Source organism: Microcaecilia unicolor, chromosome 1, assembly GCF_901765095.1.
Source record: "Microcaecilia unicolor chromosome 1, aMicUni1.1, whole genome shotgun sequence".
Taxonomy (NCBI): Eukaryota; Metazoa; Chordata; class Amphibia; order Gymnophiona; family Siphonopidae; genus Microcaecilia; species Microcaecilia unicolor.
The window spans coordinates 90,958,757-91,102,935 of record NC_044031.1 but is presented as its reverse complement, the minus strand read 5'-3'; positions in this window follow the sequence as shown (position 1 = coordinate 91,102,935).

The window sequence follows — 144,179 nt, the reverse complement described above, 5'->3', positions numbered from 1 at the left end:
GTTCTGATCTTATGCACTGAAAATACATTTTCTTCATCCTTCCCCACACATTTGCAGCAGTCTGGGCCCATTTCCTGCAGAAGCCACCAGGGTGTGATTATAGTAACTCATGCCCCTTGTATCATTTTCTCATTCTAATTCCATTAACAGGACCTGGGAACGTCATTCTTTATACTCTTAAACTGGTTTTCCTTTTTTCTTCAGATTAAATAGCAGCATTTAGTATGTGTCAACTAAGGTAGAATATTTAGAGGGGAAGCATTGCTTCAGAATGTGGTAACCCCCCCCCCCCCCCCCACTAAGGAGTCCTTTAATTAAGATGTGTGAATGATTAGTGTGTGCTAAATGATACGACGCCCATAGGAATATACCACCAGATTTTATATATCGTGCCTAATGTTCTATGCTGAAATCTAAGTATATTCTATAACAATATGTGTAACTTAATTGACTTAATAACACAATCAACGTTTTTAACAGCACTTAAGAAGCAATAATGAGCACGAACTGGCAATAATTAGAATTTATGCATATAACTTGCTAAGCATATTCTGTAATGCACAGTGTCTAAATTCTACTGCATGGAGACAAAAAGGGGAGTGGTTATGGGCGGGGAAATGGGCGTTTTGTGGGTGTTCCAAAATTTACGCACACTGTTACAGAATGTGCTCCCCTGCCTAAATCTATGCGCCAGTATTTATGCCACATTTCCCTGGATGTAAGTAGATGCACATAGTTCTAGGCACTAGGGTATTAACTAAGTGTATTCTGTATACCATGCCTAAATCTAGGCACCGCTTATAGAATACGCTTAGGTGGAAATGTATTCCATGTAGATTTTTCAGGTGCCATATATAGAATCTAGAGCATCTTATCATTTAGTGCATGCTACATCCATTAGTGTACCTTAGTAAAAGGAACCCTAAATCAACCCAATTCCTCAAGAAATCAAAAAAGAAAAGATATTTTAATAGTTTTTGCATTTTGGAATGTGCAGCATTTTTAGAAAAACATTGATGGAAATTGACAGTAGTTTTCAGATTTCCTGCTTCTGTTATTATAGCTGTCTGAGTACACTATGGTATAATTTATGTTCACTTTTCACTGCATTTATATTATGGTGCTGTCAAAAACCATTTGTACGTCACTTTTAACTTTGTTTTAGTGTCTTGCAACCAGGGCTGAAGACACTAAAGCAGAGCTTCAATCTGTTCATCTGTCTGAGTAGAGCATACAGTTACTTCTACTAAAATTTGCCATTTGGGTCTAACATTGTAGTGGCTAGGGGCGAGGGAGAAAGTGGAGTACTGTCCTAACATTACTCCTAACATTAAACCTATTGATGAAATAAGGGTAACTTTAAATAGTACCAAGGCTGAAAGCACTAGAAAATCCGTGCATATGCATAGTTTTCATATATATATTTTTTTTGTTACATTTGTACCCCGCGCTTTCCCACTCATGGCAGGCTCAATGTTGCTTACATGGGGCAATGGAGGGTTAAGTGACTTGCCCAGAGTCACAAGGAGCTACCTGTGCCTGAAGTGGGAATTGAACTCAGTTCCTCAGGACTAAAGTCCACCACCCTAACCACTTGGCCACTCCTCCACTTTTACTCTTTAATTGGTTTACATCTTTTTATTTTTACTGCTTTTTTTTCTCATTTATTTTGCATGTTTTTACAAGAGACAATCTAGGCAGGAAATGTTTTCAAAGCTTTCAGGTCCTCAATGCTTACACCTTGAACCTAGAATGACACATCAGTTCTGTGAAGCACCTGCTCCTTGTTGGCCTCATGAAAGAAGAACCTCCAGCTCCTTTACTATAGCATAGAGCATTGCCAACATGCGGGCTGGTTCAACCTGATAACCTGGAACCATTAGATAACTCTGTATAATCACTAATATAAAATCATCAAGAATTCCTTTAAGAAATGCTTACAATATTTATATACAGAGAGGGAGAAACATTCTTGTATAGAACTCTGTACTAGATAAATCATATCAAGTCACTATATTAAGACCAAAAAAGGAGGCTGAAGCTTAGATTACTACTACTACTATTTAGCATTTCTATAGCGCTACAAGGCCTACGCAGCGCTGCACAAACATAGAAGAAAGACAGTCCCTGCTCAAAGAGCTTACAATCTAATAGACAAAAAATAAAGTAAGCAAATCAAATCAATTAATGTGTACAGGAAGGAGGAGAGGAGGGTAGGTGGAGGCGAGTGGTTACAAGTGGTTACGAGTCAAAAGCAATGTTAAAGAGGTGGGCTTTCAGTCTAGATTTAAAGGTGGCCAAGGGTGGGGCAAGAAGTAGGGGCTCAGGAAGTTTATTCCAGGCATAGGGTGCAGCAAGACAGATACCTTATTGTAACCAGGGGTTTAAATAAAAAAGAAAAAAAATAAGTTTTTTTTACTTACCTGAGGCTGGGGGCGTCTGGGGGCAGAGTGTTGGGAACCGGGAGCGCTGGGGAAGGGAAACAGTGCTCCCGGTGCAGCGTCGTGTTCTCCCGGGGATTGAGCACGTCCCCGGGGCGAGAAGGAGGGGGCCGGGCGCTCCGTGGATTTTTGGGCTCCCGGAGACGATTGAAAACGTCTCCGGGAGTGAAGAGTAAATTTCGGGCCCGAGTTGGGGCAGGAAGAGCGCTGCGGGAGGCAGCGCGTCTGTTGTGTGGGTCCGGGGACGATTGGGCACATCCCCGGACATGTGGGTTCACGAACCGGGCATTCCCGGCATCTTCGGGCCCTGCTGGGCCGCTCGTGTGTGGAGGAGGTGCTGCGGGAGCGGCAGGGAGGCGGCACCATGACGATTCGGGCGGGAGGAAGAAAGAAGAAGATGGCCGGCCGGAAGAGGACGTCGGCGCGCGTGTGCATGAGGCGGCGCGCCTCATGCACATATCGGTAGGGTTACCATATGGCTCCAGAAAAAGGAGGACGGATTGAGCCAGCCAGGTTTTACTTCCATTGCTTTCCATTGAAAGCAATGGAAGTAAAACCCGGCTGGCGCAATTGCTTTCCATTGAAAGCAATGGAAGTAAAACCCGGCTGGCTCAATCCGTCCTCCTTTTTCTGGAGCCATATGGTAACCCTACATATCGGGGATGCGTTTTTTTTTCGTTTAGGCCGAAGCCGGGGCCTAAATTTTGGGCCAGCTTCGGAGGATTTTTCTTTTTACCTCCGTTTTGGCCCCAGGACCAGCGGGATCGAAACGGATGGCAGTCTACACGTGTGGAGAAAATCATCTTCAAGGTAAGGAGGTTTTTATTTAAAAATTTTAATTAGTTTAATTTTAAATTGTGTAAATGCGTTCTTTTATTTTTAAAAAATAAAGGGTTAAAGTTATTTAAATTCTGATTTCGGTTTTGTGCTCGGGGAATTTTTTAGAATTTTTGTGGTGAGTCAGTTTTTGAATTTTTAATTTTTAAATAGGGATTTTTGATGGGCGTGGGTTTAATAGGGTTAGGAAAGAGTTAATTTTTTAAATTCGACGCAGTGGGTCCGGGGAATGGTTTTGGAATTTTTGAAAGTGGTTTTGTATTTTTTGGAAATATTTTTGGGAAGTTGGGAAGGTTATTTTGGGGCAGGGGTTGAAATTTGGTATTTTTAAATTTTAAAACCATAGTTTAATAGGGAATTAGAAGTTTTATTAATTGGGAAAATTGGACATTTTTTGAAGAAATTTTAATGGTTATTTTATTTAATTGGAGAAATTCCCATTGACTTCAATGGGATTTTTCCAATAAAGATGGAGATTTAGCAGTGCTGCCCAACATTCCGCTGGTCAGCAGGAGGATTTGGAATGTTGGGCAGGCTCTGCGATTGGCTGGCTGAGATTAGAATTCCAAGCCAAAGGACGGTTGCCTAGGAGATGTTCAGTAAGGCAGTTGGGAGAGCGTTGGAGACGGTGGTTGAGAAAGGAGGTGTTTTATGTGAGCTGGTGATATTGGTGCTTTAAGAGTGATATTGGAGAATTGGAAGTGAGTGAGTTAAGTATAAGAGAGTATAATTGAGTGATTGATTACTGTGGGAGAGTGTTTGGGAAAATTTGATGTAGTTTTATGAATGAGTTTAATTTATAGTGAAAGTACATTTATGATTGATGGCAGAGGTGGTGTATATATGTGAAAGCTCTATAGAATAGGGAATACAGTTTGAGTTTAGGAAAATTAGGTAAGGGTTGTTTGGTTATTTTCTTTTTATATAGTTAGAATGTCCAAATGTTATATTGTTAAAGTCATCTAGTGTGGGGATAAGGAATTTGTTAAGGAGTTAGGGTTTTTATTCCATTTTAGTTGTTAAGTGTTAGGTTTAGGTGAAGAAAAGACGTGCACAGAAAATCTGGAACTTCGGGCCCCAGCGCAAGACAGATATCCAGCACAGCAGCGGCGGCTGTGGTGAATATAACCAACAGACAAACAAACATACAACATCAAACTTACCTTGGGGTGCAGCTGTCACGTGACCTGAAAAATACAAAAATTGCACACAAAGTATCATTTTTTTTAATAGAGACATTTTGAAACTTATTTGAACTTAAGGGTATAATTTTTGGTGTTAGAGGGGGAAATACTTATCTGATGTCTAAGCAGGGAGGTGCTCCGGAGTAGAATAGACCTAAAAGAAACAGAAACATTAAATGTACAATTGAAAATAGAATTGACTATTAGTTATTGGATTGTTAAGGAAAGAAAATAAATGTTATTTTATTGATAAGAAAGTTGTGATTTTGTTCTCTCAAATTCAGGAATAGTCCTTTAGTTTTTTTCCCCTGTACATCTCTTTGAGAGTGTACAGCGAGGTTAGTTTCTCTGGACCTCCCTGAATTCTGGAGTGCAAGACCCTTACCTGCCACGATTACTAACAACAGGGTTTGAGTTGTTGCACCTACACAACAGAATTCTGGGGGGCCTCACATTATAATCACAGCTGAAAGGTCAATATTCAAAAGATTTGGGTATCTAAATGAAAAATATCCTCTGCTGAATGCTTACATTTAGATGTCTAATTTTACAATATTCCTACATTTAGATACCAAACAAGAGGGTAGGACCAGGGCTAAGTGTTAAGTTCAGCATTAGCCTCCTAAGAAAAGACTAAATGAACCAAGCTGCAAAGCTCCATGTGTGAGCAGCAAAGAGTGGCTGCTGCATCGTGTTGTTCCTAGTTGGCCTGGCAATAAGTGTATGGGAGAGAGGAGAAAGAGGGGATTCAGTCTGCCTGCTGGTTGGAGGGCCTGTGGGAGAAACAGAAAGGGCACTTCTTTGTTTTCCTACTCTTCTCCTCCCTATAGGCAGATTGAATCCCTTTTCTTCTCAGAGGCTCCACATCAGCTCATTTCTCTTCCCTGAAGGCTGATACTTGGCCCCTCAGGAAAGAAAGAGGATCCAATCTACCTCCTTGGTGGAGGATGAAATGATGAGAAAGGAAAGAGAGGTGTGGAGGTTATAGAAGGGTGGACTTCCTGTTTTCGCTTGAAACTTAGTCAAGGTAAAACAAAATTTCTTTGGATGGGTCCACCATCTAAGAATATAAAAGATAAAGTGGCTTTTGTTATTAGGAGTAATACTTTTAAGTTTCAATTCACCACTCGTATATTAGGAGTTGAAGTGGATAGTCGGCTAACTACGTTAAATCAAGTTAATAAGATGGTAAAGAGCTCCTTTCTATTAAGGAAATTAAGAGCAATACATAAAAATTTTGAATTACATTGTTTTAGGCTCATAGTACAATCTTTGTTGCTTTCCAAGTTAACATAATTTATGTTGGTTGCAGAAATGAGGTCATAAAAAAGCTTCAGATGATTCAAAATCTTGCAGTTAGAGTTATCTTTTCTCTGAGTAGGGAAGAACATATATCTCTTTAACTTGCTAAACTTCATTGGTTACCATGTGCTATAGTTTTTAGGGTATTGTATGGGGATCTTCCGTTATGTTTGGCTGAGTTTTCTTTTTGTTGAACAGACAATGAGATAGGGGCCCGATAGTTTTGAAATTTCCTTCTATGGCTATGATTAAAGTTAGGAAACAGCTGGTTTCATGCCTATCATGTAAGGCTGCTTTTGTTTGGAATTCACTTTCTATGATACTCAGGTCATTTAAGGACTATTTAACTTTTAGAAAACAATTGAAAACATTTCTCTTTAAGAAATATGTTGGTTGAATTTTTTTTAACTTACTGTACTCTAAATTCCTGAATTGTCTTGGTCTTTAGTCTTTTGGGATCCACGCTGAACTATGCAAGCTTTTGCAGAATACATAATTAATATATAATTTAATGTTAGGGTAATCAAGCTCCTGCTGTCTTCCTTTTTGGTGTATGGAGAGAATGGGGCAACTGAGCCTTAGCCATTCTTTTGTGTGGAGGGGTCTTATGTGAGGGAGGAGAGACTAAGTACATGAAGAAAACCAAGCTACTTACTTCTAGAAGTGTTCTCTGTGGACAGCAGAATGAAAGTTCTCATAGCAGGAAGCTTCTCCAGCTTAGAGTATAATCAAAGCTTTTGAGTTGTCTTGTTTTGGATCAGCTGAAGCCACCTTTGCAGTGTGGAAACATTCACTAACATCTTCAGTAAAAGGAACAGAGATGGATTTATTGTTTGGACTCATTCATAAAGGTTTGACTCAAATGGTGGAATGGAGTGTATTTTTCTAAAGAAGAAAGGCATTTTAATCCTGTACTGTTTTCTCTTTGTTTCAGCGAATAACCATGGAATGGAAGGCTGCTGATTGGAATTGTTGGTGTCTTTAAAACTTTGGTGGCCATATTGGACTTCAACCCAGCTGACGAGATTCCAGGTCCCCTGGAGCAGCTTATGGCAATACAAGGGCCCTTGTCCTGCAGGACATGGAATATGAATTGTTTCAGATAAGTACTTTTTTGTGATCACAGTTCCTTACATATGTTCGTTCTCATCTATGAATGTTTATTTTGGTGGAATTAGTTTTCCTGTATAGCTTTTCTGTGTTGGATGGATATATGGAGTTTTTTTTCTCACTGATGGTTGAATTAGCCACACCGGTTGTGATATAAAGAAACACAGGTGTTGGTTTCTGAGGTCTTTTTCTCCATATGTTTTGATAGTTTTTGTGTTGTTTCAATTAAAAAGTTTTATATTTATGATATTTCACATTACCATTGAAGTAAATTGTTTATTGCAGATTGTTTTTCCTTCAGTGTTGATTTCTGCTATCTCCTGATATATTTTTGTGTGATTCTCATGTTTTTTGGAGACATTTAAGATGGCTCAGGCAGGTTTTGTTTTTTCAGATGTTCAACGGACTGAAATTTTGCAAGCCACTTGATTCTCATTAACAGAGACTGATTTGACTAGCAGTTCTGTATATACATTTCTTTGCAATGGGATATTGTACATCTAGAAATGCATAGAGCTTCTTTAGTTGACTATTGTAAACAAGTGATTTATTGAGGTCTTCAAACGAATAAAGGTCTGCATTTGTTTTGTGATGATGCCAAATTTGTGGAATGTTGGAATGGCATCGTCAGCAAATACTTATTGGATTTGATGTTATTGCTTATATTAAGGTCATATATTTGATATACCACCTTTGGACTGTGCAAGAGAAATTGATCAATATTAAACAATCACTAGAAAACCAAATAAAAGTAGTTCAAAATTATGTAGATTATTCTAAATGCTGGCAAGATTCTGTTTCCAGATTGGATACATTCAAGAGAGAATTGTGTTTTCAGAAGTTGAAAAACTTTAATTGGGATGAGCGAGATTACAATGAGGGGTGATATATATGAGTGGATGAAGCTGCAAAATACTGAATTTGGCTTTCTTGGGGGGGGGGGGGTCTGCATGTTTTTTATGTCCCCCTATTTTGTATCTGTCCATGTTCTGCATGTGAGACTGAGATGAAGGATTCCGCTGGCATGTAGTGTCTGTGTAGGAATCTGTAAAAGTTCAGCTTGTTCCAGTTTTCCAGTAGTGGGTTTATTGGTATATAGGATGAGAAATAGTCTGACAGTAAATCATATGTCAGATTTAATGTCAATACATTTATTGTGAAAAGAATTCTAGGATGAATAGCAAACATAGGTTGGCTACAGATATGAGTGCGGCAAAAATCAACCAAAGCATTTTGCGAAAATCAATTGGCCATTTGGGAATTTACAGTAAAGAATATTGTATGTTTTAATATTATTTGTAAATTGGTTGCTGCCTGTTCATATCTTTTGTACCAATAAAATGTATAATACAGTTATGTACATATCTATGGGTGTTTGTTTATGTTTTTATTTATTTTTAGAGAGAGCCTGTTGTTAAATATTTACCAGCACATCATTCCCCCCCCCCCCCCCCCCCATATATAGATGATGGTGCTTTCTGACCCTTATAGTATTTGCTCTGTCTTCCCTTTGTCTCTTCATTTTCTTTTTTTTTTCTTTTTCTTTTTGATTGTAGTTATTTTCATTTTTTCCCATTTTAGTCTGTACACCTCTTTGATTCCAGCTCTGAAAGGCAGTATAATAAGAACCTAATAAACATAAATATAATCTTCCTGCACTCTTAGCAAAAACCAGTTTCAGAGAGCTGCTATTTACATGTTGAGATCCACATTACCTAGAGATTTCAAGGGAGCTTCATCTGAGCAAGGTTTTGGTGTAGGTGTGGAGGTTTGGCGGGACTAAAATCTATATTTGTATTCCTCATTTCACAAAGGAAATACGTTTGTATAGGGAAAAAGGTCCAAGTCGGCATTTATACCTGCTCAGTCTTGCAAGGGCTCTAGATGGGGGATTAAAGGAGCCATTCTTCTTAATCCCATGCAGTGTAAGTTCTCCTCTGAAATGAAACCATGTTAAATTGTGGCCTCACTACTTAATTACCAGCACTTACATGCGTAGGTTTGTAAAATGAGGCAACCACAAATGGAAGTGTTTTTTTTTCTCAATTTCTATTATTCATAGCAGATTGCAACCAAACATATATAATAAAAACATGTAACACACAGTACAAAAATATAAAAACACAACAATACAACTGAATTCACCATTGGTCTTATAGTCTGGGGTCTGTGCTGTTCAGGTGTTCAATCTAAACATTTAGACTTGGGGAGACAGGGACACAGGAGTGATGGCTGGACACAGGGGGAGGGGATAGGTACATAGAGTGGTGATGATGAATGCGGGGAGATGGTCACAGGGGAGATGCTAGACATGGAAGCATAGGGGACACAGAGAAGAGACATGCTGAACAAGGGGAAAGATAGGTACACTGAATGTGATGGGTAGTGAGCATGGAGAAAGAACAAATGTCAAATGGGCAGGAGACCCTGGCAAGTGAGTTGAGAAGACAGAAGGAAACAGAAACCAGGGCCTGGGACCCACATGATTTGAAAAATAAAATGACCAGACAACAAAAGGTAGAAAAAAATTATTGCCTACTTTGTGATTAGAATAGGTTAAATTTTAAATGTGTATCCTGTCAGAGCTGGTGTTAGACATGGCTACGATGTCTTTTCTTTATATTCTCCAGTCTTAGGAAACCCCTATATGTCATTTCTGGTGAACGTCACATATGCAAATAGCAAAGTATCATTACTCTTCATCGGTACATAGAGACCAAAACAGTGACAAAATTCAAAAAGGTGTGAGATAAACACACAGTAACTCTATTTAGAAATAGATGGTATAAAACAAAAACAAAATGTTTAGGATAGGCTGGAAAGGACTTCAATGGTAACTTCAGTAACTGGAACCGAAGACAGTGCTGGGCAGACTTTTACAATCTGGGTCCTGCAAATGACAAGACGTATTCAGATAGGCTGGAGTGGACTTAGACGGCAACTCCAGTAGGTGGAACATAAGGATGGAGTCGGGCGGACTTCTATGGTCTATGTCTCAGAAACACCAAAGAAAGACTCATATAATATCACTTTAATTGTTGATTTAATCATGAATCGATAATGAGTGTGACTGTTGGGCAGACTGGATGGACTTTTCTGGTCTTTATCTCCCATCACTTACTATGTTACTATGGATGACCCTGTCCCATCCTGCATTCTTAAATGTTCCCTTGACTTCTTGCTTCCCTTTATATGTTTCATGGTTTGCCTTAGCATCTCTATGGGTTTAGTGCCAGGCTATTGGAAATCATCTATTTTACAACCAAAGATTAAAGATTCCACTGTCTCGCTCATGGACCTTAATAATCCTATTGCCAACTTCCCCTTTACTGCTAAGATTGTAGAGTCTGTAGAGCACACACAACTAGTTGATTTCATCACTAAGACACAATCCTACATACTAATCAATCAGCATTCTACCAACACCATAGCACTGAGACTATTCTGTTAGGTATTACCTCCTTCATATATCGTTCCCTTGATCAGGCTAAATCTGTCCTACTACTATCCCTTGATCTCTCCACAGCTTTTGACTTGGTTGATCACTAGATTCTTTTGCACCACCTTCAGTGTATTGGTTTTTCTGAAACAGTGTTGGATTGATTCTCCTCATATGTAGAAAATCGCCGCTACACAGTATTCTACGAAAACTCCCTTTCCGCTCTAGCTTAGGCATTCCACATTCCACAAAGGTCTATTCTGTCCCCAGTGCTGTTTAACATTTTCTTGTCTCCTTTGTTGACCCTAGAACAATTCCTTGGCGTGACTGCATACGTGTATACTGATGATATACGTGCTTATCTCTTTAGACACTTGCTCTTCCATTGCAATTTCTACAATTTCACAAACTCGTTCAGATATCAGACTGGAACACAAATTGGCTCTCAATCCAAACAAGTCCAAAACCATATTCTTTCAATATAAACTGGGTCCTACTCTATCTACACCAATTTTCCTTGCAAACATTCCTGTGCCCTAGGTTGACACTATCCATATCCTTGGAATACTTGTAGATTCCAACCTATCATTTCTCCCACAAGTCTCTCAGGTAGATAGATGCTCTTTTTACAAACTTCAACTTATTTGTTCTATCTACTCTCTGATTCTTCTGACAGCGCTGAATATACTGGTTCATTCGTTGGTCATTTTCCAGTTAGTTTACTGTAATTCCCTCTACGAAGGCCTTCGGGTCAAGGATATCCGCCGCCTACAGATTATTCAAATCACTGCTATCCATCTAATTTCCAACTCACACAAATATGATCATGTCACCCCATATCTTAAAGAAGCTCATTGGCTTCCTGTCACCCATCGTATCACTTATAAAATACTACTGTTCGTTTTCAAAACCTTGCATGTTGGACAGCCTCTTTATCTCTTCCATCACCTCATTCCTTACTGCCCAGCAAGAACACTAAGATCTGCACAGTAGCAAGAAATAACCCATGAGAACACTAGACACGTTATTTTTATCGTGCAAGGGCTCCAACTTTGAAACTGTCTTCCCATTTCTATCTACAGATATCACTTGCCAAATTCAAAACAGACCTAAAGACCCACCTTTTCAAATATGCATACCATTAATGTCTATATGCGTTTTTAGTGGTTTCTCGGGAAGAAATTTTGAATATACTTATGGCATTCCCTTTTGTTCCCCCCCCCCCCGTCCTATCTATTGTCATAGTTCTACCCTCTATCCTGAAAGTCATGTCTAAACCCCATCTCTCTACTTTCTTGTTTCTCCTTTGATTTTAGATTGTAAGCTGCCCAGAAGGCCTTCCATAGGGAGGGATAGTAAATGAATAATAAACTTGAAGAGTTATGTTGGATAGGGCAAGAATAAGGAGACAGAGATGGGAAATGCTTAATATGCCGGGAAGATAGGGGCAAGGACAGAGGGGTGATGCTGGGTAGGATAGATAGGGATATAGAGAGAAGATGGATGGTGGACATGGAGTGAAAAGAAGTGTCAAATGGACAAGGAGACTCTGGAAAGATAGGTAAGAAAAGACAGAGTCTGGGACCAACACTATTAGAAAAATAATGACCAGACAACAAAGGTAGAAAAAAGAATATTATTTTCTATTTATTGATTAGAATATGTCAGTTTTTAGAACGTGCTTCTGCCAGAACTGGTTTTAGACATGGCTGGGGCCTATAAGAAAAACCTCACTCATTGACCTTCAATCTCCAGCATAGCGGTGGTAGATCTTCAGCCTTGGGATGGGCCACCCTTGGCATTTCTGTGTGGGGCAAATGGAGTAGAGAGAGAGAGAGAGAGAGAGAGAGAGAGAGAGAGATGCCAGACTGGGGGAGGGGGAGGTTAAGAGAGAGAGAGAGAGAGATGCCAGATTGCAGGCATGGAGGAAAAGTGGACGAGAGGGAGAGATGATGAGGGGAAGAGAGGGTGGGGGAGAAGGTACACTCCTGAATGCTTATGAAGAGGGATGCTTGGTATGTGAATATGTGAGGGCAGCCAAATATGTATGTCACATGCCTAATGAGTGTGACTTGAATTCGAGGCTCATTTTCAAAGCACTTAGCCTCCCAAAGTTCCATAGAAACCTATGGAACTTAGCCTCCCAAAGTGCTTTGAAAATATGCCTCTTGGTATCTCTGCACACAGTGAAGAAAAAGTTCTTATGTGTTTTTTAAATGACTTGTTACTGGTGACAGGCAAAGGTTGAGCTGCAGCCCTTACACTGTCAGTCATAAGATACTGGTTAGCTGCCTGATAGCCCTGGGGATAAGAGGCCAAGCTCTGGCTTGGCTGAGATCTTTGTTTGGATGGATAATTTTAACAAGTAGCGCTGGGGGACTTTATCTCTAAGCTCTGCCCAATGACCTGTAGGTGACACAGGGATTCATGTTGTCACATTTTCTCTTTAATCTGTGTTTAAAACTATTATTGGATTTGATTTCATGTAGTCACTGATGTACAATTGTACATTCCAGTAGGAAAAAATGGTGGAGACATGTCTAAAGTAAATGAGAGTCTTAAGATCATAAAAGATTTGATGATGAGAATAAATGAATGTTAAGCCCATCCAGGACAGAATTACTTTGCACAGAAAAGCATGTTGCACACACTTTAAATGCACACTGTAGACCCATATAGCACAGCTCAGCCTGCAAATATGTGGGAAAATGTGGGATACAAATGCAATAAATAAAAATAAATATTGTGGGATTTCTCATAATGCAGTCAAGGGTTGGTCCCAGGGCCGCATTATGACTTTTGTGGGCCCTAGACACTTTTGCCTTCATGGGCTCCTCCCTCAGTGCCATTTAATATATAACTGAGCTTAAATTTGAATTGTAGATATATTTTATTTGTATTTGATTTTCATGTTATAGATTTGTATTCTGTTTATTGTGTAAATTTTCAAGGCATGAAAATAAATAGCTTCTGCTTCAGTTTTGTTCTTTCTGATTTAAAAAAACAAATTCATGGGCTCTAGGCACTGTGCCTATTTTGCCTAATGAAAGTCTGCTCTGGTTAGAGCCCTTTTTTATTATTGCATATTACTCTGAAGACTTGATGTTCATTTATATTGTAGTTAAATATCTTGGACTTGAACACCCATATTATATGGGGTCTGTAGAGGGGGATAATTGAACGGGGACACCTATCTCTAAGGGCACCTATCTCTAAGGACAGCCCTGTAAAGGGGCGGGGCAACCCGTATTATCGAAACAAGATGGACGTCCATCTTTCGTTTCGATAATACGGTTGGGGACGCCCAAATCATGAAATTTAGGTCGACCTTAGAGATGGTCGTCCCTGGTTTTTGGCGATAATGGAAAGTGAGGCCGCCCATCTCAGAAACGACCAAATCCAAGGCATTTGGTCGTGGGAGGAGCCAGCATTTGTAGTGCACTGGTCCCACTAACTGAATGGAAAAAGCATTGGGGGCAGTTGAGGACATCCAAAATGTTTGAAAGAAGGACGTCCATGCCTTTGTTATGCCTCCGCTGACACACACATACCTCCCCCCCCAGGGACCGGCATACTGCCCCCCCCCAACAGGGATGGCCAAATTTCAAGGTGGTGGAGTGGAGTGGAGGAGTGGCCTAGTGGTAAGAGCACTGGTCTTGTAATCCAGAGGTGGCCAGTTCAAATCCCACTGCTGCTACTTGTGATCCAAAATCTAAATAAATAAAAAGGGTGCCAGAGGCAGAGCAAAGGCACATATGTTCTTCTCACAGAAACATCCACATTTTGGACATCCTCAACTGCCATCGCAGGGACAGAGGCATAGCAAAGGACATACTCTAAAAAAAAAAAAGACAAAAGTTTAGTGACCACTGGGGAAGTCAGAGGAGGTCATCCCCAATTCCCTCCAGTGGTCATCTGGTCAGTTCGGGCACCTTTTTGATGCTTGGTCTTGAAAATAAATGGACCACATAAAGTCGGCCAAATGCTCGTCAGGGTCACCCTTCTTTTTTTTATTATCAGCCGAGGACGCCCATCTGTTAACTACGCCCCCATCCCACCTTCAGTACACTGCCAACACGCTTCCTTGAACTTTGGTCATCCCCGCGACGGAAAGCAGTTGAGGACGCCCAAAATTGTCTTTCGATTATGCCGATTTGAGCGACCTTAGGAGAAGGACGCCCATCTCCCGATTTGTGTCGGAAGATGGGCGCCCTTCTCCTTTGAAAATAAGCAGGATAGTGTACTATGACTATTAGACAACCTGGTATCGGGGGGGGGGGGGGGGGGGGGACCAAGACAAAAGCCTGGATGTAATCTTGGCCACTAAAGGGGTGGGGGGAGGGAAGGTGGATTCTATATATGATACCTAAAAAATCTGTGTGGAAAACTTTTCTGCCTAAGCGTATTCTATAAGCAGCGTCTAGATTTAGGTGCGGTATATAGAATATGCCTAGTTGAAATCCCAGTGCCTAAATTTACGCGTGTCCATTTATGCCAGTGAAAACATGGCGTCATTCCTGGCACTTAGATTTAGGTGCTCTGGGCTATATTCTATAACTACATACAGAAATTTTGGAATGCCCACGGAACGCCCATTTCCCCGCCCATAACCATGCCCCTTTTTGCCTGCACGCATTAGAACTTAGGCACACTGCGATACAGAATATGCTTAGCGAGTTGTGCATGTAAATTTATTTCCAATTAATGCTGATTATTGCTTGTTAAGTGCTGTTAACATTGCTGATTGACTTGTTAAACCAATTAATTTGCATGTGTTGTTACAGAATATGCTTGGATTTCAGTGTGGATCTCTAGATGCACTATATAGAATCTGGGGGTAAGGTGCCCTTTTATTAAAGCTTCAAGTGCACTAATGGAATTAGCACATGCTAAAGGCTGCACATTCTATTTTATACCTATGGGCCACATGACACTTAGCATACGCTAATCAAGCCCATTTTCGAAAGAGATGGACATCCAAAAAGTGACATAAATCGGCACTTGGATGTCCATCTCACAGAGATGTCCAAATCGGTATAATCAAAACCCGATTTTGGAAGTCTTTCTCAGAAGTCCATCGCAAGGACGTCCAAATCTCAATGGGGTGTATTGGAGGCGTGGTCGAGGCGGGACTTGGGCATTCCTAAGACTTGGACGTCTTTGAGCCATAACGTAAAAAAGCAAAGACGCCCAGGACTAAAACTTGGACGTTTTCACCCAGATCTGTTTTTATTACGAATAAGGCACAAAAAGGTGCCCAAAAATGACATGTTGACCACTGGAGGGAATTGGGGATGACCTTCGGTTACTCCCCCAGTGGTCACTAACCCCCTCCCACCCTCAAAAAACATGGTTACAAATATTACTTGCCAGCATCAGATGTCATACTCAGCGCATTGAGGTCCCTGGAGTAGTTTAGTAGTAGGTGCAGTGCACTTCAGACAGGTGGACCCAGGCCCACCCCCCCTACCTGTTACATTTGTGGAGGAAATAGCGAGCCCTCCAAAACCCACCACAAACCCTCTGTACCCACATATAGGTGCCCCCCTTCACCCTTAAGGGCTATGGTAGTGGTGTACAGTTGGGGGTAGTGGGTTTTGGGGGGCTCAACACACAAGGTAAGGGAGCTGTGTACCCGGGAGCATTTTATGAAGTCCACTGCAGTGCCCCCTAGGGTGCTCGATTGCTGTCCTGGACTGTCAGGGGAACCAGTGTACTAAAAATGCTGGCTCCTTTCACGTCCAGGGTATTTTCGAACAGAAAGATGGACGTCCATCTTTTTTGGAAGATGACCTTTTCCCCACCTCCGAATATGGACATTCTACAAAGACGTCCAAATTCCAACTTAGAAGTTTCTTTCGAAAATGCCCCTCAATGTCTATTAGCACATGCTAAACTTTAATAAAAGAGCTCCTAAGCTATGTATGCATGATTGCTTTATCAATTGTTGCCAGAAATATGTATTTTTCCATTTTTGGGTCATTATTAATTTTTGAGCAAAACTTCCCTGGCTTCTGTCATTCAGTGCATTGTGATAATCAGGTTAGCGAAGTAACAAAAGAGAGGGTAAAACAGTACACAAACATAAGCAACCAAAGGGAAAAACAACTGGGCCTTCAAGACTGAGACAACAGGAGTCCTTTATTTCTGAAAGACCTGACACGGGCCATGTTTCAACTTAAAGATGCCTGCTTCAGGGGTCGAAATATTCTTAAAAGCATAGAAAAGAAGAACACTGTAAAAACAGGTTCCTTGCTGTATTAATGTCTCCCAAATGAGATGTAAACGCAAGTTTTGTCCACACTTTTGTGGTGAGCACCGTCGGTGTCTCAGTCTTGAAGGCCCAGCTGTGCTTTTTCTTTGGTTGATAATCAGGTTCGAACAATGGTTCTCAACCCAGTCCTTGTGACACATCTAGCCAGTCAGGTTTTCAGGATGTCTACAATGATTATACATAAGATTTATCTGCATTCAATGGTGGTAGCGCATGTAGATTTATCACCAGCATATTCATTGTGGTTATCCTGAAAACCTGACTGGCTAGGTGTGTCCTCGGGATTGGGTTGAGAACCCCTAGGTTAGAATATTATAACATGCTCTCCATTCCTCCAAAGAGGGCAATTTTCAGATTGCAACTTGTACCTAACATGGTGATATGCTCTTTGCAGGGGCTGGTCATTGGGATCTCATCATGTCAGAGCTGAAACAACTACATTGACTTCCAGTGCAGTTTAAGGTGTTCATAAATATAAATCTAACTTTTCAAGTTCTACATAACCTGGTTCCCCATTCTACTTTGCAGAATGTTTAATAACACGTTTCTCAGTTAGTTACTTATTAATTGTTCCATCTGTAAAAGAAGCAAGATGGAATAGAACAAGACAGAGCATTTTCATATGCAATACTTGTGGCTTGGAACAAGTTGCCAAAGAAGCTGAGGTTGCTTCACAGTCATGCTGTCTTTTGAAAAAGCCTAAAGACCTAATTATTTACACAGTTTTTTGGAGATTAACGTTAGTCCTAATAGCCGTATTGGGTTACTAACCATTTGAATTTTTGTGTTGTGAGGGCTGCTGCTGGGAGTAATCTGGATTGTGTATTTCACCATGTGATGGGCGCTTGATGAGTCTGAGCATGCTCAGAATGATGAGAGGATTAGTTGGTTGTTGAAAGTTGTGTGTGGAGAGAGCAGATGTGCCAGTGATTGTGCTGCTAGTATAAGACTTCTGTCTATCTTGGAAACCTTCATTAGAGTATTTATTGAAATCTTTTACTCATGTGTCATCCCAGGATCTTGGCTGAGTTAATTCTGCTCCGAAAAAAAACTATATGCATAAAGTAGAATTTCACACTATTGGGAGGATCTAGAGAACCTTGGATTCTCATATTATGAGCAAGATAATAAATAAGGACCCTGAATTCAAATATGGATGAGCAGGATGAATTGATGGACATGTGGAATAGTATAGAGACCAGAGATAAACAGAGAAAAGATGCAGGCAGTATAGCTGCAAGGACTTTATTGTACAAAGATTATAAGTGTTTCAGTTATTCGTTTCTACCTGCTCTACAGCTAGCTATGCAGTCAAATCAGTGTGTTATGTTTTCAAATAAAAGGAGAAATTGAAATTCAATAATGGACGTGATTTTTGCATTTACTGCTTCTACATATACACTGGAGCATGATGGACTTGGGAACCAGTTTAGAAATCCCTCCCCCCCAAGCTTTCCAGCTAATAAATATTTTTTGGGGATATTTTATAAAGGTAACATAGTAAATGATGACAGATAAAGACTTGTACGGTCCATCCAGTCTGCCCAACAAGATAAACTCATTTTACATGGTATGTGATACTTTATATGTATACCCAAGTTTGATTTATCCTTGCCTTTCTCAGGGCACAGACCGTAGAAATCTGCCCTGCTCAGGTTTTATTCTCCAAATACCGGCGTCGCCACCCAATGTCCGCTAAGATTCCATAGATCCATTCCTTCTAAACAGGATTCCTTTGTGTTTATCCCAAGCATGTTTGAATTCCATTACTGTGTTCATCTCCACCACCTCTCGCGGGAGGGCATTCCGCATATCCACTACCCTCTCCATGAAAAAAATACTTCCTGACATTAGTCCAGGCTAGCACTAGCATTTTTAGCATGCAATAAACATAAGCATGTGCTGAACGCTAGAGATGCCCATATATTCCTATGGGCGTCTCTAGGGTTTAGCGCATGCTAAAAACATTAGCGCGCCTTTGTAAAAGACCCCCATTGTGATCAGAGCGCAAGAGTCCATAGTGAACCTGTGCTAAACTAGCATCAATAGTAGTTGCAGATCTTACCAAGGTTTTAGTTCTTCATTTCTTGGTCTGCTGTTTGCTGAGCGTGGTAACATGGAATATAGGGGTATTATAGCTTTTAACTTTGGAGGTCATTTTAGAAGAGTTAGGTGGCATTTACATGAATAAAAATCTACTTTCAATATGTAATTGGGCATACCTTTGGAAGTAGCCATTTTAGAAAAGCCACTGCTTGCATGTATATATCCCCAGCATGAACAGACGTAAAGGGGGTTCACTCTGGGCATGGTGTGGGCATTGTGCAGGTGGACTTTTAAAATATAACGTGTAATTCCTATTTTACAAGGGGAATACATATGTATTTAAAAAACTTTCTCTGTTGGCATTTGTACCTCCTCGGAATCACACATTACTCATTTGGAACTGGGGTTTTGAAGATTGAGGGGAGCAATTCTGCTTTTTCCATTTGGCCTGAGAAATCACCTACAAAAACTAAACATATGGAGGATAATTCTGTAATGGTGAGGCCATATATATACAGTGGGGGAAATAAGTATTTGATCCCTTGCTGATTTTGTAAGTTTGCCCACTGACAAAGACATGAGCAGCCCATAATTGAAGGGTAGGTTATTGGTAACAGTGAGAGATAGCACATCACAAATTAAATCCGGAAAATCACATTGTGGAAAGTATATGAATTTATTTGCATTCTGCAGAGGGAAATAAGTATTTGATCCCCCACCAACCAGTAAGAGATCTGGCCCCTACAGACCAGGTAGATGCTCCAAATCAACTCGTTACCTGCATGACAGACAGCTGTCGGCAATGGTCACCTGTATGAAAGACACCTGTCCACAGACTCAGTGAATCAGTCAGACTCTAACCTCTACAAAATGGCCAAGAGCAAGGAGCTGTCTAAGGATGTCAGGGACAAGATCATACACCTGCACAAGGCTGGAATGGGCTACAAAACCATCAGTAAGACGCTGGGCGAGAAGGAGACAACTGTTGGTGCCATAGTAAGAAAATGGAAGAAGTACAAAATGACTGTCAATCGACAAAGATCTGGGGCTCCACGCAAAATCTCACCTCGTGGGGTATCCTTGATCATGAAGAAGGTTAGAAATCAGCCTACAACTACAAGGGGGGAACTTGTCAATGATCTCAAGGCAGCTGGGACCACTGTCACCACGAAAACCATTGGTAACACATTACGACATAACGGATTGCAATCCTGCAGTGCCCGCAAGGTCCCCCTGCTCCGGAAGGCACATGTGACGGCCCGTCTGAAGTTTGCCAGTGAACACCTGGATGATGCCGAGAGTGATTGGGAGAAGGTGCTGTGGTCAGATGAGACAAAAATTGAGCTCTTTGGCATGAACTCAACTCGCCGTGTTTGGAGGAAGAGAAATGCTGCCTATGACCCAAAGAACACCGTCCCCACTGTCAAGCATGGAGGTGGAAATGTTATGTTTTGGGGGTGTTTCTCTGCTAAGGGCACAGGACTACTTCACCGCATCAATGGGAGAATGGATGGGGCCATGTACCGTACAATTCTGAGTGACAACCTCCTTCCCTCCGCCAGGGCCTTAAAAATGGGTCGTGGCTGGGTCTTCCAGCACGACAATGACCCAAAACATACAGCCAAGGCAACAAAGGAGTGGCTCAGGAAGAAGCACATTAGGGTCATGGAGTGGCCTAGCCAGTCACCAGACCTTAATCCCATTGAAAACTTATGGAGGGAGCTGAAGCTGCGAGTTGCCAAGCGACAGCCCAGAACTCTTAATGATTTAGAGATGATCTGCAAAGAGGAGTGGACCAAAATTCCTCCTGACATGTGTGCAAACCTCATCATCAACTACAGAAGACGTCTGACCGCTGTGCTTGCCAACAAGGGTTTTGCCACCAAGTATTAGGTCTTGTTTGCCAGAGGGATTAAATACTTATTTCCCTCTGCAGAATGCAAATAAATTCATATACTTTCCACAATGTGATTTTCCGGATTTAATTTGTGATGTGCTATCTCTCACTGTTACCAATAACCTACCCTTCAATTATGGGCTGCTCATGTCTTTGTCAGTGGGCAAACTTACAAAATCAGCAAGGGATCAAATACTTATTTCCCCCACTGTATATGTGCTCACAGGATGCCTGGGCACTGCTTATTGTATAAAGGAAAGTAGTTTATAGTTTATAGAATATTATAACTTACTAGACCACTTTAGCAGACCAAGGCAGAGCAGAGCGGCGTACATGCTAAAACTGGAAGAGAGGGAAGGAACTCCATTTCCAGATAGGAAAGCTTAACAGGCATACCCAAGACAGAGAGAGAGAGAGAGAGAGAGAGAGAGAGAGAGAGAGAGAGAGAGAGAGAGAGAGAGAGAAAAGGAGAAACAGGTAAAAAGAAGAGGGAGGGTGTAGGTCATCAGGGAATTCCAAAATGGTCAGTCTAATCCTCCAAATGCCTGATTAAATAGCCAGGTTTTTAAAGCAATTTAAAAATTTTAGAAGGATGATTCTGAGCGGAGAGGGAGGGGGAGAGTGTTCTAGATGTGATGGGCAAGGAAATAAAATGCGCTTTGCCTAGTGTGTTCGTAATGTGCTAATTTAGGATTGGGGAGAACCAAACGATGGTCATTCAGAGAGCGCAGAGTTAGAGTAAGGAATAGCTAGGCAGGCGAGATAGTCTGGAAGTCCAAGATGGAAAGTATGAAATACCAGAATGGCTATTTTAAAGATAATTTGTTGCTTCACCGGTAGCCAGTGATGCTGTTTTAGGAGAGGGGTGGAATGGTCCAAACGACATGTGTGGCATAGAAGCCTAATTGCAGTGCTTTGGAGAGATTGTAATCTTTTGACTGAAGTCTGTGGGAGACCAGCATAAACTATCTCTCTTTATAAAACGCACCTCCAACATTCTGAAGCCTCCACAAGTCCCAACGTTCTAAATGCATGGTGGTGAAACCAGGAATTCACCCATGAGTGTTGGCCACGCCCCCCACGTAAAACATCATGACATCGAGGGCGGACCAATGACACTCAACCAATCGCATCGCGAACCGTTACTAAGCGATGGAACGTGACATAAGACACATCACGGAACAATGAAAACCAGCAGCAAGAGTTGCTACGTGACGTCAACAGCAACGCTAAAAGGACCATATAGATCTCTGCTCTCCACACAAACAATGGACACAGAGGGCATATGAGGGAAGGAAAAAAACCAGCACATACACACACACTCTTACTCTTAACTGGCTATAAGGAGCAACTGACCTGCCACTATCACAGGGACTGCTAGCACCTCTCTCTCACACACATACACACGGGACACAGAGGGGATGGAAGACAAGGAACGAATCGTTGGGTATGGAGGGGGCGGCAGGGGAGATAAGGCAAGAACTGCCTCAAATGTTTGTGCTGTGCTATGTACAATTATAATGCTGTCTCTTCATTTTGACCCTACCCTTTCATACTCACTTTCACACACACGCACACACACACACACTTACACTGTCTGTATTTCACACACACACGCACCCACACACATATACACACTCTCTCACACAGACACACAAACATGCCTCAAATGGTTCAGCTGTCCTATGTAAAATTTCACTGCTGTCTCTTCATTTTCACCCTACCTGTGCACACTCTCTTTCACACAGAGACACACACACACACTTTCTCTGTGTCACACACACACAAACACACATACATATACACACTCTCACTCTCTCTATAGCCTTGCCAGCGCCCGTTTCATTTGTTTACAAAACGGGCCTTTTTTTACTAGTATTATAATAATAATCGAGTCAGAAACTAAAAAAGGAAAGCAGGACAGTGTGGAAATCTTTGTGACTGAAAAGGTGTTGAACCAGATGAAGCTGACGAAAAAGAAAAAAAAAAGAAGTTTTAGATAGATGGGTCGGCTGAGGTTTAAAGGAAAGAGCAGAGTCCCAGATAATTCCTAAGTATCTAAAACTAGTAACTGGGGTAATTTGTGAATCAAATAGGGTAAGGGGCTGGGATGGAGGAGTGATAGTATCAGAAAACCAACATGCTAGGATCTTAGCAGGATTGAGAATTAACGGATGATCTTTTAACCAAAGGGCAACTGCATCTAAGTAAGTCTAAAGAGGGGTGATCACCGGGGGGGGGGGGGGGGGGGGGGGGGGTAGGAGGAGAGGGACTAGCTTGGATAGAGTAGGAGGATATTGTCAGTATATTAATATGCTAAAATTCCTAGTGATTAAATAAGAGTAGTAAGTGGGCTGAGAAATTGGTTAAATAAAAGAGGGGAAAGAATTGAACGTTAGGATAAAAAAGGATTTGAACCAATTAAGAATTATACCTGAGATAACAAGAGAAGAGAAGTAGGAAAGTAAGAAGGAGTGACTGATAAGATGAAAAGCTGCACTAAGATCAAGTGAGATAGCCAGAACAATTTTAGGTTGATCCAAATAGTTATGGATTTCTCTAATGTGAATCATGTAGATGTCATTTTACCAAGCTGTGGTAAAAAGGGCCCTGCCCTAGCATTTTTGCCATACACTATGGCCCTTTTTACTGCAGCGAGTAGAAAATAGCCACGTCCATACGGTAAGATTGCTTTTACTGCGTGGCCATGCAGGAGGGAACACTTACCGCCACCCATTGGGGGCTTACTGCTGCTTCGTAAAAGGGTCCCTTAGTGCAGCCACATTACTATGTGTTAACTGATTAGCATTGGATTAGCGCATGAGTTCTTGCTGCTCACAAAATGTGGCGGTAAAGGCTCATGCGCTAATTTTTGTTAACGTGCTAATGCTAATAGCAACATTATAGCGCATAGCCATTAATTGGGAAAATGGAAAGTCAGCCATTTTCCAGCTGCAGTAAAACTGGCCTTAGCATTCGGGAAAGACCTGCATAAGGATGCACTAAGGTCACATGAATACTGCTTAAGTGGATGTTTGGCATTTATGTGTTATTATTCTAAACATTTTTAAAATTTACATTTACATCATTTCTACATAGAAACTTATAAGGAAAACCAATTGCATATGGTATAATCACAAAAAACATAGATACATGTATGCAGTATACCAGATCCATATTTTAGATTATGGAGAGAATGCAAATAAGGGAATGGAAATCCACCAGGGTGGATGAACAACAAAATCCCACGAAACAAACAAACAGAAAAGAAAAGAAAAGTGGGAAGTGGAGCAATGATTCCAGAGACTGGGACTACTGGGTCAAACTGGGAAACTTTGTTACAGACTCAACACAGATCTGTGTTTCGGCCACAGGCCTGCCTCAGGAATTTCTGTAGTATGTGTACAGGTATGATGTCACTGAATAACGGGGGTCTTTAAAAAGACCTTGGGACTTGAAACCGCCATCACGCATGACTGTAGCTCTACCCATGCAGCAAAATAGTAAAAGAGAATGCAAATAAGTGACCATATCATAACAAAGAAATCCAGAAAGAAAAACTTATTCCTCCAAGCTTCATATCCATGTCCATTATTTTAAGCAAAGGTCTATAACCTTATTCTGAATGCAAAACTGTTTCTAACTGCACAAAATCTATAAAAATGTAAGCATTGCTTTGATATTCAACCAAACACTTGCATGGTAACTTCAAAAAGAAGGTCGCTCTCAATGCAAGTGTTCTAGGTTTTAACTCCAAGAGCTTTTCTCACCTTGCCACCTCTAGAAAAGTTTACATTTTCTGTCCAAAAAACCATAGATCTTTTTTTTCTTGAAATAAGTCTTTAACACAAACATTTTATCAAATTCTGAAACAAAGATAAACAGGAGAATTAACCAAATCATCCTTGTGAGGTTCCAAGCAATTTCATCAAGTCCTAATCAGTATGGTTCCCTGAGGAAGAATACTGAAACGGGACCATTGGAATCAACACGCAAGCTGGAGCTTACAAAATAAGTGTAATTTTGCACTCTATGAAAGATTGCTATTTAAAGCAAACAGTGCATTGACTGACTAAAGAGTAACAGAAAATAAAAAATAAAAAATTTAAAATATTAAAAAATTGATGGGGTGATGATGACTTTTTTTGCGAACAACTGATTGTTGCACGGTGTTGCCGCAATTGTTGAGACTTTTCCCCCTAATTTTCAATATAGACACTACAGTACTGCTAGTTTGGGTTGTTGAGTCATATATATTGAAAACATGTTTCTTTATATTAGATTTGATAGACTCAGAATGATTTTTATTTTCTGGCAAGACACTGAGAACACTGATTCTTTCAACAGCGATGAGTAAAATTGATTACTGTAACTCACTCACTGTAACTTGACTGATTTTCGACTTCTTCAGCATCCTCAAAATACAGCAGTAAAATGGATCTCAGGGCAAGGAAATGGGATCATGCCATTCCTTTGTTGAAGGTACAGTACCGACTTCCATTTTCTCACAGGATAAAACTATCAATCGTTTACTACTTTCCCTATCTCGGTTCCTTATACCATATTATTCATCTTGTGTACTACGTTTGTCAAGGCAAAATTTGCTGTCAATACCATTATTTTAACAACCGCAAAAGAGGTCCAAAAATTTCCACAAAAATCCAACACAGAAAAGAAACAGGTGGAAAAACAACTTCGAGGGATCAATCCAAGACAAGAGGTGAGATAAAGTTTTTCTGGAGCATCTCACCTCTTGTCTTGGATTGATCCCTTGAAGTTGTTTTTCCACCTGTTTCTTTTCTGTGTTCAATACCATTATTTTGCCATATAAGTTTAGATTCTATCCATAGTTCCATCTTCAGTGTGATGGGCCTCTCCCTATGGAACAGCTTGCTACAATATTTAAGGATGCAACCATCTTATCCAAAGCTTAGGAAGGATCTTATTCCTGTTCAGAGATGCTTTTGAGTTTCATTGAGAGCGCAGCAGCAGGGAAGTATGATGGAGCCAGTTGGAGATCTGAGATACATAAGTGCTTTTATGACTATCTTACTCTAGAAATGTATTGTGAATTTTCTTTTTCTCTTTCTGCTTCTTTCCTTTTTCTTACTGCTCTCCTGACTGCCTGATCATCTATAACATGTATTGTCATCATTAGGCTTCCTAGATAGTCACCTAGGGTGGCAAAGAGCAGCAATATTCAAAGCAAAGTGATAGATTCTGACAGTCACACAAACTCAAAGAACTATGAACCCCTAAGTATTCATTCAATTTATGTAAGTTGTAAAATCTTATATATCACTTCTCCAAGTAGTAGCCCCTCCGAGGTGGTGCATAACACGAACAACAAAACTGAGCTGCAAGGAAAGTGGGCATTTTCAAATAATTCATTTATCTGGATAAATAATCTTTTTATTAAAGAAATGATTCTTAGAAATTGTTTCTGTACCCCAGAGGCGACGCCACGTTGGGATCAATACATAGGGCTTTGTTTACTAAGGTGTGCTAATGTTTTTAGTGCATGCTAGAAATGAGCATGTGCTAATGCTAGAGACATCCATGGGTGAAAATCCAGATACACAATATCAACTGGCTCACCTTACAGATACACAATATCAACTGTTCACCCCTTCAAAGAAATGTAGTGGATTGGTGAGGCAAGATTTTCCTTCATTAAATCCATGTTGGCCTTGTCTCATTAATCCATGCTTTTGAATATGCTCTCTAATTTTGTTCTTTATAATAATCTGTGCCATTTTGCCTGGTACTGATGCGAGGCTCACTGGTTTATAATTTCCCTGATCACCTCTGTAGCCTTTTTAAAAAATTGTTGTTACATTGGTAACCTTGCAATCTTCTGGTACCATTCTTGATTTTAAAGATAAATTACTTATTACTAACAATAGTTCTGCAAGTTCATTTTTCGATTCTACCAGTACTCTGGGATTAATACCATCCAGACCAGACGATTTGCAACTATTCAATTTGTAAAATTACGCCGTTACTTCTAGGTTTGTAGAAATTTCATTCAGTTTCTCTTGGTACTTGTGTTTTAGATTGTGCTTTGTGCTTTGAACCCTCTCTGTGCTGCTTCTTGGAAATTGTTGTCCTGGCATGGTGTTGATGTGAGAATCCAAAAAGGTGTCTATTTTATGACTATTAAAATAAAATATGCTTAAAATAGGTGCATTTTTGGATTTCTTACATAGGTGACCTGTTATAAAATCAGGTCCATCATGTCTATCTATCTATCTATCTATCTATCTATCTATCTGAGTGGAGGAGTAGTCTAGTGATTAGAATACTGGGCTTACAAGAGTGGAAGCCCAATTCAAATCCTGCTGCTGCTCTTCGTTATCTTAGGCAAGCCACTTAACCATCCATTGCCTCAGGTAACAAACTTAGGGGTCCTTTTATCAAACATCAGCAAAAAGTGGCCTTAGTGCACCCTTATGTGGTCATTCCCATGGGCTAAGGTCATTTTTACGACTGGGATAAAATGGCCCAAATTACTATTTTTGATATTAATTTTGCCATTAGCGCATGGCCGATAAAACAGATTCATGCATGAGCCCTTACCACCAAGCCTTATGTAAGTGATAAGGGTTCACACGCTAAGTATGTGCTAACTGGTTAGCATGCGGCAACGTAGATATGTTAACTTATTAGTGCAGAACACGCTAAGTATGTGCTAACTGGTTAGCATGCGGCAACGTAGATATGTTAACTTATTAGTGCAGAACACGCACCAGACACACACCATGCGTCAATCTTTTGTAACATGTGGGTAGTGGGTGCACATCCAGGAATTACTGTGGGACACCTCAACACACCCCGCAGTATGCCATTTTTTTGCTATGGTAAGCATGTGCCAGTGCTTACTGCAGCTCTGTAAAAGGGCCCCTTTGATTATTAATCCTCAGGATAAAGGGAAATACCCAGTGAACCTGTATTTAATTTTCCTTGAGCTACAACTGAAAAAGATGTGAGTTAAATACAAATAAATGAAACCCAATTATGCATTTTGACAGGACTGCTCTGGGAGGAGAGATTGGGTAATCTTGATTGTTCAGCTTAAAATCAAAATCTCAGGAAGGCCCTGAATCCTGGGGGATGGGGTAACAAGGCTGAAGATTCACTGAGGGTGCCTGAAACCCTTGTGCTAGCCCTGAATAAGACACATTTACATACTCAGACTGATTCAGGTTTCTTAAAAAATGAGACCTGTATTATCCTGGAAGACTGAAGTTAGCCATCTATGGGGCCCTTTTACTAAGCCGCGTAGGTGCCTACGCATGTCCACCGCATGTCAATTTTGAACTACCACCTGGCTACCGCGTGACCTGGGTGGTAATTTCATTTTTTATGCACGTCCGCTATGCATTCTAGAAAATATTTTTTATTTTCTGGTGCACAGTGCTAACTAGGTGGTAATCAGTATTGTACACGCACTAATGATTACTGTCCGGTTAACGCGTGAGACCTTACCACTAAGTCAATGGGTGGCAGTAAGGTCTCGGACCCAAAATGGACACGCACCAAATTAATTTTGCCGCCTGTCCATTTTCGGCAAAAATAGGCCTTTTTTTGCCGGCGTGCTGAAAAATGGATCTGTGCGCATCCAAAACACGAGCCTACAGTAGCGCAGGCCATTTTTCACCGCACGTAAGTAAAAGGACTTCTGTGATAGGAGAGATGAGCATGTATCTTTCCCTTGAAAGAAAAAAACAGTTGTAGAATCCTTCTATAAGGATTTCCTAATGCTGTCCTCCATCTTGATGTGACTAAGCAGATGCAAGGTTATCCTTTTCTAATCACTAACTACAAAAAAAAAAATTGTATGGACTGGATACAGTTTAATGTGCTTGAAGTTCTTTAAGCATGGTTTTATGGAATCTGCCATCATTTTAAATTGATCTGCCACAGCTCTCCCCTTTAATAGAAGTGAGCAAACTTATGAAAGGCATTCTTCAGAAAAATCTCTGCTGAACACTATGAATGCACAGAGGAATCGCCTGATAGCTTCTGACACTAAATTATTAACTGAATCCTGAAGCATCTATGTTAGCAATTCAGTTCTTTCTGCCTTCTTTTGGAGTATTTATTCTAAGTAATTGTTAATCAGAGCAGGAAGACACACAAGCTCAATGAGTTTATATTTTGAGAAAAAAATTCATGCAACAGTGTTGGCTCCACTATTCTTGAGTTAATGCAGCTCAATTCTATTGAGATTGCTCACAAATGAGTTTAGTGCCCATGGAATAACAACTTTAAAGAGAAAATGCTACTGTATAAGTGATTTGTGTGCTCTCTAAGATAAAAGTGAAGAGTGAGCATATTGAGGGCCCCTTTTAATAAGCTGCGTAGGCACCTATGCACGTCGAACGTGCGCCAAATTGGAGTTACCGCCCGGTTACCGCGTGGCCCTTGCGGTAATTTCAATTTTGGCAGGCGTCTGCTACATGAATCTGGAAAATATTTTTTATTTTCTGGTACACGTAACGGACGCACGACAAGTGGCATTTGACGTGCGTAGGTCATTACCACCCAGATTCTTTACCGCTAGGTCTATGGCTGGCGGTAAGGTCTCAGACCCCAAATGGATGCATGGCAATTTTGATTTTGCCGCACGTCCATTATCGCCCCCCCCCCTCAAAAGAGGCCTTTTTTTTACAGGCATGCTAAAAAATGGATTGGCGCATGCCCAAAACCCGTGCCTTCACTACCGCAAGTCATTTTTCAGCAGGCCTTTGTAAAAGGACCCCTGAATTATTAACCAGGAGATATGTGTTCTCCATCAAAAGTATGAATTAATTTTACTAATTATGCTGAATCCAATCAAAAACTGCCAAACTCATTAATAAAGTACACTAGATACTCCATCTATGGTACTGTAAATATGCACTTACACGTTTTCTTCATTCCTAAAAATTGTGAATTCCATTGAATTACAGTGGAGATTTAAAAGTATTATCATTGAAAACTGCTAATCTGGAAAAGTTCCCTTCATCTTAGAAGCGTTGTGGGTCTTTCAAATATATATTGGCAATCCTGAGATGTGCAGCAAGGTTTTTTTAGAGAGCCCTGATTGCTTCCTAGTTATCCTACCATTCCTTTCCTGATGGTTGAACCACAAACCCTCACATCAGCCAAAGTAAGAGAGGTCTTCAGATCTTTAGATGCTAGTCTTAGGATTTTTGGGATACTGAGGGTGTTTTTCCAGTCTGTTCTTGGGATGATCTTTGCAGGATGATCATTCCTGGATAGTCATCTTAGTGTGTTTTTTTTGGTTTATTTTTTGGAGTCATGAAAATCATCAGCTTTTTCCATGTGTAGACAATCTGGGAGTAATCTATAAGAAGGGTGCCAAGAACACCAGAATTCCAATATGTGTGCACATTCCCATGAGAATGTCAATATTACGGCTACGTGCTATTCTATAAAATGATGGCTAACCCTCCCCCCCAGGATTCTGTATAGCGTGCCAAGCATTCCGTGGAGAAATCCAAGCGTATTCTATAACAATGCACGTAACTTAATTGGCTTAACAAGCTAATCAGTGTTGTTAACAGCACTTAACAAGCAATAATGAGCACTATTTGGCAATAATTAGACTTTACACAAACAACTCGCTAAGTGTATTCTGTAACGTACTATACCTAAATTTTAATGTGTACAGGCAAAAAGGGGCATGGTTATAGGCGGGAAAATGGGCATTACGTGGGCGTTCTAAAATTTATGTGCACTGTTATAGAATATGACCCTCTGTGCCTAAATCTACGGACTGGGATTTATGCCACATTTTCACTGGTGTAAATTGAGGCATGTAGTTTTAGGTGCTAGGATATCAACTAAGCATATTCTATATAATGTGCCTAAATCTAGGCATTGCTTATAGAATATGCTTAGGTGGAATTGTTTTCCATGCTGATTTTAGGCAGCATATATAGAATCTGGCCCAAAATATGATGGCATGGAGTTTGAGGATGGGTGTCTTCACGAGCGGAGTCTGGGTTAGGTGTGGGAGAGGCGCACATAAGTGATAGAATGTAAACATAAATTATAGAATATATTTATGTACTTTTTTTTAAAGCAATCTAGGCATGGTAAGTTAAACCTACTCTATGACTGGTGTGAATGTTACCACCCCAAATAGATGCACTTAATCACCTTAACTACACTAGTATTCCATCAAGGAAAGTAAGCACCTTCTTTCCTTTGTAGAATAGTCTCCAAATTGATTCTCCATTATGGAATTACCCTCTTTGTCTTACAGTGGATGGATGTAGCCCAAATATTTAGAAATGGTCTTGTAATCCTATCTAGACTGATAGGCATCAACTCTTCTTTTGCAGGTCCTCTGAGGTTTCTTTTGATTGTGGCAAGAGGAGATTCTACTAACTAAAAAGCTAAATTCAATCTAACCCCTTGGTCCTAACTCTTTGGAATTCGGTGCCAGCTTACCTAAGGTTTAAGACCTACTATTTCTGTTTTAGGGCCTGGATTTTTGTTCACACTTTTGTGGCTGATGGGGATTGCCTTAGAGCCATGGCATTGGTGCTGCTTGTTAATGATATATATCTCTATTTCTCCAACTGTTGATTCTGTTATTCTTCTGTGTTGTTGTCTGTTCTTTTTGATTTGTTGTAAACAACCTTGATATGGAAATGTAGGTGGTGTATCAAATATAATAAACTAAATCAAACTAAAGGCAACTCAAAACCTTTTGGACCTTTTTATATAGCAAGATGTTGTGCAAATATACTTTGAATGATAATTACTTGCTACCCAATTATTTAAGTATCTGATTCTAATTAGCCAGTAAACTGCTTTCAGTTAAATAAGACTATTATGATAAGAACATGTAATTAATAAGAACTTATAATCCTCATTATTATTCTTGGGTCTCACAAACATTTTCTCAGTACTGTATATTATCATCAGAGTGGAGGAGTAGCCTAATGGTTATATGTTTGTGCAGCGCTGCGTACGCCTGGTAGCGCTATAGAAATGCTAAATAGTAGTAGTAGTAGTGCAGTGGCCTGAGAACCAGGGGAATCAGGTTCACTTTTCATTGCAGCTCCTTGTGACTCTGGACAAGTCACTTAACCCTCCATTGCCCCAGGTACAAAATAAGTACAGTGCACTCCATTTAAGTGCATGTCGGATAAGTGTATGCTCTGTTTAACTGTATGCCGTACTTCGGTCCCGTTTTTGGCGCCATCAATTTCTATGGGGAAAAACTTCGGTTTAGCGCACCACTGATAAGTGCAAGATTTGCTTATATGCATGGTTTAAGACCGCTCCTCTGCAGGAAAGACTGCATAAGCACACGCACGGAATATGGAAGCCGATTGGCATGTGACAAAGGGGCGGTAAATGTAAAATCTTGTTGGTTAACTGCTACAGGCAGAATAAGTGAAAGAAAGTTGTTAGAGTGTACACTGGAGTCGTTGCTGTTGTCGCGCAACTGTAAGACTTTAACACTGGCTGAACAAATAGAAGTTCTGAAAAAATTAGAAAACAAAGTCAAGCATCTATTGCTAAAGAATATGGTGTCTATCCCAGTCAAATTTCACATATCTTGAAGCAGAGAGATCAGCTTCTGGAAGACTGGCAAAACAATACAAATCCACACAGGAAACAAAAACGAGCGGGAAAAGCTGAGGATGTAGAAGATGCTCTTCTTTGGTGGTTTTCTCAAGTCAGGAGCAGACAGTTTCCTGTCAGTGGTCCACTGCTTATGGAGAAAGCTAATCAGCTAGCTGAAAGTCTTGGACTAACTGAATTCAAAGCCACTGTTAGATGGTTGGAAAGATGGAAGGAGAGGAACAACATAAAATTCAAGAAACAGCATGGTGAAAAACAAGACGCTGATGACTTTGGTGCTTTAAATTGGGTTGTTTCAGTTCTTCCATCTTGAACGAGTTTGCACCTCGTGACATTTTCAATGCTTACGAAAATGGCCTCTACTGGAGAGCGATTCCTGATGGAATCAAACAAGCCGAAACTACAGGAAGTAAAACTTTGAAGGACCGACTGACGATCCTCCTTTGCTGCAATACGGATGGGAGTGAGAAGTTGGAACCACTCGTCATTGGAAAGATCAAACAACCCCATTGCTTCAGGAATGTTAAGCGACTTCCTGTGTCATACGAGGCTAATGTAAATTCATGGATGACTGAGGAAATTTGGAAGCAGTGGCTAAAGAAGTTAGACAATAGAATGCAGGCACAAAAGTGTCAGATTTTGTTGCTTCGTGATAATTGTGCTGCACACAGTGATGATGTCAGGCTGTCTAACGTCAAGGTGGTCTTCCTGCCACCAAACACTACCTCTCTGATCCAACCTATGGATCAGGGCATAATAGCCAATTTCAAACAACATTATCGGGCTCTTGTGCTACGTTGTCTGATGAATACAAAATCCCACTAACTGGATCCCCACCCTCCATCCCGGTTTCCGTCCCTACATCAGTTTCCCCCCTCCCCCATTAATACTTCCCCCCCCAACCCCAACTCCACCTACCCAATTATCCCATCCCTCTTGTACCCTATAAAATATAACATTCAAACTGTTTCCAATATTTGGTCCAAATTTGTCCATTCTGCCGCTTCCAAATTAATTGAGAAAGAGGTAGTTATGCACGTGGGATCTTTTTTTTTTTGTTTAAGAACACACTAGTGTACTGTTATGATGCCTTTTACTTGCTACCATGCTGGATCTGATCTATCACTATTTAGATAAAATTGAATCTATCCTCTTGTTTTTCCCTTGACCTAAGCTCTGCCTTTGATTTGGTGAAATTTGATCTACTGATTATGAGATACTTTCAGATGGGTCTAGTGGAGAATGTGCTGAAATGGTTGGATTCATTTCTTGGGAACAGAACTTTTCATGTGAAGTACAAGGGGATATGGTCCTTAACATCTCTCTGCTACCATTTAAGATCTACCTGTAACACCTTGGACAATAATTCAATCTTGTGTCAATAATTTATGCAGGTGATATATAATTATTGAACTCCTTTGGAAAGATGCCTCATACATTCATTGGTAGATTAAACTCTTGTTTAAACCAAGTCACTGGCTCGCTACAAGAAAGTGTCCTTGTGCTTAATGTGCATAAAACCAGACTTTTGGGAATATTGAGTGACCCATACTTGCCATGTCTTTTTTAGGGGCTTTTTACCCACCACTACTGCAGGGCCCTTTTTACCGCAGCTTGGTAAAAGGACTCCATAGTGATTTCTGTGATAAAAAGCATGTCACCCTTGCAAATTGGTTGTATGATAATCTTCCATGCTTAGGGTAGCTATGAGTACTGGCACATTTACTATTGTTATTTGTAGGTTGTGGCAGCATGAATCCAGGACCCTGAGGCAGACACTTTCGAAACTCTGCTGTGTTGGACATTAGGAGGGATACTGCCAGCAAGAACCTCCGGCGGATTGAGAAGCCAGGGGGAGGTGTCATGTTATAATGGCTGCCAGATGTAGCGAGTTCACTCGACTGCCTTGAGATAAGTATGATTTAAAATATTAAGCTATTTTGTGCTTTCCATAGATATGGGACATTTGTGATAGATTTTGTGAAATTTATGATAGCTGTGATAAATATTTTTCATTGCATACGATAGATTTACATACCAAGGAGGCAATGCATGAAAATCTATCTCATGCATATTCATTGTAAATATTCTGAAAACCTGATGGAACTAGGAGCCCTGTTTGCTAAGCTGCGCTGTAGGCGTACAAACATTTGTGTGTGCTAAAAATTAGAACTCGCTAATGCTAGAGACACCCATAGGAATATAATAGGTGTCTCTACTGTTAGCGCCTACAGCATGGCTTAGTAAACAGAGCCCTAGGTTTGCCTCAAGGACTGGATTGAGAAGCACTGTTTTAGATGCATTGAGAGGGGGTATGCTCAGATCAGTACTTCTCAACCCTGTCTTCGAGGCACCCCCAGCCAGTCAGGTTTTCAGGATATCCACAACGAGAGAGGTTTACATACTGAGGAGACAGTGCATTGAAATCTATTTCATAAATATTCATTGTGGATATGTTGAAACTTTGGCCTGGTGTGCCCCGAGGAAGGGAGGAAAAGTAAGTCCGTAGAGCATGTTTTCAAATTTACATGCACAGTTGTCAGGCAAGAAACAAAATTTTAGGAACTTTTCAAAGCCAAAGTCTGTGTTTTTGTACCAATAAGAGCAATTTGAAATTTGCTCCTAAGAAACATCATTAAGGCATACGCTTATAAAAATTAGTAAACACCAATAGAATGCTTTCTGTGCAACCACACAAATAAATATATAAAATTAGCATTTAGCCGATGAAGACTGGAAAAATACCACTGCACGCAGCACTATTGCAACCCTTCCCCTCCCCCTTGCCTGCCTCAGACCAGTGGCATTCCTAGGGGGGCTGACACCCGGGGTGGATCGCGGATGCGCCCTGCCCCCCCGGGTGCAGCGCCCCCCCAGAACAGCGCGACACCCCCCCCTGGCGAAAGAACCCCCCCGAGTGCACGCCGCTGGGGGGGGGGTGCCGCGCGCCTGCCGGCTCTTCGTTTTCATGCTCCTTCTGCCCCGGAACAGGAAGTAACCTGTTCCGGGGCAGAGGGAGCATGAAAATGAAGAGCCGACAGGCGCGTGGCACCCCCCCAGCGGCGTGCACCAGGGGCGGACCGCCCCCCCCTTGGTACGCCACTGCCTCAGACTTGTTGCTCTGACTGCATTTACAATTTTTGCACATACCATTTTATAGCTGCACAAGCTCTGCTCAGGCAATAGGTCCCTGTTCTTTTTCTGATCACAAGCTGGGGTTAAGAGAACAGAATGGTGATGGAACAGAAGGGATATGGTTGAAAGAGTGCTGGGGTAGAGTAGGGAAAGTTTAAGATAAGCTGCTGAGAGAAACAATAATGATGATGGGCTGGTGGGAGGGAAAATTTGGAAAACACTAATTGTATGTGTCCATATAAAACTATAAAATAGTTACAAAATAAAATAAACATTGAATTTTTTTTTATAAATGTATACACTCAAACATAGAAGCCACGAATATACTTAAAATGGCTTTGTTAAGTCAATATTGGCATGGTTTGGTCTGAGGTTATTTAAACCATGTCAATCCATTGTAAAATCTACCGCAGGTTCACTTGTTAAAGAATAGCTCTGACAAGGGTGAAAGTTCCTAAAGAATTAGTAAAATTTTAAGGAAAGAAGTTAGGCTTTCTCTGCTTGTAAAATTCACTGTAATTTATTTTTTATTTATTTGTTACATTTGTATCCCACATTTTCCCACCTTTTGCAGGCTCAATGTGGCTTACATATAACCGTTAACGGTGTTAGCTGATTACAGTTTGAACAAATACATAGTATGAATGAATACAAAGTGATATTGTGGTATAATGAGGTATATGTATGGTAGAAAACAGTTGGGGGGAACTTAGAGAGGGAAAGGGGGAAGAAGAGTCAGGTAATGTCCATTGCAGTCTTTGGTTATGTTGTGTCACAAGTAACCGATATTTTTATGTCAGGTCAGTGGGGTATGCTCTTCTGAACAGGTCTGTCTTTAATGCTTTCCGAAAATTTAGGTGGTTGAGCGTAGTTTTTACTGCTTTTGGCAATGCATCCCATAGTTGTGCGCTTAGGTAGGAAAAGCTGGTTGCATAGGTGGATTTGTATTTGAGTCCTTTGCTGCTTGGGTAGTGGAGGTTTAGATATGATAGTGCAGATTTTGTGGAATTTCTGGTTGGCAGGTCGATGAGGTCTGTCATGTAGCCCGGTGCCTCGCCATAAATAATTTTGTGAACAGTCGTGCAGATTTTGAAAGTGATGCGTTCTTTGATTGGTAGCCAGTGTAATTTTTCTCTGAGTGGTTTGGTGCTGTCGAAATGTGTTTTTCCAAATATAAGCCTGGTTGCTGTATTTTGGGCTGTCTGAAGTTTCTTTATGATTTGATCCTTGCATCCCGCATAGATTCCATTACAGTAATCTGCGTGGCTTAATACCATGGACTGTACCAGGTTACGAAATATTTCCCTAGGGAAGAATGGTTTTACGCGTTTGAGTTTCCACATTGAGAAAAACATTTTCTTTATGGTGGACTTCGCTTGGGTCTCTAGTGAGAGGTTACAGTCGATTGCTACTCCGAGAATTTTCAGGCTGTCTGAGACAGGGAGGGTGTATCCTGGGGTGTTAATGTTTGTGGTTTTGTATGTATTGTACTGGGATGAGATAATGAGACAGTGTGTTTTTTCTGTATTGAGTTTTAGTTGGAATGCATTTGCCCATGAGTTCATGATGCTTAAGCTTAGTTCGATTTCGTTGGTGATTTCCGCCAGATCATGTTTGTATGGAATATATAATGTAACATCATCAGCGTAGATAAATGGGTTGAGGCCTTGGGTGGATAGGGTCTTGACTAGTGGAGTCATCATGAGGTTGAAGAGGATCGGTGATAGTGGTGATCCTTGCAGTACTCCGCAGCCTGGTTTCCATGCTGACGATATGTTTGTTTTTGATTTCACTTGATATATTGTTGTGGTTAGAGAGCCCTTAATCCGATTCAGAGTGCCACCACTGATTCCGAAGTATTCTACGATTCCTAGCAGTATGTTATGGTTAACCATGTCGAATGCACTTGACATGTCAAATTGGAGGAGGAGAATGTTCTTGCCTATTGCTATTTCCTGCTTCAATTTGGTTAGGAGAGTTAGTATTACTGTTTCGGTGCTGTGTAGGGGTCGAAATCTTGATTGTGATTCATGTAGTATAGTGAATTTGTTTATCTAGTCATTGAGTTGCTTGGTCACCAGTCCTTCCATGAGTTTGACTACTAATGGGAAAGAAGATACTGGACGGTAGTTGGTAATATCGTTTGTTTTTTTCTTAGTGTCTTTCGGTATTGGGGTGAGCAGGATGTAGCCTTTCCTTGAGGGTATATACCCTGTTGTAGCATGAAGTTTAAGTGGGATGTGAGATCTATTATGAAGCATTGGGGGGCAGATCGTATTAGGTAGCTGGGGCAGATGTCCAGTTGACAGTGGCTGTTTGAGTATTGTTTAATCGCCTGGTCGGCAGTGAGTAGAGCGAAATTGGACCATATTTGGTCAGCAGGGTATTCACCAGGGGTTGGGTTTAGACCATCAATGAAGTTTTCGGTGTCCATGGTGTTCTGAGGTAGGGTTTTGCGTAGGTTTATGATTTTTTCATTGAAATATTTAGCAAGGTTGTCTGCGGATGGGATGTCAGTATTGGTTGTGGTAACCGGTGTTGTGTCTAGTAGTTTATTCATGAGATAGTATAGTTTCTTCGTGTCTTTATAGTCCGGCCGAATTTTAGTTTTGTAGTACGACCTTTTGGTCTTTTTTATTGCGTATTTATATTTCCTTTGTAGTTGTTTCCATGCATTAAGTGTTTGTTCGTCTTTTATTTTTCTCCATGCTTGTTACAGTTTCCTAGTTTGTGTTTTTAGTTTTTTCAGTTGTGGTACGGCATCCCTTTAAAGCATACTATCTCTCCTTTCCCACTTAAGAAAATAAAAAGAAAAACAAACATTCCTTCATAAGTTGGCAGCTGGCTTGTAATTGCAAGCCTGTTAAAGCATTTGAAATAGTAGAATATAGTTCAAATTTGTATTAGACCGTGCTGGATTTGGCTTCCCCATAACTCTGATGCTCTGAATTCCAATCTAACAGCCTGCAAATGTGGTGATTAAAGAGATGGGACTAATTGGATTTCACAGTTGCACAACATTTTCTGGTCATGATGCAAACTTTGGCTGGTGAAATCTAAAATTCCCTGTAATACAGAAAATGGTTTATTTGTGTGATGTTATTTTTTTTTTCTGTCAGTGAATATGATTACCAAGGATGATGGAATGACCCTTAATAGAAATGGAAAATCCTTTTTCTATCCACAGACAACCAGGCAAGTGTAGTACAACTCTCCTTCACTACAACTAAAATACAGAAAAGTTCTTACTTCTGACCTGAAGGCACCTCTTTTTTATAACAACAAAAACTCTACTTTTGTTGGCCACTGGAAGGAAGATAGGGGAGAGTATGCAGGATCTAGCATTCTGCCTGTCTATCTGCTTGGTAATGGTGGCATAGGAAATTTACAGTATGCTTCTTCTTCCTTCCATCCTCCCTCCAAGCATAAGCATGTTGTTACATAGATGAGAAAACAAAATATCATTTCCTAAAGGACATCAAACATTAACAAAACATTGGTTTAACAATGGCTACAATATGAACATTCAATAAATCAAGTACTTTAAAGCAATTAGCTACGTGTAGTGCAAATGATAGAGAGTGATCTCTTTGTGATGATGAAGGCACAGAAACTTCCAACTAGTAACACTGGGATGTAAAACTTAAGGCAAAACAGATGAAAATACTTCCTAGAAAAATGTTCATACTTGACTAGTACAGATGGAATCCTATGTCAGAAATTATCCTATTTTATTTTTTATATTTGTATATATATCTGTGAAATTCTTATTTAAATATTCTATTTGTGCTTGGACTAGTGCCCAAATCACCACATGTGAAGAGAGGCCACCAACCTTCCCATCATTGCACAAGTCCACTGTTTTATAACAATTTCTATCTCAGTCCCAAAGCTCTTCCAGATGTAAGCAATGCAATATCTTAAACAAAATAACTCATCTTGAATGAAGAGCTTGTGTCCATAAACCTGGAACAACGACTGTCTGCAATTCTGATGCCACTTAGATGGTTTTTGAAGGGAATTGGTGATCTTCTGCACCCACTCCGTGAAAGTTGAATTTAAAAACAAATTCATCCCAACACAGCCTGTGTTTCACAATCGCTTCATCAGGGGGTTGAAAGCCATTACCTGCAAAAATAAAACCTATATCTGAACTAAAACTCAAGACAATTCATTATAGTACTTTATTACTTAATAATCTCGCCTAACAAACCTATACTTTATTTCTTATTCTGGTTTAACTGCTGCTGAGATCACAGTCTAGAATATCTTCTTCTAATGGACAAAAACCGACGGCTGATATATAGCCTCGTCTTCTGCTTGTGACATCAACCAGTCTCTAAAATGTAATTGTCTGAATGGATTTAAACTTTATAACATAAGAATGTCTATCAAAGTGGCCCATTCGACTTCTTTATTCAATCCATTTGGGACTACAGTGTCCCATTGATATATAAGACGCTGTTCATTTCCCTGCAAAATGTGACCAACATCCCCACCCCGCGATAATTTTATATGCTGTAATACTAAAAATTGCAAATCATTCGAACTGTGGTTCTTCTCTCTCCAATGTTCTACAAGAGGATCTTCCTGTTTATTAATTTAGATATTACTCCCACACAGAGCTTGATTTTTTTGAATAGTATGACCAATGTAAATCAATTGGCATGGACATTGGATCAAATACACAACTTGAGCAATTTCACACGTGGTGGCTGATCACATCCTATAGATAAAACCAGATTTAGGATGCTGAAATGTATCACTCTCTAGGGCATTTTATATATACAATGACTGCATCTGTGGTGACCTACTGTGGTATCAGTGCATGCTGCTTAGGATAGGCTTAATGGCAAATAATATTTATAAATATAACTATGGAATAATTAGGATCATGCACATTGTATGAAAACTAGTAATATATGTGAATCGGATCAGGGCCTAGTCATAAAAAAGCACAGAGTAGGCTTTGTGTGACACTTCCAAGATACACAAGACCTCTGAGACCCATTTTCTTTAGCACAGGATGTGATTATTTCTATTTGCTGAAATGACTGAATTACTTTCTGCCAGAAATTTTTCTGAGTCCGGAAACTGGGTGAATCAAGACTTTAGCATATTTTCATTTCTGTATCACATATTTATGGCAATCTTTAAAGCATATTTTAAAAAATTGTTTTACTTTTAACAACAATTTCCAAATAAAATGTAATTTTTCAGTAGGTTATATCAGGGGTTAAGTCTATAAATGGTTTCGAAAGTAGACATTTAGATGCAGAACAGTGAGCATTCATTTTAGAACAGCACCTGGGCATCTAGATTCCATTATAGAATACTAGTGTCTTGGCATTTGTGCCATTCAGGCACGCTCACTTTACGCCAAGTCAATAGTAACATAGTAAATGATGGCAGATAAAGACCTGTATGGTCCATCCAGGCTGCCCAACAAGATAAACTCATTATACATGGTATATGATACTTTATATGTATACCCGAGTTTGATTTGTCCTTGCCATTTTCAGGGCACAGACCATAGAAGTCTGGCCAGCACTGTTCTTGTACTAAAAGTTCTGAAGTTAACGTCGAAGCCCTTAAAATTTACACTCCAGCCCATCCATAGCTATTCAGTAACGATCAGAGCACAGACCGTAGAAGTCTGCCCAGCACTGCTTTTGCTTCCCAATTACTGGTATTGCCACTCAATCTCCACTATGATTCCATGGATCCATTCCTTCTAAACAGGATTACTTTGTGTCCATCCCACGCATGTTTGAATTCCATTACTGTTTTCATCTTTGACACCTCCCGCGGGAGGGCATAGCAGGCGAAAATGCACTCTTCTAAACGTGGCACGTTAGTGTGTAACTTAAAGTATTCTGTAAGTTACATGCATAAATGTGGGAACTGCCCATGCCCTACTCAAGCTAAGCCCATGTGTGCACTCCCTTACAATTATATGCTAACCCCCAGATTCTATATATGGTGCCCAATTTTTCTGTTTTGTTTTTTTTTTGGCCCAAATTTGGGTGCCGCAAATTGTACGTGGATCAAAGATGTGTGCACAATTTAATCAGCTAACAAGCTATTGACTAGCAATAAACTGATGTTAACAATCAATTATTGCTGTTACTTGGCGTTAATTAGATTTTGCATGTTCATCTTCCTGTACATTATTCCATAACCCCGCACATTCAAATCCTCTAGTGTGCAACACATAAGATTGTCTTCACTTCCCCTTAGTCTCGAGCCCATTTGTGAGGTTGGTGTACATGACTCAGAGGCCCTTTCACAAAGGCGATTAAGGGCCTACACATGTCCAGCGTATTTCAAATCAGCATTACTGCCCAGCTACTGTATGCCCTGGGCGGTAATTCTGAATTTGGCGTGTGCCAAAAACACATGGTAGAAAATATTTTCTATCTTTTACCGCTTGGCGTTTACCCGGTAAGATTCAGGCTGAAATGGACACACGCTGGTTTTTATTTTGCTGCATGTCCATTTTCTGGCCCCTTAAAAAAGGCTCTTTTTGCAGGATGTGGCAAAAGATGCGCTCACACTGTTGCAGGCCACTTTTTGCTACAGCTTAATAAAAGGGCCCCTCAATTTGTTTGCTAGGACGTTGTCTTTCCCTGCTAAATATGTGGCTTTGACAGTCAGCCCAAGAGAAATGGCCTACTTCCACATCCTGACAGTCTCCCAACACAGGAAGTACAAGCCTGTTTTTCCCTGATTTTTGGTAAAAAGTAATTTAAGGTACCCAGGGAAAACGTCTTGAACCTTTTCTGAACCAGAAACTTGCATGAGACCTTTAAATCTAAGATGGGATGGAATATACCAGTTTACTTTGTGACCAGGAAATACTTGGAATAAAATCCCTGTGACCTCATTGGTCTCAAAAATGTATTAGGGCTCTTTGATTTGTACTTCCCAGTGCTGAGAGTTTGACAGAGATACTGTAAGTGGAAGTTTGGTGGGATACTGAATAGGTGCAGTTGGTATCCACGATGGACAGTCCTTGGAAGCCAGCTATTCAGAGGTTATAAGGGATCAACGGTTTACAAAAAACAGCTTCCCTCCTTCTGGAAAGCTATTGGTTAGGTTGTCAAGGAGGCTTCATCCTTGGGTTTGACTGAGGAGCAGGTTGAGACTTCTGGGCTTCCTGATTATTGGAATGAAAATGAAATCTCTGTCGAGTTTGTCTGGAAGGAAGACGATATCTACACCTTTGAGAGTAGTTTTTGTTTGCCGAGTTGGAGGTGGACTGGGAAAGGAAGCGTTTTATAGTGCTTTGAGAGCAGCTGCTTCCTTATCTTCAGAGATTCTTCCTTTGACATGGCATAATGAGCATTTTCTGCATACAATAATAGAGCTCTGAAGATCACAGCCATGAAAATCTATGGTATCAAAGGTCAGCCGGACCATGTGCTTTCCATACTCCTTCAATTTATGTACTAGGGGGCAATCTAAAGGAAATTAGGAGTCTACTATCCTTTACAGAATAGTAGCATAACTAAGTATATACCAGAGGAGTGGGAGTTTGCCACATTCTCATTTGCATATCATTCAGGATCTTGTAAACTAACATGGTAACACCTTCCTTGGGAGGACTGAGGAATTGGAAGATGTCCAACATTTTATCTCCAGATTCTTCAACTCTAAATCAAGTGGAATGGTATCAGTCATTTCCCTAATAACGTTGATATAGGAGAGATTCTCTGAGGAAGACTTTATCGTTCCATTCAGAGCACAGAGGATTTGAAGGTAAGCCAGTGAGGTTCTCTTCTGCAGACTGCAGGCTCATATTCAGAATCCGAATCCCAGAAATGCTCTAACTCAGATTTAGAATACTCAGAGAGGTCTGGGTCTGTACAAGACTAGAAGTGAAGGCGTCAGTGAGCGCTGTTCTTGATTGTGGGTTTTCTGACTCTGCTTGACACATTATATCAGTGGCCCTCAGTGATGACAAAAAATGAACCCTTCTTGTTCTTCATGTGGGAATGTTTGATATTTAGGGAGATTGATACCTTCTCAATGTTGTTGCATCCCCAGTGCTCTGTGCAGCTCCTAGACCTCTCAGGAGAGATGCTTCCAATGCAGATATCAATCCCTCTTTTTTGTCATATAGGACAACAAATAGACTTGAGAAGGATCGTGATTAAGCTCAAGCCGCTGTAAACACCATTTGAAAGGTAACCACATATGGTCTTTCAGCACCATCCATATTTCTTAATGCTGTTGAGGTTTTTTTTTTTTCTGGGATATGTCAGTAGAATACACAAATGCTGCAAAATCAAACAATTTAATTTTGAAAAAATAGGCCCTACTGGATGTCCAATCATCCCCAAAGTTGTGACTATTGGCAAACAGGAAGAAGAAAATGTATAAAGTAATTGAAAAATCTAACTAGGGATGTAAAAAAAAAAAAAAAAAAAAAAAGAAAAAGAGGCCTACACATGACAAGCATATATTTAAGAAAAATATATTCTCAGAGAAACAGAGATGTACAGCAGGTAGCCTAATGGTTAGTGCAGCGGGCTTTGAGTCTGGTGACCTGGGTTAAAATCCACTGCAGTTCCTTGTGACCTTGGGCAACTCACGTAACCCTCCATTACCCCGATCCTATGGGTGTCTCTAGCGTTAGTGTGCGCTAAAAATGCTAGCACACCTTATTAAACAGGGCCCTAAGATTGTGAGCCCTCTGAGGACAGAGAAAGTCCCTGCATATGCAATGTGCATGTCTAGTAGTGCTATAGAAATGATTATTAGTAGTAGTAGGTCTTACTGACTGTGGAAAAACAAAGACTGAGGAGGTTCCATGTGAGGTGGGAAGACATAAACATGTGCAGTAGTACCTTTCTGAAACTTCCAGATATGATCTTTTCCTCCTGCAGGTCTATTGAATGATGTTATCCAAATATAAGGACTTGCTGCCATGCTTACCCTGAAAGTACAGGTGCTCAGTTACCTGGACCTTGAAGAGTAGTCAGTTATCCTAAGTTGTGCTACCTGGATTGTCCACATACAGCTCCTTTGGTAGGAATTGAAGCTTCTAGTTCAATAGGATTCAATCCACTTTGTTTTGGTTTTGGTATGCATATGATCATAATTTTCACTAAAACTCTTCTGTACTATTTTTCTAACACACCTGAACGTCAGTGGTACAAGAAACAAAGTACTCAAACCTATGCCCTAAACTGGTTTTCAGATGGTTCTATTGACAAAACACCTGGTGCTCTAGATACTGTTTTTATGCATTTTAGGTACTGATAAAATCATGCTACAAATTCTAAACAAATAGAGAATTATGGAAAATTGATTATAGAAAAAAGATGTAGAGGGGCATTTTCGATGTGACGTTTAAATCTGACTTTGGACGTTTTGCTGAAAAAGTTAAAAAATCCAGTAGTGAACATAGACATTTTTGAACCTGAAAAATTTCTCTCTCTTTTTTTTTTAAATGACCATTTTCTAGACATTGTTGTGCTTAGTGCATCTGTTTGGACCATTTTCAGGGAAAAAACCCCACGTCCATTGGGATGTAAGAGGAACCAGCATTCTTAGTAGACTGGCCACACAGACATCCCAGAAGAAAAGTGGGGCACCCTAGTGGGCACTGCAGTGGACTTCACATGAAAGGTCCCACATACACATCTCACCATTACCCCTTATATTGTATTGTGAGCCCTCTAACATTTGCCAAAAACCTACCGTACCCAACTGAGCACCACTACAGTAGCCCATATACCTGCAAGTATCACCTATGTAGGTACAGTAGGTTTTTAGTGGGTTTTGGAGGGCTCATACTTTCCACCTCAATTGTAGAGTGGGTTATGGGCCTGGGTCCCCTTCTCTACAGTGTACTACACAGACCACTAGGCTACTCCAGGAACCTGCTTGCTGCTCTAATAGGACTGGTCTTAACATTTGAAACTGGTATATACTGTTTCTTTCACATCATTGGGGGTGAAAGGGAGTCAGTGACCAATGGGGAAGTAAGGGGGGGGGGGTCATGCTTTAATCCTTCCACTGGTCATTTGGAGTACCTTTTTGTGATTTAGCTGTTACTAAAACACGTCTAGCCTAAAATGTCTAGGTTATAGCCCTGGACATTTTTACTTTGTTCCATTATAGTAGAAAAACGTCCAAGTGTTAGGAATGCCCAAATTCTGCCACCAACATGCCCCCTTGTGATTTGAAGCATGTCAAAATGGGTTTCAAAAATAGCAATTTGGACGATTTGGGGAAAAAAATGTCCAGCTGCTACTTTGTGCCACTTTTTGGACATTTTTCTTTTTCAAAAATAAGCCCCATAGAGAATCAAATCAAAATGACTGTATATCAAAACACAGACCTCACAACTGTTTCTGAAGATGTTTCAATCAACATTCTTGGCAAACAAATTGGACAGATAATGGACAGATTTGTTGCCTGGTTTTCTAGCCATACAAAGGGTCTCAAAATCTTTAAAAGAAATGGAAATTGCTTGAATGCAAATGAAACCCTCCCCTCTTTTTTGCAAATATTGTCTTAGCCATTAGTTAAGTGTGATAAAAAGGAATTTTTTTCATTGTTGGCTAGCAGAGAAGTCAGAGGAAGAATTCCATTTAATAAGTGCTTTGAATCAATGATCAGGTTTTGTTAGGAACTATTCAGATGCCATAGACCGTGATAACAAAGCAAGCTTTCATTTGCCTTCAGTGTGGAAGCCCGCTAAAAGCAGAGTTCAGGAGACGGGAGAAGACACAGGGTCCAGCTTTGGGAGGCAAGTAGTGTGTTATGTTCCTGTTTGTTTTGTGCTGTAAGCACTGAAGAGGGCTTGAAGAAAAGGACAGTCGGGCATACTCACATTTCCCGAGTAAACAATTCCGTGGGCTGGTATTTCCATTCCTGTTTTCTTTACAAAGAAGAGGTTTGGTCTTAAAATGTTAAAATTTGCAGAAAGAAAAAAAAATGGTGGCCCACATTTCCATGCAGAGGATCAGTTTACAGTTCTCTGAACTCAAACCTTTCAAGGGAAAGTGTTCTTTAGTGATTTTACAATGCCAGATAAAATTAAACTTCTTACTTACAAAAGATTTTAGGCTACTGAGCATAGGCTGTGTTTTTTTCTTTGTCTGAAAGTGTAAAGGATTTGACTAGTTCTCTGAGTATTAATTTGAGCCTGGCAGCTGTTTCCCCCTTTCTAAAACAGATTAATTACCTCCTAGCTGTACACTGTGCATATGGACATTATGAAGTCAACTGCTTTTTGTTTTTGGATTTGAGCCAAAAAAGGACATCATGGAAAAAAATGATAGTTACATTTTTTTCAAGTAACTTAATAGGAAGAAGTAAATATGCATACACATTTTATGTTCTTTATACTTTTCTTCCCACTTAGATTTTGTTTACATCATAGGAGGACATCTGTGTTAAAATAACGGGGTAGATATTCAGTTGGAGGCGGTGAGTGTTTTTTTTAGCCGCTGCCAGGGTTATTCACAGATATTCAATGGCAGGCCTTGTCCAGGCACCAGCATTAAATATCCAGGTTTATGCAGCCAGCTATCTCTTTTGTGGTTAAGTGCAATATTCGGCACATAACTGACTAATGACACCGCATAAAGGGGTCCTTTTACATAGGGAAGCTGAAAAATGGCTTGTGGTAGTGTAGACACGAGTTTTGGGCGTGTGCCAATCCATTTCTTTGCGAGTCTATAAAAAAAGGCCTTTTTAAAGTTTTTGCCGAAAATGGACACGCAGCAAAATGAAAATTGCCGCGCATCCATTTTGGGTCTGAGACCTTACCGCCAACCATTGACCTAGCAATAAAGACTCACACGGTAACTGGGCGGAAATGACCTACGTGTGCTAAATGCCACTTGGCGCGAGTCTGTTACACGCGCCCGAAAATAAAAAATATTTTTCAGACGCGCATATCGGACATGCACCAAAACTGTAATTACTGCAAGAGCCACGTGGTAGTCGGGCGGTAACTCCATTTTGGTATGTGTTGGGTGCGGGTAGATGCTTACGTAGCTTAATAAAAGGGCCCCAAAGATAGGACTGATTTTTATGTGGTTCGATTTGGCAGCTTAATTTAGTCGTTAACCCCAGGATTCTATAGAGTGCAACTTAGGTTGCGCATGCAAATCCAGAGGCCCTTTTACAAAGGCATGCTGAAAAATGGTCTTCAGTAGTGTAGACGCTGTTTTGGGCGTGCGTAGAATCATTTTTCAGCGCACCTGTAAAAAAAAATGCCATTTAAAATTTTTTTGCCGAAAATGGACATGTGGCAAAATGAAAATTGCCGCACATCCATTTTGTGTCTGAGACCTTACTGCTAGCCATTGACCTAGCAGTAAGGTCTCATGCGGTAACTGGGCAGTAATGGTCTACGCCTGTAAAATGCCGATTACTGCACACGCACCAGAAAATAAAATATTTTCCGAGGTGCGTAGCGTACGCACATCAAAAATGAAATTACCGCAAGGGCCACGTGGTAGCCAGGCGGTAACTCAAAATTGATGCTTGTTGGGTATGTGTAAGTGCTTATGCAGGTTAGTAAAGGGGTCCCTCAGTCATATTGTGGACTTTCATGTGCAACTTAATTAGTTAACAAGCCAATCAGTATTGATAATTGCCACGTAACAAGTAATTTTTGATATTAATTAACATTAATTAGAATTTATGCACAAAACTGTCTAAGTGGCATGTGATACTTTATATGTATACCTGAGTGAGTTTGATTTGTCCTTGCCATTCTCAGGGCACAGCCTGTAGAAATCTGTCCAATACTGTTCTTGTACTAAGTTTTATTTATTTAGATTTTTGCTCACACTTTTTTCAGTAGTAGCTCAAGGTGAGTTACATTCAGGTACACTGGATATTTCTCTGTCCCAGGAGGGCTCACAATCTAAGTTTGTACCTGAGGCAATGGAGGGTTAAGTGACTTGCCCAAGATCACAAGGCGCAGCAGTGGGATCTGAACCGGCCACCTCTGGTTTTCAAGACGGGTGCTCTAACCACTAGGCCACTCCTCCTCTGAAACTGTTCTGAAGCTAACATCCAAGCCCCTTAAAAATTACACTCCAGCCCATCCCTAGCTATTCAATCACAATCAGGGCGTAGAGCGTAGAAGTCTGCCCAGCTCCCATTTTGTTTCCCAATTACTAGCATCTCTGCCCAATCTCCACTAAGATTCCGTGGAACCATTTCTTCTAAACAGGATTCCTTTGTGTTTATCCCACGCACGTTTGAATTCCATTACCGTATTCATCTCCACCACCTCCCGCGGGAGGGCATTCCACATATCCACCACCCTCTCCATGAAAAAATACTTCCTGACATTAGGACTTGTAGATGGCCACCAACATCTCCTTTCTTCTGCTGGTTATGCCCCTCTCTATGTAGCCTAGCATCCTTCTAGCCATGGCCGTCGCCTTGTCGCATTGTTTCTTCACCTTTAGATCCTCAGACACCAACACCTCAAGATCTCTCTCCTGAGTTGAGTTTACTAATCTCGCCCCTCCTATTCGGTATCTCCCTTTTGGGTTTCTGCACCCCAAGTGCATCACTCTACACTTCTTGGCATTAAATTTTAACTAATAATCCACTCAAACTGAAGTAATAATTGAAAATCACAATACAGCCTCACACCAGCTGTGTAAATATCATGTAGGACACACCCACCTCTAGAAATTCTAGTTAGTCTAATGAGTTTTAATTAGATTGAGAAAAAAGCTATCAGTGTCGCCACCCAGCCAGCCCAATACAGCAGGCTATAAGGCGTAGGCTCCGCGTGCCATCATATAGCTTTAAAAAAAAAAACTCCATCAAACCACTCAAATACTTTATTTAAACTCTTCTTATTAACTCACAATAGTGTGTGTCTCCACAATTCTGTAGATCAGTTACTTATATACTCCTGGTACAATTATAAAGTTCTATTCATTGAGATGAAACAGGGAACACCGTTAGAAATCACTTAACTTCATCGACACGCTGTAGTGTTATGCTCATTTCGGTGCTCTCCACGCCTCAATCTGACAGGGAGCCCCCATTTCGCTAGTGTTGCATCAGGGGTTATACTTCTATTTCTTGTTGTATCAACGATTCTGATCCAATCTCTGCTCTGCACTGGAATAACCCTGCTGAAAATTGTTCATCTCCCCCTCCGTGTTTAAAAATACCCATGTCCAAAAAAAGGGGCATTTCTGGGTAGAAACATTCTGGGGGAAGGAGAGCCTGGGTGGACTGTGGCCCCTTCCTCCACAATTTGTAATCAGGCCCACCTGGTCAGTGGCAGGGTGAGGAGAGAATGGAGGGTGATATGAACATCTGCACTGCCTAGTACCCACTCAGTTAATAAAAAGAAATAAGACGAAACAAAAAACAACAAAACAAAACAACGAAAATGTGAAAATAAGATACCTTTTTTCTTTTTTAAATTTACTTTATTTCTATTTATTAACCATTAAAATGGACTTCCTATGTTAACTTCAGGGATCTCAAAAAAAAAAATCAGTCCTGGCTACGCTACACAGCCTATCCTCCTGTACAATTTTTTACCTGCTTCAAAGCAGATGAAAATATACATGTGTTTATTGGATTCCTTGGCCTCCTGCCAGCACCATTTTCAAAGGGAAACCCTGGTGCTTTCAGGTTTGCAGGTACAATATACCTAAAGGCTTGTAAGGCATGCAGTCTATACATTCATTATTCCATATATTTATCTGCTTTCATATAGGACATTTTAGTTACTGAAATATCGAGAGAGGCTGCTAAAACATTTGGGGGGATGTTATCTGATAGTGATCAAATGAGTTTTGGAACTACTTTTCCTATTTTTCCATAAGCATACAAAGTTTTTTTTAACAAGTTAAAATTGCTCTGATAAATGTTGGATTAACAGCTTTCATCAAGGGCGAATATCTGAAATCTTTTGCAAAACCAAATAGAAGGTGCACATATATATTTGGATGAGTTAGTATATTGATGGGCAGAGTGGAGAGCATTAGTGAAGCTTTCAGCCTGCCCCAAATATAATTTTCAGGCCATAGCACACACACAGAAGTTATCATATAATACATTTATCATCAACATCTAGCTAGTTATTCAAACCCAAATATTTTTTTTTTATATATTTTTTTTTTACATTTGTACCCCGCGCTTTCTCACTCATGGCAGGCTCAGTGCAGCTTACTTGGGGCAATGGAGGGTTAAGTGACTTGCCCAGAGTCACAAGGAGCTGCCTGTGCCTGAAGTGGGAATTGAACTCAGTTCTTCAGGACCAAAGTCCACCAACCTAACCACTAGGCCACTCCGTAGGAGTCAAAATGAATTTGACCAAATTGAGCATTTTGGTGTTTGATTATTAGTTTGATGGAAGTACGTTAAAAACAAATTATGTGAATTTATTAATTAGAAGTCTGTAGCTTCTATGAGGTAAATATGCAGTTGGCAGTGGTGAGTGTTTTGCTGACCTTCGCTAGCATTATTACCGGATATTTAAGGCCAGGCCATGTCTGGATTTCAGCATTAAATATCCAGTTCATATGGTGCCAGCCAACATATAACTGGTTAAGGGGTCCTTTTACTAAGGTGTGCCAAAAAGTGGCCTGCGCTGGTGTAGACACATGTATTGGACGCGCGCAGGTCTATTTTTCAGCGCAGCTGCAAAAAAAGGCCTTTTTTGGGGGGGCCGAAAATGGACATGCGGCAAAATGAAAATTGGCGCACGTCCATTTTGGGCCTGAGACCTTACCACCACCCATTCACTTAACGGTAAGGTCTCACACGTTAACCGGGTGGTAATCATCAGCGTGTGTACAATGCCGATTGCCGCCCGGTTAGCACCGCGCGTCAGAAAATAAAATATATTTTCTGGCGTGCATAGTGGGCGCATAAAAATGAAATTACTGCCCAGGCCACATGGTAACCGGGCGGCAGTTATGAGTTGGTGCGCATAGGCACCTACATGGCTAAGTAAAAGGGCCCCTAAGTCAATATTCAAAACCTAACTGTCCATGGGCTGCCACATATGCAGTTACCCTGGCCAGTTAAATACTGAATATTGGCACTTGGGGGTCCATTTACTAAGCTGCGGGAAAAAGGGCCCTATAGTAGTGGTGTGGGCCATTTTTCCCGCACGCCAGAGCCCTTTTTACTGCAGTGGGTAAAAAGCCCTCCCCCCCCCCCCCAGAAATGACCATGTGGTAAGATAACCTTTACTGTGTGGCCATGCGGTGGGGAGCACTTGGTAAGGGCTCCTGCGGCAACCTGGCAGTACGTGGCGATAGCCAATTACCGCCAGGTTAGTGCAATGCTAGAAAATAATAAAAAATCTCCAGAGCACCGGAAATGGCACACGCTCAACTGGGAAATACTGTCGGCGGCCCACATTGGACTTACCGCTGCTTTGTAAAAGGGCCCCTTAATCAGCTAACTGCTGACTCCACACCCAGAATGCCCCCAAAATAGATGGTTTACATTTAGGCACTAATCCCTAACTTTCAGTGGTGATATCTGGTTACGTGCCACTGAAAATTAGTGGATATCCCTGAACAAGCAATTTAACCAGTCAGCGGCCGTTTCTGGCTGGTTAGATCATTTTGAATATTGACTAGTTTGTTTTACAACGTGATGTTATATTCGCTGCGGCTCATTAAAAGCATGCACATACACACACAGTACAAGACTGCTTACAAGTTTAAACTAAGCTATTTGGTCACAGCTTCCTTTATACAATATAAGGTGCAGAGAATAATAGTGTAAGTTTCCTGTAAAGAAGCTCAGAAACAATGACTGAAAAGGGCATCTGCACTGGAAATTGCGAATCATTCATTAAGAACTGTCATTTGATATAGTTGAAGTTCGTCCACTAGAAGTTTCTAGTAGAGCTCCATGGACTTAATGAACTTTTCTCATTGGTGCCAAAAGGCTGACATCCATTATTGGTTTATTTGGGGTTTTCCAGCAATTAAAACCCTTTTTACATGGAAACCATATATCCTGTTGAAAAGGTTCAGCTGAATCTTGGGATGTCCAAGGACACTCTGAATCAATGTTCAGTGTTGTTTGGGGGACTTTTCACTAACTTGTACTAAGCTTTTTATCCAATAGGTATTAACAGCCAAAGTTAAGGTACATTAGGAACAAAACTTCTATATTAACTGTTCAGTGTATTCCTAGTACTTTGGGGAAGGCAGCCATGCACTTAGGCCCTGATGCTCAGAATTCCCACGCTAGAAGGAAACACGGGTGTTTTAGATTGTCATACTAGCGCAGAGCAACAGCGCTCCAATGCTCAAAGCTAATGATATTCAAATATATGCACATCGTAATGGCTCTAAACCCTCCAAAACTGTGCTAATCAAAGCAGCTGCAATACATGCACACTTCTTTCATGCGCTGATACAAGCCTAGAACAACACGGCTATTCTGCGCATGTGTGGTGTGCGGTGCGCATCATGGCGTGTACAGCATGTCAGCCTCCAAGTGCATCAATACTGCTAAAAATTTGCCGTAAAATACAGAGGATATTTAATGGCCTATAGTTCTGCATGCAGGTCTCTGTCTGTGTTTTTCGCATTGGTGTAGTGCGTGGTTGCATTGTGCTTGTACATGCTCACCTCTGATAGAGGTGAATGGATAGGGAGACGTGTATGTTTGTGTGTAATCCAGCACTTGTGATGAAGGGTTTCAAGTAATTTTTTTCTGTTTTAGACTTTTGTCCTTGCTTGCTTGCTAGCTTGCGTTGGTGTTTGTCCCTCAAATAGCCTATGCTTTTTGAACCATCTAAAGGTAGGTATAAAGGGTGGCCATCAGCAAATCCTTTTTTTAATGGTTTGTAAACGTTTACTTTTTTTTCTTCCTTTTTAGGCTTTCGCCTTTGCAAGAGCGCTTGCTTGCCTGCCAGCTTGCATACGCATTTGTTCCTCGAATAGCCTGTGGTTTTCCAACGATATACAGGTAAGTGCAAAGGGTGGCATTAAAAGAAAATGTTTTTTATGACTTGCTGGTATATGGTTTTCCTTTAAAAATGTTCCTGATTGTAGCCCCTGTTTCTTTCTCTTTCTGTACTATAGTGTTTGGCTGCCATTTGGCTTCTTTCCTAGCGATATAGTATCGACATCAAGATGGGTTTAAAAATGTACATATGTTTGTGCTGTGTTAGTTTTTGTGTGCTATTCTAACCTTTTTCTTTGTTTATATCTAAAGTGGGCATGGAGGGTAGCAGCCAGCAGGAATCCATGCCATGTCTTGTGGGCAGGCAACCCCCCCCCCCCCAAAAAAAAAACCAGTGGTCTGCTTACATTACAGAAGCTGAGAATGACCTGCTTCTCAGGCGTGTGTATGAGGAGTTCAGCCGGTTGAACCCCCAGTCCTACTCTCAGGCACATAACACTGTGTCTGCTGAAAATAAAGTGTGGGCGCAGATAGCAGAGGAAGTGAGTGAGCTGGGAGTGGCTAAGCGCACCATGGAGCAGGTAAAACACTGTTGGTGTGATATGCTCAGCTAGGTGAAAGACAAACAAGCTCATTTTTGAAAGATAAGGACACCCATCTTTCGACATAAATCAGAAGATGGGTGTCCTTCTCCCAGGGTCGTCCAAATTGGTATAATTGAAAGCCGATTTTGGACGTCCCCAACTGCTCTCCGTCACAGGGATGGCCAAAGTTCAAGGGGGTGTATCAGAGGCGTAGCGAAGGCGGGACTTGGACGTGCCTAATACATGGACGTCCTCGACCCATAATGGAAAAAAAAGGGCGTCCCTGACGAGCACTTGGACAACTTTACCTGGTCGTGTTTTTCTTACGACCAAGGCACAAAAAGATGGCTGAAATGACCAGATGACCACCGGAGAAAATCGGGGATGACCTCCCCTTACTCCCTCAGTGGTCACTAACCCCGTTCCCATCCTCAAAAAACATCTTTAAAAATATTTTTTGCCAGCCTCTATGCCAGCCTCAGATGTCATACTCAGGTCCATCACAGCAGTATGCAGGTACCTGGAGTAGTTTTAGTGGGTGCAGTGCACTTCAGGCAGGCGGACCCAGGCCCATCCCCATCCCTACCTGTTACATTTGTGGAGGAAACAGCGAGCCCTCCAAAACCCACCACAAACCCACTGTACTCACATCTAGGTGCCCCCTTCACCTATAAGGGCTATGGTAGTGGTGTACAGTTGGGGGTAGTGAATTTTAGGGGGGGGTTGGGGGGCTCAGCAGACAAGGTAAGGGAGCTATGTTCCTGGGACCATTTTATGAAGTTCACTGCAGTGCCCCCTAGGGTGCCCAGCTGGTGTCCTGGCATGTGAGGGGGACCAGTGCACTACAAATGCTGGCTCCTCCCAAGACCAAAGGTCATTTCTGAGATGGGCATCCTTGGCTTCCATTATTACTGAAAATCAGAAATGACCAAGTCTAGGGACAACCATCTCTAAGGTCGACCAAATTTCAAGATTTGGGTGTCCCCGACCGTATTATTGAAATGAAAGATGGACGTCCATCTTGTTTTGATAATACGGGTTTCCCCGCCCCTCCATCGGGACATTTTGCGAGGACGTCCTCAACAAAACTTGGGATTCCTTTTCGATTATGCCCCTCCACGTATCACAGATCAAAGCATAATGCCAGCAGATGGGTGGTGGACTGCTGACCAACATTTGGCTGACACCCGCAGAAGTGCTGGTGAACACCACCCTGCTCCCGGAGACCATGGTAGGGGTGCTGGGGTGGATCGAGATGATTGAGGTGCCAGAAGTTGGTAAGTCGGCTGTTTGTCTCCCACTGTTGAACCTTTCAAAGGATAGGAAGAGGTACGAGGAGAGGAACTAGTGACCCCAACAGCCTCTCCTGGGTCTGGGACAGACCTGTTGTTGCTGTCGTATTGACAGTATGGAGCTCTCAGCACATGGAAAGAACATAGCCCAGTGACAGTGGGGAACCCCTTGCACTTCGGTCTGGTGCCATGGAGCTTGCTGCAAGTAGGTCGTGTGCTATGGGGGAGACACAGATAAGTAGCAGTGGCGAAGCCCCTGAGGCATTGTCCCATGTTGTTGTAGGAGGAGACTGTCTCCTATTTCTCAATGAGGTCATTGGAAGGCAGGAGGAGTGAAAACGTGGGACCCAGGGATTGTTCAGGAGCATGTTCCAGGAGATGTGTCTTGTCCACCATTCTGTGGATAAGCTGGCAACTGAGATGCATGATGGGATGAAGGAGATGGTCAAAGAGATGCAGAGGATGGAGGACATCATGTGCCAAAACTCCCAGCACACTGTTCATGCTTTCCCAGGTCAGCAGAGGAGGTCCCTTTCCCTCTCCAGCCCTTCTTCCCTGCTGTTTGTTTCTGAGCTGCTGTCATCGTGTTCCCTAATTATCTTTATGCCTTGTGTAGGTCCCCAGGAAGGCAGGACCATTGTGCCCTTTGCAACCTGCCCTGTACCCAGTTTCTTGCCCCAAATTCCTGTGTTCCCAGGTAATTGTGGTTTCACATCTTCCCTTCTTTTTACAGTGTGTGATTGCTGCAAAGGACTCTAATGCTCTTCCCCTGTCACCTCCTCAAGGCCCTGACAACATGTCACAGTGGACCCCCAGCAGGCATGGTAAGTAGCGGCTTCCAGTGTCTACTATATTTGACACCCCCAAACAGACGTTTGTGTCTACAATCAGCTGTCTTGTTTCATATATGCAGGTCTCCATGAACCAAGGAACAGTACCCACTATTTCCCCTAGTCTGTGGCCGAACAACATCGATGCATGGTAAGAGTTTTCTCCCATTTCCCCCTTCATATCCCACCCCTGTATGACTGCCTCTAATGCTCTTCTCCTTTCCCCCCTTTGCAAGCATGGACAATATGTCCAGGCAGCCCCCCAGCAAGTATGGTAAGTTGTGTCCCCCATTTTCTTTCATGTTCCCCATCCCTCCACCAGACATGTTTCTCTAATTTGCTGTGTTTCTTCTATGCAGGTCTCCAGTAAGCCTGGAACGGTGTGCCTCTTCTTAACTACCCTTTACCTGGTGTATCGCTCCAGACCCCAGTGATGCAAGGTAACTGTTTCCTCGAATTTCCCGTTCCCATCCCATCTTGCTGCGCCACGACAGCGTCTAATGCTCTTTTCCTTGTTCACCCCTCTCAGGCACCAGCTACATAAATCTATGCATCCCCATGGTAAGTTGCAGGCAACCTTTTCTCCAATGTTCACCACCCCTCTGACACACATGTGTGCCTCTCATTTGCTGTCTTGTTCCTTCTATGCAGGCCTCCAGGAAGCCAGGACCACCCTGTACCCATTGTATGATCCCAGCTCGACAGCTTTACCGAACGGGTCTCCAGCCCTCCCCCCCTTTGGTTTTGTTTGGTGGCATTCATTTAATTGCCCCCTCTAAGTTGTGCACCTTAAAATCATGTCAACGTGTTGTATTCCCAGTTTAAATAGAAAAAAAACAAAACAAAACAAAACAATGTACTGCTATAACATCTAAGCATGGGCATCCTGTTAGGTCTAACTTATTAAGACCCTGTGTACATATGTAAGCTTTTATTGTGCTGTTCATAAAGGTATATGTTAATGTTATGGAATGTTTTCCTCCCTTGGAGCAAGGTAGGTCTCATCTTCCATTTCCCCCCTGTTGGATTTCATGAATTGTTATTTACCGATTCTGTATTTTTTCTTTTGCAGTGTCTTGGCACCTGTATGACACACTTATGTGGTCTTCTGCTTTAGTTTTTTCTTTAAGGGTACATACTGTTGTGTGTCTTAGTGATATGTTGTACAATTTCTGTATCTAAATAGAAGGTTGTAATCAGGGCTTTTTTGAGGAGGTACTTGGGGGTACTGAGTACCAATACCTTCTCCATTGTCTTCTAAAATTGACCCACGGTCCCTCAGTTTTATTTATTTATTTATTATTATTTAAACAATATACAAGTTGTAATAACAACACACTTGTGAAAACACAGAGATCATTAAAGGAAAATAGACATCTAGACCCTCAGGTCTCAACAAATTATTTTTTTTTAACGAATCATATCTCTTTCTCAGACCTCAATCTTCAAGGGGGGAAAAGGTGGTGAAAATCATATAGGAGAGATTAATAAAAGGAAACCTTGTCTATTTGTTAGTGGCACTACTTCTGATGTTTTCTCGCTATTTCTTATAATTATTCACAATTCAAGCTTTTCCTATCTACGAAACTCTGTAATTGTTCAGGATCATAAAAAATATACTTACTATTCAAATATTTGACAATACATTTACAGGGGTAGGCGAGTAGAAATGAAGCTCCCATTTCTCTCACTCTCTCCTTCTGTAACAGAAATTTTCTACATCTCTCCTGAGTTACTCTAGTAACATCAGGGTAGATCCATATTCTCTGACCATAAAATGGTTTCTGAAGATTCTTAAAGCACAATCTCATCAGTGAACTTAAATCTTGCTCAAATATTAAGGAAATAATTAAAGTACCACGAGTTGTCACTTCAGTTATGGATTCTTCCAATATGGCCGTTAAATTCTGGAAATCTATGTCATTACCCTCCTGTCCAGGTTCATTCTTCTTTGGTGGTGTTTTTAAATAGTAGATTTTATTACAAGGAGGGATAGCTAGAGATGGTAAGTTCAGGTTCTCAGTTAAGTATTTTTTGAATAAATCATTTGGTGATATCCCAGGTATTATGGGGAAATTTATAGCTCTGAGAGTCAATCTTCGATTGAAGTTTTCTAGCTGTTCCATTTTTCTATGAAGCAACAGTTTATCTTTTACCAATAAGTCAGCCGTAGTCTTTATGGTTTTTATTTCCTCATAATTCTGGAATATTTTTTCCATTGTCTCTGAACGTACCTTATCCAAGGATTCCATTAACTGAGTCATTTTTGTCCCAATTGAAGTGGTTTCTCGAACGGACTTAGAAACAACTTGTTTTAGATCTTGAAGTGCTTTCCAAATTAAAGTTAGCGTTATTTCTGCAGGATCTGCTTCTTCAAAGCTTTCTTCCGTTGCAAACTCAGGAGAGGCACTGCCGGACTGAGTGTTACCGTCAACGACTTCCGTTGCTTCAAACACGCCTTGCTCTCTCCTTTGTGTTGCCGGGCATGGAGGTGGAATAATCCCCGGAGGCGAGAGAGAGATGTCAAAACCCTGGGGCACTGGCGCTCCTACGACGGCGTCCATGGCGGGTCTCACCTCACCCGCTTCACGAGGTTGATTCACCATGAAACGCTCCAACGTTTGCTGCCTCGGGGACGAAGTCCTGACCGCCGGCAGTTGGCCCCTGGTTGTCCCCTTTCTTTTAGTGTGGGGCATCGTAAGTGACTACAATTCTTTTAGAAAATATTATTCAAGACAGCAGGAGCATCTCGTGTGTGCGTTAGATCGCCATCTTGCCACCGGAAGTTCCCCCGTCCCTCAGTTTTAATGAAAGAGCTCAGGCTCTACATACCAATTCTGCCTTGTCGTAGATTCTGTGACTGGTTGTAGGGTGCCTGGTTATTGTGGGGTGGGTTCCTCAGTGATTACCCCACCCCTGAAGGCCTAGCATTTGAGTACCTGCACCTTTTTTGCCAGAAAAAAATGCACTGGTTGTAATATATAATGCCCTATAGAAGAAAACTGTACCACAACATGTAGAACCTGTTATAGCCCCACTAATGAAAACATGGGGTCACCAATGGCATAACTTTTGGCCAATATTTTTGACAGATCAAAAACTCTTTGTACAACATCTTTTTGAACACCGGTGGCCCATGTAATCTAATATTACATGTTTCATATCACAACAACATACAATATATTTCAGGATGTTGTTTATAGGAGGTTTTTATGCCTATGATGAACAAAGAAGTTCCGGACTGAGTTCTGAGGCTTTTCCTCCTTTTTACACAAACATCCCTTTCTTGTCATTGAAGATTTCTTTAACAATATTGTATGCATGATTGCGTCATTTGTGTCTTGATTTCTATATGCCGTTTTGAGGTGGTCCTCTCATCCCCACCCTCGAGGCATCAAGTGGTCTTCAGTGACTGGTTAAACACAACTCCAGAGTAAAGAATTTCTGCATTAGATGTTTGTGACTTGAAAATTGATGCTGCGATTGCAAGTTTTTTTAATCTTAACTATTATTAGTAACCCTGGAATAGACGGGGGTGGGGGGCACTGGGTGTCAAGGGCTTTCAGGGGGTTCTGCCTTCTCTTATGAATGCCAGTAATGCGGGGTCTCCTTCTTTAAGCAAGTGTCCAACTCTAGGCCACAGTGCAAGCTGTTGCTCATGTTTCGATTTTAGGTTTTGCTCCTGAACTGATTGTGCAGTGTTTTGCAGTTTGCATGTGCTTGTCTCCTGCCTTTCTCATTTTGTCTAGTATTGGTACATAATGTTGTTCGCTCTCATTAGATCTTGTACACTAGCAGTACATAAAGATTATTTACAAACCTAGAACATTTTGAGAATTAAATGTGTTCTTTCAGGGTGTAATACCTGTTATTGCCCTGTTCAGTACCAAATATAAAACCTGTATGGGATGTTTTCTTCAACCCAGTCAAGATGTGCTGAATGGTCCCAGGACCATTAAAAGCTAAGTGGCATTTTACTTAGATATATGTGTGTTTAAATGGGACACGGAATGGCACATATAAAAGAATAATAATAATAATATGTGCCTGTGGACAATATGAGATCAAGTTGGTCTGTGCTGGTCCTTAAGAAAATTCTATATAAATAAGTGATTTGATTGGTTTATATGTATGTGTTATTTTGATCTGAATATAGGTAGGTTAGCACTATGTTGTGCAGGATGCAGCATGCCACAATGATTTCCACGACATTCCCCAGGGAATACTGCAGCACCCCTCCTGAAAGATGTAGACAGCGGTACCTGCTCTTCAGCACACCAAAGGTACGCTGTATGACATTCCTTATTCTGGTGTGTGAAGCGTTATAGCGTTCCTCTGAGGGGGTACATGGTACTGCCACTGGGTTCATCAGTCACAGCATGTAGTCATATCCAGCATCTCCTACAAAATAGAATAAAAACATGCATCTTTATTTTTGGTACTGTACAATGGTTGGTTCCCATACCTCTACCAGTGAGTGAGCAAATACCTGTTCAGCCATACCTCGCCACATAGCCCCCCAAACAAACAAACATGTAGGTTCCTGTTCCTGGACAACAGCAATATAGAGTATCTACCTCCAAGCACTCCTGGAAATCTGAGCCATTCTGAACCATGCATGTTCCATGGCCCTCACACCCCTCACCTCCAACCATCTTAATCTCCCATCCCCCCACCCCCCCAGAAGCTGACAAAAACCCATGCCACCCCAAACCCCAGGACATCCAGTTTTGTGGACTTTTTCTCCAGATCCTTTATCACAGGCCCCGAATAGGTGTGAAGGGTCAAAGGTAGAGATAATACAGTGGGGGAAATAAGTATTTGATCCCTTGCTGATTTTGTAAGTTTGCCCACTGACAAAGACATGAGCAGCCCATAATTGAAGGGTAGGTTATTGGTAACAGTGAGAGATAGCACATCACAAATTAAATCCGGAAAATCACATTGTGGAAAGTATATGAATTTATTTGCATTCTGCAGAGGGAAATAAGTATTTGATCCCCCACCAACCAGTAAGAGATCTGGCCCCTACAGACCAGGTAGATGCTCCAAATCAACTCGTTACCTGCATGACAGACAGCTGTCGGCAATGGTCACCTGTATGAAAGACACCTGTCCACAGACTCAGTGAATCAGTCAGACTCTAACCTCTACAAAATGGCCAAGAGCAAGGAGCTGTCTAAGGATGTCAGGGACAAGATCATACACCTGCACAAGGCTGGAATGGGCTACAAAACCATCAGTAAGACGCTGGGCGAGAAGGAGACAACTGTTGGTGCCATAGTAAGAAAATGGAAGAAGTACAAAATGACTGTCAATCGACAAAGATCTGGGGCTCCATGCAAAATCTCACCTCGTGGGGTATCCTTGATCATGAGGAAGGTTAGAAATCAGCCTACAACTACAAGGGGGGAACTTGTCAATGATCTCAAGGCAGCTGGGACCACTGTCACCACGAAAACCATTGGTAACACATTACGACATAACGGATTGCAATCCTGCAGTGCCCGCAAGGTCCCCCTGCTCCGGAAGGCACATGTGACGGCCCGTCTGAAGTTTGCCAGTGAACACCTGGATGATGCCGAGAGTGATTGGGAGAAGGTGCTGTGGTCAGATGAGACAAAAATTGAGCTCTTTGGCATGAACTCAACTCGCCGTGTTTGGAGGAAGAGAAATGCTGCCTATGACCCAAAGAACACCGTCCCCACTGTCAAGCATGGAGGTGGAAATGTTATGTTTTGGGGGTGTTTCTCTGCTAAGGGCACAGGACTACTTCACCGCATCAATGGGAGAATGGATGGGGCCATGTACCGTATAATTCTGAGTGACAACCTCCTTCCCTCCGCCAGGGCCTTAAAAATGGGTCGTGGCTGGGTCTTCCAGCACGACAATGACCCAAAACATACAGCCAAGGCAACAAAGGAGTGGCTCAGGAAGAAGCACATTAGGGTCATGGAGTGGCCTAGCCAGTCACCAGACCTTAATCCCATTGAAAACTTATGGAGGGAGCTGAAGATGCGAGTTGCCAAGCGACAGCCCAGAACTCTTAATGATTTAGAGATGATCTGCAAAGAGGAGTGGACCAAAATTCCTCCTGACATGTGTGCAAACCTCATCATCAACTACAGAAGACGTCTGACCGCTGTGCTTGCCAACAAGGGTTTTGCCACCAAGTATTAGGTCTTGTTTGCCAGAGGGATTAAATACTTATTTCCCTCTGCAGAATGCAAATAAATTCATATACTTTCCACAATGTGATTTTCCGGATTTAATTTGTGATGTGCTATCTCTCACTGTTACCAATAACCTACCCTTCAATTATGGGCTGCTCATGTCTTTGTCAGTGGGCAAACTTACAAAATCAGCAAGGGATCAAATACTTATTTCCCCCACTGTAGTTTTAAAAAAGAAGAGCCTGGAGTCTCTTGTAACATTTCTGCATGTTATTGTGGTTACTTACCCAAGAGCCGGCCATCGCTGAATATACCATTGGCAAAACTGTGACCTATCCCAGACTGGGAAAAGATGTAGGTGTCACGTCAGCTCCCCGGGACCTTGCAAGAACAGCCAGGATCCTCATCTTTGCGTTGCACAAAACCTAGACGTTCATAGAGTAGCCAAACTTCTTGCCACAGCCCAATGTTTCCTGGCCTGACCTTAAAGGGGCCACAGAGCTGATCAACTCAATCATACTTGCCCCATGGATCAAGAGCCCCGCACCCATCAATCAAGCCTCCCTGGACCAATACCCCAAAACACAGATGGAGACCCCTATACTCCTAAGATTCCCCCTCCATCAGTGAGGGCCTAAAGGCCCTGTACCTGGTGGTCTAGTGGTCCAAAAGCAAGAGCTGTCTCCAGTGGCTCCTGCCCTGCTGACACTAGGAACCCCTAGGTGTAGTCTCATGGCACTACACGTGTAACTACCATTATAAAATTCATGGATGGAATTACAATCCAAGTAGGATAAATCACAACAAAATAAAAAACTTTTACAATTAAAATCATTTACATCAGAATCATCTTCAAGGTGCAGGTTCAAGTCGCCTAAAATGACCAATCTAGAAAATTGGCATGCATCATGAACTACTGCATTTTAAATTATAGACTCCGCTTTAATCCAAGAGCCTGGGGGATGATAAGGTAATAAAATACCTATAGCTCCCAACTCATTAATAAGATCATCATATAATTTATGTAGCATAAATTCAATCTCAGGGAAAATGCCCATTTGAACTAGCAATAAATTAAAAAAAAAGTATTTGTAAATTTCAGCCAGACCAACTCCTTTCTTTTGCTGCCTTGGAGAATTAAGAATACCATAATGTAAAGAGCATAAATGAGAAATAACAGGACTATCAATGTTTCTCAATCAAGTTTCCATAAGAAACATAAAACCCAAGTTTTGTGATATCAATAAATCTTGCAATAAAAGAACCTTATCATTTACTGACCTGGCGTTAATATAAAGAGTAGGAACTGGCGTGTAATTGTAAGTAACATAAACGCGATTAGATCCAACCGTTTCCACTGTATACCCTTATTCTAGCTTCATTTATTCCTTTTCTCTTACTTAGGGCCCCGTTTACCAAGCTATAGTAAAAGGAGGCCTCCAGTGGCATCAGCGCACGGATTTGCTGCGTGCCAAGGCCCCCTTTTACCGCAGTGGATAAAAGGTTGCTTTTGGACTAAAAGAAAAAAAAGAGAAATGGCCCTGCACTAATCACAGGAATGATGTGTGGCCATTTCTGGGGGGAGCCCTTACTGTCACCTATTTGGGTGACGGTAAGGGTTCCCGTGCTAACCCCATGCTGCTTGATTACCACGGGTAAGCCTTGGTGCTACAAAAATAAAAAATCTTTTTGTTGCACCGGAAATGGCGTGCTCTGGGGGTGGGAACTACTGCCGGGCACCTTTGGTAGCCTGGTGATAGTCCGGATTTGGTGTGCGGCAAAGCAGAGGTACGCATACTGCTGCTTTGTAAAAGGGGCCCTTAATCACATTACATATACCACCTCAAAAATATTTTTCTTATAGGGGAAAAAGACCTCAGTGGCTTAATGGCCCCACAAGTTTTAGGCATGTTAAAAACCTCACAAGCTCACTACCATCACTGATAAAAAAAAACGTATTTTATTAGAAAATTTATTTCATCATTATTATTATTATTATTAGCATTTGTATAGCGCTACCAGACGCACGCAGCGCTGAACACCTGACACAGAGAGACAGTCCCTGCTCAATAGAGCTTACAATCTAAAATAATACAGACAGGCAAGACAATTAAGGGCGAGGGAAATACTGGGTGAGAAGGAACAAGGGGGGGAGGCAAATGAGTAGTGGCTAGGAGCCAAAAGCAGCAGTGAAAAGGTGGGTTTTCAGCATAGATTTGAAAACAGGTAGAGATGGAGCTAGACGTACAGGCTCAGGAAGTTTATTTCATGCATAAGGTGCCGCGAGGGAAAAGGAACGAAGCCTGGGGTTAGCAGTGGAGGAGAAGGGGGACGAAAAGTGAGATTTGTCCAGTATTTTACCATATATTCTCTATTAAACCTATATCATTTATCTTATATACTACTTTAAATTTTTTGTAATACTTAATATTACAAAAACACATATATGATGCACTTATCTTAAACAAAAAACAAAAGTCTTCATCAGGAGCCTGTGCAAAAAAAAAAAAAAAAAAAAAAAAACCCTTATATTTTAAAAGATGGGTATTGGCTCATTCTGGGGTCCTTTTACTAAGATGCATAGAGGGGCATAATCGAACGCGAACGCCTATCTCCATGGGCGTCTATGTCCGAAAACGGGTACGTGAAGAGGTGGGACAGACCGTATTTTCGAAAAAATGGACGTTTTTCAGCTGGGCGTTTTTTTTTTTTTTAGCGATAATGGAAACTAAAAACGCCCAGCTCAAAAACGTCCTAATCCAAGCCATTTGGTCGTGGGAGGGGCCACGATTCGTAGTACACTCACCCCCCTGACATGCCAGGACACCAACTGGGCACCCTAGAGGTCAGTGCGTTGGACTTCAGAAACAGGTCCCACATGCATAGCTCCCTTACCACGGGTGCTGAGCTCCCAACCCCCCTCCCCCCGAAAACCCACTACCCACAAATGTACAACAATACCATAGCTCTTAGGGGTGAAGGGGGCACCTACATGTGGGTACAGTGGGTTTTGGAGGTCTCCCATTTACCAGCACAAGTGTTAGAGGTAGGGTTGGATGGGCCTGGGTCCACCTGCGGTACCCACTAAAAGTGCTCCAGGGACCTGCATACACGCAGGCCTCTAGGACTTGTTGCTGCTATATAACATTGGCACACCAGTTGACACCTGAAGACTAATCTCTCTGAAAACGTCCTTTATTGGAATAAGCACGCTTACTCACAGTTAACTGCAGAGCAGAGGTTGTGCCCCACTGGCAACGAGTCTCCCTGGTACTGAGATTAGCAGTAGGTCCGAGCTGGCAGAATGGTGTACAATGCCCTCTTTCAGCCACATTCAAGGTAAGAACTAAGTTCTCTAACGTGGCTAACACAGGAAAGGGATCTAAAACTGGCTTACAAAAATGGCCACTACCTCATGGACTACTGGAAACAAAACAGGGCACACTCTGACCCAGTAAGCAGGGGGAAAAGCACCATGGGAGTAGAGCCTACCAACTACCAACTTCGTGAGCATTTGCCACAAGCTAGTGGAATCACGGAGCCCAATACCCTACACCCACCACAATGCATTGCTGATGTGACTCTGCAGTGCGCATAACAGAAAAGGTGTCACACTCACCCGAGAGCCACATCATAACCAGAGAAAGGCTGTCAGAGGATAGGACACATTCTGCTGTCATGGAGGTGGGTATGGCATTTGAGGCTGGCATACAGGCTGGAAAAAAAGTTTTTAAAGTGGGGTCTTTTTGGTGGGAGGGGGATAGTGATCACTGGGGGAGTCCGGGAAGGTCATCCCCGATTCCCTCCAGTGGTCATCTGATAGTTGGGGCACTTTTTTGGGACCTGTTCATGAAAAAAAGGGTCCAAAAAAGTTACCCAAAATCACGGTAAAAACGCCTTTTTTTCGATTATCAGCTAAAGACACCCATCTCTCCTCGGCCGATAACCACACCCCAGTTCTGCCATCACCACGCCTCCAACACGCCCCCGTCAACTTTACCCGTTTCCGCAACGGATTGCAGTTGGAAACGCCCAAAACTGGCTTTCGATTATACCGATTTGGGCACCAATGGGAGAAAGACGCCCATCTCCCGATTTGGGTCGCAATATAGGCGTTTTTGTCTTTCGATTATAAGCAGGATAGGTGTCTATGTGAGTACAATGTGCATCAAATTAGAACTACAGCCTAGCTACTGCATGCTCCGGGTGGTGATTCTAATTTTGACGCACGTCCAAAATGCGCAGCAGAAAATAATTTCCATTTTCTACCGTGTGGCGCTAACCGGGCAGTAATCAGCAGTGTACGCATGCAGACAATTACCGCCTGGTTAACGCGTGAGAGACCTTACTGCTAAGTCAATAGGTGGCGGTAAGGTCTCAGGCCCAAAATGGACACATGCTGATTTTTATTTTGCCACACGTCCATTTTTGTGAAAAAAAGGCCTTTTTTGCAGGTTTGCTGAAAAATGGACCTGCGCGCGTCCAATACACGTGTCTACACCAGCGCTGGCAGACCATTTTTCAGTGCACCTTAGTAAAAGGGCCCCTCTGTGCTTTGTCACCTAAAAACAAATAAAAAACATAGTGAGAAACGCTAAACGGGCGTCACTAGCACTACAGCTAAAGGCATGATCTCAGAACCTTACCATTCAAACTATCGCAGCACCTCTTACCAGCAGCGATATCGCAGATCAAGATAGCGCCAGCATTTTATTGCAGATGCCAAACTGTGACTTGGAAATACTGGCTTTAACTAATAGTTCTGGTAACGGAGTACTCCCAATGTGGGGATTAATTCACTTACAGTATCTGCCTTCATTATATACTTGAAAAAATATTGACTAAAGAATGGAACTAAACAATACCTCATTTATTGTATTTATTTTTATAATTGGTCGTTTTACTATTGTTATGCTGTTAACAAAATTGTAAGTTTTATGTTAAACTGTACCTGCTGTACACCGCCTTGGGTGAATCCCTTCATAAAGGCGGTTAATAAATCCCAATAAATAAATAAATAAATACATTCTCTTAGCAAAGGCACCAGAACAGGATGCCAGACACTGCATTTACAGTTACAGATCATGGTCCCTCAGTATTTCTACAGTACTACCAAATTCAATTGAATAACTAACTACATATTACAAAAAGACTCTTCAGTCAATAGCTGCATTAAGAGCTACTGGTTCTATTGATCGCAGTCTGTTAAATCTATTTTTGTTCGAAATAAAGCAATTTTTCCCCTGATCCTCTCCCCTTATATTCTCCTGTACTCTATCCAATATAAAACATTTCAAGTCCAAAACCGTATGTCATAATGTATCAAAATGAGATACCAATGGTGCAGACATTTTTCTACATTTTATACTGAAGCAATGTTCATTCATCCTAGTTCTAAGCAATCTAGTTGTTTTACCCAATTGCGCAACTCCCCACTCACCCCCGCCCCCACTCATGCTACCCAACCCCTTCCTTACCTTTCTGTCTCTGCCTCCAAAAGGGGAGGGCCCCGGCCCGGCACCAGCAAGCCTTTTCCTGCTTTCCTGCTCCCACTGTCTGTCATCTCCTGCTCCTGTCCATGCTAGGAGTCGGGACCTGTATGATTGCATTAATGCGATATCATGCTAATGCAATTATCCGGGTCCTGGGCGGCACGCAGGAGCAGGAGAGGACAGTCAGACCCAGAATCAGGCAGGCAGGAAGAAGCTTGCCAGCGCCGGGACCGGGCCCCCCCTTGGAGGCCAGGCCCAGGGAATTTTGCTCCCCCGACCCCCCTCTCTGCGGCCCTGCAGATTCCAAACCAGCTACCCCATTGCTTGCAGTGCCATTAAGATATGCTTTCTTTATTGGTCTCTTGGTTTCTTCTCATTGACCTTTTCCTTTTTTCTAATGTCAAGGGAGCCAATTTTGATCCTGTGGATCATGGTTACCAGTCCTTGCATCAAGCACAGTACCAAGCCTGTTTACTTGCAAAATCCAGATTGACCAATCCCACCCAGTGGTTTAGGGAAAAGGACTTCTGCTCCACATTTCTCAGTCAGTTCTGATGCATACTCTGCAATCTGTGGCTAAACCAGTTCTTCACCCACTTTTGAGCTAAGTGTATTCTGTAACGTACTATACCTAAATTTTAATGTGTACAGGCAAAAAGGGGCATGGTTATAGGTGGGAAAATGGGCATTACGTGGGCATTCTAAAATTTATGTGCACTGTTATAGAATATGACCCTCTGTGCCTAAATCTACGGACTGGGATTTATGCCACATTTTCACTGGTGTAAATTGAGACGTAGTTTTAGGTGCTAGGATATCAACTAAGCATATTCTATATAGTGTGCCTAAATCTAGGCATTGCTTATAGAATATGCTTAGGTGGAAATGTTTTCCATGCTGATTTTAGGCAGCATATATAGAATCTGGCCCAAAATATTATGATGGCATGGAGTTTGAGGATGGGTGTCTTCACGAGCGGAGTCTGGGTTGGATGTGGGAGAGACGCACATCCTATATAATAATTCTCACTGCCAACGTTCGAATGTGCCAGGGACCATGCCTCCCTCGGAGGTGGTCTGCTAGGCAGGCACGCACTGATGTCAGTGACGTCAGTGACAGCTGATTTGAAACCAAGGGCCCTACTCCTCCCCCTGCCTCAGAATCAGTTGTCACCCCCGCGTTACGGCCCCCTGGACCCCCCTTCCGCGAACCTGGCGACCCCCCCTTTGTGCCAAAAACTGCCCCCCCGCCGCCGTTGTCGACTACCTGTGCTGACGGGGGACCCAAACCCCAGACAGCCGAAGTGCTGTTCTGCCCTTCGCATTGGTTCCTCAATGCTCTTCTCAAGCTCTTCAAGTTTCCTTGCGTGCGTCTGTGCATGCGTCTGACGTCTCAGGCGCACGCACAGAAACTTGAAGAGATTGAGAAGAGCATTGAGGAACCAACGCAAAGGGCAGAACAGCACTTCGGCTGTCGGGGGTTTGGGTCCCCCGTCAGCACAGGTAGTCGACAACGGCAGCGGGGGGGGGGGGTTTCGCCAGGAAGGCGGGGGCGACAGGGTCGCGGAAGGGGGGGGGGTCCATGGGCCGCAACGCGGGGGCGGGGTTGAAAACGGAGGGAGGGCAGACTGTGAAACACCGAGGGAGAGTGGGGGATTGCCTGCAAAGCGCCCGTTTCCTTGATTTCAGAAATGGACCTTTTTCCTAGTAAGTAATAGAATACACACATAAATTATAGAATATATTTATGTACTTTTTTTTAAAGCAATCTAGGCATGGTAAGTTATACCTACTCTATGACTGGTGTGAATGTTACCACCCCAAATAGATGCACTTAATCACCTTAACTACACTAGTATTCCATCAAGGAAAGTAAGCACCTTTTTTCCTTTGTAGAATAGTCTCCAAATTGATTCCCCTTTATGGAATTACCCTCTTTGTCTTACAGTGGATGGATGTAGCCCAAATATTTAGAAATGGTCTTGTAATCCTATCTAGACTGATAGGCATCAACTCTTCTTTTGCAGGTCCTCTGAGGTTTCTTTTGATTGTGGCAAGAGGAGATTCTACTAACTAAAAAGCTAAATTCAATCTAACCCCTTGGTCCTAACTCTTTGGAATTCGGTGCCAGCTTACCTAAGGTTTAAGACCTACTACCTCTGTTTTAGGGCCTGGATATTTTGTTCACACTTTTGTGGCTGATGGGGATTGCCTTAGAGCTATGGCATTGGTGCTGCTTGTTAATTATATATATCTCTATTTCCTCAACTGTTGATTCTGTTATTCTTCTGTGTTGTTTGTTCTTTTTGATTTGTTGTAAACAACCTTGATATGGAAATGTAGGTGGTGTATCAAACTAAACTAAATCAAACTAAAGGCAACTCAAAACCTTTTGGACCTTTATATATAGCAAGATGTTGTGCAAATATACTTTGAAGGATAATTACTTGCTACCCAATTATTTAAGTATCTGATTCTAATTAGCCAGTAAACTGCTTTCAGTTGAATAAGACTATTATGATAAGAACATGTAATTAATAAGAACTTATAATCCTCATTATTATACTTGGGTCTCACAAACATTTTCACAGTACTGTATATTATCATCAGAGTGGAGGAGTAGCCTAATGGTTAGTGCAGTGACCTGAGAACCAGGGGAATCAGGTTCACTTCTCATTGCAGCTCCTTGTGACTCTGGACAAGCCACTTAACCCTCCATTGCCCCAGGTACAAAATAAGTACAGTGCACTCCATTTAAGTGCACATCGGATAAGCGCATGCTCTGTTTAACTGCATTCCGTACTTCGGTCCCGTTTTTGGAGCCATCAATTTCTATGGGGACAAACTTCGGTTTAGTGCACCACTGAAAGTGCAAGGTTCGCTTATATGCATGATTTAAGACTGCTCCTCTGCAGGAAAGACTCCGCATAAGCGCACGCATGGAATATGGAATCCGATTGGCACGTGACAAAGGGGCAGTAAATTTAAAATCTCGTTGGTTAACTGCCACAGGCAGAATAAGCGAAAGAAAGTTGTTGGAGTGTACACTGGAGCGTCGCTGTCATTGTGCAACTGTAAGACTTTAACACTGGCTGAAAGAATAGAAGTTCTTAAAAAATTAGAAAACAAACAAAGTCAAGCATCTATTGCTAAAGAATATGTTGTCAATCCCAGTCAAATTTCACGTATCTTGAAGCAGAAAGATCAGATTCTGGAAGACTGGCAAAACAATACAAATCCACAATGGAAATGAAAACGGGCGGGAAAAGCTGAGGAGATAGAAGATGCTCTTCTTCTGTGGTTTTCTCAAGTCAGGAGCAGACAGTTTCCTGTCAGTGATCCACTGCTTATGGAGAAAGCTAACCAGTTAGCTGAAAGTCTTGGACTAACTGAATTCAAAGCCACTGTTGGATGGTTGGAAAGATGGAAGGAGAGGAACAACATAAAATTCATGAAACAGCATGGTGAGAAACAAGATGCTGATGACTTTGGTGCTGAAAATTGGGTTGTTTTAGTTCTTCCTACCATCTTGAATGAGTTTGCACCTCATGACATTTTCAATGCTGACGAAAATGGTCTCTACTGGCGAGTGATTCCTGATGGAACACTTGCATTCAAACATGCCGAAACTACTGGAGGTAAAACATCGAAGGACCGACTGATGATCCTCCTTTGCTGCAATATGGATGGGAGTGAGAAGTTGGAACCCTTCATCATTGGAAAGAGCAAACAGCCCCGTTGCTTCAAGAAAGTTAAGCGACTTCCTGTGTCATATGAGGCTAATGCAAATTCGTGGATGACTGGGGAAATTTGGAAGCAGTGGCTAAAGAAGTTAGACACTAGAATGCGGGCACAAAAGCATTAGATTTTGCTGCTTTGTGATAATTGTGCTGCACACAGGGATGATGTCTGGCGGTCTAATGTCAAGGTGGTCTTCCTGCCACCAAACACTAACTCTCTGATCCAACCTATGGATCAGGGCATAATAGCCAATTTCAAACAACATTATCGGGCTCTTGTGCTACGTCGTCTGATGAGCGTTATGGATGACCAGACTGGCAAGGATAAATGTGCTGTTGAACTGGCTCGTAATCTATCACTGTTGGATTCCCTACATATGCAGAAAGAAGCCTGGAATCATGTTACACAGGCAACCATTGTGAGCTGCTACAAGCGGGCAAGCTTTGTTAAGGTTGTGGAGAGGGACGAAACAGATGCATCTGTTGCAAATGTGTCAGATGAACAGGCTATTGACATCCCAGCCGGTGTTACTGAAGAGGAGTTTCATCACTACATAGCTGTTGATTACGATCTACAAACAGCTGACGACAGCACTGATGTCCAGATATGCGCCTACACGCAGGCAACGGCTGATGATGAAACAGATGATGAAATTAGCAGCGAGGCACATGCTGACGAAATTCAACAACCTCCTGTCACTTTTGCAAGAATGCTGGAGAGTCTCAACACCGTGCAGGCCTATCTGGAGGCCACTGGATGTCAGTGCTATGACAGTTTTTACCGTCTGGCAGACGTAGTCTATGGAACTCACAGACACAAGAGTGTACAGAGGACTATCATTGATTACTTCAAGTAAGCCTAACGTCAGTTAACGGAGACTGTATAATGTCAGTTAACGGAGACTGTATACTGTATGTATAATAAACAGTACTGTACATATGTTTATCAGATGTCAGCTTCTTTGGGTCACAACGGTTAAGTGCATGCTCCGGTTAACTGCATGTATTTCTTTGGTCCCAGACCCTTGCACTTAAGCGGATTGCACTGTATATCATATCTCATAATGGAGATTATGAGCGGGTTTCTCCTCGTCCTATGCATTTGCAGTCTCTTTTGGGCTCTTCCAAATATTGTTGAAAGTTTCAAAACAGTTCTTTAATTGGTTAAATATCCCCCGTGGAAAAGTAGGCAATTAGCAAAAGCTGCTATTTGTTCATTGTTCCATAAAAGCAGGCCCAAAGTAGCAGTGGTAAATTGATCTTCATATTTATAAAGAAATGTTGTCCAAAATAAAACTCTTCTATTTTGGACAACATTTTACTAAGCAGTGCATAATGTGGCCTGTGCTATCTCCATTGTGGACTTTTTCCATGTCCTAAGGCCACTTTTGCACTGTCAATAAATGGCCAATTTTCCCATTTCTGAAATAATGACCACGCGCTAATTTTCCCATTAGCACGTGGTCGTTACCACGTGAACACTTACCAAGATCTATTCTGACGATAGTAATGGCTTATGCGCTGATCCTGCTCTAATCATTTGGCTCTTGGGAATGCCCACATGCTACTCGATTATCATAACCATGCCCACTCTCCACCACCAAACACGCGTATATGCAAAAACTGCTGTGAGATGCATGAGCATGCCTCGCGGTAGTGAATTTTAACTGCCGCATCCTGCCCTGCATAAACAGGAAGTTGCATCAGCGCAGCAGAGGGAAGGCCCCAGAGCAGGACGTTGGACTCACAGAAACAGAATCCAGATCAGCGAATGCGCCGGACTCGGAGAATGGCGCTGAAGGGGACTTCGGCAGCAAAGGTACCTGGCGGTGGCGGGGGAGGAATGGTGGCAGCAGCGGGAGGGGGGTCGAAAGGGACAGGAGAGGGGCATTGGCACTGGGGGGGGTAAAATGTGTCCCTCACCTCGGGCTCTGGACCCCCCTCCCGCCAAAGTCTACCTACGCCTCTGCTCTGTGCATGGGGGTGGGGAGGCCTCTAATTGATTGTCTGTAGTGATTAGGTAATATCTGATAGCTGTTTGGTGGCCCACAGAGTGATCTGATAGGTATAATCCCAGTGCTCTTCCTAAAATCATCATTGGATCTTGGGATAGTTGGCAGCTAGATTGGAGGGACCAATAACTAATGAACTAAACTCTAATCTCTTCACGTGGTGCCTCCATGGTGGCAATGAAGTGCAAGGAAGTCTACACTGCAGCTGTTGAATCTAGAGATTATGCTGTAAATTTACAATGTCCATTCCCAGTTCTGAAAATCTGGTACCTTCCATGAAATCTAACTGCTTTGCTAAATAAATATGTATACCTTAAATGGATGACAATAAGTTTAGAATTCCTCCCCCGCTTGATACCTGGGATGACTGCAAATTAAGTGCAAGAAGAAATGCAAAACATCAAGCACAACACTCACAAACTCACTAATGTGTGCCTGGTATCTATGAAGTGGTTAATTAAGTTGACCTCTGCAAGGTGGAAAGTGACAATTAACACCTTCTATTAAATGCAAGCATTCCGGAAAATATATTGTTTGTAAATCCAAAAGAAAAAAAATTATTTTTACACATCATGTGAAATAAGTCCCACATCTGACAAAATAGCTCTTCAAAGCATTCAGGACTCCATAGGCAATCCAATACAATGGTTGCAGAAATGAGGAATGTTTGAATTTAAATTCTAGTCTTTTGCATTATGAACAGTAGCAGGCATCTAGCAAATTATTACCTGAGAAAAAGGTGTTAGTTGTTTTGTCTGTTAAGCGTCTTCTGATGTCCAAGAAAACATAAATCATCTTCAGGGAAGATTGAGAAGAAAGACTGATGTGGAGGAAGGGGTAAAGAAGGATGCAAGAAGTGAAGATGTCTCTCTGCCTCCCTTCCACTCATTAGTGTTTCGTTTCTACCTCCTTCCTTCTCACCTTTAAAGCTGGGCTTGTGGCTTATTAGTTAAATTCCATTGCACAATAAACTCTCACCACATTCTGGCTGTCCCACTTGCCCACTTTCTAAGCACATTTCACTGTATGGAGTCTTACAGCATATCTCCTTTTGCCACAGGTCTAACAAGTTATTAGCTATAGGCTTCTACTTCACAACCATGGCATAGCCATGGATGGACACAAGTCAACCAATTTCGGGGACTGGCCCACCCAGCAACGGTGCACCTGTGATGTGGCTGGCGGGAATCCCTAAGCCTCAACAACTAAAGACTCTTGGCACCTCTCCCTCCCCTCTCTAGCAGGCAGTCTGACATCCCTCACCCTCCTCCCTCCTACCTTGTACCTTTTAAAAACGTCAGTTGTTCTCCGGCAAAAAGCAGCGACTCATATGCACTGCTTTGCCAGCCCCAGAGTCTTCCCTATGATGTAGTCCCATCTATGTGGAAACAGGAATTTGCATCAGAGTGAAGGCTCTGGGGCTGGTGCAGCAGTGTGAATAAGTTGCTGCTTGCTACTGGTAAAGAACTGAAGACCCCCCCCCCCCCCCCGAAATTCAAAAGCATTTAACTGTCCAGGATTGGCACCTGGACAGTTAAATGTCCCATAACCGGCTATCAGGCAATATTTAGCTGGCTACATCCCACTGAATATCACCGGTTAGTGGCTAGCAGATAACCGGTTATATCGGCCGACATAACCGGCTATCTGCCGATTTTCAGTCCCACTTTAGCGTCTATATTTGGCCGTGTGAATATGTGGGATATCTTTGACCAGTTAGAAAATAATCGGCTAAATCCGAATATCAACATAGCCAGTTATCTTTTAACCGGCACAAAATAAACTGGATATTCAATGCTGGTCACCGGAAAAGGCCCAGTGTTGAATACCCAGGTTTAGCGGTAACCGCGGGAGTTAGCCAAGCTAAGACCAAGCGTTCATCTCTTGCCCCAACGATCACTCTGCACTCCTGGACTTTGTAGAATGCAAATAACTTTATTGGAACTTCTGTAACTGACAGTTAAAACTCCTCTTTGTGCATATTATATATCCAATACCATCCATGATAATCTCAGCCCCATACCTTCACTCTTTGGTTTAAGCCAGTACTGTACAGCGCACTCCATTTAAGTGCATGTCGGATAAACGCATGTTCTGTTTAACTGCATACCATACTTCGGTCCCGTTTTTGGCACCATCAATTTCTATGGGGACAAACTTCGGTTTAGCGCACCACTGATAAGTGCAAGATTCGCTTATATGCATGGCTCAAGACCGCTCCTCTGCAGGAAAGACTCCGCATAAGCGTGCGCATGGAATATGGAAGCCAACTGGTGTGTGACAACCAACGAGATTTCAAATTTACTGCCTCTTTAACTGCCACAGGCAGAATAAACGAAAGAATGTTGTTAGAGCGAACACCGGGGTCATCGTTGTCATCGCGGCGGAACTGTAAGACTTTAACACTGGCTGAATGAATAGAAGGTCCTAAAAAATTAGAAAACAAACAAAGTCAAGCATCTATTTCATGTGTCTTGAAACAGAAAGACCGGCTTCTGGAAGACTGGCAAAACAATACAAATCCACAACGGAAACGAAAACGGGCGGGAAAAGCTGAGGAGGTAGAAGATCCTCTTCTTCGGTGGTTTTCTCAAGTCGGGAGAAAGCTAATCAGCTAGCTGAAAGTCTTGGATTAACTGAATTCAAAGCTGCTGTTGATGGTTGAAAAGATGGAAGGAGAGGAACAACATAACATTCAAGAAACAGCATGGTGAGAAACAAGACGCTGATGACTTTGGTGCTGAAAATTGGGTTGTTTCAGTTCTTCCTACCATCTTGAACGAGTTTGAACCTCGTGACATTTTCAATACTGACGAAAACGGACTCTACTGGCGAGCGATTCCTGATGGAACACTTGCATTCAAACATGCCGAAACTACTGGAGGTAAAATGTTGAAGGACTGACTGATGATCCTCCTTTGCTGCAATATGCATGGGAGTGAGAAGTTGGAACCCCTCGTCATTGGAAAGAGCAAACAGCCCTGTTGCTTCAAGAATGTTAAGCGACTTCCTGTGTCATACGAGGCTAATGCAAATTCATGGATGACTGGGGAAATTTGGAAGCAGTGGCTAAAGAAGTTAGACACTAGAATGCGGGCACAAAAGCATTAGATTTTGCTGCTTTGTGATAATTGTGCTGCACACAGTGATGATGTCAGGCTGTCTAACGTCAAGGTGGTCTTCCTGCCACCAAACACTGCCTCTCTGATCCAACCTATGGATCAGAGCATAATAGCCAATTTCAAACAACATTATCGGGCTCTTGTGCTACGTCGTCTGATGAGCGTTATGGATGACCAGACTGGCAAGGATAAATGTGCTGTTGAACTGGCTCGTAATCTATCACTGTTGGATTCCCTACATATGCAGAAAGAAGCCTGGAATCATGTTACACAGGCAACCATTGTGAGCTGCTACAAGCGGGCAAGCTTTGTTAAGGATGTGGAGAGGGACGAAACAGATGGAGCTGTTGCAAACACGTCAGATGAAGAGGTTATTGACATCCCAGCTGGTGTTACTGAAGAGGAGTTCCATCGCTACGTAGCTGTTGATCACAATCTACAAACAGCTGAAGACAGCACTGATGTCGAGATATGCGCAGGCAACAACGGCTGATGATGGAACAGATGAAGAAATGAGCAGCAAGGCACATGCTGACCCAATTCAACAACCTCCTCCTGTCACTTTTGCAAGAGCTCTCGAGAGTCTTAACACCGTGCGGGCCTATCTGGAGGCCACTGGATGTCAGTGCTATGACAGTTTTTACCGTCTGGCAGACGTAGTCTATGGAGCTCACAGACCCAAGATTGTACAGAGGACTATAACTGATTACTTCAAGTAAGCCTAATGCCAGTTAACAGAGACTGTATACTGTACGTATAATAATAAACAGTACTGTACATATGTTTATCAAATGTGAAGCTTCTTTGGGTCACAATGGTTAAGTGCACGCTGTGGTTAACTGCATGCATTTCTTTGGTCCCAGACCAGAAGCGTAGCCAGGTTTTGATCTCAGGGGGAGCAGACTTTTATAAAATAGGCGCCAGTTGGTGTCAGCTACACAGCAGTGTCTGTGTTGTTGCTCAGGGGCTGTAGCGGGCACTGATTAATACAGGCTGTCTCTGTTGTGTCCTGCCTACAAGGAAACAGTAAGTTACATCAAGAGGCAGGACACAGAAGAGATCCCTGGACTGGCCAGAGCAGGCAACCTGTCTTCTTAACTTCAAATAAAAATATTCAAATCGTGACCATCACCTCAGGAATAGCACACACTGCTAGACACCTTGTTTAAATCAGATGGGCGTTTGTTTGTGTGGTGATTCAACTGGATGTGAAGGACACTAGTCCTGAGCATTTTTATTTTAGGTGGCGAGGGCCACCAGGCCCTTGCCCCAGAGCCTACTTTCAAACAGGGCTAGACATTTTGTGAAATAATACAAATCCCTACAAAAAGACAATCAAAACCTATACTGAAAACTTACCACACCATAACAGCCCTAATCCACCTACAAAAAGACAGTGCTATAAATATTACAGTGGGACCTAGAGAAGTGTTGCCCTAGGTGGTCCTGGAGTACCCCCTTGCCATTCAGGTTTTCAGGCTATCCACAATGAATCTGCATGAAAAAGATTTGCATGTAATGGAGGCAGTATATACAAATCAATGTCATGCATATTTATTGTGGATATCCTGAAATCCTGACTGGCAAGGGGGTACTCCAGGGCCAACTTGGGAAACACTGCTCTAGAACACAAAACTTACCACACCATAACAGCCCTAACCCACCTTTGAACAGATAGTCCTAGGCCCCGCGCACCCCCACATTGCTGCCTACCTGCACTGCTTGAAGCCAGGAGCAGGAGAAGAATGTTGTTGAGCCAACTCTGAAAAAGTCTAACTCATCCCCTGTGCAAATGTCCTCCAATGTCCAGCCAGGAATGTACCTTCTCTGTGTTTTTAGGGGTACTCCCCCCCTCTAGCTGCAAACATCACTATAAGTATAGGTTACATTGGGGGGTGGAAAGCAGATCTTCTCCAGCACCTTGAATTAACAGCAATCATAGAAGACTGACTTCTTCAAAACTGCTGTGGGTGGATCTTGACAGCTCCACACATTTGTAAAAGCAGTGCTTTTGCTATTTCTGTAATTGTACTTTTTAATGCGTCCCCTGCACCCTGCTGCCTCCTCAGGACCCACTGGAAATCTGACTTTTGCCTTGGTTCTCCCAGCTCAGCTGCCATAGATAAAAGTCTTTCTATGGAATATTCCGTGAGCTCATATCCCTTGTTTCTGGCTCTCTGTGCACGGTATGGCTCCCCACACATGTGCATTGTAGTCATGACCCATAGTGCCGGGGTGCCCAGATCACCGTCAGTCCATCCCTGGTGGAGTATGTTTCTTAGTGTATGCCTTGAGTAAGCTTTCAGAGGTCACAAGCTGTGTGTCCTCTTGCTCAGGTGAACCACTAAGCTCAGCAGCATAGATATCAGTATAGACTTGTCTGACAAGACCTGCCTCTAGTGAAACCATGCTGTTTTAGATCCTGTAATCCCCCTTGCCAGTAGAATACAGGAGAGGGTCTACAACTGAATCACCAGTAAGCAATCCAGGGTTTCTGGGAAAAAGTCTGGTACCCTGCTAATAATCTTAGTGGCAAAGTTCTCTGAACTATGAAGAAGATTCTGGTTCCAGCTGTAAAATAGCAGGTCAGGACTGAAAGTGCATTGGAAAAGCTCTGTGTGGTTCTCAGTACTTTAATTGCAGAGGGTCCTGTAGATCAGGCGTGAGGTGCATTAGGAGAATTTAGTGGGAAATCGTCACATGTAACTGCCTGCTTTAAGCCAATACTGCTGCCAATCTATAACTTTCATAGAACTAAACACAGTGCAGTTCATTTAGTCTCATTTAAGTGTGCTGCTCTGAGAATTTGGGTTTTTGCTGGTTTTTCTGTTTGTGATGTAAACCTTGCTTGCTTCAGTTTGTCAGAGCAGGAAGAACCTTTTGCAGCTTGGATTGAAATTATAGGAGTGGGCGAGATGTGCTGTTTGCAAAGCTCAGCTTCCTTTCTGTTCACCAAGTTTCACTTTGACTGAGCGCTAGGATTTCTTTGTGCCCTCTGTTCCCTGCATGAACTTGTCACACATGCTGTGGAAGAGAAGTGCTTCAGACATGGTGCCCACGGTAGCAGATGCACTTCAGCTCATTCATCCAAGCCCATCACTTGCAGGAGCCATTGCTGGCTGCATCTTTGCCCCCCCCCCCCCCCCATGCAGAGCAGCAGAGGCCGGACTCACCATACGATGCTTTCTGATGAACTGAAGGAAGATGCCTGCTTTGTGCTTCTGTCCGGCGGAGGTGTGTGTGTGTGTGTGTGCACTGGTAGGCTGGAAGCACAGAGGCTGCTCCTTCCTGTGTGTTTGGTTTTCTCTGGGGCCCTGGCTCTACCAGCCCTTTCAGCACAAATCTGCAGCCCCTGATTGATTGCCAGCTTCTTACACTGGATGTACCGCCGGCTGCTTTTTCTGTGGGCAGCTTGTGATATTGGCTCCCCCCCTCCTCCTACATTATCCACACCCCTCCTTTCTCTCACACTGGGTGCATGGATGTACCGGCTCTCAGGCTGCCTTTCTTCTGTGGGGGAAGCTTGTGCAACAGCGCTGCAGCTTCGGCTGAGCAGGACTTTCTCCTTCTCCTGGCTTCAAGTACTTCTGCAGGCAGCACAGTGTGGGGACGGGAGACGGGGAGTGTGCGGACTGGCCGGCTCACAGCAGCAGGCGATGATGACCGGACGACGATCCTGTTCCTGCGTGCAAGCAGGAAGTTGGTTGCACATGTGCATAGGCGGGAAGCACCGCATAGGCGCCGTCTTTTTGAAAAATTGATTAAGGGGAGTGACCGCTCCCCCTGCGCCCCACCTAGCTACGCCACTGTCCCAGACCCTTGCATTTAAGCAAATTGCACTGTACATATTTCCACAGACTCCTGTCCTTCACCCATCCTGTTGTGTCAGGAATAAACCCAAGGCCTCTTCTGTTATACTGATACCAATCCAAATTCTTTCAGGCATAGACTCTTTAAGCTGTCCTTCCTCCAGCAGTGCACCTTACAGGGCTGCACTCTGGCCTTGAACAAGCTTCCCCTGTTCTGGTTCCCGCTTCCAGGCTGGATTCCCCTAATCCACCTGAAGCTCTTTCTGATTCCCCTAATCCACCTGAAGCTCTTTCTCCTTCTCAGTTGCCACTTACAGGGGCAGCAACCACTCTTGCAATCAACCTTCTCTCACTTCAGGATACCCAATACTCTCGAGTCTCCCTTATATGGTGTGAAGCCCCACCCAGCGAATCCTAGGATGCACTGGGCAGTGTGGGCGCCATCATTTTCAAGGTGGCGCTGCTAGAAGAGGAGGGAGTGTACCTCCCTCCTCCAACAAAGGTAGGGGGAGGGAAAGAAGGCCGCTAGACCACCAGGTTTGGGGAGTTCGATTTGCTTGGGCCACCAGGGCTTTTGGGGGGGGGGGGGGATGCGAGGTGGGGTTAGGGGGGATGGAGAGTCACTGGATCTCCAGCCCACCCTGAACTTGTGTCAGGGGGTTGGGGGCTGGAGGTCCGGCAGACCTCCAGCCCCTGTGTCGCTGGCTGCTGTCGGGGTTATGCTTCTGCAGGGGGGGGGTTGTATTGAGGGGGGGGGGGGAATGGGAGGCCTGCTAGTATGCAAATGCATGCTGGACAGGGCTCACCATTCCTCCCCAATGGTCTGCAAACACCAGTTCCGAGTCGGTGTAGGATTTGCCGCAGACAGTGCCCCAATGTTTGGCGAGCTGCTTGTTGATCATTGGGAAGGAATATGTTTAACATGCATTTTCATGCTACTTGCGCTAAAAGCCCTGTTTAGCATGTATTTGCATTCTAGTTGCGTTCAGAGTGCATTGTTTCACGCGCTCGGGGGCTCTGATCATGGGGCGGTAGCAAATGCAGGCGCTAGTATGGTGCTAATTGCTTCTAGCGCCCGCGTTTGCTTCTGATCATCTGCCCATCAGAGAGGCAGAATTTACAGTGGCAGGCATTCAATGGCAAACATTTCAAACTGCACACTTGTCTTCAAGGTTTGGGCTTACTTCTCTGGTCCCAGAAACTTCAGCAGTCTCTGGGCTTTGGTTTGCTACCAACCCCTAGCCACACAGTCACAGCACAGCACAGAACTGACCTTCAAGTCTCTCTCCTTTTTCTTATGCATACTCTGCCTAGCACAACACTGTTGCATAAATCAGGGCTCTCTCCAAAGCAGAACTCCTTCAACACACCAGTAGTCACTCAAGCCTGGATTGGCCACTGTTGGGAACAGGATGCTGGGCTTGATGGACCTTTGGTCTGTCCCAGTATGGCAATACTTATGTACTTAAGTCTGCTGGCCTCTGCCACATGACTTTGTAAACCATCCTGAAGGTATTCCAAAGGGCAGAATAGTAAATTTTTAGTAAACATGAAACTTGATAGACAGTTTTCAACGTTTATTTAAAATTTGCGAGATCAAAAGTGATGAGTCTAACAGTATGCAAGATTCCTGACCTGTGAATTTAGGGGGAATGCATACTTCCCAAATGGCATTTTGAATTTAGGTACCTGTCCACTTGTGTTAGGAACCCACAGATTTTCTGTCTTGTTTAGATTCGTGGAGAATTTGTTGGGGTTTTCTGTCCATTCTTGAGTTACTGTTAGACAATTTTACTTTACCAAATTTGATGGATCACTTCACCAGTTAGCTTGGGGTGAGTTACAATAAAAGTATTCCTCATTTTAGTAAGTCTTTTACATTTTCGTTGCACCCCCTTCCCAATCCAGCATTCATTTAAAACATTCACATGTGCAAGGTTTATAAAATACAGTGTTAACTAGTTATTACATTCAAAACGTTTACATTATTTCTAAATGTGAAATAACACTTTAAAAATCTTAGCTCCATAGCTCCAGTGGGCTTGGAATTCCACAACTATGAACCCATCACCATAAATTATGTGACTACGCTGTCTGCAGTTCAATGCCTACAACAATCCTGATTGGGAGGAACTTAAACTCCTCAAAGTCTCATATAATGGTAACAAACTTTTTAACTACATGGGACCTTCTAAATTTAATTTAATACACTGAACACTAAACAGTAACAAAAAGCATATGTTGCTCTACAGGTAGCCAATACAGTTTGGCCAATACAGGAGTAATGTGATCCGGTGGTATTTATTTAATATAAGTCAGGATGCTGTGTTTTGGACAATCTGCAGTCTTTGGAGTTGATACTTTGGAAGTCCCCAGTAAATAGCATTACAATAATCTAACCTAGTAAGGGCAAAATCATGAAGTCAAACAGCCAAGTCTTTTCAATCTAATACAGAATAAAACTGCTATAAAAGGGGCAAACCAGCAAATGAAGTTCTAGTCATTGATGAAATTTGATCATTGAAGGGTGGGATAAGTCAAAGGCTGTTGCAAAATTCACTCTGCACTCTGTCTCGCCTGTTTCTGCCTGTCTTGCAAGGGACATAAGGGGAAAGAGTGAATTTGGAATGGACAGAGCAGACCAGCTCATTGAAGGGCACTGCTTCACTCAAATCTAGTCCCTGACCTCCTCTTGTTTCTCTCCTATTTCAGGCAGATAGCACAGGCCTGCACCAAGGCTGTCAAACACACTTGACCACAGGGAGGAATGCCTGATTACCTGAGACAAGCCCCTCCTAGTCATCTTAATTATATAAAATACAAAGCTTGTTTTCTGCATAAATCTGTCAAAACTTGACCAATATCAGTAAAATATGGGTTACATCATCCTGGATAAATTTGCAATAACCCTACACTCATGCCGGTCACCTCACCTAGACGTTACTTCACTACCTGGTTCTTCAACTGTCATAATGTTTTCTTTAGTGCGAACTGATTGGGCCCTGTCACTTCCTGACTGGTGATCAATTGAGCTTGTTTCTTTAAATTTCTTCAAAACATATTCTATGCTTATCCTCTTCCACCTCTTTCTGGAAACTCTTGCACCAGTCTATGAAAAGCATAACCTTTCTAAAGATACAAGTTAAAAAAAAATAATCAGATTGTCTTGACTGAGAACCATGGTAACTGTTTATGTTTAAAGCAAAATGGCGTCTGCATGTATCATGATGAAAATCACAAGATGGTAGCGACCTTGTTTAGGTGAGGTGGCTGGTGTGAATGATGACGTATGCCAAATTTTATTGAAATTGGTCAAGTTTTAACAGAGTTAACCAGAAAACAAGCTTTGTGTATATATATTTTTAAACACAATCCCTCTGATATTCAAAATTATTTAACTGGCTGGGAATGGCTCCTGGCTGGTTAATAATCATGATAATAATAATAATAATAATACTTTATTTATACACCGCTATATCTGAAACAATCTAAGCAGGGAACAAAGCCACATACAAAAAAAATAATGTAAACATAGCAATAAAAATACATAATCACTATACAAAATTCTACTATACTACAACTTAACAAAAGCATACTACAATGTAAATTCAGACACCACTGTAAACAAAATAATATCATACATCTGGTGATCTATATGCCTGAATAAACATATGGGTTTTTAAGGCTTTTTTGAACTGGGCAATATTTTGCATAGTGCAAAGCTCAATAGGCAGCGTGTTCCATAACTTAGGGACTTTAATATAAAAGATAGAAGATTTAAATTCTTCTAAACGAACCTGCCAAAAAGAAGGTACTTCAAGTAGTTGTTTTTGAGATGAACTTAAAGAGCGAGAAGGTTGGAAATACCACCATTCAGTATTTAAAAAAACCAACAATAAGATTTTAAGCTCAATACAAAATTTTATAGGGAGCCAGGGCAAAGATTTTAGAATTGGAGTCATGTAGAATTTAAGCGCCTAACCGCAGATATTCCGTGGGAGATAACCGGTTATTTCCTGCTAAATATCCTGGCTAGCAGCTAACCATTAATCAGCTATATCACGCAATGTACCCGGTTAGACGTGGATATTCAGTGCCAGACCAGCTATATTGAGTGGTCAAAATAGATCGCTTAAATAGTAGGCCTATCTTTGTCTGCTAAAAAGTTAAACCGTTAGCGCTGAATATTGGTATAACTAGTTAACTTTTTAGTGGCCAAAATAAACCCAGATATTCAATGCTGGTTGCTGGAAACGGCCTTGAATTGAATATCCAGGGTCAGTGCCGATGGCAGGACTTATATGGGCAGAATATCAGGCACAGTGTATATTGCCATCAGCAATGGTACAGCACTGGAATGACTTATTCATATATTAAAACAAACCTGGATTAAAGAATTTACAATTTAAGAACACAGGGAAATTGGGTGACTTGTCGATGGTCATTCAGGGGCTGGTAGATATGAGACATAAACAAGGATATTTTGGTTTGCAGCTCTCAGTGCTAATCACTATGATATGCTGCCAACCCATAATGGGAGTAATTTTACAAAGGATTTTTCATGCATATTTGCCTACATTAGTGATATTTATTTATTTTATTAATCAAGGGGTCCTTTTACTAAACTGTGGCAAAAAGTGGCCTGCGGTAGTGTGGATGCATGTTTTTGGCACACGCCGGGCCAGTTTTTACTATGTCTAGGAAAAAGGGCTTTTTTTTTCAATGGGCCAGGAAAAGGGCCTGCGGTAAAATTGAAACCAGCACATGTCTATTTATGGCCGAGCCCTTAACGCCACCTATTGATCTAGCACTAAGGGCTCACACAGTACATGTGCGGTGGCTGGTTTGTGTGCACCAACTGCAGATTAACACCGGAAACACCGCTCGTGGTAGGAAATAAAAAACAAATTTGTCCCGGTGGTATGGGCATGCCAAATCCAAAATTACCACCAGGGGGCGCACTAGCCTACCATGCCTTTGTAAAAGGACCCCCACATTTCTAACCTGCATTATCTTAAGGAAAATGTATTCATTAGTCTGCATTTGGTTTGTTAGTGTGCCTTAAATTATTTATTTATTTATTTGTTGCATTTGTACCCCACATTTTCCCACCTATTTGCAGGCTCAATGTGGCTTAGATAGTACCGTCAAAGGCGTTTGCCCATTCGGTTGATAACAAATACAAGGTTGAAAGGTGATCATATGAGGTATACGTGGAGGGTCGGAAGGGATGAAGATTGTGTGTTGTCCAGTACGATCATAGTCATGCTGTGTTGCTGGGTGAAGAGGTTTACGTTGGGTCGTTGGGGTAGACCTTTTTGAAGAGGTTGGTTTGTAGTGATTTCCTAAAGTTCAGGTGGTCGTGGATTATTTTCACAGCTTTTGGGAGGCCATTCCATAGTTGTGCGCTTATGTAGGAGAAGCCGGATGCGTAAGTTGCAATTTGAGTAGTTATGAGTAGTTATGAGGAAAATAATAAAACCTTCAAAAAATGATAAAACAGCTCTGCCACAAGCTGAAATGGTCCATAACTGAGGTACTGGCGCTGAATATCTAGATCTCTGGTGATGCCTACAAGTTATCTAAGCATAGCCAATATCCATGAATTAACACTCATTAATCCCCAGATTCTATATAGGTCGCCCAATGTTGAGCATGAAAATTTGGCCGCAGATCTCATATCCGCAGATAATCTAATTAGTTAAAGAGCTGTTAACAATCAATGATTGGCGTTAATTGGCAGTTGTTTGGGTTTACGCACAGATCTGCCTTGCGTCCTATTCCATAAAATGCATGCCTAAATTTTATAGCACGCAACTCAAAAGTGGACATGGCCATGGGAGGGGCATTGGTGGGTCAGGGGCATTCCCAGAAATTAGGCATGATGTTATAAAATAGGGTCATTTATGAACCCAAATGCCATTAGTTGCATGCCAGCATTTGCACCAGGTTTCAGCACACGTAAGTGCCGCACCCAAAGTTAGGTGCATGATCTGTGCTAAGCTAGTATTCTGCATGGTGTGCTCTGCATAGAATGCCCTTGCAGAATACTAATTAGCATGGATCTTCCCAGTGCTTAACTTTGGGCACCATTTACTGAATTCTTCCCATGTTAGTTACTGACCAAGATGGCCACTTCGTTCCTCTTCTCCTTATATGCATCCTACCAGTCAGCAATTTTAAAGTTTGATTCCTGGAGCCAATTACCGTGGTCTTGCTGAGGATTGATTTTAGTCCCTGCCAAAGTAGTCTAGATGTTCCAATAGATGTTCCAGATAATGTGTTGTGATGTTGGGAGTGTGAAATTGCAGTGTACACAAAAGCAGCCTGCCTGGAGTCAGAAGCAACAGTGGCATGTTTCATCCTGAGTGGAGTGCAACAGCAGGAGAGGAAGCTGTACGTGCATTGAGATTATTGAAGCATCCAACAAGAGAGAGAAATGAGGAGCAAATTGGTGTTTGTTGGTGGCATGCAGTGGCGCTCATGCCCAGGCCAATATTATGATAGTAACACAGCAACATAGTAAATGATGGTAGATAAAAACCTTCGTGGTCCATCCGGTCAACAGTCACATTCATTATCAATTCATTATTGAACCAACATGGGCCCAATAATCAAAATGGTTTAAATGGCAAGGAGAGGCTCCTGCCATTTTAAGTCGCCTGTCACTGGGCATTTTCAACAGCACTGTAGGAGTCTTTTTCTGCTGTCTCACCTTTGCTGGTCTGAGGACTGGTTAGGCCTGAACCATCTTTGCTGAACCGATATGGATTCTACAGAGGCCTCCATACAACATGAATCAGCTTTTCTACAAAGAAAAACTACTTCTTGGCAGAGCTGTGCTAGTAACTTCACTGAAGGACATATTTACATGTACTAGCCTGGAAGAGACAACTGGTGGAGTTTGAATGACGTTTATTGATGGAAGACTCTTTATTGATGGAAGACGACACACAGTACCGTGTTTTGGCCATGTGCACTAGCCTTCCAGTTATCTCCTGGGAAAGTGTGTAGGAGCATGCCTCACAGACACAGAGTTTCTGGGAATATCTGTGAACCATGGAGGGCAGTTTGGTACTGTAAGCCCACCACTGAAAAACTGTTCTTGCCAAATGCCCACAAGGCCTCTCATTGCCATGAACGTATGTGACCTGGACAGATGGATAGATGTTGAGTGATTGGTCTATGATGGTCATCTGTTGACTCGGAGGGGAGTGCCAAAGCTGGGTATGAAAGAGAGAGGAAGAAGAACAGACAGAAGAGAAGATTTTGTGGTGTATGCATCTCTCTCAGGAGCTACAGACTGATTTGCCAAACACTTGTAAACTATAATTCCTTGTGCTAAGAGCAGCCAAGTTAAAATTTAGAAGCAGCCCTGTGGCTTTCTACATACGGAGTAACCAACTGCACAAAGCAGGGACCTTAGAATAAATCCTGATCTTAAGGGGCTTGCAGGTGGATTCTGCTAGAGCCTGGAGGAGAAGAAGGAGCTGATTCATCACCCCATCTGGACTCCGAACCTACTGACCGCAGGGGTGAGAAGCAGGAATTTTTCCTCATGCTCAAGTTTAGTTAGTTTTGGTTTTTGCCTGTGAAATACTGGTTGTATCAGAGCCTGTGGTCAGTAGCCTAACTTTGCTGCTAAATTGGTAATCCTTTCTCAGGATATATTATAGTTGTGTAGTTATATATGTACATATATATTCATATATCTATTGGTAATCCTTAGTATATATTGTGCACAGTACATATTTTGGTATTTTGCTTTGCATATTGCTAATTTTTTTTTTTTACATCTATAATAAATAATATATTTACATTATTCCTTTCATTTGTGGACAGCCTGACAAGAATCTAAGGGCCACATTTAGATAATGGTCATCTACTTAGCCAAACCAGTCCAGAGTAATTGCTGTCTGAATGACTTTCTGATATAACAGTGCCTACAGCACTTAACCAAATAATTTTTATTTATTTAGATTTTGCTCACACCTTTTTCAGTAGTAGCTCAACGTGACTTACATTCAGGTACTCTGGATATTTCTCTGTCCCAGGAGGGCTCACAATCTAAATTTGTACCTGAGGCAATGGAGAGTTAAGTGACTTGGCCAAGACCACAAGGAGCAGCAGCGGGATTTGAACAGGCCACCTCTGGGTTGCAAGACCCTTGCTCTAACCACTAGGCCATTCCTCTACTGCTGAAAATGCCTGGTTAGTGCCCAAGTTGAAACTGGCTATTTTGGGGGTGGTTGGGGGCGGAGTCATCACTTAACTGGTTAGTATAACTGCATAAATAGGACCTCATAAAAAGCAGTCCTATCTTTTTGTGGTTCTTCATTGCCGGCTAAGTGCTGAATATTGCACATAACCAGCTAAATTTTAGCCGGCTCTGTATACCTGGAAATTCAATGCTGGAGCCTTGACATGGCCTGGCATTGAATTTCTAGGTATAACGCCATGGTTCAGTTTTGAATGTTGAAGTTGTAGAATCCTGTCCTCCCTGCAGTAATGGTTGTTCTACGATGTGCTTTTAATTTGAGATTCAAGGGTATGTAGCCCATGCTGGGAAAATAAGATCTAAGCTTGCATAAGGAGAAAATTAGCAGCTGGCATTCACTTGGACTTAGGAAATTTGTATCTACATAGAAACATAGAAAAGTGAAGGCAGATAAAGACCATATGGCCTATCCCGTCTGCCCATCCATGCCATCTACGTTCCCTATCACTCCCTTACAGATTCTGCAATAAGGTAAACACCCCCTGATGTTATCCACACCATCAAGGGGTGTCTACCTTATTGCAGATTTTGGTATCATCTGCAAACAGGCAATCCTTATCAGACAGCCTTTCAGCAACATCGCTTACAAAAATGTTAAAAAGAAGTGGCCCAAGAACCGAACCTTGTGGCACACCACTGGTATCATCCTTTTCCTCAGAGTGAGCTCCATTTACCACTACCCTCTGTTATCTTCCACTCAACCAGTTCCTAACCCAGTCAGTCACTTTAAGGCCCATACCGAACACACTCAGTTTATTTTTTAGTCTTCAATGCGGAACTGGCTCAATGCCTTTGCTAAAATCCAAGTACACCACATGTAGTGCTCTCTCTCGCTTCCATTCATTTACTCACCACAGAAGTCAGACTTATCATCCTGTAATTCCCAACCTCTTCCTTACTTCCAGCTTTGTGGAAAAGGATATCTTCTGCCCTTCTCCGATCTGCTGGGACCACTCCCAACTCTAAAGCATTGAACAGCTCAGCCAGTGGAGCCACCAGAACTTCCCTAAGTTTCTTCAGTATTAATAGCAAGGCCTTTCTTTTTGCTTTGGTATGTCAGTGTATAAGTCAGGATACACCAGCCATTTTTGGTGAGAGACTGTTTAGCTGTTGAGCGCCACCACAATATTTGGTGTGGTATGAATGTACTATTGCAGTATTTCTCTAGAAAAGTTTCAAAATTCTGTAATGATCAGCTCGGCTATCACACATATGACTCTGCTTCAGTTTTTTTTAAGTACTACTGTTTTTTTGAACCTAATCTTACTGATTATGAGATGCCTCTTTCCCTTTTTGGGAATTGGACTGCTGGTCTCCTGTGTATGCAGCCTAAGTCTTCATACACTGCTTTATTGGCTAGCTGAGTTCCAATTCAAACTACTGTGCCTTCTATCTCCACAGAAGCTCCAACTATGATTAGGGCTGCAGAGGTATCCTTGGCTAGTCCTGACTTGGCTGTCACCAAATCTGACTTAGCAGAGCTGCTACACGCTGACCTGACTAATATAGTGGGAAACAGTAAAATAGAGCTTAAATCTTTGAATGAATTTATTTATTTATTTATTGCATTTGTACCCCACATTTTCCCACCTATTGGTAGGTTCAATGTGGCTTATATGTTCCCAGAGGGATAGTTACATATTCTAGTTTAATTTACCAGAATGAAATCCATGTTGGAGAACATGCAGAGTTGGTTGCTTATTTTAACATGAAGATTAAATTGATTGAGACATTAGTGAAAGAGACAAAAGAGGCTTTCCTGATGTAAGGGTGCAATTATAGGAAACTGCCTCATATGGCAGTGCTGGGGCACAATAAGGTGTAATGAGGTCTGTGTATCTATCTATCTATCTATCTATCTATCTATCTATCTATCTATCTATCTATCTATCTATCTATCTATCTATCTATCTATCTATATTAATGATAAACAACGACAAGAAAGAGCAAATATAAAATAGCTGAGGAAACATTCACTAATGTACTATATGAGAGCTCATCAGGAATAATTTAGAGCAGAGGCATGGCTACGTGGGGCCACGGGGGCCTGGGCCCCTGTAGATTTGGTCCTGGACTCCCCTGCCGAACACCCTCTTGACCCCCCCTCCTGCTGCCAGCTCTCCCCCACCATCGTTGTGGGCTACCTTTGCTGGCGGGGGACCCCAACCCCCGCCAGCTGAGGTCCTCTTGCTTCCCGCGCAAGGCTTTGTTCTGTTTCTGACGTCCTCACGTTGTACGTGCAGGACGTCAGAAACAGAACGAAGCCTTGCGCGGGAAGCAAGAGGACCTGGGCTGGCGGGGATTGGGGTCCTTCGCCAGCAAAAGTAGGCGATGACGGCAGCAGCGGGGGAGGGTTGGGGGTGGGAGTCAAGAGGGTCGTCGGCAGGGAGGGCAAAGTTGATGGTGGTGGCGGCGGGGGGGGGGGGGTGGTCGGCAATGGCGGAGAGGTCAGCGGTGCCGGGGGGCTAAAATGTGCCCCCTCACCTGGGCTGTGGACCCCCCCTCCTGCCGAAGTCTGGCTACGCCCCTGATTTAGAGTAAACCCTGGTTTAGGCCCTGAAATCAGGCCGCCTGCTGTTACCCTTTAGCAATAACAGAGCTGGCATACAACCTGGATGTGGATGAGGGTAGCAGACAATGTCAGTGCAGGACAGCTGGATTCAGAATAACCCTGGAACGTCTCAGCACTGTAGCAGTAGAGGTTTGCTGGTAGAAACTTGAAAGGATGATAGTTCAGGTCAAATGGTAACACCAGCTGGTTTTGGTTTCCAGAGTTCCTTCTTTATACGGTTCTGGTAGAGGCCTTATCTCTGAAGTTAAGCAAGCTCCTCCCTTTGTTCTGAACATCTGGACCCCAGAAACGACATTTTCCCGTGGATTCTATATAGCGTGACTTAAATTGCGCCAAGTCTAGTCGTATTCTTAATTTGCACGCACAACTTAATTAGTTAACAAGCTAATCAGCAGTAATTGCCACATAACAAGCAATTATTGACACTAATTGGCATTAATTAGAATTTATGCAAACAACTGCCTAAGCATATTCTGTAATGCTATGCATGTAAATTCTAAGTTGCATAGTGAAAATGGGGAGTGGCCATAGGCGTGGAATGGGTGGGTCATCAGCATTTCTACACCTTGGGGTTTTCAGTAGTACAGAATATACCTGATCTGCACCTAATTTAGGCGTCGGCATTTACAAGTTTTACTTGGTGTAACTGCCCATGACTAAATTTAGTCATGCAGACGGGCACGCAGCGTATTTTATAATCTGCTTGGAAATTTAGACATATTCTATAAAATACACCTAAATTTAGGCGTACTTTATAGAATACACTTAGGCATATTTTTTTTCAGTGTTGATTTTTCAGATGCCTTATATAGAATCTAGTCCTTTACGTCACTAAAGATGCAGTTCTTGAAATTTAGGAAAGTTCCTGAACCCAGGCACCAGATTGGTGGGGTCAAGCTGGTCTCCTCACAAGAATTTCAAGGCACAGTGACTGTGCAATCAATCAGCTCAGTAGTACAGAAACAAGTTCCAGCTGATGAGCGAATCACCCTACATTAGGCTCTGCTATTGCAGGAGCAGTGGCGTTCCTAGGGGGGGCGGTGGGTGAAGTCCGCCCTGGGTGCACTCCGCTGGGGGGGGGGGGGGGTGCCGCTCACGCCTGTCCTTCCTTCGTTCCATGCTCCCTCTGCCCCAGAACAGGTTACTTCCTGTTCCGGGGCAGAGGGAGCATGGAACGAAGGAAGGACAGGCGCGAGAGGCACCCCCCAGCGCGTGCACCCAGGGGGGGTCTTTTGCAGGGGGGTGTCCTTTCGCCGGGGGGGGGGTCGCGCTGCATCCGGGAGCACTGCACCCGGGGGGGGCGGGGCGCATCGGCGATCCGCCCCGGGTGTCAGCCCCCCTAAGCACGCCACTGTGCAGGAGTTTGACAAGCCAAGCTCTGTATTATAGCTATATAGGAAGGGGCCTGGATCCCTTACACTGAACCTATGTTTGGTGTGGAAGATACATTTTGTTTGCTGCAGGAGTTTGATGCTTACTGTCAGAGCATCAGGGAGCAGTTCTACATGATAAAGCCTACAGAAATATTGGCCTGTATTGTAAGCAGTTGAAACATCTTAGGCTTATAGTTGCCTGTGTCCATTATTTTCAAGATAAACAAGCATTACTGAATAGTATCAGACGGAGATGTTCAATTTCCTTTAAGGGAGGTGGCATCATGTTCTTCTCTGATTTATCATATTCTATCTGACAAAGAAATAAAAGGTTTTGTTCCTTAACACAAATGAAATTAAAAAAATATATATATGTGAGGGAGGCTTTCTGTTTGCTCCTATCTTTCAATTTGAAGGCAAGGACTTTTGGATTACAGAGTTTAAAGATTGTCAAGTGTTCATTGAAGAACTCTCTGGTGATACAAACACTGCAGATTAATAGAACACTTCTCCATGCGGGGATTGGAGACAGTCAATCCCTAAGAGATAGGAGCAAGAAAAAGCTCTGCTTCAATGTACTCTCAGATGAGCCCCCAGAAATGGATCTTTTCAACTTGGCATAAATTCTTTTCTCTGAGAGAACTGATTGCTGTTTTTTTAGAACTATAATCTGCTCATGCAAGTATTACTGGATGCATGACTCTGTTGATTGTAGACTTTGTTGGCCTTTTGTTTTTTTTCCTTTTGTTCTCTTCCGACGAAGATGTGTTTCCTTTTCTTGTTTGTGTGATGTGTACCTTTGGGCATCGATTGCTGTTCCTCATTTGGTAAGTTTAGCCATGGCTATAAATGCATGTGACTGTTAATGACAATTTTGAGCACTGACCTTGAGTCACGTGGAGGGGCATAATCAAACGCAAACGCCCATGTGTAAGAACGTCCATCTCTGCGAACGGGTCGTGAAGGGGTGGGCCGAATCGTATTTTCGAAAAAGATGGACGTTTATCTTTAGTCTCGAAAATACGGTTTGTGCCAGGCAAATGCATTGGATGTGCGCGTTTGTTTGAGCTGGGCGTTTTTGTTTTTCAGCGATAATCGAAACCGAGACGCCCCAGGTCAAAAACGACCAAATCCAAGGCTTTGGGTTGTGGGAAGGGCCAGGATTCGTAGTGCACTTGTCCCCCTCACATGCCAGGACACCAACTGGGCACCTCCCAGGTGCATAGCTCCTTTACCTTGGGTGCTGAGACCCCCCAAATCCCCCTCCAAACCCACTCCCCACAACTCAACACCATTACCATAGCACTTAATGGTGAAGGGGGCACCTACATGTGGGTACAGTGGGTTTTGGGGGGGGGGGGGTTAGAGGGCTCCCATTTACCACCACAAGTGGTACAGTAGGGGGGGATGGGCCTGGGTCCGCCTGCCTGAAGTGCACTGCATTACCCACTAAAACTGCTCCAGGGACAGGACTTGTTGCTGCTGTATAACCTTGGCACAGCAGTTCACACCATAAGACTAATCTCGCTGAAAACGTCCTTTATTTCAATAACCGCGTTTACTCACAGTTAACTGCAGATCAGAGGTTGTGCCCCACTGGCAACGAGTCTCCCTGGTACTAAGATTAGCAGTAGGTCAGAGCTGGCAGAATGGTGTACAATGCCCTCTTTCAGCAACATTCAAGGTAAGAACTAAGTTCTGTAACGTGGCTAACACACGAAAGGGATCTAAAACGGACTTACAAAAATGGCCACTACCTCATGGTCTACCAGAAACAAAACAGGGCACACTCTGACCCAGTAAGCAGAGGGAAAAGCACCATGGGAGAAGAGCCTACCAACCAGTGGCGTAGCCAAGGGTGGGCCCGGGTGGGCCCAGGCCCACCCACTTTGGGCTTAGGCCCACCCACTAACAGTACACCTATGATGTGGCTGGCAGGGATCCCCAAGCCCCACCAGCCGAAATCCCTGAACAACTGTCCCTCCTGCACACCTGCAGTGACTGATACATACTGTTCGCACCGGCCCTGCAGCCTTCCCTCTGACGTATTCCCGCCTATGAGGAAACAGGAAGTTGCATCAGAGGGAAGGCTGTGGAGCCCACATGAGCAGTGTGTATTAGTTGCTGCTTGCTGCCGATGAAAATCTGCTATTTAAAAGGTATGCGGAGGAGGGGGGATGTTTGAGAGACCATATGGCATGCAGGTGAGAGAGGGAGAGACTAAATTACTTGTGGGACAGGGCAGAGTTCTTCTGCCCACCCATCTTGGGCCCAGGCCCACCCATAATTGGGTGTCTGGCTACGCCCCTGCTACCAACTACCAACATCGTAAGACTGTAACACAAGCTAGTGAAATCACGGAGTCCAATATCCTACACCCACCACAATGCAATGCTGATGTGACCCTGCAGTGCACCCAAGAGCCACATATGACCCAGGGAAAGGCTGTGAGAGGATCGAACACATTCTGCTGTCATGGAGGTGGGTACGGAATTTGAGGTGGCATAGAGGCTGGGAAATAAGGTTTTTGCAAGTGGTTTTTTTTTGGTGGGAGGGGGTTAGTGACCACTGGGGGAGTCAGGGGAGGTGATTCCCAATTCCCTGCAGTGGTCATCTGGTCATTTAGGGCACTTTTTTGGGACCTGTTCATGAGAAAAAAGGGTCCAAAAAAAGTGTCCTAAATTCTCGCTAAAAACGCCTTTCTTTTTTCCATTATTGGCCGAGCGCGCCCATCTCTGCTCGGCCGATAACCACGCCCCCGTCCCGCCTTCACCACGCCTCCGACACACCCCATCAACTTTATTCGTTCCCGCGACAGAGTGCAGTTGAAGATGACCAAAATCGGCTTTCGATTATACCTATTTGGCCGCCCACGGGAAACAGACGCCCATCTCCCGAACATGGGTGTTTTTCTCCTTTCCAAAATAAGCAGGATAATTTTATTGGCATGACAATTTTATATGTGTTGCCACAATAATATGATTAAGAAGGTAAAAAGGACAGAGAAGTACTGAGGGAGGAATAGAGGTTTTGAAAGGGATCACTGGTTGGGAAACAGAGTGCAGCTTTGAAGAGCTAGAGATAGCAGAAAGCAGCTGTAAGGAGAGGAGAGCTGGGAGATGAGGACTTGCACTGGAGCTATGGGGAGAGGAATAGGAAGGGGGTAAGTGAATAGAAAGGGGTTATTGCCTAGGAGAGAGAAATTCTGCTGTGAAAGGTTGGAAGTAACAGAAAGGAGATGTAAGGGGGAGAGGGGCTGGGTGATGGGGACATGTGTTGGGAGTGGATCTGTGGGGAAAGGAATAGAGAGGTCAAGGAAGGGGTTTGAAAGGGGTTTCTGACAGGGCGAGAGAATTCTGCTGCAAAGGGCTGGAAGAGGCAGAAAGGAGCTGTATGGGGAAGAGAGTCTGGATAATGGGCACAGGTTGAGAATGGAGCCTTAGGGAGAGGAATAGTAAGGGGTTTCTGTCTTGGAGTCAAAACACTGCTGTAAAAGGCTAGAAGAAACTGAAAGGAACTGTAAGGGGGAGAAGAGCTGAGTGATCGGGACAGGCACTGGTAGTGAAGCTGTGGAGAGAAAAATAGAGGGGGCTAGGAAGGGAATTGAAATTGGGTTATTGGTTGGGAGAGAGAATGTTGCTGTAAAGAGCTAGAAGAAAGCTTTAAAGGGAAGATAGACTAAGTGATGGGGACAACAACTGGGAACTCAGTTGTGGGAGTGAAAAAAAAAACAGGATGCGAGAGTGAGAGGCTCAGGGAGAGATGGGGGAACATGTGGATAAAGGTGAGCCGGTTGATATTGTGTATCTGGATTTTCAGAAGGCGTTTGACAAAGTACCTCATGAAAGACTCCAGAGGAAATTGGAGAGTCATGGAATAGGAGGTAGTGTTCTATTGTGGATTAAAAACTGGTTAAAAGATAGAAAACAGACAGTAGGGTTAAATGGTCAGTATTCTCAATGGAGAAGGGTAGTTATTGGGGTTCCCAAGGGGTCTGTGCTGGGACCGCTGCTTTTTAACATATTTATAAATGACCTAGAGATGGGAGTAACTAGTGAGGTAATTCAATTTGCTGATGACACAAAGTTATTCAAAGTTGTTAAATCGCGGGAGGATTGTGAAAAATTACAAGAGGACCTTACGAGACTGAGAGACTGGTCGTCTAAATGGCAGATGACATTTAATGTGAGCAAGTGCAAAGTGATGCATGTGGGAAAGAGGAACCCGAATTATAGCTACGTCATGCAAGGTTTCACATTAGGAGTCACGGACCAAGAAAGGGATCTAGATGTCGTCGTTGATGATATGTTGAAACCTTCTGCTCAATGTGCTGCTGCGGCTAAGAAAGCAAATAGAATGTTAGGTATTATTAGGAAAGGAATGGAAAACAAAAATGAGGATGTTATAATGCCTTTGTATCGCTCCATGGTGCGACTGCACCTCGAATATTGTGTTCAATTCTGGTCGCTGCATCTCAAAAAAGATATAGTGGAATTAGAAAAGGTGCAGAGAAGGGCAATGAAAATGATAAAGGGGATGGGACGACTTCTCTATGAGGAAAGGCTAAAGTGGCTAGGGCTCTTCAGCTTGGAGAAAAGGCGCTGAAGGGAGATATGATAGAGGTCTGTAAAATAATGAGTGGAGTTACGCTTTCCAAAAATATTAGGACTAGGGGGCATGCGATGAAGCTACAATATAGTAAATTTAAAATGAATCAGAGAAAATGTTTCTTCATTCAACGTGTAATTAAACTCTGGAATTCGTTGCCAGAGAATGTGGTAAAGGTGGTTAGCTTAGCGGAGTTTAAAAAAGGTTTGGACAGCTTCCTAAAGGAAAAGGTCATAGACCATTATTAAATGGACTTGGGGAAAATCCACTATTTCTGGGATAAGCAGTATAGAATGTTTTGTATGTTTTTGGGTTCTTGCCAGGTATTTGTGACCTGGATTGGCCACTGTTGGAAACAGGATGCTGGGTTTGATGGACCTTTGGTCTTTCCCAGTACAGCAATACTTATGTACTTATGACTCGACACAGTACGATGTTTCGGCTGCTGGCCTGCTTCAGGAGTCTTTATATAAAATACGTGAAAACATTAAATGGTCAATAAATGTTGATACAAGAAGATGGAGAAATATGGTCTTGAAAAAGACCTGTTAGTAGAAAATACATAGGTTCTGAGTAAGGTAAGCTGTCACAGCTCCAAATGTATTTTTCTTCCACATTTTCTTGGTCTCTGCATGGTTTGGTTTTTGGAGATCTTCTGTTTCTTCACTTGATGTACAGAATAATCCCTTGGTAAAGATCCCAATGCATTGTTGTAATGTTTACAGTTTCCAGTGGATGAGTTGTGCCACTTTAATGCACCTTTCTGTATACAAACCTTCTCCCATCAGAACTGTATAGCCAGCGATGAGATAAGTAACTGTTTCCAGCTCTACCTTACAGATTCTACATATGTTACTTTTCCTAGGTTGTATTCTATGGGGTCCTTTTACTAAAGTTTAGAACGTACTAAGTGGGCCTTTTACAAAGGCGTGCTAGTGTTTTTAGTGCACACTATGTACAGACCCAATGTAGCCATGTTTCACCAATTAAAGCTGCATCAGGGGTAGTAATATAAAACAGCTAAAAAAGAAATAAAGGATTTATAACCAAATATTAAAACAATAAAAAACTACATTTACTTAAAAAAAATTTTAGGACATACCAAAAACATATAAAAAGCACATCAATAAAAATCTTTAATTAGTAAGTTTTTAAACAACACATATAAATCAGAACATAAAAGACTAAAAAGTTAGGCTCATTGAGCAAACAAACATACCTAGCCAGGGACAAAGAAAGGCTTAGCCCGGATAGCACAACTGATCATCCAAGATGACCTAGAGGAATAATGTAAAAACATACTAGTAAAAGTGGAAGGCATCTAGCTTAGGCACACGGAAGTTGTTTTTAATCTAACTCTAAGGGGCCCTTTTATGAAGACATGATAAAAGGTGGCCAATGGTAGCTGTAGTGTGTGGTTTTCCCACGCACTGCGGCCACCTCTTAGCACGGCTCTAAAAAAAAGCCGATTTATATTTACGGTAATAATGGCCAGGCGCTAAGTTCAAAATTATTGCTTTGGCCATTTACTGCATGAGCTCTTACCACCTCCTATTTAGTAGGTGTTAAGGGCTCATGTGCTAACATGGCAGTAATTGGACAGTGCGTGTCAATGTGGCCACACTACCGATAACTGCCGGGAACGCCCCCCCATGGTAGAAAACAGAAAATTATTTTCTACTGGAGGAAATAGCGCATGTAAAAATCAGAACTACCGCCAGGCACGTGGGAGTGCTGGGTGGTAGTGCTGTTTTGGCGTATGCTACCCATGCAGTAACCCTACCGCGCCTTCGTAAAAGGACCCCTAAGAGTTTTATTTTCTCATGTGGTTTCTTTCCATGTATATACTGGCGAATCAGGGGTGTAGCCAGATTTCACGGTGGGAGGGGGCCAGAGCCCGAGGTTGGGGGCAAATTTTGAGTGCCGCCCAGCCACTCCCCCACCGCCCCGCCTTGCCTCACCTCACCTCCTCACCCCCCACTGCCTCGCCTCCTTGTTGCTGCCCCTCACCTCCTTGCCTCTTCGCCTCACCACCTCGTCACATAAAGGAGCATCAGTGTGCACAGGAGCAAGAAGAAAGAAGAGCAGGGCAGCGAACGCCAGAGACCGGCGCTGAAGAAGGCTTCAGCTGGCAGGGGTTGGGGACCCCCGCCAGCCAAACCAGGGGCCCGGATGAAATTTGCAGGGGCCCAAGCCCCCATGGCCTCCCCGTAGCTATGCCACTGTGGCAGATTCTCACTCATGTCATCTACTCATTTGAATGTCTGTGCAAGTTTGATGATGGAGATGGATTCTGGAGGTGCACTTCATATTTCAATACTTTTTGTGCATTTGGATCTGTTAGTTGTTAACTAGGTGTTTAGGCCTATCATAAAAGCTATTGTATCCATTCCTCCTCTGGCTCAAGTAATATACATTTTTGGCATATACTGGTTCTTATAAATTACCTTTTGTACAAAGGGGGGTTTATTTACCACTGCTATTTCCCCAATGGTTTTCAAACATTTATATAAATTGATGGCTATTTTTATCTGGTGTGGAAGGAGGGCTGAAATCCCTTTTAAAATGCTGGCCTTACGTCAATCAGTGGGAGAGGTGGGCCTCCTAATTTCCAATTTTACTATTGGAGTGTGTGTTTGCAAGCTCTGCATGGTTGGGGAGCTTCTGAATCACTCAGATGAGTGGCCTTAGCAGCAGATTTGGTTAAACCTATCCCATTTTCCACACTGCATTGATGGATAAAGAGGATATTAATAGGTGAAGGCAAGACCACCTGGTTGTGCCTTGCTGAATGTATGTAAATTGATCAGAATCTCCTCAATATGATCTCCATTTATCCCTCTCTTAGGGGGTCTTTTACTAAAGCTTAGAGTGTGCTATCTGCAGCAGGGCCCATAGGAATAAAACGGGTCCTTCAGCAGACAACATGCTCTAATCTTTAGTAAAAGACCCTCTTAGTGATTTTTTCAAAAGAGATATGGTCAAACATGTGTGGCAATCAGACTTGAATAGGTTGGGTTATCTTTACTCTCCCTTTTTTTGGAGGGTGGGGATTCTTTTGCTACTAAGTCCCAGTTTGACATTGCTACGAAGAGGCGTTAATCTTATTTTTAAGTATTTTTCAAATGTGGAATTCTGCCACCAATGAGGGGAGAAAGCTGGGGTTTTCACAGTCGCCTATGCAATTGGAAAAAGTTTGGGTTTTATTTTTCATGCCCAATGCGAAAGGGATCATATCTAACCTGTATAAGGCCTAGACATTTGCACTTAGGCCCATATGAGCATGGCCCTTATTTTTGGAAGCATCCCCATGTGTAAATAGAAGTTTTTACACGTATAGATTGGCACATTGCCTCACCCCATTATCTAGGCTCTCATTTCCCCTTTTACCTCCCTCATTTCCACCCTCTCTCAGATCTTTCAGAGACCTGTTCCTTTTATTTGCCTTTCACCCTCTTCTTAGCCCTCTGCCTCTTTCTTACCCTTTCCAAACATCCATTACCCATGCCTTTCCCATATCCCTGGTATACATTCTCTTGTCTTTTCCCCCATACTGCCTTCTCCACTTCCCTAGCATGCATCCACTTACCTGCTTCTCCAATATTCCTTTATACTGTCTTTCATCCTTCTTAGCCCCAGCATCTATCTCTTGATGACTCCATCTCCTCCTTCCCCTGCATATGCCCTTCCTTTTCCCCCTAACCCAGTATCTGTTCTCCTCTTCCTTCTTCTCCCACTCCTACCTCCAGTATCAGCCACCTTCTCTCAACACCAGTCTCTGTCAAACCCTAACTGCCATCTCCCAGTCCCAGCATCACACCCTTCTCCCAACATTGGCTATCTTCTCCAGCTACTACTACTACTTAACATTTCTAGAGCGCTACTAGGGTTACGCAGCGCTGTACAGATTAACAAAAAAGGACAGTCCCTGCTCCAAGGAGCTTACAATCTAATGGGCGAAATGTCAAGTAGGGGCAGTCCACATTTCCTGAATAGAGTGGTGGTTAGGTGCCGAAGGCGACATTGAAGAGGTGGGCTTTGAGCAAGGCTTTGAAGATGGGCAGGGAGGGGGCCTGGCAAATGGGCTCAGGGAGTTTATTCCAGGCATGGGGTGAGGCGAGGCAGAAAGGGCAGAGTCTGGAGTTGGCGGTGGTGGAGAAGGGTACTGACAGGAGGGATTTGTCTTGAGAACGGAGGTTACGGTTAGGAATGTAAGGGGAGATGAGGGTAGAGAGGTAGGGAGGGGCTGTAGATCGAGTGCATTTGTAGGTTAAAAGGAGAAGCTTAAACTGTATGCGGTACCTGATCGGAAGCCAGTGAAGCGACCTGAGGAGAGGGGTGATATGAGTGTACCAGTTCAGGTGGAAGATAAGACGTGCAGCAGAGTTTTGAACGGACTGAAGGGGGGATAGATGGCAAAGTGGGAGGCCAGTGAGGAGTAGGTTGCAGTAGTCAAGGCGAGAGGTAATGAGAGAATGGATGAGAGTTCGGGTGGTGTGCTCAGACAGGAAAGGGCGAATTTTGCTGATGTTATAGAGGAAGAAGCGACAGGTCTTGGCTATCTGCTGGATATGCGCAGAGAAGGAGAGGGAGGAGTCAAAGATGACCCTGAGGTTGCAGGCAGATGAGACGGGAACGATGAGGGTGTTATCAACAGAGATAGATAGAGAGTGGAGGGAGAGGAGAAGTTGGTTTGGGAGGGAAGACAATAAGCTCAGTCTTGGCCATGTTCAGTTTCAAGTGGTGGTTGGACATCCAGGTCGCAATGTTGGCTAAGCAGGCCGATACTTTAGCCTGGGTTTCTGCAGTGATTTCTGGTGTGGAGAGATAAAGCTGGGTGTCATCAGCATAAAGATGATATTGGAACCCATTGGAGGAGATTAGGGAACCCAGGGAGGAGGTGTAAATTGAGAAAAGAAGGGGTCCAAGGACAGATCCCTGAGGAACTCTAACAGAGAACGGGATGGAGGTGGAGGAAGAACCCTGAGAATGTACTCTGAAGGTACAGTGGGAGAGATAAGAGGAGAACCAGGAGAGGACAGAGCCCTGGAACCCAAGTGAGGACAGTGTGGCGAGAAGTAAGTTATGATTGACAGTGTCAAAAGCGGCGGATAGGTCAAGGAGGATAAGGATGGAGTAGTGACCTTTGGATTTGGCAAGGAACAGGTCATTGCAGACTTTAGATAGTGCCATTTCCGTCGAGTGTAGGGGGCGAAAGCCGGATTGAAGTGGATCGAGGATGGCGTGAGAGGATAGAAAATCAAGGCAACGGCTGTGAACGGCGCGTTCAAGTATCTTGGAGAGGAAGGGTAGGAGGGAAATGGGGCGGTAGTTGGAGGGACAGGTAGGGTCAAGTGATGGTTTTTTGAGGAGTGGTGTGACTACAGCATGCTTGAAGGTGTCAGGGACAGTTGCAGTGGAGAGAGAGAGGTTGAGGATATAACATATGGAGGGGGTGACAGTAGGAGTGATGGTGTTAAGTAAGTTGGTGGGGATGGGGTCAGAGGAACAGGTGGTGCATTTCGAAGAGAAGAGAAGATAGGCAGTTTCCTCTTCGGTGATATCGGGAAAAGAGGAGAAGGAGGCCTGGGTTGGTTGGTTGAGGGAGTGTGTTATAGGGTGAGGAGAAGATGGTTTGGAGGTGAATACGAGGTTGATTTTCTGCACCTTGTCGCGAAAGTAGTCCGCCAGTGATTGAGGAGAGAATGAGGGGGGGGGGGGGGTGGGAGCGGAGGGCACTTTGAGGGGAGAGTTAAGGGTGGCGAAGAGACGATGGGCGTTAGAACTGAGGGAGTTAGTCAATTGGGTGTAATAGTCCCGTTTGGCGAGGAATAGGGAGGACTGGAAGGAGGATAACATGAATTTATAATGAATGAAATTGGTGTGGGTGCGAGATTTCCTCCAGAGGCGTTCAGCTGATCGGGTGCAGGAGCGAAGGTATCGGGTGCAAGGGGTCAGCCAGGGCTGGGGATTAGTACGCCTTATGGGACGGGAGATGGACGGAGCAAGGGCATCGAGAGCAGAGGAGAGGGAGGCATTGTATGTGGAGACAGCCTTGTTGACAGTCGCAGAGGACATGATGGAAGGGAGGAGATCAGAGATAGTAGAGGATAAGGTGGGAGTGTCGACCGCCTGGAGATTCCTAGAAGTAGTGGTTAGTATTGGGCAGGACTGAGGGAGGGTGATGAAGTGTGAAGGTGATCAGGTGATGGTCAGAGAGAGGAAGAGCTGAGGCGCAGAAATTGGAGGGTGAGCAGGAAGAAGAAAGGACGAGGTCAAGACAGTGGCCAGATCGGTGAGTAGGGGTGGTGGAGCTCAGTTGGAGGTTGAAGGAGGAGGTTAGAGTGAGGAATTGAGAAGCATATGGGTCGGAAGGGTTATCAGTGTGTATGTTAAAATCACCAAGAATGAGGGATGGGGATGATGGCTCCAGAAAGACGGAGAGCCAGGCATCGAAGTCGGTAAGGAAGGAAGGAAGGGAGGGACTTATTAGGGGGGCGGTAAATGACTGCAACTCTGAGTGGCAGCGGGTAGAATAGACGGATGGAGTGGACTTCAAAGGATGAGAAACAGTGAGACTGTGGTAGAAGGAGAGGTTGAAAACTGCAGGAGGGCGAAAGTAGTAGCCCGACACCGCCACCCTAACTCCCATCCTAACCATCCTAACGCCATCCTAACTCCAGCTCCCACCCTAACTTCTGCTAGTGTCATCCATCTTCTCCAATCTCTAGCCCCATTCTTCTAGGATTATCATCAAACCCCCATCTGCCCTCATGTCGAACCCAGCCCTCTTCCCCTACGCCCAGTAATTAAGCCTCCCTGTTCATAGCCCTAAGTCCCTCAGCTTGGTGTAGAAGAAGTATGTGCTCTCATGTCTCAACTTTCATTGACAGAGCCAGTGCTAAGACAACTTGCAGAGCAGGGAGAATGAAGGAATAAGCTACTGCCACCTCAACAACTCAGATCCTTTGTGTGGTCTTGCCCATTTGGACACCCTGTGTTGAGATTTGTTTTTTTTAAGCAGAGCCAATAGGAGTATGTTTTTTGGAATCAAGCAGCTGGCCCTGGAGCATTGTCTCCATCCACCAGGACCCCCATCTTTCACAGAAGTAACCCTCCCGACTGGACCAAAACCCCAATCGTGGGATCTACAATTACATATGAAAAAAACATGGTCTGATTTTCATCTATATAATTGTACAAAGGGATCATATGAAATGAAATTTCTACTACCTTTTTATGAATCATTTTAAAATGTGAAATATTTATAGTATTTTACTGCATGCAAGTATAGGTTTCTGCAATAAAAACTGTGACTTGTAGATAGTTTTTAAAAAAGAATATCAAGTTACTTTAAAAAAGGCACTTTAATAACAGTGGACAATTTTATTTTTAAGTTTCGAGGCCAACACCCTGCTGCTCTTCTCTCCAGCCTTGTTTGTGGAGCAAGCAGGCATTTTCCTAAATATTGTGGTGTAAGTGGGTTGATATAGCATTCCTGAAATTGAGCAATGGTGAGTGAAACTGCAGTTAAACAACATTCCCCTTTGGGTTTGGCAATGTCATTTTTCGTTCATTGGAGAAGTCTGGAACAGTTTTAGGGATACATAAGTCACCTAGGATCTAGTTTGTATCAAGGCTAAAATCCCAGATCATAGCTGATAATGTTAAATGTGCATATGGGTTTTGCATGTATAACGTGAGAAAGTGTACCCAAAAACGTATATAGTACACATAACGAAAGTGGTACAGTATGTAAGTAAAACATAATATAACATTATAAATTTTCTCCTTAGTAAGGCTGCACAGCAATCAATTCTGTGAACTCTTGCTTTTGGAAGGGAAGGGAATGGGACTTGATATACTGCTTTTCTATGGTTCTTGCAACTGCATTCAAAGCACCTTACGATTGTGCCTTTATAAAGGCTCACTTGTTCTCAGCAGCGCCGTTGCGATCCACAGTATTTTGACCCCTAAGGAAGGCTTGCATGCCGAAACACAGACCATGTTGGGTCCCAATAAACTTTTTTTTGATGCTCTTACTCTTTGGCTGGCTGGTTTCTTGGAATCTGTTTGCCTCCACCCTTGTGTGTTGACTTTCGTTTTTTGTGGAAGGCGTGGACCCCCATGACTTGCCTAAACGCTAAGCTGCCCATTATACTTTTATGGGTGTCTAAGCATTTAGCACGTGCCAATTGCTAGCGTACGCTAAATCTGCTAGTATGCCTTAGTAAAAGGGGGCCAAAGTGAGCAGACTTCATCCTACTCTGTAAGTGACAGGAAAGTCCAACCTCCGTTATATTACATCGCAAGCTGGGCTCAGTCTAGGAGCAGAGGCACCAGAATGTTCTTTTCGAACAAAGAGGGCATACATGTGCAAGAACATAAATAACTAATATATTGACATTTATATATGTTATCCATGCTTAATTATCCCCAAAATGACCAGAATTTATGGGGTTAATTCTGTAAGTAACTATCTAGTTTTAGGTGGCAGGAAGGCATATAAATATTTATTTGGATTTATTTACCACCTTTTTGAAGAAATTCACTCAAGGTGGTGTACAGCAAAAATAAGTCAAACATTGGTAGTAGACAATTACAGCAGTAAAAATATTCAATTAACAATACAAGCTGTGGCATAGAGGGGCATAATCAAACGCGAACGCCCATCTCCATGGGTGTCTATCTCCGAGAATGGATACGTGAAGGGGCGGGACAACTGTATTTTCGAAAAAAATGGGTGTCCATGTTTTTTTCTGATAATACGGTTTGTGCCGGGCAAATGCATCGGATTTGTGCGGATTTGAGCTGGGCGGTATTGGATTTCAGCGATAATGGAAATCGAAGGCGCCCAGCTCAAGAACAAACAAATCCAAGGCATTAGGTTGTGGGAGGGGCCAGGATTCGTAGTGCACTGGTCCCCCTCACATGCCAGGACACCAACCGGGCACCCTAGGGGGCACTTGTAACAATTAAAAAAAAAAGTAAAATACCTCCCAAGTCCATAGCTCCCTTCCCTTGGGTGCTGAGCCCCCCAAATCCCCCACAAAACCCACTGCCCACAACTCTACACCATTACCATAGCACTTATGGCTGAAGGGGGGCACCTATATGTGGGTACAGTAGGTTTTGGGGGCGGTTTGGAGGGCTCCCATTTACCACCACAAGTGTAACAGGTAGGGGGGGGGGGGTGGGCCTGGGTCCACCTGGCTGAAGTCCACTGCACCCACTAACAACTGCTCCAGGGACCTGCATACTGCTGTGATGGCATTTGAGGCTGGCATACAGGCTGGAAAAAAAAGTTGTTAAAGTTGTTTTTTGTTTGGTGGTTTGTTAGTGACCACTGGGGGAGTCAGGGGTGGTTATCCCCAATTCCCTCCGGTGGTCATCTGGTCATTTAGGGCACTTTTTTGGGGCTTGTTCGTGAAAAAAAGGGTCCAAAAAAAGTGACCCAAATTTGCGCTAAAAACGCCTTTCTTTTTTCGATTATCGGCCGAGGACGCCCGTCTCTCCTCAGCTGATAAACACGCCCCAGTCCTGCCTTCACCACACCTCCGACACGCCCCATCAACTTTGGCCGTTTCCGCGACAGAGTGCAGTTGAAGACGCCCAAAATCGGCTTTCGATTATACCGATTTGGGCGCCCACGGGGAAAGACGCCCATCTTCCGATTTGGGTCAAAATCTGGGCGCCCATCACTTTCGAAAATAAGGCGGATAGTATACTACATTACAATACCAACACAATACGTAATAAAACATTTTAATAGACAGCATAGGGTGTAAGCAAATATGGAACATACAAGATAAGATAGAGGAACAGGAGTAAGAAAATAAGGGGACTAATTTAAAGGAACTTGCACATGAGGTCAGGAAGATGCTTGAATATTATCTTAGCTACAGCAGGAGTGGATCAGCATGTCCTGCTACTGCATGCAGCTGTTGTCACATATTCTAGGTATTTATGCCCATAAATTTGTGTAAATGAACTCTTATCAAATACCAACTAGTAGAAAAACAAATGCTATGATTTAATGGCATGTACTATGTCAGTGGACATGCTTTGGTGGATTCTGGGCAGAGTGCACAGGAACACTCTTAGGGGTTTTTTTTTAACTAAGCCGCACTAGCATTTTTGGCACGTGCTAAAAATAATGGTGCACCAAATGCTAGAGACACCCACATATTCTTATGAGTGTCTCTAGCGTTTAGCGCAGGCTAATCATTAGCAAGCGCTAAAAATGCTAATGTGGCTTAATAAAAGACCTTCTTAAATTGCAGAGTTCTATCATTTCTGTGTATACTTGCTATCATCCAGGTATAAGCATTTGAACCAGCGCTAGGCTGATGTGAGTGACTGTATGCAATAAGGTGCCCTGTTAAAGAATTGCCCTCCAACAATGTTTCCTCTAAGGAGTTGCCTGGTGTGTGCAAATTATTTTTCGTGTCAGCAGCAGATTTTAAAAACCAACAATTGTTGTATTAGCAATGCACTTATGTATATAGCACAAAAAAAACCAAACAAAAAAAAAACATTTTTGTGAGCAACATTGTAAAATCTGAGGGACACTCCTAAAATGTATGAGCAATCATTCATGTGCTCTGCTTACAGGGAACATTGCCTTCCATGTGCTTGAAAAAGACAGGAATTGGGGAGGGCCAGATGTGGCATGAAAAGTTATACAAGGAGCAGCAAAGGATTGATTCTCAAATACCAGGCATAACCTAGTATTTGTTTACTCTTTCCAACAATACAAGGACTAGGGGGCACAAAATGAAGTAAATTTATAACAAACGGGAGAACATAATTGTACACTCAACATGTAATTAAACTCTGGAATTTGTTGCCAGAGAATGTGGTAAAAAGCAGGTAGCTTAGCAGGGTTTAAAAAGGTTTGGCTAATTTCCTAAAAGAAAAGGCCATAAGCCATTATTAAGATTGACTTGGGAAAATCCACTGCTTATTTCTAGGATGAGCAGCATAAATTCTGTTTTACTCTTTTGGGATTTTGCCAGGTTCTTGTGACCTGGATTGGCCACTGTTGGAAACAGTGTACTGGACTTGATGGACCTCTGGTCTCTCCCAGTATGTCAATGCTTATGTTAATACTACTTATCATTTCTATAGCGCTACTAGACGTACGCAGTGCTGTACACTTGAAAATGAAGAGACAGTCCCTGCTCGACAGAGCTTACAATCTATTTAGGACAGACAAACAGGACAAACAAGAGAGTTCTTATGTTGTAACCTTAAATGGTTAAAACAATCTGTTTAAAGCTATTAATGGATTTTCAGTGCAGTACGTGAATGATTTTTGTCACTGAAAATTCAGTAAGAGAGCCGTTTTAAGTTTTGTGGGGATCCAGCCATGGAAAAGTGACTTCTCTGAGTATATCTGGCATCTGTGATATTTACAGACTGTAATAGTTTAACAGGAATAAAAAAATCATATGCATTGGCAGTAACTGTGCATAAATCCAAGTCAGGGTATCCTTTCTATATCATGAATTTAAAAATGCAATAAGTAGTGGGCATGATACACTTTTGTCCAAGACAGATACCGAAAGGCTGATTTTATGGTTGTGGGAGAAATTTGCTTTGTGTGTAGTTTCTTCCACAGTCTTCCATAGTAATATAAAGTGAAACAAAAAACCATGTGCACTAAGACACACACAGCTGGTTTTCTTCTCTTTTTCTCTCATAGTGTAATAGTGAACCTGTTCTGCTCAAATCCTATAGAAGATTTGCTGAAATTCTATGGTGGATGACCATGGAGCTTGACGAACATTCCTGCAGCATTAAAAATATGAATTCTAAACCAAATATCAAATGAAGTTAGAACAGCATTAAAATTAAGCCAGAGGAAAGAAGACAGAGGGTTTCCCATTTTGATAATTTCTTCTTCCTGTGCTCTGTGATGCCTCCTCGCTACCGTCTTTATATTCCCTGATTTTTTTCTTGAAGTAGTGATGGGATTATATCAGATATATCCAGCAAAGAGCAGGAGATAATTAAAGACAAGGGCCCTAATCCAGTCACTGCATATTTTCTAATAGGAAATCTGGCTGGATAAAAGGCTGGATGAACACTATATTGGGCCCTAGGCAAGCATATATTTATGGGCCACCCCCTACCAGGGATCCTACTCCCCACCATCATTTCACCTCTCCAGAAGTAGCAGGGAAAAGTGCAGAGCCTAGCTGTGGTTATGATAGCTTTAGTAGTTTGTGAGTGAGCATGGGGACTATGTAAGCACATGCTTTGAATGGAGAATCTTGGAATAGATTCTCTATATCATGCTCAAAAAATTGGTGCTGAAACAAAATATGCCTATGCATATTCTATAAAGTATGTCTAAATTTAGGTGTACTTTATAGAATAAGCCTAAATTTTTGAATGGTTTATATAATACGCCAAGCGCCCATCCACACAACTAAATTTACTCGCAGGCAGTTACGCCTAGTAAAATTTGGTATCAATGCCAGTGCTTAAATTAGGCACAGACCGGGTGTAATCTATAACAACGAGCATAGATTTGAGAAATGTCCATGATCTGCTCATTCCATGCCAATGGCCATGCCCCCTTTTCAACTATGCAACTTAGAAATTACGCGCATCACGCTGTAGAATATGCTTAGACAGTTCTGTGCATAAATTCTAATTAATGCCAATTAGTGCCAATAATTGCTTGTTAAGTGGCAATTTTTGGCATTGATTGGCTAAACTAATTAAGTTGCACATGCAAATTCAGAATATGACTGGATTTGCATGCACAATTTAAGTTGCGCTGTATAGAATTTGGGAGTTAATGGGTAAAAATAGTGTACGTAAACTGCTATGACTGTATCTACAGAATGGAGTGGAATGAACATAAACATAGAGATGGAGAGCTGCCAAGTTACCTAGTTCCAGGAGGGAAATTCTGAGCCAGTCCTGGATTTCTGCAACCCTATCCTGATACATTATGGGACCCGAAGTGCTGATTTCAATTGGTGGTATCAGAGACTACAAAAAGAACACTGACTTGGGATGTAAGTTCAAAAACAGGACTGGCCAAAATATCTCCCTCCTGGAGCTGGGTAACTTGGCAGCTCTGCAGCTGTGGGCTGAGAACCAGGGAAGCTGGGCAAATCATTTTCCCTCTGATACAAACTAGAGATTCCAAGGATGGAATACCCAAAAGAGAGATTTAAGGGCAATGTGTGCAAGATATAAATTTACAAAGTTTTACATTTGAAAAAGGTTCATAAATGAACCTTATCCACTCCTACCCTAGCTGAGATAATATTTAACTATCTCTCTGAGCTCATGTGCGTCTTTCTTTAAATTAGGAAAATATAAACAGCATAAAAACAAGTATATGATATGTATATTAAAAATTAACAACATAAACTGTAAAATATACGTGTAAAACATGAATGATCAACAATAAGAGTCTCTTTTGAAATATAAATACCTTTAAAGATGTATGAAAACGAACACATGGAGCAAATAATATATATATCAAATAAAACATCACATCTCTAACATTAACATAATTTGCACATTTAAAATGTATTAACAGCAAAGTAAGGGCACTGATGCAAACATTATATATATATATATATATATATATATATATATATATATATATATATATATATACCGTATTTTTCGGACTATAAGACACACCGGACCATAAGACGCACCTAGGTTTTAGAGGAGGGAAATAGGAAATTTTTTTTTTCCTTTTTCCCTCCTCTAAAACCTACGTGCTCCGGTGCGTCTTGTCCGAATCCCTCCCCCCGAGTTCGGGATCGCCGATTCGCCGTCAGGGTTACCTCCTCCCCCCCCCCCGGCCCTGTCACCACGTCTCCCTACTCACGCGATCTTCCCTGGTGGTCTAGTGATGTCGGGGCAGGAAAGAGCCCCCTCTTTCCTGCCCAGCGCGCTGCTCTCCATCCTCCTGTATGCATTGCTGCCTGACAGTCTCGGCGAGATTCAAAATGGCTGCCGAGAATTGAAGTCTCGGCGGCCATTTTGAATCTCGCCGAGACCGTCAGGCTGCATACAGGAGGATGGAGAGCAGCACGCTGGGCAGGAAAGAGGGGACTCTTTCCTGCCCCGACGTCACTAGACCACCAGGGAAGATTGCGTGAGTAGGGAGAAGTGGTGACAGGGCCGGGGGGGAGGAGGAGGTAACCCTGACGGCGATCCCGAACTCGGAGGGTGGGCGGCCTGCCAGCCAGCCAAATCTACCTTCGGACTATAAGACGCATCCCCCATTTTCCTCCCAAATTTTGGGGGAAAAAAGTGCGTCTTATAGTCCGAAAAATACGGTATATATATATATATATATATATATATATATATATATATATATATATATATAAATCAAATGCCATTTTAAAATAATATATAGTAAATGATAAAATCATGGAGTAATAAGGGGACACATACCTAGTCTGTATCTTTCTGAAAAAGAGCAACTAAAAAAGCAGAAGAAATGTAAAAATATATAAATATACGTGATGCCACTGGAAAAATAAATGATAAAAAATAAAGAAAAATAAAACATAAAAAATACAAAATAAAGAGAAAAAAAGGAAAACGTTAACAACAAAAGATGTATAATGAAGGTAAAAATTGTATATAATACTTATAATTTGTATATCAGGACAAGGAAAAAAGTTGAAAAAACCCCAGCACAAACAGCATGTCCCTAAATCGAAAAATAAAAAAATCGAAAATAATAAATAGATAATAAATATCAAATAGATAGGCAGGTCCTTAAGCCACCCCATCCAAAAATGCGATTCAAATGTAAAAAAAAAAGCCTGATGTGATATTAACTTGATATTTAATGACATTATGAAAGTATATATCAAATTTTCCAAGAATTGTCATCTATTAAAAACGCCGTCGATGGACTTTGAAGTTTCATAACACCTTAATCTCAATCTTTAATGCACATTTTTTACATAATTTGCACAAAGTTTATCACATATTTTTAACGTGTATTTTTAACACCATCACCTCCCGATTATCCAACTGCCGTCAGATGTATGCTTACTATTATATAAATTGCCATCGATGAACTTTCAAATTACTAACATGAATTTATGAACGTCTTCAAAAAGATGCATTTTCTGAATCATCAAAGCTGAAAAAGCCGTTGGTAGTAAGATGACTTCCTTTTATATTTCATTTCCGGTTCAAGATCTTTAAAAAATGTGCCAAAAAGTAACTCCTTTTGAATTCCTTAAACAGCAAAATTGTGCTAAAATAATTTAGAAAGGTGTGAAGGTGGAACGTGTTAATGTTAAATATTTAAATGTATCTCACTTGAAAATAAATAAATAAAGTGATTAAGAGTGATCAGATTTAATATAAAACAATACAGTGGTGGATATTTGAATGAAATGAATCTCATTATTCAATCATCAAATGTTGTAAATTTAGTGTGTATAATAAAAACAGAAAAAATTTATCTGGTGATGATATAGCGGCTGAATAAATATATAATATATATATGTTAATATAATACCAAAGAAATTAAAAAATGTAAAAAAATATATATGAAAACCTCGCCCTGAGCTAAAAAGTACCTGTATGTATGGTCTTTTATACAAGTTAATATGATGACTCGATGAATGAAATATATTGAATGATCCAATAAAAAAGTATTATAATACAAAGTTTGTAAAATATATAATGTATAACATGTTTGATAAAAAATAAAAATCAATAAAAAATTAATAAAATATAAAAAAATGAACACTATTAATAAAAATATATATTTATAAAAATTAAGAATACAGAGGGGGGGGGGGGCATGCTATACCCTATGTGTAATAGAAAGACAAAGGGCAGATGCTGGACTTGTGGTGGGAAGTAGAAAGACAGAGGAGGGGAGAGGGAGACAGAGGCAAGATGCTGAACATGGGAAGAGGGAGAAGGGAGACAAGGTGAAATTGCTGGACAGAAGGATAGAGAGAAAGGAAAGTTGCTGGACAAAAGTTGATAGGGAAAACAGAGAGGAGATGTTGAATCAAGGAAGGATGGAAAGAAAGAAAGGAAATATGTTTGCCCAGGGAGAGAAGGGTAAATGGTGAACATAGTGGAGTAGGGTGACAGAAGGGAGATGCTGAGTTGGGATAGGGAAGAGAGGTGGTACTGGAACAGGATGGGGGAAGATGCTGACTTAGAGGAGGAGGAAGAGGGAGGAGATGCTAGATTGCATAGGAAGTAAAAAGGGACATGGAGGTATAGGGGCACAGAAGAGAACATGCTGGACATGGGGGGGGGGGGGGGGGTAGTCAGAAAGCAAAGGGGACATCCTGGACAATTGGAGAGGACTAAAAACAGAGAGGGGAATGTTGAACATTGGGATAATGAGAAAGGGGAGATGCTGACAGGGAGAAGCTGGACATAGGGGGTACAAATTAGGGTGACAGAGAAATGTTGGATGGAGATTGAAAGAGAGTTGAGATTATTGTTATTGGTGGTGGTGGAGGGGGGCAGAGCTTGTAGGGGGGGAGGGCTTACAGGGGGGGGGGCCTAGATTTAGGTGCGGTATATAGAATACGCTTAGTTGATATCTTAGCGCTTAAAAGTAGGTGCATCCATTTATACCAATGAAAATGTGGCATAATTCCCTGTGTGTAGATTTATGCACCCCTGGGCCATATTCAATAACTATGCATGTACATTTCAGAACACCCTCAAAATGCCCATTTCCCCACCCATGACCATGCCCCTTTTGAACTGCACACATTAGAATTTAAGAGCAGTACGGTACTGAATACACTTAGTGAGTTGTGCACGTAAATTCTAATTATTGCCGGTCAGTGCTCACTATTGCTTGTTAAGTGCTGCTATCAATGCTGATTAGCTTGTTAAACCAATTAAATTTCATGCATTGTTATGGAATACTCTTAGATTGTGGCGTGAAATGCTAGGCACGCTATATTGAATCTGGGCGATCGTGTATAAATTTTTAGAATCCTGAAAAAAATTCAGTTGGCAATCCTAGCCTCTTTATTCCTGAGTACATCTGACAGGGCCCCCCTGAACCTTTGGGCCCAAGGAACATGCCTAGTTTGCCTATGCCTTCATCCGGCTCAGGCTGGATATATGTCAAAAGCACTTTGAAACCAGGTAAATTTTTTAGCGAGCATGTCAACTATGTCATGGGATTAGCCCTCTTAGATGAAAGATTTCAAACTCTCTGAACAGTTGCAAGGTGAACAAGGATTTGTATTCTGAAAATGGTCGATGAAAAAGTCCCCATTTTAACTTTTACTTTCTTCTGAGCAAGTACTTTTTCCCACTAAAACATTGCATATATGTTTGTAAATATGTATAATGAAATGAAAAGTAATACCACCAACTCCATAACACTTTTCAGGGTTTCAGTGTAACACTTTGAGTGACCTTCCAATTGTCCTTCATCAACCGTTTTCATATGAGACTTGCCTGTTGCTGTCACAGATCATCCACTTTATTTTTGATCACACAAATTGGCCCTTCCTGGTTCACAACCAGTCAGCAGCTGTTCTGGCTAATTAAATAACGCTGAATATTGGGGGGGGGGGGGGGGGGGGGGTATGTACATTAGATTAACTGTCTTTGGCTCATTTGCCTTCCCAGCCTCCATCCACATCCAGAAAGGAAAATCCTATGCTACAGTTGTTTTATAAGCAGGACAAAGAGTGATCCAGGAGTACACAGGTGACAGAAGCTGCTTAAGCATCTGCCCTGTTGGATGCCTGAGGGAACGTGGAGCCCTCTACTTCACTTCTGAGAAACTAAGGAGAAAGGAGAGACTGGAGACTGTGTTTTCTAGCTGGGTAACATGGACTACTCCTATCTGAAGCTGGTCCAGGGAACATCTACTAGACTGAAGGATAACCTTACCATATGAATCTACAGGGTTCCTGAAGATCGAAGCAATCCAGATTTTGAGGTCCTGTATCAGAGTCCTAGAGTTCCTGAGCCTCTTGGCATCTGTAAGTGGAGATTATAGTGAACTGCATTGATTGGGATTTCGTGTGAGAAGTATAAAGTACCAGAGACTTTGTAAATTATTTAGTTGCTACTTGTTGCCTTCAGGGCTCATTTTCAAAGCACTTAGAATTACAAATTGCATAGGTTACTATGGGGCTCATTTTCAAAAGAGAAAAATGTCCAAAAAGTGGCATAAATCCACATTTCAACGTTTTTCTCACAAAAACGTCCAAATTGAAATTTTTGAAACCAATTTTTAGATGTTTTGCTATGAAGTCTGTCAGAAGTATGTTTAAATCACAAGGAGGCACATCAGGGGCGTGTTAAGGGCAGGATCTGGGTGTTCCAAACACTTAGATGTTTTTCTGCCATAATGAAAAAAGCAAAGACATACGTTGGCTATACGTTGGACGTTTTGGTCCAGATCTGTTTTATTAATGGATAAGCCACAAGTGCCCTAAATGACCAGATGACCACTGCAGGGAATCAGGGATGACCTCCCCTTACTCCCCCAGTGGTCACTGACCCCCTTCCACTCCCCAAAATGTATTTAAAAACATTACTTACCAGCATCTATGTCAGCCTCAGATGTTATACTCAGGTCCATTAGAGTAGCATGCAGATCCCTGGAGTAATCTAGTGCTGGGTGCAATGCAATGCAATGTAGACAGATGGACCCAGGCTCATTCCTCTCCCTACCTGTTACACTTGTGATGGAAACTGTGAGCCCTCCAAAACTCACCAGAAACCCACTGTACCCACATTTAGGTGCCCCCTTCACCCACAAGACTTTTGTAGTTGAGTACAGTTGGGTGTAGTAGGTTTTTGATGGATTTTAGGGGGCTCAGCAGACAAGATAAGAGAGCAACGATAAGATGTGTACCTGGGAGCATTTATTTGAAGTCCACTGCAGTGCCCCCTAGGGTTCCCCATTGCTCTTCTAGGATGTTTGTGTGGCCAGTTTACTAAGAATACTGGCTCCTCCTACATCCCAATGGCTTGATTTTGTGTATTTTTCACTTGGAATTTTTTTTCTCGAAAATAGACCAAAAAGATAAACACACTGAGCACAAAAGCATCTAGCAAATAGCCATTAAAAAAAAAAAAAGACATTTTTCTGTTTTGAAAATGGCTCTATTCCTCACTTTAATTTTAGATGTTTTTAGCAAGACATTGAAAGTTGGACTCAGATGTAATATCGAAAATGCCCCTCCATGTAACTTTGTAAGTTTAAGTGCTTTGAAAATACGCCTCCCTGTCTCTTGTCTCTGCCACATTTGCTTTCCCAAGGAACTGTTTTTAGTAAACAGTTGGTTCAGAACAACAACCTTGGTTGGATTGACTCATTTTGAGAGCAGAGAAAAGGAAAGAGAGTAAGAATGTGCTTATGGACTGCCAGTGGCTACCAGTCCCAGTCCTGGTGTCAACCAAATAAATTAATTTTATGTAGGAGTTCCCATCACTACCTGGGAAAATGATAAGGAGAATACAATTGTGTTGGAAAAGAGGGATATCACAAATTCCGGTGGAAGTGATAAGCTTCATGGAGAAGATCAGTGTCGTCCCAGGCAGGGGGAGGAGTAACAACCAGGGGGAGCAGTTGGCAGCAGCAAACAGCGACCCACGCATGGGGAGGAGAAGGGAAACATGCTCCGCGTGTTTCCATACTCCTCCCCCTGCCTAGGAATCGCAGCACACTGGCTGCCAACCTCCCGAAGCAGACACGCCCTCAAAAAACCGCCGCCGCCCTCCCTCTCCTCTCCAAGTCCGGATTTGGACTGTCGGAGAGGACGAAGAGGGAGGGCGGCGAGATGGCGAGCAAGCACCTCCGTCGACTGTCCGACGGGTGAGGGCTCAGGGCGGGGGTCGGGGTCCAGTAGTGGCCAGTTGGAGGAGGGGGGAGGGAAACAGCTGCCGGCCCCATTCCAGCACCGCTGTCATCACTGTTCAATCAAAACAAAGCCAGCAAACCTATCACAAGCTGCAGGACGTTCAATACACAACAGTGGAACTGAACAAAGCAAGTCTATGGTAAGCAAAGAAGCCCACTGGTTAATATCTCATTCCACTCCCCTATGCAGCCGTCATTCGTATACACAAAAAAACCCCGAAACCTAGGAACTGCTGCTGTTTCTCATTGTCGTTCTTTCAGCTGTTTCCACTGGATACACAGTGCCTTAAATGGTGCAGCAGGACAAAAGGAGGGGGGAGACACACAGACCCTGCAACTGGGAGTGAGGGGGGGGGGAAGGGAACCCTGCAACTGGGAAAAAGGGAGGGGAGAGGGGACCCTGGAAATGGGAAAAAAGGAAGAAGGGAGGGAGGACCACCCTGCAACAGGGAAAAAGGGGAGGGGGACCCTGCAACTTGGAAGAAGGAAGGGAGGCAGGGACTGGGGGGGGGGGGAACCCCTGCAAATGGGAGACAGACCGGGGGGAGGGGGATAACCCTGGAAATGCAACAAAGGGGGGACCCTGGCACATACTCTCATTCTCACACACACTCGCACCCAGTCTCACTCTCTCTCTGTCACACACACACACACTCGCACATTCACTCTCTCTTACACAGTCACTCACGCACACTCTCTCAAACATACACACTCCGAGGAAAACCTTGCTAGCGCCCGTTTCCTTTAAAACAGAAAAGGGCCTTTTTTACTAGTTTCTTAATAATGTGCACTATTCTTCAGTAGTGAGTCCTATTTCTTAATAATGAGATCCTTTTAGTAAGCTGTGGTAAAATGTGGCCTGCAGTAGTGTAGGTATGTGTTGTGGGCGCGTGCCGGGCCAGTTTTTACTGCGTCAGCAAATAAGGGCTTTTTTAAAATGGGACAGGAAAAGGGAATGTGGTAAAACTGAAACTAGCACGTGCTTAAAACCGGCCTGAGCCCTTAATGCCACTGATTGATCTAGCAGTAAGAGCTCACGCGCTACACGTGCAGTGCGTGCCAACTGCTGATTACCACCGGAAATGCCGCACGCGGGAGGAAATAAATAAAAAAATCATCCGGGCATTATGGGTGTGTGGCAAATCTGAAATCGGACCAAACAGGAGAAGGCTCCTTCGCCGGAGCCCTTTTTTTTCGCGCTATAGCGAAATTAATGCAAGTTACTCAGGCTGTCTTTAAGGCACTTGAACTCTGTACGATCGCTATATCTACAATTTGACCCCTGAGGCAGGTGCCTTTTTGGCGCCGAAACACGGCCCGTGTCGGGTCTTTGGCTAATAAAGTACTCCTGTTGTCCTATTCTTGAAGGCCCAGTGTTGCTTTTTTCTTTTGGTTTCTCTGATTGTATACTGTATTACCCTCTCTGTCTATACTAGCCTGGTGGTAGTCTCATTTTGGCGCATGTTGCACACACGTAGAACCTAACATACTTTTGTAAAAGGGCTCCAATGTGCACTATTCTTCAATAATGAATCCTATTTCTTAATAATGTGCACTGGTCATCGGAAGTGAGTCCTATTTCTCAGTAGTGCATTCTATTGAGAAATTGTGTGTTCTGTTGATGACACAATAAAACCCCTAAATTGCTGGGCTTTTTCTATAGTTTCATGTTAAGACCAATGTGAAACAATGTAAGAAAGGTCATTTTAACATCCTTATCAGACTCCTTCCCCTGTATCCCTTGTCCTGACCCTTCTGTTGCCACCAAAGAACAACTTATTCTCTTTTGATTGACAATTGCTTATGGTAATAGTTTCTGGAAACAGTTACATATCAGATCTACTTATGCAGTCATTTAACTTTCCCACAAATGATTTAGAACCCAGCCATTTGAGCAACTGTGCTTGAAGCGCCAGTGGAATATGCTGCAAATTCATTTCAGGAAATGCTAAATGAGCACTGTGAAGCAGCTGGCAATGAGCTACTGCCTTCAGAAAGCATGAGTTTGTCTGCAATAGCAGGAGAGTCACTTTCCCCGAGTGACCTCTCCTTCAGCCTACCCCAGATAAGGAAGAGGGAGATGAAATGAGGCGGAAGGGCAGCAAGCAGCTGGCTGTCTAGGACTACCCCTGTAAATTATAACTGACAGGCTTGTTTATGAAATACTTTTTAAAAGATATTTACTGAGGGAGAAAATGCAGATGTACATGAACGTCTGTGAAATGTGTGTGGAGAAGTCTGGAGCACTCTTACACCATGGGCATAAATCAGTCTGCCCTACTTTGCCAGAGAAAGTTGTTGAAATTTCTTGGCAGATCCAGGGAACTGGCTGGATGTTGGTTTGCCACAGTTTTGCAGGAATCCACAACGAGTCTGACCACTGTACACCCAGAGAATCAGACTGAATCCTCACACAGATTTCTTAGTTCTCAGAAGCCAGATCCAATCTAAAAAAACAATGTTCAATGGCCTTGCAAACATTTTGTGGGTTCAATGAATTCTAAAAGATATTTTAGACACTCCATGTGCTGAAATATGGGAGGTGTAGCTGTGAAAAATACTGTGGAAGACCAATGCAAGTAATGGAGAATGTGGAAGGAATGTTTTCTTTCTTTAACATTTGTTTATTTATAGCATTTATATATTCCAACCAACTAAAACACTTGTACAGAAATAAGCAATTATTATACACGAAAAAGAGATAATCATAATTATCTCCCTATTAAACAATATTTTACTAAGAAAAATTCCACAAAACAAGGAATTCCAAGTTCAAATATAACAGGAAAATATGTCGCTACTAAATCAGAAGAAGCAGCAGAAAGTGAGCATGAAACCCGGGATTCTATATATCACATGGAAATTGAAGCATGTTCCATAACAGTGTGCATAACTTACCCTCCCTGTTTACAAAGCCACGCTAGCAGCTGACGTGAGGTAAAGCCGACACAGCTCATTCACTTTGAATGGGCTATGTCGGCATTGCCATGCAGCTTTGTAAAAAAGTGAGTTAATTAGTTAACAAGCTAATCAGTGCTGATAATTGGATGTTAACAACCAATTATCAGCACTAATTGGCATTAATTAGAATTTATGTGCTCTACTTGCTAAGCATATTCAGTAATGTGGTGTGCGTAAATTTAAGTCACTTAGAGGGGCATAATTGAACGGCGCCGACCAAAGCGATGGCAGGCAATCTTCGGGGCCGGCTCTGCGAGTGGGTGGAGCCAAGCGTATTTTTGAAATATGCTTGATGCCGGCCAAATCGTTCACCGGGTTTGCAACAGGATCTCTGGTGGATCACTGGGTTTAGATGAGATGGCCGGCTCCGATTTTCAGCCATAATGGAAATTGGACCCGGCCATCTCAAACCTGGCGAAATGCAAGGCATTTGGCCATGGGAGTAGCCAGCATTTGTAGTGCACTGGCCCCCCTGACATGCCAGGACACCAACTGGGCACCCTAGGGGGCACTTAAATAATCTTAAAAAAAAAAAAAAATTAGCTTCCAGGTGCATAGCACCCTTCCCTTGTGTGCTGAGCCTCTCCAATCCCCACCTAAACCCACTGCCCACAAGTCTACACCATTACCATAGCCCTAAGGGGTGAAGGGGGGCACCTACATGTGGGAACAGTGGGTTTGGTTTTTTTTTTGGAGGGCTCAACATTAACCACCACGTGGAACAGGTAGGGAGGGATGGGCATGGGTCCACCTGCCTGAAGTGCAGTGCACCCACTAAAAACTGCTCCAGGGACCTGCATACTGCTGTTAGGGAGCTGGGTATGACATTTGAGGCTGGCATACAGGCTGGCAAAAAATGTTTTAATTTTTTTTTTGGGTGGGAGGGTTGGTGAGCACTGGGGGTGTAAGGGCAGATGCTGGACTTGTGGTGGAAAGTAGAAAGACAGAGGAGGGGAGAGGGAGACAGAGGCAAGATGCTGAACATGGGAAGAGGGAGAAGGGAGACAAGGTGAAGTTGCTGGATAGAAGGATAGAGAGAGAGGAAAGTTGCTGGACAAAAGTTGATAGGGAAAACAGAGAGGAGATGTTAAATCAAGGAAGGATGGAAAGAAAGGAAATATGTTTGCCCAGGGAGAGAAGGGTAAATGGTAAACGTGAAGGGGCATAATCGAACGCAAACGCCTATCTCCATGGGCGTTTATCTCCGAGAACGGGTCCGTGAAGGGGCGGGTTGAACCGTATTTTCAAAAAAATGGACGTTTTTGAGCTGGGCATTTGTTTTTTTTTAGCGATAATGGAAACTAAAAACGCCCAGCTCAAAAACGTCCTAATCCGAGCCATTTGGTCGTGGGAGGGGCCAGTATTGGTAGTACACTGGCCCCCCTGATATGCCAGGACACCAACTGGGCACCCTAGGTCAGTGTGGTGGACTTCAGAAAAAGCTCCCACATGCATAGCTCCCTTACCACGGGTGCTGAGCTCCCAACCCCCCTCCCCCAAAACCCACTACCCACAAATGTACAACACTACCATAGCTCTTAGGGGTGAAGGGGGCACCTACATGTGGGTACAGTGGGTTTTGGAGGCCTCCCATTTACCAGCACAAGTGTTACAGGTGGGGGGGGGGATGGGCCTGGGGCCACCTGGCTGAAGTGCACTGCGGTACCCACTAAAAGTGCTCCAGGGACCTGCATACACGCAGGCCTCTGGGACTTGTTTCTTTTGTGTAACATTGGCACACCAGTTGACACCTGAAGACTAATCTCTACGAAAACATCCTTTATTGGAATAACCGCGTTTACTCACAGTTAACTGCAGATCAGAGGTTGTGCCCCACTGGCAACGAGTCTCTCTGGTACTGAGATTAGCAGTAGGTCAGAGCTGGCAGAATGCTGTACAATGCCCTCTTTCAGCCACATTCAAGGTAAGAACTAAGTTCTCTAACGTGGCTAACACAGGAAAGGGAACTAAAACTGGCTTATAAAAATGGCCACTACCACATGGACTACAACAGGAAACACAACAGGGCACACTCTGACCCAGTAGGCAAGGGGAAAAGCACCATGGGAGAAGAGCCTACCAACTACCAACATCGTGAGACTGTAACACAAGCTAATGAAATCACGGAGCCCAATACCCTACACCCACCACAATGCAATGCTGATGTGACCCTGTACTGCACCCGAGAGCCACATCTGACCCAGGGAAAGGCTGTGACAGGATCAAACACATTCTGCTGTCATGGAGGTGGGTATGGCATTTGAGGCTGGCATACAGGCTGGAAAAAAAGTTTTTAAAGTGGGTTTTTTTTGGTGGGAGGGGGTTAGTGACCACTGGGGTAGTCCGGGGAGGACATCCCCGATTCCCTCCAGTGGTCATCTGGGCAGTTGGGGCACTTTTTTGGGACTTGTTCGTGAGAAAAAAGGGTCCAAAAAAAGTGACCCAAAATCGTGGTCAAAACGCCTTTTTTTCCATTATCAGCTAAAGACGCCCATCTCTCCTCAGTTGATAACCACGCCCCAGTCCCGCCTCCGACACGCCCCCATCAACTTTATTTGTTTCCGCGACGGAGTACAGTTGGAAACGCCCAAAATCGGCTTTCGATTATACCGATTTGGGTACCTTTGCGAGAAAAACACCCATCTCCCAATTTGGGTCGAAATATAGGCGTTTTTCTTTTTCGATTATAAGCTGGACAGTGGAGTAGGGTGACAGAAGGGAGATGCTGATTTGGGATAGGGAAGAGAGGTGGTACTGGAACAGGATGGGGGAAGATGCTGACTTAGAGGAGGAGGAGGAAAAAGAGGGAGGAGATGCTAGATTGCATAGGAAGTAAAAAGGGACATGGAGGTATAGCGGCACAGAAGAGAACATGCTGGACATGGGGGGGGGGGGCGGGTAGTCAGAAAGCAAAGGGGACATCCTGGACAATTAGAGAGGACTAAGAACAGAGAGGGGAATGTTGAACATCGGGGATAAGGAGAAAGGGGAGATGCTGACAGGGAGAAGCTGGTCATAGGGGGTGCAAATTAGGGTGACAGAGAAATGTTGGATGGAGATTGAAAGAGAGTTCAGATACTGGATGGAAGAGGGAGAGGAGATGCTAGGCAGAGGAGGGAAAGAGAGAGGAGGTATTGTTCAGAGGTGAAGAGAGAGAAAGAAGAAATGCTGGATAGCAGGAAGGAGAGAGGAGAAACAGAGGAGGGGGAGAGAGAGAGAGAGAGAGAGACAAGGGAGTGCTAGCATGAAAACTGAGGAATCATAAGATGAGGAATAGGAGGGCTAGGGTGAGGGAGATGATAAGCTGCAGGTAGATGTAGTAAAGAGAAGAAGACTGAAGACTAGATAGCACAAATGAAATCAGATAGGCAGAAAAATAAATGGAAAAATTGAAAGGAAAAGATTGAAATCAGAGATAGATGTAGGAGAGGAAGTGAAGAACACAGAAAGGGAGGGAAGACATGATAGATGGACTGGAAACCCTTGAGAGTGAGTTAAAAAAAAAGAAGAAAACAAACTGACAAATACGAATAAAATGGCCATTTAGAAAATGGAAACTAGCAATTTACAGTAGGAATTTATATCTGCTTTCTTTTATATTTTGCCATTTGAATAATATTTTTGCACCGATTTTATGTCGGATTAAAAGATGTCTCTGAGATGAATAACAATTCTTAAAAGAAATAGAAAAAAAGAAAAAAGAACAGTGAAAGTGAAAGCTCGTCTAAGCTAAGTACACTGGAAGCTATAAGACTGAATATTGAAGTTAAAAGTTGAAATTTGCTAGTTGAAAGTGAAAAGTTAAAATGTTGAAAAATAAGGATCAATGACGAATACATGCCCACCATAACGAAATACCTGGCTTACATATCCAGCCTGAATGGTGGTGACATGACTATCTGATGGATCCAATACTCAGAACCCTTTAAGTGCTATATAAAAGATAGTGATAAGGAGTGATTGGAGTTGGGTATTGATAAGGATTAATTAATGATAAACCCCCTCCACTAAGGTTGAAACGATACTGTTTAAATTGGATTATGTAATATACTGGCACATAGTATAGCCCTATCATACAGGCTATGCCTTGTCAAAGGCAGTTGCATAAAAATGCATGCATAAACCTTTAATATAAAATGAAACCACAATTGGCACATTACCGTACTTCTCATGTTATAATCTTATAAATGATCTTTTAGGTATGTTTTTAATTAGCAAACAAATTTAAAGCAGAATATTTCTCAGCTTCAGTCACAGTACCACTCAACATTGCATTGATAAGGAGATGAAGGAAGAATGGTATAATCCTTGATGCATCTGAAGTTGAAACATTGAGCTGTGTCAGATTGCACCATGATTGGGAAGATGTGTTGAAATTTTTGTGAACACATTTGTATGACTGCCCTTTAGTTTTTCTTGATTTGTGTTTGTTTATTCCAAAGCTTGATATACCACTTTTACTTGAAAAAAGGTCAAAGCAAAAAACATTGGTCATAAACAAAGACCTTTTATAGACTTTTTGGCACATTAATAACGATATTCCTGGTTAAAATCCTACTACCTAGTATTTCTAATTGCCTTTCAGTTTCATTATGGAAGTCAAAAGTCTGCAGTATCTGAAAAACTGGCCAACTAGGAGGCTGTTTAAATTGCCTGTGCAGTATAGAATTATAGAAAATTGTTTTCTCACTTTCTTTCCTAAAAATTGTACTGGAAAACCCATCTGATTCCCTTCTGAGTAATATATACAAAAAAGGAATTTCATAAATCTCAAATTTGGATCACCGATTGTTTATCCAAGTGTAAAAATTCTGAAGCTGCTCCTTCAGTATTCCATTCCTAAGAAGACTTCATCAATATGTTTGCTTCACATTATTTTCCATGCTTCATGGATGAATGTTAAATTCATCACTCTTTAAAAGGTGGATATATATGAATTAATTATATTGGGAACAATGGAAAGTAATTCATTGCATTTAAAGGTTATAAAAAAAATAAGTTTGTGAACTGATGGTTAGAAGCTATGAGCCTGTGCACTAGTGGTTAGAGTTTGTTTTATTTAGTTAGTTCAGTTTAATAGATTTCCTGTACTTCATTTCCTTTTACATATCAAAATAGTTTACATCAACTAAATTGCAAGCTATTCTTGATCCACTTCAATCTGGTTTTCGCACCCTTCATTCAACCGAAACAGCGCTTGCTAAAGTCTCAAAATACCTGTTCTTGGCCAGATCCAAAGGGCTCTATTCTATCCTCATCCTTCTCGATCTATCTGCTGCTTTTGACACTGTTGATCACAACCTACTCCTTGATACGCTGTCCTCACTTGGATTTCAGGGCTCTGTTCTTTCCTGGTTTTCTTCTTATCTCTCCCAGCGTACTTTTAGTGTATACTCTGGTGGATCCTCCTCTACTTCTATCCCACTGTCAGTTGGTATACCTCAGGGATCTGTCCTGGGACATCTTCTTTTCTCCATCTATACTTCTTCCTTAGGTACTCTGATCTCATCTCATGGTTTTCAGTATCATCTTTCCGCTGACAACTCCCAGATCTATCTCTCCACACCAGAAATCTCAGCAGGAATCCAGGCCAAAGTATCAGCCTGCCTGTCTGACATTGCTGCCTGGATATCTCACCGCCATCTGAAACTAAACATGACCAAGACTGAGCTTCTTATCTTTCCACCTAAACCAACCTCTCCTGTTCTCCCATTCTCTATCTCTGTGGATAAGTCTCTCATCCTTCCTGTCTCATCAGCTCGTAACTTTGGGGTCATCTTCAACTCCTTCCTCTCCTTCTCTGCACATATTCAGCATACAATAGTAATACATGGCCAAATTTCAGTGAGGATATCCTGTTTCCTGATGGATTCATCTTAACTATTGTTGTAATCTGCCTTGGGAAGCCTGGTGTTATAAAAAAATGGAAGTAAAATTTAAACTCTCCTTTCATTGGGCCACATTGAATCGCATCTTCACCTCATCTCTTTTGTACAAATGGATTATTCTGTTTTGAGCATGTTTCAGGGACAAGTAATTTTCATAAGTTAAAATAATAAAAATAAATATTTTCTTTCATACAGATCTCTCATTTGTTTAAACATAACTAAATGGGCTATAAGCCCCAATTTCAGTCCATTGATTTTCTTATATTTTGTCCATATGATGAGTGCTTTATACTGTGCCAAAACCTGCCCCCCACTGCCGCAGTTGCCACCGTCACCACCCTCCTCCTCTCATATACTACAACTCCCCTCTCCCACACACTACAGTCCTACCTTGATGGGCCTGCCCACCCTGGTGGTGTAGTGGCCTGCCCACCCTGGTGGTGTAGTGGCCTCTGTGGCTACAAGGGCAGGAAAGAATCCCACTCTTTCCTGCCCGCTGCCGCTACTCCATCTCTGCTTTGCTCTTCTGTGCTGCGGGCGCTGCTGCCGTGTTTTCAAAATGGCTGCCGAGACTTCCAGCAGTAGTTTCACAAAACTGACATCGGGAGCCTTGGCAGCCATTTTTAAAGCACAGCGGTGCAGCCTGTGGCACAGAAGAGCAAAGCAGAGAAGGAGTAATGACAACGGGCAGGTAAGAGTGGAATTCTTTCCTGCCCCTGTAGCCGCAGAGGCCACTACACCACCAGGGTGGGCCCTGGTCTTCAAGGTAGGTCTTGGGAGGGCTGTAGTGTGTGGCGGCAGTGGCCAGTGGAGCGCAGTGCAATGATTAAGCATGACAGTTTCTGGCAATCCTTGAATGTTGGCACCCCCTGCTGTGCATACCTTGCTTACCGCATTCCACTGGCCCTGAAAGAGCTCACAATTTATTTACTCATTATTTCCCTGAAAACACAAAAGATATATCCCCCTGTTTACAAAGCCGCGCTACAATCTGCTGGTGTGGGAATGCTGACACAGCCCATTTAACACAGCCTATTCACTTAGAATGGGCTGTGTCCGAATTGCCACGTGGCAGTCGCTAGCACAGGTTTGTAAACGGGGGATATTCTTTTGAGCTGCACATATTGGGTCCATTATTTAGCCGGTGTTAATCAGAACTTAAGATAGGTCTGACTTTTATGTGGTCCTATTTATGCAGTTACCATGGCTCGTTATAATGCTGAATACTCAGAGCTTCTTAAGGAATAACAATGCTGGTTTTGTATGTCTTGAAAAAGAATCTAACAAAGTGTCTCATGAAAATGCAGTTTATAAACATATATAAATAAATACATAATTAATTAATTAGAAAATACCTAATATTTCAAACTATGTTCAAGAATACTTTAAAGAGGTGTTGGAAGTTCCAGAGGTGGTGCTACCACCAGTTACTGAGGCATATAATTTACCTGGTAAAAGAGAAGCTAGTGGTTATTTTTCCCCAGATTCTATATAGTGCGCCTTGAGATCTGCGCCAATTTCTATGACAATGCGCATAACTTAATAAGCTTAACAAGCTAATGAGAGCTGATAGCAACACCTAACAAGTGGAGGAGTGGCCTAGTGGTTAGAGCACTGGTCTTGCAATCCTGTGGTGGCTGGTTCAAATCCCACTGCTGCTCCTTGTGATCTTGGCCAAGTCACTTAACCCTCCATTGCCTCAGGTACAAATTTAGATTGTGAGCCTTCCTGGGACAGAGAAATATCCAGAGTACATGAATGTAACTCACCTTGAGCTACTACTGAAAAAGGTGTGAGCAAAATCTAAATAAATAAAATAATGAGCACTAATTGGCAATGATTAGAATTTAGGTACAACTTACTAAGCATATTCTGTAACAATGTGCGCCTAACACACTCAGGCAAATAGGGGCATGGTTATGGATGTTTTATGGGCATTCCAAAATTTACATGCCATGTTATAGAATACGACCCAGTGTGTCTAAATCTATGCACTGGGGTTTACAACACATTTTCGTTGGTGTAAATGGATGCACGTAGATTTAGGCGCTGAAATATCAACTAAGCATATTAGGCGCTGATTATAGAATAAGCTTAGTTGGCACTGATTTCAGCGCCGATTTTTTAGGCGCCATATATAGAATCTCCCCCTTTGTGACTTCTGATTTAAAGGACAAGACTGGTGAAAAACTCTTAAGGCCTTTTTCCAAGCTATGGTAAGCACTAGTGTGTGCTTACTGCAGCTTAATAAGACGTGCTGCGAGGTGCACTCAAGCATCCTGTGGTAAGTTCTGGGTTAGTGCGCGCACACCACGCACTAAAAAATTATTTTTATTTTTACTGCAGAGGAGGCATGTCTGTGGGTGGAGAGTAGACGTGTCCACTGTAATCAGCACAGCTACATTGCCGCTCACCAGGGCCGGTCTTAGCAAGTGCGGGGCCCTGTGCAGACCAATTTGGTGGGGCCCCATCCTAGCCCCGTTCCACCCTAGCCCCGCCCCACCCTAGCTCCACCCCATTGATAAGATTATTCCATTTTTAGAAATTTTTTTTATTTATGAAATTTCAAATAAAGACAAATGAAGCTAAACTTGTACAAAAAAACTGATTGAAATAATAAGCACAATGCTATCATCATGAAACCTCCCCTCCCCAGAAATTATTCAGTTCAAGTCCACTACAATTAGTAGTTCCAATTTTCATAACAAAGGAGAAAATAAGGAAAAATATTAAGAAAAGATCCAGCACAGTGCTAGTGTACAAGGTATGCCAGGAATGCTTTATCTGCCTATGGCTGGAGAGAGGTTGAGTGATTCGATGCAGTCCCGGTCCGGGTCGGAGCGGAGGCACGAGGCAGAGTTGAGGCACGCTGAGCGTGGCCCCTTAGGCGCGGGGCCCTATGCGGCTGCCTTGGTCGCCTCTGCCTAAGACCGGCCCTGCCGCTCACTAACTGATTAGTAAATAATTAGCACGTGAGCCCTTACCACCTAAAAAAATAGTGGTGGTAAGGGCTCATGCACTAATCTTTTTTAATGACCATGCGCTAATGTTGCCTTTAATACATTTTACTGCTGCTCTAAAAATGTCCTCAGAGCTCAGGAAAGATCTGCGTAAGGGTGCACTAAGTTCTCCTCATAGCACTGCTTTGTAAAAGGATCCCTAATTCTTCCTGTGAGATGATTCCATAGTCAATAGATAAGGCTACTATTCTGGTTTCATTGGCTTTAGAATACAGATTGGCTGCTTCATATTTATTCTCAAAATTGGATAAAAAACAGTTCTTGGCCAGACTGCCCATGTTTTTCCTGATGTGACTAGAGAGACTCAACTTCTGCACAGATGTTTCCTGGTTCTGAGACCTTGTGTAATTGCTTTGGGAGCGATATTTTTTCTTAATTACCCTTGTAGATGTATGGTTATATATCAACAGAATAGTTATCTTTTTCTCAGCTTGAACATTGAGAAACATTTTTGAAAGGTCATCATCCAGTGAATTCTGACGGATCGTGCAATCTCTTGAGGGCTGAACTTTCTTTTTTTTCTGTTTGCCTGTGTGACCTTCGCTTACAGTATGCAGGGAAGCTCAGTGCTTGTCTTTCTTTCCTTCCTCTCCCCTTTATGAAACTGGTGGGCTAATATTTTTTTAAATCTGAAGAATGGACCGATCATTACCCACCGGAGTATTTTTGTTTTATCTACCATTTGATTACTGATGCTGTGATGTAATATTTCTTTGTTAAATTGTAAAACTGCATATTTCAACATTATATAAAATAGTACAAACTCAGCTAGGTGTGGAGGATTTGACAGAGGCGACTGATAGTAAATTTTTACAATTCAGAGATAGAGGGTGAGGAAGCCAATATCCTTATCAAGTCCTCTAAAACAAATATAAAAGCACTTAAGAGCAGATATAAACCACCTCTGAACTGTAAAGCTTTACTATTACAGTCACTTCTGTCAACCAACTGCTTTCCCCCATTGCTCTTTACTGTAGTGGCATATGCTGTCAACCTAGCACCTATTTCAATGGTTCTCCAGAGCAGTCCTTAGAACATACCTAGCTAGTCAGGTTTTCAGGATATCCATAATCAATAAAAATGAGATAAATTTTGCATACAAAAGAGACGCTGCATGCAAATCTATTTCATGCACATTCATTGTGGATATCCAGAAAACCCAACTGGCAGGGTGTGCCTCAAGGACTTGGTTGGGAACCACTGGCCTAGGTGATGTGTGTACTACTTAACCCCAAAGTAACATTGTCTGCTCACTGTCTTGATTTATCAATTTGTTCAGGATGAAATAGGAAAAAAAGACTCTAGTGCAGCAGGGATGTTCTGCTCCTGCCCCTCCTTTCCAGTCAGTCTGCAAAGAAATGGTGGGGGTGGGGGGGGGGGGGGGGGTGGGGGGAGGTGACCCTGGTGCACAGAAGACAACAGTCACTCTGTTCCCTAACTCACCCCCCTCTCCTGCTCCAAAATTCCACTTCCTTTTTGTCTACAAATTAAGCCCTATTTATACATAGCATTTTGTCTTGCTAATTCAGAATCTGCACCTGTACTTCCAGCAGTACCTACGTTGATCAGTGTGATCCCTACAGCTCCTGTTCTTACCATTCCCATCCTCTGTCTACAATGATCTCCAATTCAGTTTAATGTTATTACTGTAAGTGACTAAAACTTATACTACCAAATGAATTAATTCATTTGCAGTACTCAGAGTCCCCGGGTCACCGTTCATTTTGATCAAAGGCTCTTCTTCAGTGACTCTGTTTTCTGTCCTCTCATTATCAAGGTTAAAGTGCTGGTGGTCGATGATGTACTCTCACACCTTCTCTGCAACCCAAAATCAAGGATTTTCTGCAGAACTTCTTGCCTTCTAACAATGCAAATAAGAAGATGGGGCAAAAAAGAGCCCTTCTACTGTCAAGATGCAACATTGTGATGGATGACCCCTGATACTCTTTTGTTCCTCCTTCACCACCACAACCAAGAACATGATAATGGCAGCAAGAGGGGGTCTGCCAGCATTCCAATCTTGATATTGTGGGGAGAGAAAAGTGGTTTATTTCAATTTCTTAACTTTTCTCTTTGCTATCCAAGCCTCCCCTTTAACCTTGATGTCAGAATGGGAAGGAAGGGCAGACTGCTGCTCCTTAGATGTCTAACTCCACCACCATTGATAACATACCTGAGCTACTGGCCACAGTAAAACTTGCTGTTAACACACAATTCGTTAATGACTTTATGCCCCTTGTGAAGTTGGATGTTAAATCCCCCCGCCCCCCAAAAAAATCCACATTAAAATCAACTGTTAATGTGTCAATGTCTGATCAGTTTTAAAGCATTTCAGAAAACAGGCTCCTTAATGTTGACTACAAAGAGACTTCAAACGGACAAACTTTATTGACTTGTCAGAAAGGCACTTTTTACCTGGTTAGTCCATGAACCTAATTGTTACTTTTCCATGGCAGTCATCATTTCATTTCAGTGCTGACTGTGTAAATGAGAAACAAAAATAATAGCCCACATTCTAAGCTTGACATATACTTGCAGTATTTGGAAGTGCAACAAGCATGTGGCAAGCTTATACTTCTAGATGGGTAGAAGGACAAAATCATGCTTCAGTACATGATGAATGGGATCACTGTGTCTGGATTTTTGTTTCCCTAATACATTTCCTCTATAGTTATAGGACCATGGTCTCTTTTTTCTTAAATTAGTAGTAGATTGGCTTCCAGTGAGAATTAGGTAGACTTGAAATATTTGGGTTATAATCTAGTAATACTGCCCTCAATTTCTTTTGATACCAGACTTGTATTTTCAGCTGCACCCATAAGGTAGTTAATGACTAAAGAAAGAACAAAGGTTGATGTTCATGGGAAGTTGTGAAAAGTCAATTATTGGAAAAGGGTTAATGAGTAGGAACAGGTGCAAGACAGTAGAGACTAATAAGTGAGGAGAAAAAAATACTGGCACTTCTTGTGTTCACTGAAGCAAGACACAAGCAGACAGCCTCATTCCCAAGAGATAATACCTTGTATTGGAAAAGAAAGTGTTCTTTTCTCATATTTACAGTTGTTGTGGTCTGAAGGTTGAGCAGCAACTCCTTGGGTAACTTTATTTACCGGCTTTACAAAGAATTAATCTAGTTAGCAGTTTTACTCTAGAGCAAATGCTAATTGACATCATGATTTTTCTGGAAGATCTCCACCAATGCGGTGGTGGTAGAGTTCAACATTCTTGCAATTAATTATCTGTATCGTAAACAGTCCTAGAGTACTGCATCAGTCTCTCAGCAGCCCTCTCCACACTCTGGAGGGAGGTTGTTTACATAGAAGTTAAAGTAACCTATTTGAGCCTTTCAGTGAGTGGCCAAAACTAGAGCAGATGTATGCATTAGCAACAAAAACAAGGCGTAGTGATTAGATTATGTGTATATGTATAATACACACAGGAGAAATGATCAAAACCATACCCATAAACATAACAACGTAGTTTTCTCATACCCCTGCACACGTAGGAGCAAATGAAAATAGTGCAGACATTTGGATTTTAGGAATCCTTTTACTAAGCTGTGGCTTTAGTGTGCCCTTGCATAGGTTCTTCCCAAGAGCTAAGGCCATTTTACCACAGGCAAAAAAAATGACCTTTTTTCTATTTTTTGTAATGTTGCCTTTAGCATGTGGTCAACACAACAAAAAAGTGAAAAGGTAAAGGAATACCCTACAAGCAGTACAAACAAATCCAAAAGTAGGGGTGCCATATCAAAACACTATGCCGGCATCTTTGCAGGTATCAAAGTATTTGCAGTGGCATCGTTTTTTGATAGTTCACTTTCGTTTTTGCACCAACTTATACAATATTTTGCTTTTCCAGAGTCTATGACCCCTGAGGCAGACGGGTGTTTCCTGTCGAAACATGGCCCCATATCGGGTCTGCTGCAAGAGTGGTACCTAATAAAGATTTAGAGACTACCCATTCGGCTGTGACAGTCTTTGTGATTCACCCCTACTTTTGGATTTGTTTGCCATTAGCATGTCACCTTTAAAAAAATTAGTGTGTGTGCACTTAGCGCATGGTAATGTAGCTGTGCTGATTCGTGCAGGAATGCTCACTCTCTGCCCCAGATACGCCCCCCTAAAAAAATTAAAAATACTTTTTAGTACACAGCGCGTACTCATTTGGCACGTACCACCTGACACCTGAGCACAACACAAGGTACACCATTTTAAGCTGTGTTAGATGTGTGTTAACACCTAACACTGCTTAATAAAAAGGCCCCTTAGATTTGATTTCCCATCTTTCCAAAACTAAATTGAAGGAGAGTTCTATAAAGGTAGTACTAGGTATTTATCTGTTCAAAAGAGCTTGCAATCTAAAGACTAGATTTACTAATGTACATTAACAGATTACTGTACATTACCATACTTTAACATCCAACGATGCTATTTATTTAATGTGTTATTTAATGCAAACTTGTGCTAATTGTGTATCTGGATTTTCAGAAGGCGTTTGACAAAGTACCTCATGAAAGACTCCAGAGGAAATTGGAGAGTCATGGGATAGGAGGTAGTGTTCTATTGTGGATTAAAAACTGGTTAAAAGATAGAAAACAGACAGTAGGGTTAAATGGTCAGTATTCTCAATGGAGAAGGGTAGTTAGTGGGGTTCCCAAGTCTGTGCCGGGACCGCTGCTTTTTAACATATTTATAAAGACCTAGAGATGGGAGTAACTAGTGAGGTAATTAAATTTACTGATGACACAAAGTTATTCAAAGTCGTTAAATCGCGGGAGGATTGTGAAAAATTACAAGCGGACCTTACAAGACTGGGAGACTGGGCATCTAATTGGCAGATGACATTTAATGTGAGCAAGTGCAAAGTGATGCATGTGGGAAAGAGGAACCCGAATTATAGCTACGTCATGCAAGGTTCCATTTTAGGAGTCGCGGACCAAGAAAAGGATCTAGGTGTCTTCGTTGATGATACGTTGAAACCTGCTCAGTGTGCTGCTGCTGCTAAGAAAGCAAATAGAATGCTAGGTATTATTAGGAAAGGAATGGAAAACAAAAACGAGGATGTTACAATGCCTTTGTATTGCTCCATGGTGGGACCGCACCTCGAATATTGTGTTCAATTCTGGTCGCCGCATCTCAAAAAAGGTGCAGAGAAGGGCAATGAAAATGATAAAGGGGATGGGACGACTTCCCTATGAGGAAAAGCTAAAGTGGCTAGGGCTCTTCAGCTTGGAGAAAAGGCGGCTGAGGGGAGATATGATAGAGGTCTATAAAATAATGAGTGGAGTTGAACGGGTAGATGTGAAGCGTCTGTTCACACTTTCCAAAAATACTAGGACTAGGTGGCATGCGATGAAGCTACAGTGTAGTAGATTTAAAACGAATCGGAGAAAATATTTCTTCACTCAACGTGTAATTAAACTCTGGAATTCGTTGCCAGAGAATGTGGTAAAGGCGGTTAGCTTAGCGGAGTTTAAAAAGGTTTGGACGGCTTCCTAAAGGAAAAGTCCATAGCCCGTTATTAAATGGACTTGGGGAAAATCTGGGATAAGCAGTATAAAATGTTTTGTACATTTTTGGGATTTTGCTGGGTATTTGTGACCTGGATTGGCCACTGTTGGAAACAGGATGCTGGGCTCGATGGACCTTTGGTCTTTCCCAGTATGGCAATACTTATGTACTTATGTACTTATATATACAAATTACTGTATGATAATGCATTAGTCCAGATTAGTAAATATTTTTCTGTTTTGTACATAATACCAGTCTGGAACATAATACCAGAATGGAACAAATACCAGAATGGAACAAAGTAAAATGAATTTAAGCTGAATTTAAGCTGATCATGGGAATTACAGTAGTCTCATAAAATGTAGCTATGTCTAGATCATCAAGTATCTAGACAAAATATGCAACCAGAAAGCAGCTAAAGAGCTGAAGAACACAAAGAAAACTGCTCTGTATGTACTTTCCAGGCCATGCAATCATCTCAGCATTAGAATGCTGATTGCCAACTTCATTGTGATGACTGGTACGTCACAAATCTCTCACCCTTTGTTGACAATAGGGGGCAAGTAAAACAGATAAAGGTTGATTTATTATCTCTGCCATTTAGAAATTGCACAAAAGCCCTACATTTTATTTTTGCAAGGGCCAATTTTGATCAGAAGCATATACTCTCGAGTTTTGTAGACATCACATTATGAATGTCTTAAATATCTAGAAAAATCATTCGTAAATAATATTTGTAGACAGTGCCACTGAAGGCACACATCAGCAAAAGTGTTACGATATTCAGTAAGCAAAGAATCCTGAAAACTGGCATATGTTAGAGAAAAGCACTGAACTGTAGGTCCCTTCTACAAAAACACATGAAGTTTTAGGACATCAGGACTCACAGAAACAGAATCCAGATCAGCAACGCGCTGGAGACCGGCACTGAGAGGACTTCACTGGCGTGGGGTTGGGCAGCGGGGGGGGGGGGGGGGGGGGGGGGGGGGGGGGGGGGGGGGTCGAATGTGGCAGGGGGAGAGTTGGCGGTGGGAGGGGGGTGAAAGCCAGAGTTAAATCTGCGGGGGCCCATGCCCCCATGGCCCCACCTAGCTACGCCCCTGGCATGCACTAATTTTTAACATGTGCTAAAAACGTTAGCATGTGCTAAAAACGATAGCGTGCCTACAGCAGGGCATAGTAAACAGGGCCCTAAGTTTGGTGACCAAATTAAGCCACCGAAATAGCAACTATATCTTTGGCCGGTTTAAATTTAACAGACCAAGCTTATGTTTAAATCGGCCCAAAATAAACCGAATATTCAGTGCCGGTCACCGGAAATGGCCCAACATTGAATTCTGGGCTCAGCGCCGGCCGTGGGAGGCAGCCCAGCTACCTTCTGCAGTCTAACTATCTGGCCCAAAGTCGCTCTTTTATTGGTACAGTCAATGCAGTTCTTGAATTTGTACAATGAATGCAGCTCCTTTGCAGTTAACATTCACAAATTTCCATTTTAAAAGATAAAGTTGAGAATAGACAGAGCCTGAACCAGTTAAGGCAGAGCTGTTAATTACTGCAGGTTGACTGTCAGTGTAGCAGGTACCACTGTGCAGTTAAGACACTTAGGGGGTCTTTTACAAAGGTGCGCTAGCGGTTTTAGCTCACTAATGATTAGCGCACGCTAAACGCTAGAGACACCCATAGGACTATATGGGTGTCCCTATGTTCAGCGTGTGCTTATTTTTAGCTCATGCTAAAAAGGCTAGCGTGCCTTTGTAAAAGGACCCCTTATTATCATGCAGTAGCTGGATATCCTTGCCAGACTTTGGTAATAGGCTATGTACAACTTATTTTTGAGGGAGAGTCCACTTTTATAGAGCGCAATGAAACTCTGCTTGTTTTGTGAGGTAGTACACAGCCCTGCTACTGAGCCACTGGGCCAGCCTAGAGAAGCATATTTCTGTAGTTCAGCTACTGATCAGCTTCATTTTTTTTCATCATGTCAGGATATCGTTAAAAAGATTGTGCTTAGAACAAGAAAGAAAAATGTAACAAATTACTAGAAAAAAATAAAATATGAAAAACACAGAAAATTATATTCCTGCAGCCCTCATAACAAACAATAAAAATATTTCCTAATAAAAATAATTGAAAGGAATAAGGAAAAATGCTGTGAAATTGATCTGTGAAAACAGATCCCAGACCTATTTATCCAGGTTTTATATTATCTGGCATGGCATAATAGGAAATAAGAAACCGGCGGTTTTTTCATGAACGGATAAGGATTGTGTATTACACAGACAAGGTTTCAAGGTAAACTAAGTCAAAAGATTCTGTTTACCATCTTGCAGTCCTTGATAAGTTAGTACACAGACAGGCTCAGCAGCTGGTGCCAGCCAGACTGGCCAGGCTGAACCCAGGTGTGACTGAATGTCTGAAAAGCAAGCACCTAAGTCTAGAATCACAAGTCCTATCTCTAATCTCTAATTGCCTGATAGAAAACAAACACTTGTAAGGTGGTTACATGACCCCTGTAGTTGCCAGAATAAAACAACAAACAGAGTTTCCATAATAAGAGATTTTTCAGGAGAACCATTCTATCCCTTTAAAATTCTGAGTTTTTTTTATTATTTTTTATTTTAGGGAAAGATTACTAGCATAGCCAAGCGTAAAAGTTCACAGTTTTCTCAAATATTGAAGGTATGTTAATAGGTTATTCCAGTGCTCTCAACACACTAGGGGGCCCTGCTACTAAGGTGCACCGAAAAATGGGCTGCACTAGTGTAGGCGTGTGCTTTGGGCATGCACAGATCTATTTTTCAGCGCACCTGTAAAAAAGATCTTTTAAATTTTTGATGAAAATGGACGTGCAGCAAAATAAAAATTAGCACATGTCCATTTGGGTCTGCGACCTTACTGCCAGCCATTGACTTAGCGGTAAGATCTCACGCGGTAACCATGCGGTAATCGTCTATGCGTGTAGAATGACGATTACTACCTGGTTTCTGCCGCACACCAGAAAATAAAAATTATTTTCCGGCGTGCGTAGCAGACGCGCGTCAAAAATTAAATTACCATAAGGGCCACGCGGTAGCTGGGCGGTAACTCAAAATTGACATGCATTGGGTGCACATAGGCGCCTATGTGGCTTAGTAAAAGAGCCCCCAAATTAGGATCAATTTTGCTTAATACACAGCCTGGACAAGGTTAGGAATGGCATTATTATATAAGCAAAATTTTATGCGCCAGCACCTATATCTTTATAAATATTGGGAGGCCTGGAGATAAAGCTCATGTAATCAATTGCGGAGTACCACAAGGATCACCTCTATCAACCATCCTCTTCAACCTACTTGCGATTTAACAACTTTGAATAACTTTGTGTCATCAGCAAATTTAATTACCTCACTAGTTACTCCCATCTCTAGATCATTTGTATATATGTATGGATAGGATCCAACATTGGGCTCTGACTAATATTTTGAAGTTGAATGCTAACAAAACCAAAGTTCTTTGGTTTAAGGATGCTAAGATAAATGTACCCAAAGCTATTTTACTATTCTCTGACAACTCTTTACCAGTAGAAGATAAGTTGAGAGTCCTTGGAATTATCTTAGACTCGTCATCTTTTGACCAAGAACCCCCATGATGTGTCACTCTATCCAAGTGCTCTCACAAAAAAAAGCAAGAAGCCTGCAATATGTCAAACCACCTACCCCTCTGAATATCCCAACTTTTGAATGATAACATACCTTGCCAGTAGCTTGTTTTCTACTTTATCCTCCTTCCTGCCTATGAATCTCAGGAAGGCTATGACTTTGGAATAACCTGCTAAGTAGGATGCCCATGTAGCTAGAACCACAGATTTCTTCAGCAATCCCCACACTTTGCATGACCCAATTGCCAGAGCTACTTGAACATTAGAGCCCCATACTCTTAAGTAATCTGAAAAGGGTTCACTTGAAATGGGAGAGAATCAGCAATAGTGTTAGAAATGCTGAATTCTTCTGAAACCAGCTTTCTCACCATGAATTGACAAGTAAGCATTTAGCAGACTGCCAATTCACCACGTTGACCCTTTAACTGTCGCACCCAAGAAAATAATTTTTGTGTACATCTTCTCAGGCCATATATCACAAGCTACAACCAGATGGAACAACCCCAAAACAGATATTTCTGAGACTTTTCCATGATGTTTCTTTTATAGAATGTTATTTCTTTTTTCCTGAAATTTGTACTTGCTTCGCTCTGATATTTGTAGACTGGATATAGGAGAAGAGTTAATATTTTCCTATTTACATTTGGTTTCTAATTTACTTTTTGTACTCTCTGTACTTTTTTTTTTCTGTAACAAGATTGTATCTTGAAAATTATGTGATAATCTTTAGAAAACACACAATTCTCTGGCCATTCTGCTGCAACAGCAGCACCCTGACAAAGACCCCAAACCTATCCTGCCTGCTATATCACAAAATAGCTGCAAGTCTACATGCAACTTCTCCACTTGCAATGAAAGCTCCCCATTAAATACCTCAAAAAATTCAGCCTAAAATCTTAATCTTTACTCATGTCTACAGATAATCATATAGAATGGTGGGGTTTCTTGACCTGTGTTGTGGCCACTGCTAACCTTTTGTTGCTGATATCTAAACCCTCTATTGTTTTCTGATATTATTTATCATCCTTATTTGAAACTTGCACCTGAAATGTTGTGCTTTGAAATTGGCCACTGTGGTGCTAGCCCTGCCCCCTTGATGACACCATCAGAAAAAGCAATCAGATTTGTTTGGCAGGATGTTTATTTGGTAAAACCATGCTGCCTAGGATCTAGTAACCCATTGGATTCTAGAAGTTCACTACCCTTTCCTTCAGCAACGTCTCTATCATTTTTCCAACCACTGAAGTGAAGCTTACTGGCCTGTAATTTCCTACTTTTTCCCTGTCCCCACTTTAGTGAAGAGGGATCACATCCACTGACTCCAATCCTATAGAACAAGATTCTGTTACCTATTACTATGTAAGCCGCATTGAGCCTGCTTTTAGTGGGAAAGTGCGGGATACAAATATAATAAATAAATAAATAAATAAATAAATAAATAAATAAATACTATGGACTCGTGTCTAGGGAGGTGTACCTCTATAGCCCAAATGACAAGCAAGCTGTTGTAAAAGAAACCATGCCACAGATGGAATATATTATGGCTTATTATGTAAAGAAAAAAAATATATAAACAGTATTGAAGCAAAATGCCAAGCAAAATACAAAAATAACTTGCTATAAAAGTAGATTATCACCAGAATAGATAATACAACATGATTATCCTAATGGACTAACTAAAGGCGTGATTACACCAGGGGCGTATCTGCGTGGGGCCACAGGGGCTTGGGCCCCCGCAGATTTCGCCCTGGCCCCCCTCCCCGCCGTCAACCCTCCCCCGCTGCTTACTTTTGCTGGCGCCGAGGTCCGACCCGCAATCTCCGTTTTTCGTCTTCCTCCGTGGCCATGCTTCCAGGAAGTAACGCTGCAGTGCTGATTCGTTGAATCCAGTTTCGGCGTCTGACGTCAGACGTCGAACTGGAGTCAACGAATCAGCACTGCAGCGTTACTTCCTGGAAGCATGGCCACGGAGGAAGACGAAAAACGGAGATTGCGGGTCGGGACCTCGGCGCCAGCAAAAGTAAGCAGCGGGGGAGGGTTGACGGCGGGGAGGGGGTGGAGAGAGGCGGCGGCGGCGGCGGCGGGGGGGGGGGGGAAGGGGAGGCAAAAATGTGCCCCCCCTCTCTGGCTCTGGCCCCCCCTACCGCCGGATTCCAGATACGCCCCTGGATTACACAACCCAGTACAATCCTGAAATCCTAATAATTCTTATAAGAACTTATTACACGTCTTATGCAAAATACAGTGATCAGCTGAACACACAGACCAGAAGTCCTGATGTAAACCTATCTGTCTCAGACAAACTAAGGACTAATTATCCCCGTGACTATAGGTAAATATATCCTGTTATCTCACCTTGCCATCTGTCACAGACTCCCAATGGTAGAGAAGCGGAGTTCCTCAGAGTCTCGAAATGAAAACCTCAGCGAGCCTCCCAGTCCAGGAATAAGGTCCGAGAGTTGAATTCTGGATGCAAAGGGTACAATTTTAGATAAGGCCTGACATTGTAGCTGAGCAGGCTTTGTCAGCTGGTTACAAGCCACACAGTTCACTGGTGTTAGGAAAATCAGTCTCTGGCTCTTCCAAGCGTGTCTGTTCACCTACAAATCCTCCGGTGTTTCTGTCTTCCTCTGGTGTTCTCCCCCGACTCTCTTCAGTCCACCCTTTGGTATCCAAGGGTCAAATGAAACCTGTGGACGCAATCACATACGATGACATAATGTCCAGCCATTGTTATAGATGGCATGCAAACTTCCTGTCTGAGGCCATACTCCTGAGCCGTGTTGTCTCTCTCTCTCTTCCAATGTTCCCAGGGAGATACTGGCTAGTTTGGCAACAAAGAATGTGGTCCCTTGATGAAAATAATCTTGCAACGCTCAGCAGTAATTTTCTTGCAAGAAAGCTGGATTCTGATAGTTACAGATGTATTCAAGTCACAGGCTGTAGAATCCATATTGTTATAAGAATGGTTCAGGCTTGTATAGGCCAAGACCAGCAAAGGTGAGATCTCAGGTAAATACCCCTACAGTTCCCCCTTCATCCATAAGGGCTATTGTAGTGTTTATAGTTGGGGGTTAGTGGGTTTTGGGTGGTTTTGGAGGGCTCAGCATGCAAGATAAGGGAGCAATGGTGAGATGTTTACCTAGGAGCAATTTATATGAAGTCCATAGCAGTTCCTCCTCCGGGTGCCCCATTGCTCTTCTGGGATGTTTGGGGGACCAGTCATGCTAAAAATGCTGGTCCCTCCTACATCCCAGTGGCTTGAGTTTCTACATTATTCACATTGTATGTTTTTTTTTTAATGTTAAAAAAAAAAAAAGAGATAGACATTTTGCTTTTTACGAAATGGTTACATTTGCTATTCGTATTTGGGGACATTTAGCACAAAACATCCAAGTCCGACATAGATGTCATATTGAAAATGCTCGCCATGTGTTTATGATATTTTGGTATTTCAACTCAGTTCTATAGGCATAACTGATAATGTACTACTATTGTGGTTTTCATCTTTTTTAGGCAGAATGAAGAGATTTATGAGTACTGGTTTCTGGTTGTGTGCAAAATGCTACAACCCTATGAGGATATCACATTTATTTATGCAGATGTCATTTGAGTGGTCTTTCAGGTGCAACAGTCGTTGTTACAGATATATAATTTTCTATTGTTTTGGTTTTGCTAAAACAGTTGCCTGGATAGAAACTCATTCTTTAAAATTGAATGCTGACAAAACTACAATTTGTGGGTAGCCAGTAAAAAATCAATCTATTCCCATGAAGGGACCTGTCATTGAGGAGAAAGAAATCTCTTTGCAACCAATTATTTATAGTTTGGGGATATTGATTGATTCATCTCTGACATTAGAAACTCAAATTAATCAGGTTATCAAATCATGTGTCAATTGCGGCTACTGAAACAGATTCATGATTATTTCCTTTAAAATGATTTGCAATTGATTGTCCAAACGTGATCTCCTCAAGATTTGATTTTGTAATGGCCCTTTCTCCCAAGAACTGATGGATAGGTTTAATTACTCCAAAATGAAGTGGCAATAATTTTTTCTGTAAAAATAGATATGATAGGGTGATATCTTTGCTTTCCTCTTTACATTGATTACCCATCATTGCATGAATTGAATACAGATACTCTGCTTATAGTTGTAAGATCATTATGGATTATGCCTTCATATCTCGCTGGATTGTATGTTGAGAAGACCACAGACATGATCTTTGTAGCAATTTTATGCTAATTAGTTAAATTTTTGGCCCCGTTTAACTTGTAAAAAACTAGAATTAAAAAAAAATTATTTCCAACCATTATACGAATATGTGGAACTCTTTACTGATAGAACTTTGAACAAGGATTGAAGATGGGGCAGGGAGGGGGCCTGGCGTATGTGCTCAGGGAATTTATTCAAGAATGGGATGAGGTGAGGCAGAAAGGGCGGAGCCTGGAGTTGCGGTGGTGGAGAAGGGTACTGAGAGGAGGGATGTGTCTTGAGAGCGGAGGTTACGGGTCGGAATGTAAGGGGAGATGAGGGTAGAGAGGTAAGGAGGGGCTGCAGATCGAGTGCATTTGTAGGTTAGTAGGAGAAGCTTGAACTGTATGCGTACATGATCGGAAGCCAGTGAAGTGACTTGAGGAGAGGGGTGATATGAGTATAGCGGTCCAGCGGAAGAAAAACGTGCAGCCGAGTTCTGAACGGACTGAAGGGGAGATAGATGGCTAAGTGGGAGGCCAGCAAGGATAGGTGTTGCAGTAGTCAAGGTGAGAGGTAATGAGAGAGTGTGGACGAGAGTTCGGTGGTGTGCTCAGAGAGGAAAGGGCGAATTTGCTAATGTTTATAGAGGAAAAAGCGACAGGTCTTGGCTATCTGCTGGATATGCGCAGAGAAGGAGAGGGAGGAGTAAAAGATGACTCCGAGGTTGTCTGGCAGATGAGACAGGGATGATGAGGGTGTTATCAACTGAGAGAGAGAGTGGGAGGGAGAGGGGAAGTGGGTTTGGGTGGGAAGACAATAAGCTCGGTCTTGGCCATGTTCAGTTTCAGGTGGCGGTTGGACATCCAGGCAGCAATGTCGGATAAGCAAGCCGATACTTTGGCCTGGGTTTCGGCAGTGATGTCTGGTGTGGAGAGATAAAGTTGGGTGTCGTCAACATAAAGATGGTATTGGAAACCATGAGATGAGATCAGGGAGCCCAGGGAAGAGGTGTAGATTGAAAAAAGAAGGGGTCCAAGGACAGATCCCTTAGGACTCCAACAGAGAGTGGGATGGGGGTGGCGGAAGAAACCATGAGAGTGTACTCTGAAGGTACGGTGGGAGAGATAAGAGGAGAACCAGGAGAGAACAGAGCCCTGGAACCCAATGAGGACAGTGTGGCAAGAAGTAAATCGTGATTGACAGTGTCAAAAGCGGCGGATAGGTCGAGGAGGATGAGGATGGAGTAGTGACCTTGGATTTGGCAAGGAACAGGTCATTGCAGACTTTAGATAGTGCCGTTTCTGTCGAGTGTAGGGGACGAAAGCCAGATATTGAAGCGGATCGAGGATGGCATGAGAGGAGAGAAAATCAAGGCAACGGCTGTGAATGGCGCGTTCAAGTATCTTGGAGAGGAAGGGTAGGAGGGAAATTGGGCGGTATTTGAGGGACAGGTAGGGTTCAAGTGACGGTTTTTTGAGGAGTGGTGTGACTACAGCATGCTTGAAGGGTGTCAGGGACAGTTGCAGTGGAGAGAGAAAGGTTGAGGAGATGACAGATGGGGGGGGGGTGATGGTAGGAGAGATGGTGTTAAGTAAGTTGGTGGGGATGGGGTCAGAGGAACAGGTGGGTGCATTTTCGAGGAGGAAAGAAGATGGGCGGTTTCCTCTTCAGTGATATCAGGAAAAGAGGAGAAGGAGGCCTGGGTTGGTTGGTTGAGGGAGTGGGGTTATAGGGTGAAGAGGAGGAGATGTTTGGTGGTGAATTCAAGGTTGATCTTCTGCAGCCTGTCGCGGAAGTAGTCAGCCAGTGATTGAGGAAAGAGTGAGGGGGGGGGGGGGTGGGCAGAGGGCACTTTGAGGAGGGAGTTAAGGGTGCGAAGAGACAACGAGGGTTAGAGCTGAGGGAATTAGTCAATTGGGTGTAATAGTCCTGTTTGGCGAGGAATAGGGAGGACTGAAAGGAGGATAGCACGAATTTGTAATGAATGAAATCAGTATGGGTGGCGAGATTTCCTCCAGAGGCGTTCAGCCGA